The following is a 140,230-nucleotide window of genomic DNA, read 5'->3' as shown; positions in this document are numbered from 1 at the left end:
CTGGGAGGCTCAAATGCTGATCTCTTGAAGGAGGAGATGGAGATTGAGCAGTACCCGATGACCTTGCAATGCATTAGTCACAGCAGGAAGAATGTAGGCTGGTGTACAGGTAAAAGAAGATGTTACAGCCTTACTAGTGCTTGGCCTCGAACGTGTGTCTGCGAGAGATTTTTTCACTCAGGAGCCAAATCTGGAAGCCTTTGCTCTGGCTTTATCCAGGCAAAGCAGAAATTGGGAGGAAATGTGAAAAGAGCGGGAGCTGAAACTGTAAATAGGATCTTATGGAAAATGGTGAGGGGTGCCCGCGTCCCTCCGGGACAGACATCAAAAGGACAGTGAGACTTGGGTCCCTAATTCCTTCAGAAGATCCTACTGGAAAGGAAACCCGGAGTAAGGGACTGAGGCCAGTCCTTACGGCTGTTATTACCCCAGCTGGATCTCTTCATTCTTAATCTTCCCTTTTCCTCATTTGCTCACCAGGATTCTCCCAGTTTGTTCTCAGGTCAGTCTTACTGCTATCCCCTGGCCCAGAGCTGCAGCTACAAAACCATCTCCGATTTCCCTCCAACTTTTCCCTTTGAGTCCTCTGCTCTTGAGTCAAATGGAGAAAGGTCCCGCTGGGGTTAAAGAAATGGGCCACGAGGAATAAACCCTCCAGCTGCATATCTACAAAAAACAGCCATTTTGCAGCTGTCGTGAGTCCACAGGCGACGAGAAGTGTACAGGCACTGTCTTCCTGAGAGCTATCGCCTCTTCTTTTAGAGGTATCAGGCAGGAATTTGTACTCAGGTTCTCTCTGTGCCGTCTAACCGGTAATTTTGGCCAGCAATTTCAGCTGAGACTTCAGAAATGTGATTTTCAAAGGGATCCGAGTTGTGAGTGCGAGGTGTGCCTGAGTCAAGCCCAGTCTCAAGCCTGAGCTTCTCGTTCAATAGATGCATTTGAAATGTAGGCCTTATTGCGAGAAGAGACCTGGAAACTCACCACGTCTGTGGCAGATTCGTTCTCTCTGGCTTTTCCACATTGGGAGACTCCTCTGCCTCACTCATTTGCATTCTAGATTCATTTCAGTGGAAGAGGGGATTGGACAGATTTTTCTTGTTGAGAAAGTCTGAGATGAACTTAGAAGCCGCAACAGGAAAGGTCACGGATTTATTTAATTATTTCAAGTTGTTTTCCATCCCCTACTCGGAGCAGCCCTCGCGGCTCGGTAATTAGCAACGAAGCGAAGGGGGAGCGAGCTGGACTTTGGCCCCAACTGACCTGATTCATACAACACGTGTGATTAATGCACCTGGTCACATGGCAGCTGCCAGCGACTTGTTGCTGGGCATCCAGAGGTTTCCAAGGGAACCGCTCCTTCTCCTGCCGATGCTCCTCAACAAGTGCGGGAGAGCCGCAGTTCGGAGGGCCTGACGCCCAGCCGGGCGGAAGACGGGAGCAAAGGTGTATGGAGAAACACCCCAAATAGAAAGCGCCCGCGTCGAATTTAGTGATGCTCCGCAGCAGAGCGGCTCGGACAAAGCCCCCTGAGCGGAGCCCTGCGGCGTGTGCTTGAATCCCCGAGCCACGGGACTGCCTCTGCTCAGCCCTCCCCGCCGTCCTCTCCTGCACGCCCTCCCTTGTGCACACAGCCGTAGCTGCTGCACACCTATCCCAGCCCACGCACGCGTCGCTCGTGCACAATCCCACGTACACCCCATCCAACCAAAGACACATCGCAAACAAAACAACAGCTACGTGCTGGCAGAGGCAGGCTCCCAGCCCCCGTGTGTTTTCCTCTTTTCACGGAGGAGCTCCAGCACGCGTTCGAGACCCCTTTCCTGAGGTGTGTTTAAAAACTCTCTTTCGTATTACAGAGCCCTCCACGGGCAGAGATCTCATCCCCTAGAAAGGTCTCCGCCGCTGCACGCACAGATCCAGCCTACCTGTGCGGACTGGCCCAGAGCTCCCACATAGCCCAATCTCCTCTCCCTCCCCCAAATCCCTCTCCCCGCACACGCAGCCAGAGTGCTGCCTACACCCCGGCGTGGCGGCTTCCACATACACAGCCGCTCTTCACACCTCCCCTCTAGACACACGTCCTTACACACGCTCCGCACTACTTGCAGGCATCTCCCTCTGCGCTTGCGCTTCTGCAGACTTACACTCACATCCTTGTTTGTCGACGTTCGCACACAGATGGAGACACCCTTATGCACGTGCACACACACTCACACTTGTATTCCACGCTCCCCACAACCTGCAGGCTCACCCCGAGCACGCAGCCGGTGACGCACGTCTCAGGATCGCTTGCTGTGTGTGCACCCGTAACTGTACGTTCCGTGTCCACCCGCACACCCCGAGAGGGACTTCTGCTAGCGTGCACCCCCTCGTCCCTTCTCCCCTTGCTCGTGGCTGCAGGGCTCGTGTCTGCATTGTCTCACAAGCCTAGCACGTGCTACGCACACGAGCACAGGCCAGCAGGTCTTGGCGGTGCTGAGAAAGCCCCTGAATGAGCAAACGCAGCTGACTTGGCGAGTGGCACTGAGCTGTGATACCCGTCTGCCAAATACCCTCGGCGGTCTCGCCGACAGCCTGCCGTTCCTCTGTTCCCTTTCGCTGTGAGGGAGGAAGATGGGGAGGGTGCGTGTATCTGCACTGTGTGCTCTAACAGTAACTTCCCCAGCTCGTTAACGTAGCTCCGGTTTAGTTAGTCATGGGGTAAGCGTTAGCTGCGGCGAGGCTCCAGAGGTTGTTAGCGCTGTGCTGGGAGCCCTTCCATTCGAATCTCACGTGCACCTGATCCCTGGCAGCTTCATTCAACTGATTTGTGTAGAGCAACGCTGATTTATCCCCGCTGACACAATGGTTTGCATTGCTGAAAGACATGAATGCTCGGGGAAACATGTCTCAAACATGCTGGGTTTCCTCAGCTCCTTCCCTGCCAAAATCTTTCTCCTTTTCCCCAGGAAGGTAATGCGTCCTTGCTAACTCTCTGCATCGAACTGCTCTGAGGAGGTGCTTATCCACTACCTTTTATCTAATCTTCCAGACCAGAGCACGTGCCTGCAAGACTGTAAGATGCGAATGGCTTCGTGTACCAAACTGGATTTACATGATGGGAAGAAAAAGATTCGAAGGGTCTGGTTCCTCTGCCTCTTAACTCAGTTTTACGCCACATCAGACCATTTGATACAGGAGATGTATCAGACCGAGAAGAAACGTTATTCGGACTAAGCTCAAAGGCTTAAGCAAGAGGAGGCACATTCAAAACTGCATCTCAGGCAGTGGAAGTTAACAACGCAACCGGGAAGATACAGCTCCGTGGAGGGCGGAAAAGGCTACGAACGAACAACCGCTTGTTAGAGTCCAGGTCTCTGTGCGAGCGTGCATAAGGCATCAGACACGTTTGTGTCGGGGCGAGCTGTCTCTCACCGCGTTCAAATGATGTGTGTGAGCATGCACGCCTGCGGAAGTACAAGGGTATGCGTGTGTGTAATGAACACACTTTTAATGAGGCGTCTGCAAAAGGCACGATCAAGTAGTGGCAGAATATGTTCATGCCTCAGGGGAGAGTGTGGAAGTCTGTCTCTTTGCCTTTGTCTCTGTCTTGTATTAAGCCCCATGTGCATGTACTTGAACTTGTGACATTGAGACCATCACGAGTATAATGAGGGGAAGGAGGTCATTCGGAGAAACTCACCCGTCCTTGGTTGAGTTTGTGTTCTTGTCTTGAGCAACAAGACTCTCAGCGGCTGAAGCAGTTAAAAGGAGAATATTGCAAAAATAAAGCCCATGCTAACTGAGTAAACAAGAAGCTTGAGAGCCGGATCTGTCAGGGGCTACAGCAGCTTGTAAGCAGAGGTTAAAGGAAAAAATAAAATAAAAACAAGCCGAAGAGCAAACAAGAGCACTGGAAGCAATATTTTCATAAGCATTAAAAGTAGAACCTGCGTTCCACTTTCAGAAGTGTTTTTAACACTTAGAAGCCAAAATCACATGACCTTCCAATAAAATCTGGGATTCTATGTCCCTTAGATGTTTTAGATGCTGTTTCTCGCAACACGAGAAGTTGGTGCCCCAGTGAAATTACCAGGCAAGTTTAAAACAACCAAAAAGAAGTGCTTTTTCACACAGCACATAATTAAATTTTGGAGCTCATTTGCCACAGGATATTGTGTAGACTGAAAGTATAAATGGGTTCAAAAGGTTTTAGACAAGTTTATGGAGGTTTGGTCTATCAGTGGCGATTAAACTTAATAGGCTGGGTGCAACGTCCAGGCAGCCCTCGCAGATTGCTGGAAGCTACAAAACTACAGGTAGGAGAAGCCTGATTCTTTATGCACCCTTGTACACTTGTCCTAAGCGTCGTCTTCTACTTACTAGCAGGGCCAGCACACCGGGATAAGGACACGTCTGCTGCGGATCAGTCAGGCCCCGTTTATATTCCTAAACCTACTGTGAAGCACTGGTTTAGGCTTTCAGGGGGATCTTTATAATCAATCGTTTAGGACCCCTGATCCTTAGTGATTCTCATCTCATTTATTCTGCTACAACCTAGATGCTGTTGCCACTAGCCCCCAACAGAATTACACCTCTGTGGGACTCACCTCACACGGTGAATTCCAAACAGGCGGCTTAGGGTCGTTTGATGCTGGATTTGAACCCGGCGTCTCCTCCACAGAGAGACTCCAGAAGGAGGTGGTGAAAACAAGGCTTTAGTCGGCACAAGAGTACGTATCTCTGCGTAACAGGACAGTCCGATGCCGATCCCACCACACCGGCTAGAAGCAAATTCAGCAAAAAAAATGGGGCCATTGTGCTTCGAAGAGATTTCTCAGGCAATGCTGTCCCTTCTTCATTTCTCTTCCCCTTCTCCCCTCATCCATATTTCTTCTCTTTTGCTCTTCTCTTCCCCTCTGTCTCTGTCCTACCCGCCCTGCACCCCACTCCAACTCAAACACCCAAGCCTTTTTTTGGATGAAAATGCTGAAAAATAACCCCCTTGTGAGGAGCTGCAGTGTGTGCTCTGCCAGAGAGCGGTCTTATTCATTAAGGTAATGGTCTTGTATGCATTTGGGCATGTTATCAGTAACACTCCAAAGGGAAATGGACTACTTAAACCTATTATATCACTGCTTTATTCACCATGTGCTGCCATTTACCTCCTACATGACGCTGGGCTCTAATAGCACCAGTTCTGAGAAACCCTGCACATTAGCCACAAGCAGCTCATTAATCCACTGTTTTCATTCTTGCAAAAAAAAAAAAAAGGGGGCTCCAACCACATGAGAGCCCAGATGCCAAGCGCTCAGCCAAAAACAAAACAGCTTTGTTGTGCCAGCAGCTCTGAGGTGGCCCCAAACAGAACAGTGGTTCCTGCTGATGGGGCACAGAGGAGGTCCTGGGGTTTGGGGGACGGGGACGTGCATCAGGGAATGGGACAAAGCTGTCAGCCAGCGGCTGCTGCAGGGGGACTTGGAGAGTCCGATTCCTGGAGGCTCCAAGCCAGCCCCGTGCAGCCTTCCCTAGCCTCAGGTCCTGGCCGTTGATGTGGCTCCGTCCCAGGATACCACTTGTCCCAGAGAGAAGAGAGAAAATGGCAGGCGTCTCTTGAACTCCAGCACGGGGAGTCTGATCAGAACGGGGCTTGGCGGAATTAATTCCAAGCAGGCACAACGAGATCTTCCCTGAGAGCCCTTGAAGAAAATAAAAGGTCCCGAGTCTCAGCCCCGAGCCACAAATCTGTGAGCCTTTTCGCTTCTTTGCAAACATGCAGCGGCTGTGCCATAAAAAAGCAGTCACATCTGCTTCATCAGAGAAGAGCCCTGCTAAGGGCCCAGGCTTTCTCTCCCTAGTCCCCGGCTCGCACCACGCTGAGGAGGCAAGCTGCTCCATCTCCTGGCTGACTGGGCTCCCTGTCCAAGCCCCTCTTCATCTCAGGGCAGAGCTCGCTGCACAGCGGTGCAGGTGTCTCCAAAGGTGATTATTTCGGCTGAAATCTCCAAGGCTAACAAACAAACCCTTCTAACTAGAACATGCGCAGCTCGTGGACAGGAACGCACATAAAAACAACCGCTCATCCATGTGGGAATAATAGGACATCTGTGTCCGCAAACTAGGCGCAGACCAGAAACAAGAGGCAATACTTTTTCATGAGTGGGACTTCAGGAAACTGGGATCTGTTCTTCTGGGACCTCTTGGTCACTTCTTCCTGCCTTATTTATCAAAACCACTGCTGCTCCCTGGCTGCAGATCCCTGCTTTCCTGCAGAACAAAGAGAAATATAAAGGCAAGAGGTCACTGGTGGAAAGAGAAGCAGAATCCAGGAGCTATGCAGGATGCCCTGCCTTCTGTTTCAGTACTCGGAGTTCAACCACAAGCTCAGTGACAGCTCTGCTATGTCACGGCCATCGTCGCACCTTCAGCTCTCCTTTTCAGTCTTACGGAAAGCTGTCGCAGAGGCAATGAGAACGAGAGATGCAAATGTTGGTCTTCAGGACCCAGAGCATCCTGTTAGCACCTGCACTCCCCTTCCAGCCGAAGAGATCCCCTTCCCAGCTGGGCAGAAGGGTGGGGATGCTGCTCCCCACAGAGGGAGGGAAGCTGGATGCAGGATTCAGCTCTGGAGATGCTGTGGGGCAGAATTAACCTCCAGAGGCGGTCGTCAAACGATGGATCTTCTCTGATTCAAGATCCCAGCTGCTGCTTCTGGTCAGCGAGCAAACGCCCAAACACTCCCAGCCGAGCGGGTATGCGCAGCCCTGTCCCACTCCCAAAGCCCTCCCGAAGTCGCTGGGGTGCGTGCGTTGCTTTATTTGAGATGGTTTAGTGAAAAATCTAAGCGGGGCAATAGGGCTTGGGATGTGCAGTTGAATTCACCCCTGCCCTCGGGTGGGGATGTGCAGGGAATGGGAGGCGAGGGGCTGCGACTGCAGGAGGGGTTCCAGCCCAGTGGGGCTGCTCGGCCTGCTCGGCACAGCCCACGGCCAGGCAGCGCAAACCACCCAGGGAGGCTGGGGCTGGTAAAATCCCTCCTGCCGAAAGGAAACGTGATTACAGGCCTGATCCTGCTCCCTGCCTGCTTCGACGTGCCTGTGCAGAGTGGCTCACGCTGAGCAGTGCTTACAGAGGCCTTTAGCCTGACACAAAACATTCTCTCGGGGCACAAGGGCGATGGAGCAAGGCTGGGCGGACTCCTCTCCGTTGAGCTCAGCTTCACTGAGATCAATATGTTATTACGGCAGCGACTCCGGCCCTTAATATTCTACCTCTGAACTGTATCGTGTTTGTGTGGAGTGAGGAAGACTTAGGCTAGACGTCAGGGAAAATTCTTGGCAGTGACAGGGACAATTAAATCAACAGAGCACGGCGAAGGGGATAGAATTTCTAGTTGCACAAGCTTTTTTAAAAAAAAAAAAAAAAGAAATTCAGCCAAAATTCTTCCAGAGGGATGTGGGGCAGGGAGGGAGCCGTGGGCAGCAGGATGGACTTCTGCTCAACCCTATCTCTGGTCTCATGAAACGTGGTTAGAGCTGGTTTTACAGAGCTGTATGATCTCCTGCCGGCTCTTTGAACAACACGGGTGAGAGGCTCCAGGGCTGCCCCTGCCCCGCGTTCCTGCCTCTGCCCCGCGTTCCTGCCTCTTCGCCAGGCCCCAGCTGAAGCTTACCTGCTAGCCGCCGTGCAAAGCGAAGCTGCAACCCCCCTCTCCCCCACCTCTTGCATGTCTCTGCCTCTCGCTGCCCCACCTGAGGCCTCTTTTCTCTTTTGATGCTTCTAATGAAACTAAGTGGCTGCAACCAGAAAGTTTCCACTTTCCAGCTCTGAGCTGATTACTGCAGAGCTGACACAGGCAGCATCCTGCGCCGGAGCCTCTTTGGACGGGAACCCTCAGGGGAGGGGATAAAGTGATGCTCCGTGCCCTCTGCTCACCGAGCACCATTAGAGCCCTGACTGCCTAACCGGGCAGCCTAGGAGAGCAGGACCTCGCCAGCCCGACTTCTGGGGCCGAGGTCTCTGGAAAACATGCGAGACCGCACGGATGCACGATGTCCTCTGCAGCCCTTGGTACTGGGCTGCAGTGCCAGAACCTAGAGAGGAGTAAGTACAGTTCTTTTATCAGCAATCTTGCCTGGTGCTGCAAAGGGGGGGAGCTGGTCTCACTTGCTATTTTTGTGCACACTTAATAGTGTCTAGAGATGCTTCTCCACATCCCTGGTGGATGGAGACTGTTTATGCCTGCAGCGGGGACAGGAGCGGCTGTAAGGGACCGGACCACCTCTCCGACCCCTTCTGCCAAGCCAGCCTCGTCTTTGAAAGCTGCTGAGGGGAGAGTCTGGCCCGAGGGGCAGTTCAGGCCCTGGCCGGCCTGTCGACAAAGATTTCTACAACAGATTTCTGAGTAGCGAGGCTCAACTTTTCCAGAGCAGCCACTAGCTTTCTGCCTGGCCAGCAGCACTGAGGGCGAGCGAGCTGAGCCCACGGGGATTTCCAGATGACCAGGACACCCTGAAAATCGTACTTCCTTGGCTCTTAGGAGGCAGGCTGCTGCCTTGTTATTCCCCATCCCTCAATTCAGGAGCAGTGAATGCACGCTCAGAGCTTGGCTCCAGGTCAGGTCGGTGCCAGGGACCTCCACCAAACACGCCGTGTGTTTCTCAGCCGTCCGGGCACTAATCAGTTCCTCGCGAACAAGGCTCACGTGCCTATCGCCCCCGGCACCTCTCCTGTGAAACTTTACTCTGCGTTTCTCCTTCAGCCCGCACGCTTTCTTCTCGCACGTGAGCCAAGGGCTTCCCAAACAACATCCTGCCCTCTCGCAACCGCAGCCCTGTTCTCGGGCTGGACTCCGTCTTAGATCGGGGCCGGTTGATGCCACAGTGCCTGGCCCTCTCGGAAACGGCTCTTGGGTTACGCTCTTACACCTTTGAGTTGCTGACCACTCCTGGAAATCTGGGTCTGTAGCAGCAGGGCTCGGTTACCCTGTGGATCACCTCGCTGACATGAGGGGAAAGTAAACGAGATTCTGCTCAGTGCTGCAGAGACCAACCGCTCCGGTGTTGCCTGGCAGATGGGGCCCAAGAGGGAGACCATCTGTTCCTGAGCGAGGCCCTAAATTTCTCCCTGTGAGATCCTGGGCTGAAGATATCCAGCCGAGTTCAATGGGTGCAGAAGTGCAGGGGAGTGGCCATGACCTTGATTACTACTTGGTGACTGGGCATCTTGCAGAGCTGAGCCAAGGCTCAGACCTCAATTCTGCGGGTTGTTGGAATCCTGCAGCATTCCTGTTCCCTACCTTAATTTGGGGGTGGGTTTTTTTGTTTTTTGTTTTTTTTTTTTCTCTCTCCACATCTCCACCCTCTTTTCCTCTCCGCAGTCCTTCCCACATGCGTGCAACGCTTCGGTACAGCACACGTTCCCTGGTGCAGAACGTGTACGTAGCTCCCCCGCAGCTGCCGCTGACTCTGCCCTCTACCCGCCCTGCTCCCCTGGTCCAAAAAAGCACAACCACCCCGTGCAAAGGCCGTTTGCCCCATGCCTGGCTGTTGACACTTCAGCCGGCTCCTCCGGCATGTTCCGGTGACAGCAGAGGGGGTTAAAAAGAAAGAGGCACACCGGGGAGGTTGCCGAAATGCTGCTAGAGCTCAGGGAAGGGCTGGCATCTCAGAGAGGGGGAGAAGGGGATGACATCCAGGGAAGGCTGAAGGAGGAAAGAGCAATCTGCTGACAGTCAGCATGTCTGAGAAGCTGGGAACATATTGCATTAAACCGATAATAACACCTTGAACAGCAGGGTGGTGGTTTCCATCTGGCCTCGTGCTGAGCTCGCTCTCTCTCATTTCTTCCCCCCTGCAGCCCGGGAACACGAGGTGCGGGGCCGGGCACAGGGCACCCGGCAAGGCTGCGGCAGCACGGGGATGGGACAGAAGAGCCCGGGAGCCAGAGCAGGGTGCCCAGGAGAAGCAGCAGCGCAGCCTCTTGACTCTCCTTTCGCCCCAACTAGCTCCTCCTTAGGCTGGGGAGATGGGAAGGCACTAGAGCTCTTTGCTTAATTAGTAGCAACAGCTGAAGCACTTGAGAAACAAAAGCTCCTCTCTCTCTCTCTCTGCCCCACTTTTACTGGGGAGCCAGGGGTGGGGAGCAAATTGCTTGGAAGCCAGAAAGCACCCTGGATCTTGTCACCATGGCTGCACAGACACAGCCTCCTGTTATCTCCAGCGGAACAAAACCCTCCTCCCACCCTCTCCTGTCTCGGCTGGAACTGATAAAAGAAGAAGAAATAAACAAAACAAATAATAATAATAATAATTTAAAAAATATTAATAATAATCCCAACCCAAACCAGCAAATAAATATCCAGGGAATAAACCAGCCTTCTGCAAAACGTGTTGGTTTCCACGGTGGGTTTTGGGTTGCTGGAGAGCTGGAGGACTCAAACGAGCATTTCAGGCTGTAGAGTCCATCTCAGTAATACTGGGATTTACAAAATCGCAACTCAGGAACCTCTCAGATCATGCCATTTGCTTGAGAATAACGATCTCTAGCTATACATACACCTAATTGTATGGTTCTGATTCATTCATAGGTATGGATGTGTGTGCTATTAACAGGATTATATATAATTTTTATATCTCCGTGTTTGGAACACACAGGGATCACATCTGTAAGTTTTCTGCAGCAGCTGGAGCCTTGCCTGTTCTGTCGCCGTATCGCACCACGTGCAGGGAGAGGCACCAGAGGGGCAAGTCAGCAGGGTAAAGCAGCAGAACAAACCGGTAACGCAGATCTTTGTGCTACCGTGGTTAAACTGCTTCTGGTATCTGGGCGCCTCCAGTCTTCACTGCAGTGTGGACAAGGGCTGCAGAAAGTACACCGAAACGAAAAACACAGTGGGACTTTGCTGTTGCGTTGCTTTAGTTGTGTTCTCACAACTAAAAGGCTAAAAATATGCCAAATAGCATAGCAGTTAAACGGTAAAAACTAGCAACCACGTATTTGTATTTTGAGAGAAATTAGGGCTATTATGGTTGCTCCAGACAGGCTTCCTGCATGGACTGGGTAGATAATTTCTTGGTGCTCTGTGCATCAAAGCTCTGACCATCGGGCTGCACGCGACCGTACCTTGCACCATGTCTCCTTTTGGCTTGATGCCTTCAGGGCCACCGCCCTGCAGCAGGCACTAGTTCAGCGCTTCATTACACTTACTGTTGAAAAAGGACAACTTATTTTTAGGGTGTATCTATCCAGTATCAGCTTCTGGCCACTGAATATCCTACTCTCTGTGTATGTATGTAGGAAGCCGTAGGTTTCAATCAACCTGGGAACTGCGTAGGCCATTGGGGGTCAGAAGGCCCCACAGAATGACTCTAAGTTGTCTTGGATTTTAAAAAAAGTCATTCGCGTGTGAACAAATGAAGAAGAATGAGAATAACTGACAATTCAAAGTTTAACTTAGTTTTCTCCTTTTGGCACTGACTGGCACACTCTTTGGCTCACCCACTTTGGCTCACCCACTTTTTTTTTTTACTGTTGGTAGTTGAAATGATAATGCTTGTAATTCTGGTAAGAAAATTATGACTTTGTAATACAATAAACATTTTGCTTAAATGATAAGTATTGTCTTTGGTTACAACTTTTCCCTACAACTGCCAAAGAATATCAGGTCATCCTTTGGTTTGAAAAGGCCGAAGAACACCATATTAAATTGTTGATTATGTCTTTCAGCTTTTCCACACCTGCATTTTCTCCCATCAGTAGTTCTTTGGCTAACTGTAGCAAAGAGTAGAAGTCCAGTGTGGGTCACAAAAGACAATTAAATGAGAGCAGTTTCTGCCTGGGAGACTTACAAGGGTGAACTCTTGCTTTTAAACTTACCTGACCTTCCTTTGCGTATGGACTCACCTGGATAAACTCATTTAGCACCACGACAAAGGCTTGCTCAGGTCTTATTGCTAGCTCTGAGCACACAGCGCTAAAGCCAGCATGCTGCGCTCGTGTTCTCCCACTGCCAAACACGAACAACTGCATAACTGTTGTAATAACAGCAATACTCATGTTAATGATACTGGGGTGAGAACCGGGACTACTCTCCAGTGCTCGTATTCTCCTGGAAACTGTCTGCAGGACCTCTCGCCGAAGGCAGCCAGACCCTCCAATGTCTTTGAGAACCTGAGTTAAGAGGTTGTTTTGAAGGAGTTAATGATTTTTCTCCCCAAACCCACCAATCGATAAAGAAGTGAGTGTAGGATTTCATAGAACATCAGATGTTCAGGCTAGGGGTGGATTTTTGGTGAATTTATGAGAGGAGAGAAATTGCAAACCCTGCTCAAGGCTGGGGATTGCAACCCAGGTCTCTGGGCTTCGTCATACCTGTCATACCCTGACTTGCTCCGTGCTCCAGAAAAGCTACTGTCCCTTTGCAATGTATTTAACTTTTAATTTGCAAAGAGGAAGAGCAGCATCGCTGGGCCTGAGACACAAGAAGTCAGTCCTTTAGTGCAAAGGCCCCGGAGGGTCTCTGCCCCCCTTCCTGCCTGTATGACGGCAGCGCTTGCACTAGCGCTCAGGGAGGATGTTACGGGTCAACATCGTCATCGCCCCGTTGCCTCATGACCGGCTGCGATTCAAGACCGGTTCCCAGGGACGCATGGCTGTGCTCTCGCACCCCTCGGTGTGGCAGAACTCCCTGATAATTTTGTTTCTGCAGAGAGAGCATTTGCCTCCTCTGGTCCCTGCTGCCCACGTGCCCCTTTTTATGTATTAGCATCGCGCGGGTTGGAGTGCCTGCCCCTCTGCTATCACTCACGTACGTACCCCCCCCATCTCCCAGCACCCACCGACTCCTAGCATCTGTGCCACTTGCTTGGCCTCTTTTCCTTTATGCTGCTCCCCTCCACAGTCGTGTGACTGCTATTGTGTGGTCCCTGCCGCACAAAAGCTAGCCTGACCTAATTTAAATCAGCGCTATTGAAGCCGTTCTTGTTTTATCTCCCGGCACAAGGGCTGTGCTCCCCATTTCAGAGGGAGCAGAAATGAATGGCTAATTGGGGGGGTATTGTGCAAGGCGGCGTTGTCTCCCGGCCCTGATTGTCAGCTCTCCTGCTCCGCGGTGCTCCGAGCTCCCCTCGCTTGTAACAGCCGCGCAGGCCGCTGAGGGAGGGAAGGGGAGAATGGGACTCCAGAGCCATCGCAGCGTGTCGGGCAAACAAAGCAGAGCACGGCCGCCCTCAGCGCACTGGTGAAAAGGCTGGCTGGGGGAGGGTCCCCTTGTTCGGAAAGGGCAGATGCTGGTGACAACAGTGGAGACTATCTAGCCCTTACCTCCAGCTACCCCCCCCGCTTGCTTTTTCCTGGCTACGTATGTGACAGCCCTTCCCAGCGCTCTGGAGACTGTCCCTGGGGAGGGGGGCGAGGCGGGGGGCTCACACCCAGCAGGGCTGGTGAGTCTTGGAGCAGGGAAAGTGGGACAGGTCAGGGGCTGGAGGGGAGGCTGAAATGCTGCCGGTCTCTTTGTCCTGCGGGGCAAAGTTTGAGCAGCTGCTGACAGTGGATCGTTGTAAGAAACGCGAGCACATCCCCGGGAGCCATTCCAGCAAGCGGCAACCAGCAGGAAGAGGGAGCTTTGTCACAGAATTCCAGAACTCCAGACTGGTTTGGGTGGGAAGGGACCTCACAGCCCATCCAGTGCCACCCCTGCCATGGGCAGGGACACCCTCCACTAGCCCAGGTTGCCCAAAGCCCCATCCAACCTGGCCTTGAACACTGCCAGGGAGCCAGGGGCAGCCACAGCTTCTCTGGGCACCCTGTGCCAGGGCCTCAGCACCCTCACAGGGAAGGATTTCTGCCTCCCATCCCATCCCCATCTCCATCTCCCCTCCTGCAGCTTCAGGCCATTCCCCTTGGCCTGTCCCTCCCTGCCCTTGTCACCAGCCCCTCTCCAGCTTCCCTGGAGCCCCTGCAGGGACTGGAAGGGGCTCTAACATCTCCCCGGAGCCTTCTCTTCTCCAGGCTGAACAACCCCAACTGTCTCAGCCTGTCTCCATAGCAGAGGTGCTCCAGCCCTCGCATCATCTCCATGGCCTCCTCTGGACTCACTCCAATGGCTCCATGTCCTTCTTTTCTTGTCCTGGGGACCCCAGAGCTGCACGCAGCACTGCAGGGGGGGGTCTCACCAGAGTGGAGCAGAGGGGCAGAATCCCCTCCCTCGACCTGCTGGTCACGCTGGTTTTGATGCAGCCCAGGACACGGTTGGCTTTCTGGGCTGTGAGCACACATCGCTGAGTCATACTGAACTTTTCATCAATCAACACCCCCAAGTCCTTCTCCTCAGAGCTGCTTTCAATCCATTCCTCGCCCAGCCTGTAGTTGTGCTTGGGATTGTGCCGACCCACGTGCAGGACCTTGCACTTGGCCTTGTTGAACTCCCTGTGGTTCGCACAGTCCCACCTCTCCAGCCTGTCAAGGTCCCTCTGGATGGCATCCCTTCCCTCCAGCATGTCAACCACATCACACAGCTTGGTGTTGTCAGCAAACTTGCTGAGGGTGCACTCGATTCCATTGTCCATGTTGCCAACAAAGATGTTAAACAGTGCTGGTCCCAGTACCGACCCCTGAGGAACGCCACTCGCCACTGATCTCCACTTGGACATTGAGCTGTTGACCACAACTCTTTGAGTGTGACCATCAGCCTATTTCTTACCCACCGAGTGCTCCATCTGTCGAATCCAATTTAGAGACAAGGATGTTGTGTGGGACAGTGTGAAATACCTTGCACAAGTCCAGGTAGATGACGTCTGTCACTCTTCCCTTATCCACCCATGCTGTAACCCCATCATAGAAGGCCACCAAATTTGTCAGGCACGATTTGCCCTTAGTGAAGCCGTGTTGGCTGTCACCAATTACTTCCTCATTTTCCATGTGCCTGAGCATAGTTTCTAGAAGGATCTGCTCCATGATCTTGCCAGGCACAGAGGTGAGACTAAACGGTCTATGGTTCCCCAAGTCTTCCTTTTTTCCCTTTTGAAAAATGGGGGTTATGTTTCCCCTTTTCCAGTCAGTGGGAACTTCTCTGGACTGCCAGGACTTCTCAAATATGATGGAGAGTGGCTGAACAACTTCATCTGCCAGTTCCCTCAGGACCCACGGATGCATCTCATCAGGCCCCATGGACTTGTGCACCTTCAGGTTCCTTAGATATTCTCAAACCTGATCTTCTCCTACAGGGGGTGGTTCTGCATTCTCCCAGTCCCTGCCTTTGCCTTCTGTGACCTGGGCAGTGTGGCTCAAGCATTTGCTGGTGAAGACCGAGGCAAAATATTAATTGAGTACCTCAGCCCTCTCCATATCCTGGGTAACCAGGTCTCCTGTTTTATTCCAGAGGGGGCCCACATTTTCCCTCATCTTCCTATTATCATTGACATACCTAAACTTTTCTTGTCCTTGATGTCCCTGTCTAGATTTAATTCTGTCAGGGCTTTGGCTTTCCTAACCTGATCCCTGGCTGCTCGGACAGTTTCTCTGTATTCCTCCTGGGTTACCTGCCCTTGCTTCCACCCCCAGCAGGCTTCTTTTTTGTGTTTGAGTTTGTCCAGGAGCTGTGGGGCTGTGAAAGGGCCACTGAGGGAAGTTTCAGGCCAGAAGCATCTTCTGGATGGCTGGGATTTCTACTGTGCATGAAGGAAAAAACCTTCCCAGCTGTGTGCTGGGGCTGGACAGCCCAGGTGGGTGCCATGAGGATGGGGCTGGGCCCAGGTTTTCCAAAGGCTGGAGGTGGGGAAGGGCCAGGGCAGCTCTTTGTGCAGCCCCTGAGGCTGGGGCTGGCCCTGCTGTGCCAAGGGCTCGAGCTGGGGAGGGGGCTGCCTGCCCTTGGGAGCTGGCCTGGAGGGAAGGGAAGGGGCTCCAGCAAGGAGCAGCCGGTCCCTATGGCAAGGAAGGATCCCTCCCAGCAACGCCCGACTTCACGCACCACCAGCACACGGTGCCAGGAGCTCGGTGCCTCCGCGTGTGAGCTGCCGTGCGTCCGGGAAGCCTGGTGGGAGAGGAGCATGGAGGCACCCACCACCTGCTCCTGGGTGGGTGAGGGTCGTGCAGCCGGCACTGTGGAGGAGCAAGGGGCGGAGGCAGAGAGAGGCCTCGGGGTGCTGAAGGTCTCCTGTGGGTGCCAGGAGGTGTGGTGACTCGTGTGTCCGGGACCATCCCTGCCATGCTTCTCCAGATCTCTGCCTGCCTCCTTCCTCTCCCGGCCTCCATCTCCCTTTCAGCCTGGCCAGATCCCCCAAGAGTTTTGCTCTTCTGCCAATGCTGCCCTGTACCCTGCTGCCTTCCACTTTTCCTTTATATGCCTCCCCCATTCTGGTAACCCCACCTGCTATTATTTAATTCTTCCTACACTGCTTGTGAAAAATGCATTTCTAGGTCTCCCTCTATCCAGCGACCTGTCTCTGTCTGCAGTGAGTCCCTGTGCTATGAACCCAATTGCTCTTCCAAAGTCCTTCTGCCTGTGCCTGTCTGTTGGGCTCCCTCTTCTGATATTTCAGTTCTTACCTGTATGGATAGGACGGGACGGAGAGAGACGTAGGGGACCGTTACGTGGTGAGGTGAGTGCACAGCCCCAGTGGGAGTGGGGCTGTGCGAGGGCCGCTGAGGGAGGTTTGAGGGCAGGCAGCCCTTTTGGGGCTGGCACCTTTGTCCTGGGAGCAGGGGCTCGATGTGTCCAGTTTTGAAGTTGGACTCTGGTGGACAGTGAGAGACATGTACTGGAACAACGGACACAAAACTCTAATCACCATTCATCATGATACAGAAGAGATACACCACGTCTTAGAGTAACAAAGGACGGAGAGCACCACTGTTGGGAAACTTCTTGAATACTCACCAACTGCAACAGGAACATTTAATCTCATGCTTCACCCAGCTGTGATTTTGCTGACTCTTAACTTTAGTATGTCTGTTGTTTAGAGTATGTTCTATATAAAGGTTTGGTACATGATAAAACAAATTGCCCAACTTCAATTACTCAGAACATGCAAATTAATAAATAACAAATACCAGTGCTTCACTATCTACTTACTGTGGAGCATTAAGTGTACACACTATCAATATACTATTTATGGCACAGAGGCAAGAGGTGACAGTTCCACCACCCTGTGAAGGTAAGATGAATTGTCCATAGTCACGAGGTGGCACGTGGCAGTCTGCTCCCCCCCACACCCTAAGCCATGACCACCAGCGGGGTCGTGACGGCCGCATCCAGCTTACGCTGGGCTTTGGGGGACAGACAGATGGCCCCGCGGTAGCCGAGGGCTGCCAGGAACGGCGACCTCACTGGTGTGTAAATATGACGCTAAGTGGATGGTCTCACTGTCACTAGCGGCCAGCTCAGGGCCCCGGGAGCTCTCCTGCCCGGCAGCGGGCTGCACACCAGGGTCTCCCCTTGAGCAGGGACCTCTCAGGGTTACTCCTCCAGGCTGAGGGACTCCTGGCCCCGACAGATCCTTGGGAAGTGACTAACGGCACGCTACACTCCGAAATCCTAGCGCAGCGATAGAAAGGATTGATTGCGCATATATAATCCTTTAGACGTGAACTGCTGATCAAGTCTGGGACTAGGACTGGATCCAGCTGCGCCCAGACCCCTCTCTGAGAAGGGTTTAAGAGTCAGGGGGGTCCTCTCTGAACCTCCTGACTCCACGGGAGGGTCTCCCCGACAGTTTGCTCTGCCCCGTCCTCTGTGCAGTAAATAATCCAGCGTACCCTGCCATCGCATCTTGTTACACCACCGTCACATTCACTATCAAACCGTGTTACCTCGCTGTTTTACATCAAAGTCTATTGTTGCTTCTCTTACGAGTGAATTGCATGATTCCATCCACGACAAGTATAGATAAATATTCTTTTCCTACTCAAAACCCATGTTAAGAAGGTAACTGAGCAGGTCTCTAAACCACTGGTGTTTTCACCCTGGTACGCTGAAAGCCTCCCAGGGTTTGTGGACTGCCTTCCTTGAGCCCCTAGACGAAGCCAGAGAAGCCAGCTTGCTTTCAGACAGCACACAGTGCTTTAAAATGGTGTGTGCCCAACCAGACAGCTTAAGGGGTCCACAAATCGATGTTAAAAAGAAACAAAACCTTGCTTTACACTAAATGCCAGGAATCTGTGTTACCATGAAACTCTGCAATATTGGCTGTGAGAAATTAACTGCATGCAAGAGTCCACGGTTGCTACTGATCTAGGAATATTAGCTTAAAATCAACACGTTGCTAAGAACAGTTGAAGAACTACAGCAGTATTGAGTGAGGAGCAACAACTAGTCGGGGACAAACAAAAGGCTCATCCACCCAGCGTCCCAGCAGCCACTGGTCGATGCCTGAGGAATCTGCGCAGGAAGAGAGGCAAACGTGCCTGCCTTAGGACACACGTTCCACCAGGCTGGAGATGTAACCCAAACCAGCAGTCTAGGGTAAAGAACATGGACTAAGAAGGTAACACAAAACCCCCAAAACATCATTCACTCGGTTTATTTTGTACATCAGGTTTATAAATTACTCCCATTAGAACAAGATCTGCTGTGAAAGTGATCAGAGGAAGACTACTAGGAAGGTTGGCCAGTGAAGTTAAATTTGTTCACAACCAAGCGGTCAGAACTGTTTGTGGCAGACAGAGGGACACCGCAACCTGTAGTAGAATCTGTACTGGGCATTTCAAGTTCACCTCAAAGCAGGGTCTCAGCGGACGGATGGCTCCAACACACTCTATCCAGCAATAAGTTTCCTACAATAAACACAAAGCAGTCATTAAGCAGTGCTTCCTGCAAAGTGTGACAGCAGCTAACGCTACAGACAAATTTCAAAAGCCTCCAGTATTGGGCCAGAAGTTTCTGTTACAGAAGCCGATACAGGCACAGCAGAAAGCAGGCATACAGGCCAATAAACTTTTTGGAAGGAATCACAGGCCACCACAGAAACATCCTCTTTCTCTGCTCCTGTACAGCAGTATGCTCTTTCCAGATGATTTATGCACAACGATGCATCAAAGCTCTTGCTTCAAAACAGAACATAAGCTGTGGTCTCAGGAATGTCATAGTCCTGCTACTGGCTAAGACAATTTTTAAGTAAAGAGAGCCCTTACTAAGTCATTTAATTGCCTCTACGTGACCTGAGAGCTTTTCTACTGACTTGTCCATAAACATCTTTGGTCATCTGGGATGCTATGAGCGCAGCAGACTCGTGAAAAATTTCTCTCATCCTTTGGTGACACCAAGGATCTGTGATACGTATTTTGAAAATGGGGAAGACACAGTAAATTGTTTAAACTGCAACAAGCATCTCTGGAAAAAGAGACTTACAGAAGTACTAATGATTTGTTCTGTGACTTCCAGATTTGCTGATTTCCCTATAAAATACTGTGTAGCTTGAAGGCAAGGATCTTGCATTTAAATGTTGTAAATGAAAGTAACTGTTATTCTGGCTGGAAAAAACAAGTACTGAGATGTATATAGTTTCCTCTGGGCCTTTTTCCATCAGCATCCTTTAACGCAAGGTAAAAATCTTCCTAACTTCCTTCTATCTGCAGCAAAGAATAAAAAAGTTCTAAGCCTGCCTACTACACAAATAAGCGTTTAGAGGCCCAACAGAGGGTACTGTCTAATTGCTGCTCTAGCTTTATGGATGGTCAGTCTTATAGAAGATTCAGAACAGCACATTTCATATGCAATTAAAGGCGGGGGGGGAAACCTGGAGAAAGCCAATTTTCCAATGAATTTGCAGTACACAGCAACCGTCTCTGAACATTCAACTTACTTTTAATAACAGCTGCAAGGAACAGAAAGGAGTCTGAATTTGCCTAGCAACAAAACTAGTCATGAGCTTGAAGCCATTCTACCTACGACTAGAAGTTAACAGATCTGTCAAAATTGCCACAGAACACTTGATTTGACTTCTCAAGAACCATGTTACATTGCGAAAAATCCACTGCTTGCAAAATAATCACTTGAAAACATAATCTTATTAATATTTCATCCTTCTGGCACCCTGTGAAGCCCTATATAAAAAAAAAAAAAAACAAACCCAAAATCCTGAACAATCAAATTGTTTTGGACCAACAATACGATCGTGTCCTGGACAAACACATCAGTGCAACACTACTACTTAAGCTAAGAGACGCACAAACAAAACTTACCATTAGAGGGAAGCTTAATCTTCAGTTTTATACTTGCCCCCGATGTAAGGAACATACTGAAGGACCAGCTTCCAGTCTGTGAGCCATATTAAACCAGTCCCAGCTACACCACCCCACGTAACGAGGGTGGGAGTCCTAAAGGAGAGACACACATGCGCAGGTAAACAACATTGATTCTCCGCTGTGAAAGGTCTGCAAACGCTCATCAGTAAGGTACCTGGGAAAGTAATTTCAATCAAGAAAAAAGCTTGGCAGAAGTCTTGAATCCCACGTACACAGAAAAGTACTAGTCCCCAGTACAGTCAAGGTATTTTACAGGAGAGGGTTGATATGCTTTTATTTACAGAGGGCGCTCCCAAGTTAAGAAAAGACGCACTTACTTGTTTAACTCTTCTCCTGCTACAGCTCACATCCCCTCTACCCTGGCCCGCAGGCCACTTCACTCTCCCTCACGCAACCTGCAAAGCGGCACCCACCAGCACCGCGACATTCACAGCTCCGAAAGACATCGAGGACAGCCGGAGCAACCCGGAGGCCAAACCCACCCCAGCCTTGCCGCCGCCACGCAGACCCGCCCCCCCATCCGCCCTTCAGCCCCAGCCCCAGCGCTGCTCCGGGGCCGGCCCCGGCGGGGTCAGCGGGCCACAGAGCCGCGGAACAAGGCGGAGGGGAGCGGGAAGGCCTCGGGAAACCCTTCAGGCTCCTCAGGTGCGCAGAGAGGGGTCGCGGCCCGTCCCGCACACCCGAGGCCCAGTGCGAAGGAGCCCCGGGCCGGAGCAGCCAGCCCCGGGCCGGAGCAGCCAGCCCCGGGCCAGCCCTCACCAGTTCTGGAAGAGCTGGACGTAGCGCGGCCCCAGCACCTTGCTCAGCATCCCGCCGCCGGCCTCAAAGTCACCCCCACTGCGCCTGCGCGACCGCGCCGCTGCGCCACGAAGGCCCCCGCGTGCCGCGCGTGCGCACTGAAGGGAGCTGCCCGCGGCGCTGCCTGAGTCAAGCGGCGTTGTCATGGCAACCACCCCCCCCCCCCCCCTTCGGCCGTCGCCCCTCATGGCCCCTTGGCGACCAGCCCGCACACCGTCTGCAGGGGGGACACGGGCCCTGGGCCACGGACCGTCCCCACCCCGGAGCCCCTGAAAGGTCCGTGTCCCCTCTCCGGTGTGGGGACGGAGCTGGGACTGCTGCTCATCCGCCGTGCTGGAGGGAAGCGGCCCCTTTCCAGAGCAGTTTCCCAGTGCCCGTCAGTGGCTCCCAAACCCTCCTCGCCGCTGCCGCTCAGCCTCTCCCAACAGGGACTTTCAAACCAGATTTGTTTTCAGCAGAGGGTCCTAAATCCACCACCAGTTCCAACACATTCCCAAACTCTGCTCCGAGCCAGCTCGGCCTCTTGTGAACCTGCAGAAAGTCCTGGGGGACGTTGGAGCCTGAAGCGCTCGTCTAACCGAGACCTGCGGCTGGGCTGCCGAAGCTCCAGGCCTGCAAACTCCTCCCGTGCTGCCCTGCGCAAACCTGCACTAACGGTGTCCGGCAGCGACGCCGGCAGCCGTCATCTTCCCTTGCACCCTGCGCTGGCTGCCGAGAGCCGAGATTCACAGAGCAGAGCCTTCTGCAAAAATCCAGCTCCTGATTTTTTCTTGCCAGGACACGGAACAACTATTTTATCAGCCCTTTGTGTGACTGACCCAACGCCACGTCTCATACTGACAGTTTGAGTGTTTCTTTGCCCAGGTGCCAGCATGGCGACGCGGGTTACTGTACCACGCAGAGTTTTGGGTTCGTTTCCCTGCTGCCCACGCACCAGCTGGTGCCCGAGGAAGTCAGACGGGAGCTTCGCGGCGTGCATTCCTGCAGGAAACCTGTGCCTTTGCCACAGCCACTGTGTTACCAAGAGTATGGTGGGGGGAGCGAGCCTGGTAAACAGGCTCCACACAGGTTTTGCTTTTTTGATGTCTGTTTAGCTCTGTGGAGTCACGCAAACACGGGAGAGTCTCAGCTTTCACTGTGTATTGAAAGTTTCCTAGATGCCAAAAAAAAAAAAAAATTAAAAACAAAGGCATAAGTCAAAATTCAGAAAGCAATGAAAAACAGCACAATGTTTATCTTCAGAAAAGTCTTGGTGTTTTGAAGGCAGTTTGGGGAGGATGGCGTATCCTACTGTTTACCCCAGTCAAGGCAGACAGGGAAAGATCCAGTAACACTACCAATTTCCTGGTTAAAACAAAACAACAGCAATATTAGCAACTCATCCTTTCAGTATATTTTGCTGTCATCTACAGTTCAAGCACTGTGCAAAGGGATTTGTGGTCTGCTCTGGCCACCACGCTTGCTCCTTCCGTGTGGAAGCTCCTTTTAGCTGTTGGGACAACGTTCACACCGCAGCAGGGAGAGCTATGTCTCCAAAGCCCGAGTCCTGAAGGTGAGATGCCACCAAAGGTGAGGGTCACTTTCTTCTCTTGGTGACTTCTGTGGCACAGGTTTCATTTTAGATTCTGAAGCAGAAAAGAAAGGGCAGTGAGCCTGGTTGTCCAGAGCTGCCTTAGGGACACCGTGGTGATGCACAAAGCTGAGTTCAACCATTGGAACAAGTGATCTGCATCTCTCAGGCCACTAAAGCAAGTGGGGATGTCTCTGTTGATGCCTTGCATCAACAAAAATCACCCCCCACTTAAAGCGGTGAGGTGGAGTTTTCTGCTTCAAGAGAGCAGGTGACTCTGCAATAGCTTGTTCTTGCTTTATGGACAGTTCATGGCTATGTCTGGCAGCGTCAGTGTAACACTGATGTTTGCCCACAGGATCTGATAGTCTCATCCCACTTCTTGACTCATCTACAGGGAGAAAATGCTTCTGAGCGTTCACCCAGGAACCTCCAGCTCCATGTCAGCTGGGGGCTGCTGCCTGGACCTCGGCAAAACGATTTGCTCTCAGCCACTCGGCAGCAACTCCTGGGTGTTGCTCCTTGTTCCTGCCCTCACCTGATCTCCCAGCCCAAGCCTGCTCTGGCTACCGGGGCTTGCCTGCTTTACCTGCAGCCTTGTGCATCTCTGAGCATCCACCTTCCAAGCCGCAGCCTTGCTCCCGAGCACGCATTTCTCCCTTCTCTGGATCTGGTACAACCTTGGTTTCTTGGTGCTCCACCCTTCCTTGTCCCAATAGGGGTGGGTGGCTCCCCTCCTCACCCCAAGGATGCCCCTCACCCCCTGGCCTGGCAGTTCGCATCTCAAATGTCTCACTAACCGAGGTGTTTGGTGTCTTTAAACAGTTTGGCGTATCTGGGCCTGCCCTGGCTTTTAGCCAGCTCAAGGGAGAAGAGCAAGCAGGCCCAGCACAGGCTCTGGCCACGCAGCAGTGCAAGCCCCAAGGCTGAACTAGCTCTTCGACGTGAGAGCACGCAGGAAACAGCCCCTGTGAGCCGGGACTGAAGGCAAAGAGGATGAGGTGAGGCACATCAGTGCCCCGGAGAGGCAAGGAGACACAGAATTAAAAGGACTGTCACTTGGTGCAGCTCGGGAAGGACAGTGCACTACCTCAGAGCTTGCTTGCTGCTGAGAGGAGGGCAGTCAGGGCTCAATGACATTTAAGAGCCACTGCTTGGTTAATTTGGACTGTTCTTCCTGCTTGGCCCTATGCGGACAATCCCCGAGCTGGAGCAGCACAGCAGAAACACAGGCAGAAAACCTGAGAAAGGAGGGCTGCCTTCAGGCAGCATCTTGTCTTTGGACCCAGGGTCTTGGAGAGGGTCCACAAGGGCTCAGTGCTCCTGGATGCAGCTGCCACAACTCCGTTTCCCCCAAAAGGTAGTCGCTACTGTGCTGAGCGAGCTAGTGGCAGGGGGCTAACACTACCACTGAAACCACAAGGGTTGAAGCTATGACAGTTTGGGGAAATATCTGCTGGTCGGAGGGCAAACGCATTGGGGACCTGCCTGCGAAGCCTGGAGGGTGAGGGCAGGGAGAGCCCGGCTGGGCAGCGCGGTGCAGCAGACCGGGGCTGCGCCCTCGGCAGAGGGTGACAGAGATCCCACAGGATTCAGCCTGGCCAGGGCAGAGCCTCATCCCACAGAGGAGGCCGGGAGGTGAGAACCCACGGGGCTGGGCTGTCCCCCAGTACTGGATCCAGCCCATTCTTGCAGGGTTTAAACCCTCTTGAACACTCTGGCACCCTGTCTCCCCCGTTACCAGTCCGTGCTGGGCTCCTGATATGGGCTGGGTGCGTTTGACCCGATTTCCAGCTTGCACCCTGCCGGTACCACCCTCACTGGGTGCTCCCCAGGGCAGGGCAGAGGCAAGGAAGCAGCACCCCTGCTGCGACATCCCCTCCTTCCAGCCAAGCAGGGGCTGCATTCCCAACCCAAATGTTTCCAGCAATAAAAATGAAGACGAGCTCCCCTGCCACGCGTAACCCGGGCTAAACTGCACGCTGCCCCACGAGAACAGCACCCCGGAGAGACGGGCAAGGACCCCACCGACCACAGCAGAGCCACGGGAGAAGCTGTGCTGCGACGGGGAGACCCCAGCACCTACAGGTCTGCCAAGGCGTTTCCGATGGCTGCTGGGGCAGGAGCCCAGATCCCACGGTGATGGGCGGCGCTGGAAACCTTCACCGGAGGCTGCGTACGGGGAGGGGTGAGAAGCACTCGCTGTGTTTGAGTGCTGACTGGGGGGTAGGACCCGTGCCCGGAGCACGGGAACAGAGAGCGAGTGGACAGTGTCTGAAAACCTGTCTTGTCTTGTCTTTTTTTTTTTTTTTTTTTTAGTAGAAGGTAAAACCTTTATTACAACTTTTCATTCATAGGTATACAGTATCTGAAAGACAGATATGGGGAAAAAAGTAATATTGTTATAAAATGTCACATTTATTGCTACATTACTGTTATATACAGGACAGTTCTCAAAATCTACTTTAAAAAAGTTAGGATTATTTAAAAATTCCAAATAATCCAGCCAGCTGTTTTGACACTTGTATAAAATTATTTAAAAAAATGAAAACAATTCATATCTTGAGGCACTCAGAAACACAATTTTATCCCCCAATTGTGATTCATTTCAAAGAACAATGCATTTCCCCACCCCCAAATACTTTATTTTTTTAATGTTTTTTTTTTTGCTGGGTTAGGCATATATATATATATATTTACTATATATATAGTTCAAAACTATAATGTGTATCTGATTTAAGAACAAGGATTTCAGCCACTTAAGTACATCTGGATTTACAGGTAGGCAGCATAAACATCAAAAGCAAGGACCATTTTTTTTAAAGGCCAAAAAACAAAACCAACCCAAAACTTTCTACGGGGTTAAAAATAAACAACTTCCACAGGCATCTCCCATCTGCTCTCCCACCCCCACCCCCCCGTCCTACAAAAATATATAGAAAGAGCAACCCAGTAATGTTCCTTTTCCCCAACGAGCTGGAGCCCTCCATAGAAAACGGGTCGTTTCCTGCAGACCGCAAAGTCTGAGCGTGTGGTTGGGGTCACCCCCGCTCCGCTTCACCCGGTGCTTCCTCCTCCTCGCCCGGCAAATCGGCCACTGTTGGCAGGAGGGTGCGCGGCTTCCCACGGCCCCTTCCCTCCCCGAGCGGCCCCACGTTACAAGGTTTGCTCAAAAGCTGGTGGGTTTCAAGTGATTTGGGAAGACGTGGCACTGGGAAGGGGATCCACGGTGTCCCCCAGCTCGCTGGGAGCTCCATGGCTCCCCGGGGAAGCGGGGCACAGGGACGCTCTTCGGCAAAAGGCCTCGGTACCCAGGACACCCCATTTTGAAGCACGAACCCCTTTTGCTCTCCCGCACTGGTGCCCGCAGCTGCCCCGTGCCAAGATGTGCCAGGGCACGAGTTTCATTCCCTCTCCTTCCAACGCCGGGGGCGCTTGGCTGGCCCAGGGTGGTATCGCCAGACCCGAGGGGCGAGAGGCGCACAAAAGCAGAGGAACGGGAGGGCCGGCACGCAGACCCACGGCGGGGCTGCCTCCTGCGCCCGAGGGTGGAACGCAAGATGGACGCAGAAGGTTTGGCAGAGAGGACTCCTGCGGCCCGCACCACCCTGCCAGCCAGAGAGCACCTCCACGCTCGGCTCGCGTGGGAGTCCCCAGGCAAAGGCACTGCGGCTGCTGGCTCTCCAGAACTGGCCTGAAGACCAAACCTCTGCACAGAGCACCGGGTCCCCAACGGCAGCCGGGCCGCGGGACCGACCTGCAGCACCCACCTCCCAAATCCTCCCACCTCCGCCCCAGCAGGTGGGCAGCCGGTGACACGGTTCTGCCCCACCGCGAAGAAACCCACGGTGGCTGCGCGTGAAGGGAAACAGCTCGGAGGTGCTGGCTGGAGAGACTGGGGAGCGCAGGAGGAAGGAAAACACGCCTTCAGGCTTGAGGCGGTTGAAGGAAGACCAGCCAAGCCAAGCCCAAGGCTCAGGCGTTAACAGAGCGGGGCAGTAACGAGGTGGGACACAGCTTCTCCGTTCGGGGGTACTGGGGGAGATGGTGCGAGATGAAGGATGCTGGCAGTGAGCCGCCAAGCATCGAGCAGAAGGCACAGGAGGGTGAAGGGTGCGTGGAGGAGCCCTAGGACCAGGCCCTGCCCCCTCCAATTCAGTGCTCAGCTCCTGCAGCACGAGTTGAAAGGGGTGTTCCTGCAGTCTTACCTGTCTTCTACCCCCCAGCTCCACGGCACGGGTCTTGAAATGCTTTTGGAGCTGCCAGAAACGCAGCTGGACCCTGAGAGCAGCAGGAGCAGGAACTGAGCAGTCATGGACAAGAGCAGAGAGAATGGGCTGGGATCTGGAGAGCCCCAGGGGAGAGGAGAGGGGGTTGCATAGGATTTAACGGGGCAAAGACCTTGTGCAAGCTTGTGGTACGGAAAACAGGTCTTGCTACTGCTGGTGTCGAGCAGGAACAGGGGAATCCAGTGGCCACGGCTTGTTCCACGTTAGCCAGCACTGCACCTCGGGGGCTGATGGCTTGTCCTGGCCCAATGCCAGTACTAGCTTTGCTTCACCTCCCCGTTCCCAGCTCCTTTCCAAAATCCCAGGCCAGCGGCTGGCCGAAACCTCAGCTGGCCCAGAGTGACCACCACAGCGCACAGCAGGGCCTGCAAGAGGGCCGCAGGCTCCACTGGCGCTGAAGTTGGCAGCCTCCCCACGGGATCGAAGCTCAGGGACACGAGGGGATGGGGGGTTTCCAAAGCCGCCTGTTGCTCCAGGCCTCCCCTCCCTACCGAAGGGGGGGGATGTGCTGAATTGCCTAGCAAGGGCCCAGGGCCCTACACGCTTGAGGTGCAAAGAACCTTTGAGAGTGGCTTCTGCACTGAACCTGAAATTGCAGACTCCTGGGGAAATCCCAGCCCGATTCTGTCCTTCCTGTTCAATCGCTACCGGCAGCGAGTGCAAAACCTCTAGGAAACCGGCTCATCACCGACAGACGGGCTAGGAGAAAAAGCCATTCACCGAAGTCACAGCTGGGCAGGTTTCACATCACACTTCTGCATTTTTCTGCTGGAGACAGCAAAAACCCCAACTGAAAGCAGTGTTGCCCCGGAGTGATGGCGCAGCACGGAAGGGGCAGCAAGTTGGCCCCACCGCACGGGGCTGGCATGGACCTGCTCCCGACAGCCAGACGTGGGATCTTGGGGTGCCCAGCTAACTCGACCGCCCCAGTTCCTGCAAACTGTCTGCCCAGGCACTGCCGCACCCCGTGCTCCCAGGTGGAGGTCAGCGCAGACAGGAGGGGCACAGCCAGGGATCCAGATGTCCCAGGGCCCGTCCCTCCTGCCAACACACCTCTGCAGGATACCGGCGCGAGCTGTAAAAGCAGGGGAGCAGAGAGCCCGAGGAGATGTTGGCAAAGAGCTGGAGCTGAACTCAAGCCAGGCAGTTGCTTGGCTGTCAGTAGGTCTGACTGGAGGGTCACAGGCAGGGGAGCGACTGCCAAACCAGGGGTTAAGCTGGAATTTTGCTCCCCGGGGTGCGCTGGCAACGGCTGTGGGGTTGTGAGCAGAGGCAGGCAGACTGCCACCACCTCCCGTTGATGCTGAGCGCCGTCGGTACAAGACCATAAAGGTGTAGTCTCTGGGAGACTGCAGCTGTTTTGCTCTGGGGCAAAAGCAGGTGAAGAGAAAATCTGCAATTTTTACTGTTAATAAACTGGATTCCAGACACTCCCCAGCACCCAGTGGCATGCACAGCTCTCAGGCAGGATGTGCAGGGAGCTGCTTGAGGGGGAGGAAAGAGGAGGTCCCTTGGGCTAGGGACCCGAGGACCGCAGCCCAGCAGCTGGCCCTGCCTCACAAGAAGCGTCCCACGGCAGCTGCGCGCCTGGGACCCCGGTTCTGCTCTTTGACCGCGACGCTGCTCAGCTACTGCGGCCTGGGAAAAGAGAAACTAGAAAATGCACACAGGGGAAGGCGGCCTCTCCCCCCCCCCCCCCGATTCCCTTTCTGATAAAGGAAGCTTTGCAGGGGCTCTGTGCCCCCCCAACGCTGAGGAGCACGCAGCCCAGGAGAACCCATGCATGCAAGGCTGAGAGAGGAAGCAGAAAACTGAGTGCCACCGTGCAGCATGTCACCCATGCGTGACACCTCTCTGTGCAGGACCGCTGGCGCGCGGGACACGCAGACAGGCAGAGAAACAAGTTTGGGGAGAAAAGTGATCTCAGATGGCACAGTGGAATGTCAGCAGAGCCGTGGGCTGGGGAGGGCACAGACTCTGGCCCTCTCTGACCATGACACCTAAAGACAAGAGCTTCGTTGCAACAGGCCGATACTTCAGGGCTGGCCTGGTGGTATTTTGGGGACAGCACCTGATAGTCCTCATTTACAGAAAAGCCACTTTCCCTGGCAGGTTACAGGCACCTTGTTCACACTGAGCCAAACACACTGGCAAGCCAAAGTTATTTTTCCTTGCTGCACTCTGCAATTGCTCCCTACGGACCTGGAGAGCCGAGATGCCACCAAGGCTGCGCTGGGCTGGTGCAGGCAGCGAGCGTGACAGCACGCAGAGCGCCATCGAGGCTGCTCCCAGGCACAACACTACCAGCCCCAAACATCACGCTTTCCTGCTGGAGGAACCAAGATCTCCCCCAAACCCTGGCACCGGGGGTTTATGCCTAAGGACCTCCGCCCAAGCCTTGCCAAGGAAGTTAGCTGGTTTTGCTGTCAAGAAAACAGCATCTAAGCCACCTAAATGCAGGTGAAAAGCCCCATCTCTGCTGCACTGCCTGGTGGTTTGGGGATGATGGGAAAGGCTCTGTCTCATCAGGACTCCCCCCTGGCCTGCAAAGTGTCAGCCAGGACTCAGAGGGGATGAAGGAGCTCAGCAAAATTTTGAACAAATCATAAATCTTCTCAAATTTCCAATTTTGTTGAGTTTCTGGATTTTTCTTGACTATAGTATCTTTTCTTTAAATCCAGTTGTACATGACTGCCACCTCAAATTCCTGTTGCAAAATCAAAGCGTCGGGGAAGCACTTTTTAATTTTTTAGCAGTTTCAAGCTTGCCAGGGCTGGGACATTGCTCCATCCCTCCCCACAGTCCTGGGGCAGTGGCACCGAGCCAGCAGAAAACCCAGAGCAGCAAGCGCCCTGCCAGCCCCAGCACCGTCCTGCTGACGGGGTAGAAATGCTCATGGGATGAAGCCACCTTTACAGGCTGCAAAAAGCAGCTAACGAGTCCCCAATTCCTACCCCAGAGCACGAACCAGGGTTGTCTGAGCGTCCAGACCCAGCTGGTGGGCTATGGAGGGACACTGCCCCCTCCCTGTATGTTTTACCGTCCCCAAGCTGAACTTGCTCCAGCATCTGAAGCACAACCCAACCCGGCAGGACACTTCAGGAAGACGTGGCTTTTGCTGCAAGGGAGCTGCTCCACAGGGCAAGGCTGTCACACATGGAGGAAAACCTCACCCGTCTCACGCTGCCTGGCGCTTAAGCAGACAGAAGAACCCAAGGGAGGAAAGAGTGTCGTTAACCTGACAAGCTAATTAGGCCGAAATATGTCTGTTGACACAGGCGAGAACAACGGCCAGGACCACAGCCACCGGCCTCTCCCCACCTTTCCGGGGACAGAGCTGGAGGCTGCTGTGGTCTCAGGCCTCACCACACAGAAGTGATGGTGGGAGCAACAGGCTGTTGGAGGGAAAGGCAGGAGCACCCGAAAGCCTCAGAGCACCCGAAAGCCTCAGAGCTATGGCTGGACCTTGCAGAGCCCGGGGCAGTGCCAGGGGCAGCAGGGAGACACAGTCCCATACTGCTCCGGCACTCCTAAGTGGCTCCTCTTACTACAGGGTGCTACAGGGCTGAGCCCACGGTAGTAGGCGTAGATGGGAGGTGAGCAACGTCCTGAGCGCTTCCAGCAAGCTTTGCTGGAGCACAAAGCAGAGCTACGAGCACAGAGGAGCACCAGGAGGTTATGCCAAAGGCTGGGGTTGCTAGGAAGTGCCGCAGGACCTAAATCTGTTCGCCAGTCTTTCCCTTTCCCTGTGACAAAGCAATGCAGCTTCCCCAGGAGCACAGGCCAGAGAAGCAGAGGGGAGAGATGTACCCTGCTGCCAGGGGTCCTGCCATACTCACTGTCCCCACGTCCCCCACAGGCCAGCACCCGTGCCCCATGAACTATCCTGCCTGCCTGGGCTCTGCCAGGCAGATCCCAGCAGCAGCCGGCCCCAGTCCGAGAGGATTACAAACACTGCTGAGATGGGATTTAACATCCCCGGTGGGAGCTGACCCTGTCTGCCTGCAGAGCTGGGAAGAACCGGGCACAAAATGTTGCAGAAGGGGAAGGAGAGGGAAGAAACAAGAATAAACTCCCAGTGGATGCTTTTCCATTGCCAACTCCAGAACAGCTTCGGCAGCTCAGCACCATCGAGCACCTCTTCGTTTGCTCTCGCACCTCTGGGGCACCCTGCTGCGCAGTGGGGCTGCCGGGGGTCTTCCTCCCGCTGAGCACACCGGAGCAGTCTGGCGTGATGCTGGGAAGCCCTCGGAGCAAAGGGACCATTGGCCAGGCTCGGCTGCTGGGGCATCTTGTGCAGGATGGGTGCTCGTTGCTCCCCTCCTTTCCAGCAGAGAAGAGCCCACGCACAGATGACAGTGGCCACTCTGCATCCCCACGGCAAGCCGGGCGGCACGCCGAGCTGAGTTTGCCTCTGAGGGTGCTTTGGAGACACGGCAGCAGGTGAAGGCAGGCTGTGAAACCACCCCTCTCCCCAAGCCTGCAGGGTTTCGCACTTCCGATGGCAGTGGCTCCAGCGCGGGGAGAAGGTGTGAGGAGACGGGGATCCTGCTGCCGGTTGCAGCTTGCTGAGGGCTTGAGTGGGCGTACGTGCCGGGTAGCCGCTCCCCTTCCTGTCCCTTGGGCTCTGCCGCCCGCTGCCAGCGTCCGTGGGTCCATCTGCTGCCAGGTCGCCGAGCACAGTGTCCCGCTGCTGCCTTTGCTCCGTACGCCTCTACTCTTCCCAGTCCTCCCGCTTTGTTCAGTTCGTCTTTGTTCAACACTGCCCCTGGAAGCGCCTCTGACAGCGGGTGTGTGCTCAGGTGTGTGGGCAAGAGGTGCTCTCCTCCGCCCTGGGCTTTCCTCTTGCATCTGTGTTGCTTTTTTGCTTACCTTGAAAGCGCCCTAGTCCCTTGGTTCTCTTCCACCCCCCAAGGCCTGCTCTCTCCCAGCAGCTTGTCCTCCCCATCACGATGCTCCGGGACAGCCATGGGACACCTCCTCTCCCAGGTGGGACTGCGTCCTCCGGGATCCTCCAGGAATAAAGCAAATCTTGCAGAGACCCTTGATGGACCTCAGTCACCTCCCGGGAGGAGTGAGAGCACCGCTGAGGGATAGTGCTGCAACTTGCTTTGCTGTTTAACTTCCTTTTCCCAAATCAGAAGTGGCCAGAGCAAAGAGATGGTGAATTCAGCACGAGTTTGTTTGTTTTTTTATAATGGAAGGTACAAGCCAGGCAAGGAAGAACATCCCCTCGCTGTGGCTACATTCGCTTTTAGTGGCTTTCAGAGCCGAATCTGAGAATTCCTCTCTTTATATCCAGTCTCTCTTAATACAATTTTAATATTCTGGTTGATCCTAAAGATGCAACGTTAACTATAGAAACAGCAGCAGAAAAGCGTGGGGTACAAGACATTTTTTTTATACAAAAAAAAATTCTTTTCGTTGCTTACAAAACATATGCAAAAGAAGCTAAAAAAACCAAAAGGCATTGCTATTTGTTCTACATAAAAAATCTCATAACTAATGTTCTTTTTTTTTAAAAAAGAAATATCAGGCTTAGGCACAATTTTGCTGCTGGCTGCTTGTGAACAAGCCAAGAGAACACGCCACCCCCTCCTAACTGAGTGATATGTATTGACTGTTCCGCACTTTATACTTAAGGCAATTTTTTTGTTTTTGTTTTGTTTTTGACAAAGTGTTTTTTCCACCCCTTACGTCATGCCAGGATCCATCCACGTGTGTCAGTATTAGCAGTACTAAAGTTTATGGTTCGAGAAGGTTGCAGGTCACACCGAGGGTTTGCTTCCTACAGATCTCTCTATCCAGAGGAACAAAAAGATCTACAAATAAAAAAACCAAAAGCCTGAAGTGAGAGAAACCCAAATGAGAATAAAACTCTGCCCCTTGCGTAGCGGGGTTGCAAGCCCCCCTCTGCCAAAACCTCGTCTCCGCAGAAGTCAGCCCTGAGGGCTCGACATGGCCACAGTGGAGCTGAGACGTGAACTCGCTATTCTGCTGGGGCACCAGCTTTGCCTTTTTTTTTTTTCTTTTTCCCCTTTTTTTCTTTTTTCAGGGCAGCCGCAGGCACCCACCAGCACAGGGGACGTCGGGGGACCACAGCCCCTCCATGGCGCGCGGGTGCTACGGGCTGAGGTGTTGCAGCAGGGAGCCTCGCTGACGAGGTGGATCCCCCACCGACGTCCCCACTCCGCTCGGGCCATCAGGCTCAGAGCTACTCCTGGCCAAGCACGGGGTTCCCTTAAAACCGGGGACAGCCCAGCAGAGCCTGCACCTGCCACAGTCTCACTGGGGGAATTTCACGTTCTGTGTCTTTCTCGGCATTTCTGGGACCTGCCCATTCCCTCCTGTAGGGCCGCCGGGCAAAGGAGTTGTGGGTTTCCAGTAGCCAACTGGGGCACGGCTGGGAGGTGCAGAGCAGAGCTGAGCTGAGCTCCCTCAGGGTGGTGAGAGCACCAAAACCCTCTGTCCCGGCTGCGGGGCTGCACCTCTCTCCTGCAGGGCAGAGGCTTCGGGTGTCCACAGACGAGCAAACGACATGCACGTGCAGGTCACGTACTTAAGGTAAATTAAGAAGAACGTTGGCTGGTGCCAAGCGAGTGGGGCTGAGCTGCCAAAGCAGAGCAGCGCGCGGCGGGTTGGACCTGCAGTGGGGTGCTGGGATCACGAGGCGGGGGACAATACCTTTACATGTGTCCAACGGGATTGTGACCATCTCCTAGACCAGGATGTGAAGCTGAAAGTGTCATCTGGGGATCTCCTACTACTCCGGACACTTTCTCCTCTTCCCGACGCTTCAAGCAGGCTGCTTTAGGGTTCAGATTGCGCTCTATGCCAAAAACAGCAAGGGAGGGAGGGAGGGAAGCAACCTCAGTTTGGGCAACAGCATCCATCGCGCACGGCAGCAGCATCCAAAAGAGAGAGAGAGCGAGGACAGAGTCCCAGGACAGACGCACGGGACCATGCGAGGAAACGACCTCAGTGCAAGCTGCTCTCCGCCTGCAGCTCCTTGCAGCGGCTGCAGCAACTTGGCCGGACCCCTGCTAGAGCAAAACCCCGTGCCCGGCTGAAACACCATGCCAATTTAAACATGTGCTCGCTTACAGAAAACCCCAAGTGCCTCAGCCAGCTCTCAGAGTTGAGGACTGAGTTTTCCAAAGCTGCTTAATGGGATCCAGGTGCCAAATTCCCATTAAGCGTGAGGGGAGACAGACCGGGCCAGGGCTTTGGAAAGCTCAGCCTGCCGCGCGGCGCACCCGAGGGTGCCGCTGGTGATGCGAACGCACAACCTCGCACCAAAAGCAGGAGTCGCAACAGAGATGCACGCGCACGCAGAGGTGTGGGGGGAGAGAAAAGCCCCGAAATGCACCTGCCAGCTGTTACCATACCTCGTACTTGCTGCTCCAGGCCCAGAATGACCTGCACCGCTTGCTGTAGGATGATCAGTTTGGTCTGTGCTTTGTCCGTTTTTAAGTGCATCTGACACATGCGTCCCAGTTCTTTAAAGGCCTCGTTAATGTCCCGCACACGCACCCTTTCCCTGGCGTTATTGGCCATTCTCCTCTCCCGGTCCCTCAGATCTTTGTCCTCCAGTGACAAGGCCTCGTCTGTACTGCTGGGTTCATAGCACCACAGGGATTAGTCAGGGGGGTGGTACCAAGGGGGGGCTATATGTTGCCGTGCTGGTAGTGCTTCTGGTGTCCACTGGAAACGGCTCAAACAGCCTCACTGTGCAAAGCCAATTCGTCTCGGGCGCTTCCTGGAGCAGCCTGGGCTATTTTGGGCTGCGCGTCACCTCTGCAAACCACGTGAAGGTGCTGCCAGCACGGGGTCGGGCTCCCACGGGGCTGGAGGGTGCTGCCGGGGGCGAGGGCGGGCAGTGGATGCAGGATCAACACCGACACCTTCTCCCCTCCGCAAAATTTTGCCTTCCTGTTTGTTTTCGGCTGAAAACTGAAAGTTCAGGGGGAGTCTCAGCCAAAAACATCGGGGTCATCCCCCAGGGAAAGACTTTTTGGCAGAAAGCAAATCCCTCTTTGTAAGATTTCCTTCAAAAATCCCATCTGCAGCAAAATCCTCCCAGTGAAGGCATTTCGGGAAGCCGTGGCGCAGCAGCACGTGGCAGCCTGGCCCGGCACCTTCTTACGGGTGGGGGGCAGTACCAGGGCCAGGAGCCAAGTGCCCCCGGCTGCTGCTGAGGGTCAGTCTCCAAAGCAGACACTGAATCCAGGTCTTTCAACACAGTCAAAATCACTCCAGAAGGCGTGATTTTCTTTTCCAGGCACGGTCATGAGCTTTGGGAGAGCCTCCACCGCTGGCAGCACCCCAGGGTGCCCGAAACAGGCAGGGACGGGGAAGGAAGGCAGAGTCATGCTGGCAGCATCTTAAACCGTGGCCTCGCCCGCAGCCCGACCCCTCCAAACCCCAATTTACTGCACAGACGACCTTCTCCCCCAGAGCAAAAATTCTTGCAGGGAAGACACCTATCTGAGGAGGGTCCTTGGGTGAGACCTGGCACTGGGACAGACTGTGGCCTTTGGCTCCAGGGGAGCCTCGCAGCGGTAAGACTTCATTGAAGAGGGGCCGCAGAGTCAGAGTCTTCCTGGGTGCGCTGGGAGGCCTGGAGAAGCTCCAGAAAGTGCCTGACCGCGTGGAGGGGGAGCAAGGGCTCTCCAGGCAAGTGTTTGCCTGTGTGGGACAGAGGGGTGCCCACTGTCCCTGTCTGCATCCTCTCCTTGCTGCCTTGTCCCTGTCCATGTCCCCTCCTCACTGCCTCAGTGCCCCAGCCAGCACTGCCACCTTCTCTCCAGCACACCCAGGATGGCCAGGGGGAGCGGAGCCACCAGCCTGCCTGGCACCCAACCTACCCGCAGCAGGAACTCGGCTCATTCCTCCGAACACAGGCTGGCAGCCGCGGTTTCTGGCTGGTGGCTCGCACGCAGCTCCAGCAGTGCCTTGCACGCCACAGCCAGGCAGGATGGAGCCATCTCCCCACCACCGGCAAGCGCTGCTGGCAGTTTGCACGGCCATGCGGGGTCCTCTGGGTTATAAGGACGTGCGATGCCTCGGCTGCCTCATGCCCCGCTCAAAGGGAGCGCCGACCTGCTTGCCTGGCCCCCCACAACACCCCCCAACCTTCTCCTTTCCCTTCCTGCCCCATTAGCTGCCGAGGGCGGCAGGAGGATCCCGGCAGCCCCGGCTGGGCATGCCCGGTGGCCCCACTCCCACGGCAGCCCTGCAGGAGGGGACATGGGGGTCGGCTTCTCTCTTGCAAAGCAGCCTGAAGGCCAAACCCGCCAGGTAAGGGACACCCTAGCTGCCTGTGCTAACGCCTGCTGACAGCAGCACACGGGGCTCAGCTCGCTTTCCCGGCTGCGTCCGAGAAGAGTTTAAAAAGGGACAAGCGTGGGAGACCAAAATGAACACGGTGCCAACTCTGCCTAGCCCCTGCCCCCCGCCGCCCCTCAGCTCCTGCCTCGATCCGCAAGCAGCAAGTACAAGGTAGAGAGTGGGACCACCGAGAGGTCACGGCTGGGGACTGTCTGTAGGAGATCGGAAAGAACAGAACCAAAAAATAAAAACTTGAAATAAAAAATAAAAAGGAAGGGGAAATTAAAAAAGAGACAGGAAAAAATATACATGTTATGAAAGGCAAAAAATTACAAACTGAAGAGAGGCACAAAGGACTCCAACATCAATGCAACAGCAGAGGCCAGCAGAGAGGAGCACAGCCAGGCACAAACCACCGATGCGTGTTACAACAGCCTCTGCAGAGAGAAAGGGGGTTAACCTGCCACAGCACCCTGCGCAGCGGGGCCAGGGAGCGGGAGCATGCACTGCGGGGTGCAGGAACAAAGCAGCAAAGTCCTCCGGAGTGGGAAGGCAAGCCCTCCGCTTCCCCTCCCACCGGGACACAGCACCGTAGGGCAAGCACGGGTGGCCGAGCCAGGCGCACACGCGCGTGTGGGAAAGGATCGAGTGTGCCCCAGCAAGGGCGAGAGCTCGTGTGTGCCTGCCTGCAGCTCCAGGCTCTGCCAGGGATGCACAGCGCTCCCAGCTTGCACTGGAGACCAGTTTGTACAGGCAGCGAGGGCTGCCCAACCCTAGGCTCGGCGTCTCCATCCCACTGCCCCTCGCACAGCTCCAGCGATCCCCAGGGGTTTGCCAGGCACCTGCAAACTCAGGGGTGACAGGGACAGGAACGCAGAGCCCCGCGCCGGGCGGGCAGGGAGGACGGGGCATTGCTCAGTGCTGCTGCGGCCGTGGGCAGAGGCAGGCTCTGTGCTTGGAGCAGCCCTCGGAGAGATGTCAGGTCTGCGCCCCCTCTGGGAGATTTGCTTTTTTTGGGTTTTTTTTTTATTTGCTGGCCAAGCAGCTGAGCAAAACACCTGGCTGCACGAAAGCGAGGATGGCGCAGGTGCCCCCTCGGGGACCGGCATGCAGCACATGCAGTGGCAGTGGGCAACAAAAGAGAGAGCAGCAGGGATGCAAAAAAGGAAAAAAAAAAAAAAAAGAAAAAAGAAAAAAAAAAAGGACAACCACCTTGGGAACCCAAGGCCACAGGGGAGAGAGACAGTGCGAGGCACCACAGCACATGTCACAGGAGACAGACAGACAGACAGCCCCGTGCCGATCAGATACGTAAAATATCACCACTCCGGGACCCTCACTGACCTCTAACTTGTTGCTCCAGGTTCAGTATGACTGATACGGCCTGGTGTAGGATTAGCAGTTTGGTCTGCGGTTTTTCGCTGTTTAGGTGGAGTTGGCACATGCGTCCGAGCTCTTTAAAGGCCTCGTTGATGTCACGGACCCGCAGGCGCTCACGGGCATTATTGGCGACCCTCCTTTCTCTCTCTCTCTCGGCTTTTTGCTCTGGGGGAAGAAGATCGTCCTCCTCATCCTCATCTTGACTAATGGTTTAAAATAAGAACGAGACAGGGACATTCCTCGCGTGCACTCTCAGCACTGGTCAACTCACAGAAAAGAAACATACGTTGAGGCACCAAGACACCAAGCCCTGCGAGCTGGGATACTGTGCCCCGCGTGCCCCCGCCGGGATGTGCTGGCCCGGTGCCCCAAGTTCAGACACGGGGACATGCAGTGACTTTGGAGAGAAGCAATAAAGGCTCTTCTTCTGCCTCTTTTTTTTTGTTTGTTTGCTTTGTTTTTAAACAACAAAGAAAGAAACCACAACAATACAATTAAGGCCTGAGCTTGTTGCCAGGAGGTTGCAGAGTGGCCTGGAGAAGGTGTGGGGGACACCACTGGTGTCCCGAGCGTGGCACTTTGGGAAGACACAGCCCTCTGCCTCCAGGGCAGGAGGTGGCTGCAGTCTGGCAGGAGCAGGGCTGGCGCTGCCCCTCCAGGCAGAATCACCCTGACAAGGACTCCGAGCCGATGGCGAGGTTGCAGACAAGCTCGAAGGACTCCCTGATCCGCTGCCACGCATGGGGCTGGATGTGACAGAGGATACAGGAGCCCGAAGCAGACAGCGGAGACGACCTGAAGCAGGGAGGAGGTCAAAACCTTCCCTGCCCCTGGCCGAGGGAAGCTGAGTGCCCGAAACTTTCTGTTCACGGCCACAAGCAACACCCCGAGCGACCACGCAGGCGGGTGCAGCTCGTGTGGACAAGGTGCGAGCCCTCTGCTTTAGGAGCAGGAGGAAGCCCTGTGGCCACGGGGATGGGAGCCAGCAGGAGAGGGTGGCAAGGACCCTTCCCCAGCGGGGCCCAAAGCGGCCAGCCACGGGGAAGCAGCGGGAGCCCGGGCTGTGCCGCCTCTGTGCGAGGACAGACAAGGCTCCCGCAGCGGGCAGGGGCTGGCGGGTCTGTGCTGCAGGATGACCCCCGGCCTCACCGGGCTGAGCCCGGCGCCCGGTGGGTCACCACAGCCGTGCCCCAGCCCAAGTGCCCCCAGCCTGGTAACGGAGTAAGTGAAGGGAGAGACCTGTTCAAAGAGCACCTTGTTCTGTTCCGGGAGGGTTTCAGCTCCTTCTTCTCCTCTTCTGAGTTATCTGCCACTGACGTGTTCTCCTCGTCCTCCTTCTCTTCCCTCTTTATTTCGCTGGTTCCTGAGGAGACGCTGCTTCGCCCCAGCCCCCCTGACAAGCCTGCTGAGGAAGCAGAGCCAGACGTGGAGGTTGGAGGGGCCTGACCTGCATGGAGGGCTGGGACATCCCCAGGCCCTGCTGCGCTGCATCACCAGCGCGAGGCATCCCGGGCCCATCCTGTATTACCGGTCTGCAGCAAAAGGAACTGGAGGGGTGCCAGCCCTGCCCCCACTCCCCGCTCCTCTCCCCCCACCTCCCAAGGCCCCCTCTGGAGTCAGAGCCCGACCTCCCCCAGCAGAGCAGGCCCTGGGGGCTCTGTGCACCCAACAGCCGGCAGGAGGGCCAGGAACACGTAGGTCAAACCTCTGGAAAAGGCTCAAGTTAGAAACTGGCGGATGCTGCAAGTAAGCACCGGCCTTGCAAGAGCACCCATCTTCCCCCAGGCTGCTGCTGTACAGGGCTGGACCTAACGGGCGACCCGAACCACCCCTGCGGCAGGCGAGCCTCAAGCATGCACGCGTGCAGAGCTGCCTTACCGCTGTACGTGTCTTGCTGCCTGTTGAGGTCAGGGAGTGAGCTGGGCTGTGACGGAAGTGTGACATGGTTGTGGAGCATGCTGGGGTTGCTGGACAACCCGTCTTCGGGGTGACCTCCTCCCACCTACAGCAGAACAAGCAGAGCAAGCCTTCAGGGAGGGAAGTGTCACGGCCAGTGGGCATGGGCAGAGGCACCCTGAGCACAGCGCGGGGCTCCGCAGACCAGGCTGAGGTGCAGCCGTGTGCCCTGCTCGCACGCTCCCACCACCCAGAGCGCAGGCATGCACGAGGGAAGAGCCAACCTGCTCCAGCACCAGCTCTCCTCTGGGGACCGTGGCAGGGGCACTGCAGAAAGCAGCTCTGTGCCCTGCACATCAGCTGGACCACGTAGAAAGCCCCCCCTCACGCTTGTCTCCTCCCGCTGTGGAAAAGCCTCTCTGCCTAGATGCAAGGCTGGCACACTGGAGAGGACACCCTGCCTGGGTTGCACATGCCCCGTCTCAATCAAGCCCCAACGTTTCTGCCACCTCCCCAGTGCCACCAGAGCAAGGGACAATCCCAGCAGTGTGGACTTTGCTCCAAAGGACCTGGACGCAAAGGGCGAGGGTCATGCAGCCTTTCTGAGCCCGCACCCCCCGAGGCGGCACCACGCGGGCCAAGGATCGGCAGGACAGAGCCAGCCCTGCTGCAAACACTCTCCTTTCTGCACCTGGCAGCAGTTTGCAACAGAGGACACACATATGATTTCATTGCTTGGTAGCAGGGAATGGGGAGCTTGGAAGGGAAGCACATCTGGTTCTCTAGAGACACAGACTGCAGATGTGTTCCTGTTTGCTGCAGCAGGCAATCGGCTCTGCCAAAAACGTGCTCCTGTGGTCACCAGCCCCTGGATGAGGGGAGACCCTGGTGATCCAGCACGGGAGCCCAGCATCCACCTGCTCTGAACACCCAGGACCTGTCGCGCTTCTTGGAGCCTGAACGAGCCGTCACACATCGGCACTCCCCACGTGCACGGAAGGATGCAGTGCCTGCCCAAACGGTTCGGGGCAGAGAAGTCCTGGTGATACCTGGCTCCCTATACCTGTGCTCCTGCCCTGCACCACATTCCTTTCCTCCTCCTCCATGCAACCCCTGGGGACAACTTGAAGCCGTTTTGAGGGATTCCCACCCATGTTGCAGGGAAAGAAGGAGAGCTTTCACCACCTCTGCCTGCCCTGAGAAGGGGCACGAACAACCTGCATGCAGGCCACTGAGAGCCACCTCTGTGCTGAGTGTTGATTCAGCCCCCCCGTGCATGAAGACAGCAAGCCGCGGCGCTTCTGTGCGCATCACCTCTTCAAAGCTGTCAAGAGCTGACCCGAGCTGGACCACACTGAGCTACTCTCACACCAAAAGCAACATCCCTCTGGATGCCAGGGGACTCGGCGACGTGGGTCCCCGACACATCCCTGCCAGCTGCCACAATGCTTCCACACTTACCAGACTCGGGTGCCTGTTCCCCAGGGACATGACCGAGGTGGGGAAGGCCTGGCCCAGGCTGCCCACGGTGGCACTGTGGGCCGGCGCCGAGCCCAGGAGCCCGTGCATGTCCCCGTGGTTACTCGGCATGGCAGCTGTCTGGCCCACGGCGTGATTCCTCAGCACGTGGATGGCTTCGTCCAACCTGTCTTCCATTTTGTTTTGCTTGAAGGACAGGACAGAGAAATAGGTTTGCATTAACGCCTATACGCTGCAGCTCTCTACGCTAAAGAATGGCTGGCAGCAATCGTGCACTTGGCTACCACAAGGGAGGTAAAGGGAGAAATAACCCCCCAACCCCATCAGTGCCATCCCTCAAAGGCAGAAGGGGTCACACAAGCAGAACCGCTCAGGAAAGGGAGGCAGAAACCAGACAGAAATCTGGGCCAGACCCACAGGGATGTGAATGGGCCCTAAACGGGGTGGGGGGGTGCGAGGCTGCGCCTCCGCCAGCCAGGCTCTGGGCTCAGGGAAGCAGGTCCCCAACTCTGCTCAGCTGCTTCCAACCAAACGTCCGTCTGTCAGCTAACCACCTTCCTTCAGGCCCCAGCCGTTTGGGGGAGAGGACTTTACCCAAAAGCCCTTTACCGCCAGGCGCACAAGGGATGAAAGAGAAAAAGGAAAAGGCAGATCTTTCGGCAACACTTACTAAAGTGTGGAGGCTCCCTTCGTAGCTGGGAGATAAGGCACCCTGTCCGCTCGCTCGGGACCACTGGGATGTGCCTGCGAACAAACGGGGAGAGCTTGGGACCGGGCACAGCTGCCGCTAGATGGGGCTGGAAGCTGGGCCACCACGGCCCCGCACGGTGCTGCGCAGGGACGGCACACCATGCGTACGAAGCTAGCCACGCTGCACGCAGGGACAGGTTCTTCCCTTGCTCCGTCACCGCTCCGCAAAGCAGCAGGGTGCCCGCCGAGGCGTTACAGCTCAGAGCAGGTGCCCCCCCCCACCTCACAGCGATGCTGTGAGGGGTCACGGTCCGATCCCACGCGCCCCTGCTGCGGGCTCGCCTCTGCTCTGCCTCAGGAGGAAACGGAGCTCAGGCCTTCAGACCTCGAGAGGTGTTTAAATGTACATTGTGGCAGTGAGTGGGCAGCCAGCGCACACACCGTGCTCCCTCTGACCCCAGGGGAGCAGCAGGCTGTCGCGTGTACGTTGCTCTGCACCCCAGGCACCGAGGAGTCCCAGTGCCGGCGTTGCTGGGCAGAAATGAGACCTCTCCCGCTGGATGGGAGCAGAGACGGGCTTTAATCGGGCACTGAAAATGGGTTTTAACGAGTTGCCTACTTCCCAGTTCCCACTGTGCTCCTCCCACGGGAGACAAAACCAGGAACAAATTCTCCCAGCCGCACCGACCGAGACAGGACGCTCAGGGACAGGGTCTGTCTGAACGGCAGGAGCAGGTCCCGGGGGGTGGCAGCGATGCTTTAACTCAAGCATGCAGTGGTGCTACCATGTGGGCCGGGCTCGTGCCTCCGGCAGAGCCGCCTGCTAAAACCCTTCCGCAGGGGCGAAGCCAGGCACAGGCAGAGCCATTGCCCTCACACGCGCAGCGTTTGCCACACCTGGGCACTGCTGGGCTCCAAATGGGAGAAGAGCTAGGACTGATTAAATTAGACAGACATGCAACTTCACAGGAGGCATTTAAAAAGTATCTCTGAGTTCGCTTGTACTTCCTCTTCACTCTCCTGTTTTTAAAAATAAATAGCATTTGGCAAGATTGCCAAAAGTGTCTTTAATGAGAGTTTGGGGTAGATGTGGGAAGTACAGCGCCTTGGACCTCCTGAAAGCAAACCTGATAACCTCTTTACACAAAAAGCAACATTTTTCACCTACCTGCAAGCCCCTGAGGGGAGCCGACCGGTGTAGAGGGGTTTGACGAGAAGTTATTGCTAGAGTGATCAGGGGAATAAATCTGGAGGAAGAGAAGCAGGGCATGGTCAGCAGCGCCCACCCCGTGACGGCTCCCCCTTCCCAGTAGCACCAAGCTCAGGCGCCGCCAGGACCCCGATGGCACCTCCCCTCCCGTACCACCACCAGCTCCCAGCCAGTGTGATGGCCCAGCCCGCTCGTCCCCCCCCAGCTCCCCCAGTAAGGGCAGGGTGTCTCTGTCCCCACTGCCGCCACCCCTGCAGCTACGGCCTCTGTTCTTCAGGTCCCACCTTGAGGGAAGTCAGAGCCCCACGAAATTATTGCAGGGTGCGGTGCTGAGCACCCCTCTACCACCATGCAGAAGCAAAGGTCCCTCCACTGCACGGGACAGAGGCAACCCCAGGCTCTGACAGCCCAGTGGGACCAATGCCTTCCAGTTTGAACCAGGACATGCAGGGCCAGGACTACTGGGCAAGTCCTGCTCTGAGGGCTGCGTAGGGTCATCTTGCCAGACCAGAACCCGGCTGGGTGGCCCGCAGAGCCAGCTCACAGGGACGGGCCAGTGCCTCAGTTTCCCCATCTGCCAAAGGGTGCTTTTGCACAACGCCACGACTCAGGATAGCAGCATACAGAGGGGGGGAACCCTCCCCTCAGAGGCTGCCATGTTTTGGGGGGCATTCGTCCCAACTTCTCAATGTGTCCATCTCCCCCGCTGCCTAGAGGGTCCCTCTTAGAGAGGGAAGGTCCAATGCTGTGACAGGACAGGGACCGGGGTCAAGGACCCACAGAAACTCTTACTGAAGCTAGTGCCTTCCCGAGTGCGTCTCCAGAGCTCCCAGCTGTGGTTCCTCTGTTACCTGCCGAGAGAGGACACAGACATCACTGCCATGGCGCCAGAAATCCAACAGGACAAGGCACCCCTACAAGACCTCTGGGGTCACCTGCTCCGAGACTGAAATTTCTTGCTCTTACTGCTTTGCTTGAAAATTAAGCAGACGCTCAGCTCAGAGCAGCCCAGGCGAGGGCACACACACCCTGGCAGCTTTCACGGGGCTGCAGGAACATCTTTATCAACAGACGCTGGGTCGAAGGTACCATGCCATCAACAGCGATCAAACGTCTCTGTTGCAGCACGGCCCATTTTCACTTGGCATCTTAAGCCCTTACAATCCTGAACTTGCTTTCCCTCCTCTAAACAAGGGTTTTTCTAAGAATTAAGGTCAGAATCCTCATTTCCTGGGGAACATGAGTTCATTTCAGTAACAGGTTTTGTAACAGGTTCAGCAAGGTTAGAGATTAAAGCACTCGAGGATTTAACGCGGCATCCAAAGGCAGCACAAACATTCCTATTCCAGATTTAGACAAACGGCTTCACACGTACCCCACCTTCCCGTAACGCAGGTGCAAACCCTTCCCGCAAACTCATTAAAGTCACCGCACCTCCAACAGATAATGTCACAGATCCTGGTCTCCTCCCAGATCCACCCAGCGAGGCGTAAACCCCCAAGCCAGAACCCCATCCCCCCGCTACAGCCCACCCAGGTACCCTGCAGCGATAACCTCGCCGTGCCGCTTCTTCACGCGGTAACTCCACGCAAGGGTGACACACAAGCGATAAAAAAGCGCCTGGGTGCATCGGACACAGGTATCGCAGCCTCGGGCATCAGAGGTTTGCACAAGACTTTGATTTCCCAGTTAAGCTCTGCGTGGCAGTGGAGTGAGGGGGGTCACGCCGGGGATCGCCGCGTGCTCGGGGGCCGTACGTACCCATCATGCTGTCCGTCCCGCTGATCGGGGGGGTGTGACTGGAGACACCGTACGGCGTGGAGGCGGAGGAAAAGCCAGACACGGAGGGGAGTCCGCCGTTAACCTCTCCTGAATGAAGCTGGTAGTTCTGGCAGAGAGGAGGAGAGGGGTGAGAGGTGCCCTCAGAAGGCTGCCAGGCTTCGGCGTCCGGGCCAGGAGCCAGGCCCTCCCTGTCGGCAGCTGCCCCAAGCCAACAGCCACGGGACGAGGTGACGCGCCACCAGCAGCCGGCCGAGCGCAGCCCCCCAGCCCGCAGCGCGGGGACGCGTTACCATGCGTTCGTGCTGATGTAAACTGTTGAAGCCGCTGGACTGCGGGAGCGGGGAGGAGGAGCTGCCCAGCATGGCACCGTAACTCGACTGGCTCATGGCACCTGGTGAACTCCACAGGTCTGGCGAGTTATGGAGCCCGTCTGGAAGGAAAAGCAGAGCTGAGCGGGGCAGGGACGCCTGCACGCATCCCACAGCCCACACAGGAGCAGGTCAGCCTGGGCTGAGGGGCTGCGTTTGTCCCCGTCGCATCCTGCCTACACCGAGCATCACCCGCTGAGCAAACGGGAGCCATTTCGGGGCTGCTTCGCGTCTCGTGCACTCCTGCCCCGAGCTCCCTCCATCTCGTGTGCTGTGCCATTCCTCCCTTTGCCGTGGGCCAGGCAGCCCCTGCTCTAGCCGGCCTGCAGGACGCCGGGGTTGTGAGTAACTCACCTGCCATATAAAAGGCTCCGGGATACACAGTGCTGGGAGGTTTTGAGGGGGTATATCCAGCTGGATCCCTGCTGTAGTCATCACCTGAGTTGGATGGATACACCTGTGGGGCAGGAAAGGGGTTGAAGTGCTTGGCCACCCCATGGCCCCACATCCTCCCCACGGGTCACCCCAACCCGTGCAGCTTAGCTTTTATTCATCGCAGCAGACAACAGAGTCAGTCCCACAGCAAGGCTGGGGAGAGGGGGGGAACCGCAGCAGCTCAGCCCAAGTCACGGCGGGGGTACCGAATGGCACGGCTCTGCCAGAGAGCGGCACAGGAGAAAGGGCCGTCGCGCAGACACATCCCGTCTGCCTTCCCGTAACAGTGCGGATCCCCGCAACCCCCTCCTGCAGAAGATGCTGGCGCCAGCAGAAGTTTCAACTCTCTGCTCTAGTTCCTTTTTCTGCGGTTATAACTTTTTATGGGTAACCACAAAAGCCATCGTTTCTGCGTGCTAACCCCGCACCCAAGGGTGCGGGCTGGGCGGTGGCGATGGGGAGCGGGGAGGCTTCGGGATCTGCTCGCCCCTGCGCCGGTGCTGCCGTATGCCAGGCTGCAGCACGGCGCCGGGAGCAGCCGCTCCTGGACACGGCCCCTGCTCAAACCCTTCACGGAAATCGGCCTGTCCCGCTTGAGGGGAAACTGAGGCACGGGGGAAGCTGAGGGCTGAGCAGTCCCTCAAAGGGGTGTCACACGGCGGGGGAAGGCTCTCAGACAGCTCCTGGCCAGATTTCTGCAGCACCCTTCAGCTCCATTACTTAACAGTATATTAAGCAAAAGAAAAGGTTTTTTGTTTTTCTTCTAAATTAACCAAACCCATCCTAGAAAGCCCTTACCAAAAATCATCTTGTGCCAGTGCAAAAACATCTTTTTTTTTTTTTAAAGCAAAAATTCAACACGTAAAGAAACTGAAATGCCACTCAAAATTACGTGAGAACTTTTGTTACAGCTTATTTTCATCCCCATTGATTCATTCTGAAACCGCTAATAATTTTTTTTTAAATACACACGAAAGCAGAGGCTGGCCAGGCACGCTCAGCCAGCTCTGCCTGGAAGACACAGTTCTTTGGAAAGGAAATCTGCCCTGAGTTTCTCTTTCCCCACACCCAGCCAGCTCCCTCTGACCCCTCGTCCTCACCCAGCGAGATCGGGCAAAATTGGTCTCTACTTCTGTAACTGCCAAGAACACCGAGAATTTCTTCTTTTTTTTGGGGTGGGGGGGGTGTGTGTGTAATAAAAAATAGAGTTCTTTTTTGTTAAAAACAAAACAAACCCCAAAACCCCACAAAAACAAACTCTGAAAAGCATCAGCGACTGCACTTAAATATATTGTGCTATTGTCCCCTGGCAGCGCAGGTTTCTTCCCCCAAAGCTGGGTGGGTTCAGAGCCCCAGGGGCACCCCCGGCCCCTCACCGCCCATCAGCTGCTGGGCAGCGGGTGGCCAGACCCCGTGGGCACCAGGGAGCTGAAAGCAACTTGTGGGCATCGGTGCTACAGACTGAGACTGAAAAACTTGTAAAATAAAGGGGGGGAAAAAAAAAAAAAAGAAATGAAATGAAAATAAAAAGAGGGGGAAGGGAAAAACCTGACAGACGCCGGCAGCTGCCCTTCGTCCCTCGCTCAAAAAAGAAAATTCACGGCCTTTGTGTGGCATCGCAGGACAGCGTCGGGGCGAAGCAGGCGCACGGAGCCGCGCGTGGGCAGCGTGTGCAGCCGGGGAGAGCGGGGGAATGGAGGAGGCTGCAAAGAACAAGAATCCAGTAAATTGACTTTTCCTATAATTTGATTAAATAGCGGGAGCTGGGACGGGGAATCGAATGAAGCACGTCTAATAGCCCCACGCCATCTGCCAGGGGCTGGCACCTGGCCAGCGCGCGAGGCAGCTGTGCGGCAGCGAGCGGGGGGGCCGTGGCGAGCTGCAATATCCATTTAATAAATCCAGAGCGAAAATAAGAATAATAATATAGCAGGGATGAGAGGACCAGGGTTGCAAAGCAGCGGGGCGGGGGAAGTTCGTGCTGCATATCCACCCTGCTCCACCATCCCCAACCCCCCCCACCCCGCTGTCCCCAAGGGTGGCCCTGGCCCCCTCCGAATCTTTTATTTCCCTGCTCAGTGCAGGGGAGGGCTGTGAAAACCCAACTCCGCTCTTCCCTGCACCAGCCAAGCGAGGAGCATCCCAGCCCCGCTGTGCACGGGGGAGCCGGCCGAGCCGGTGGCTGCCGGCCAAGCTCCGCAGGAAACGGTAAATCAGCGCCAGGTCCCAGCTCTCCACCCCACGGCCTCAGCCCTCGCGCCGGCAGCTCCGGCGGCGGCCTGGGGACCTCCAGGTGAGGTCATTTCCTCCGGTTAAAATTGCCAGCGCGGCGAGAGAGCCGCTTGAAAATCAAGCCCCAACGCTGGGATTCACAGGGCTTTGTGGTGGTGTTGGTTTCCCCCCGCCCCCCTGTTTTTCTTGCTTAAATGCCTGAACTGGGGTGGGACTTCAGACTACAGCTAAACAGAGCGGTGACCAGACTGCGAATTCGCAGGCTGAAACAGCTCCCAGCCATCACACTCGCTGCGGCAACAAAATCCTGCAGGAACCGACTTGCACAAAGTCCCTTCCCGGCTTCCTCCGGCAAAGCCGGGCGACCCACAGCAGGGGCTGGGGGCCTCATCCAGCCACGGGTCCTGTGCCCGGCCGCACCAGCCCGCGGGGGAGCACGGCTGCGAGGACTAACCCTGCTTTCCAGCTCCACGTCGCAGGGAGGTTTAAAGGGGCTCCGTGCCCCGGGGGCAGCCCCAGCACACACCACTGCCCCAGCCCAGCACCTATTTCACCAGAACTAACCCCAAAAGGCCGCGGGTTACAAGCACAGGCACCTCTGCACCCCGCCATCGCCTTTCACATCCCGCTGTAACCATCTCACACCGCCAGCGCCTCTCGGTGCCTTCGGCAGAATCAGTCCCCTTTCAGCCACCCTCAACTATTCCAGTTGGTGATCCCTCCGAGTTTTCAAAGCAGCTAGGGAATTACAGATTAAAGGACTTTATTTTAATAAGATGCTGATTAACCTATTTATTTTGCACAGGGTCCAGCGATAACACGGGGTGGGCTCCCGCACAGGCCAGTCAGACAAGAAAGAGCCTTTGATCCGCTGCCTTTGAGGCCGGCAACTCCTTTTGCTCCACATTTCTCTCATCACCTTGGTGCCGATTTCTCTCCCCAGGTGTGGAAGTTCAAAAACAAACCAAGAAGCCAGAGGTCACGGCAAAGAGAGGGCAGTGAGAAGAGGCAGCACCAGCTCACACGCCAAAAACTGGAGCTCTGCGGTCAAGGGGCAGCCGAGGCGACAGCCGGCGCTTTCTGGGCTGGAAAAGCCAGCGTGCAGGTGTCGGCTCAGACGCAGGGAAGGGGCCGAGTTTTGGCAAACGCCAAGCGGCTCTTCCTGTGGGAATCGAGGCCCTTTAGGGCACTGCCAGCACGACGGGCAGCGAGCCCCGTCACCTTTGAAATCTGAGGCCAATAAAGGGCCATTTGCTGGGAGCGATGTTTTCCCCACATGTCGACTGGGGTTTAAAAGCTCCAAATTTCACACAGAAACTCGACGCAGAGATATAGATTCTGCTTCGAGCGGGTTTTCCCTGTTGAAACGTAAACTCTTGGAGCAACTCAGCACTGCTCAGCTGGTTTCCGCACGATGTGGGTCCACAGGAACCCCCCAGCACCCTCCGGTGTGTGAGCCCACACCGGCAAGCCCTCGGTGCCTTCCTCTCCCTCCATCCTCCCAACACTGCAACCCAGGCTCCATTTCCGAAGGCAGAGCCTGCGGCGGGGGTTACAGACCGAGCCTCGCGCTAGCAGCGAAGGAATGCCACAGCACGAGACCTTTCCCACGGGTGGACGCACACGGGGGGGTGTTCTGTGGGGAACGGGGGGAGCGGGCACCCGCTTCACGTCGCATCAGCGTCGGCAGCGAGCGGCACAACGCGCCCGGGCGAGGGCACGTCTCCAGCGCGGCCCCAGCCTGGGCTCCAGTTCGCCTGCGGGACAGAGCCTGCCCGTCCCCCTGCAAGCACGCGAACGCTCCAGCGAGGAATGCAGCCTCGGCCGCTGCGCAGCCAGACAGCTCCCATATTCCTGCAGGAACCCTCCAGCCCGCTCCAATTAGCTTTCCTGGAGATCCCATTACTTCTAGCCACAGAGACATTGTTCAGTTTATTCCCCTGTAACAGCCGCGGGAGCATGGCTAACATATTCCTACAGGCTGCTCAGCTTTCTTATAAAACAGCCCAGGCAGCGCACACACCTGGAGCAGCCCCAGCTGCCTGCCCGCATTACAACTGGTTTGGTTTCCCTTCTGGAGTGAAATCCGATCACACCGAATATTACATTTCACTCAGGCACTCGCGACATAACGTCAAAGAGAGGAGAGGAGAGGAGAGCCAGCGAGGGCAGGAGGTGGTGCGGGTCCGGGCTCCGTGCGGGGAGCATCACGGCTCCTTCTCCTGGACCAGTGCCCCGGCACCGCAGTCTCACAGGGCTTCCCCGTTTCTCCTACAGAGGAAGCTGTAGCAGGGAAAACCCTTCCCCGTCCTGCTAAAGTCCAAGCCCTCGATGTTTGGGGTGGCCGGACCCGCAGGGCCAGCAGCTCTCGTGGCAGAGGGAGCAGGGACGCCCAGGGGATGGGGGAGCAGGGAGGAGATACCGGCAGGGTTAATGCTCCTGCCACTTACCGAGGAGGGGAGTCCAGGAGGCACCTTCCGAACCTTTTTGGGCTGTCCATCTGAGTTAAAGAAAAAAAAAGAGAGGATCTAACTTTTGAAGGGGGTTAGCGGGAAGGGAAACAACACGCTACAGCTCAGAGTCTCCAAGGACGGAAGATGCCAGTACAAACAGGGCTCAGATCCCAAATGCCCCATAGCCAAAAAAGTGCCAACAGTGAAAATCCCTGAGGATCAACCTCTCCTCCTCATCTAGTCTGCAGCCTTTGAGGGCAGTCTCTCTCCCAAAACACTGTGATAAGAGGTGCTCAGCATGCAGAGAAGGGCTGCGCTTGCTCTTCTTTTCTCTTGTGGAAAAGACACAGCCCATAAATAACCCCTCATTGTGTGTTTTGGGTTTTTTTTCTTTTTTTTAAAAAAACAATTTATCTTGAAGTAGGTTTGCAGAGAGAGGATGCAGAAAGAGAACAAATGCAGAGATGGGGTTGTGTTTTCATTTGCTCCTTACACAGTAATACACTTGGGAAAGCTTCCCTGCAGCAGGAAGGCAGGGATGGTGCTCGCCCTGGGCTGGTCCCTCCCCAGCTCTCAGAGGGGAGGACACCGTGTCCCGAGGGAAGGGAGATAATTCAGGGAGACAATTCTGGGGACACATCTGGAGCAGTGGCTCACAGGGAAGCACAGGTTAAAAATTTGGGTTTTGGTTTGGCTTTTTTTGCAGTTCATAATTAAGGAAAGCCCCAGGATGCTAACACAGCAAGTCTGCCAAGCCAGGGACTCTGCCGGGTTGTAGCTCAGGAGGAGAAATTCATCACACAGAACGATCCGATGCAAAAGAATAATTTTCCAGGCTGACAGCATAAACCAGCAACGTTTTAAAGTGGCAACATCAAAGTGGATGCCTTTTTCAGAAAAGCACTGGAAAAAAATACACGTAACACTGGGCCGCTTCTGGTTTCGTTTGTTGGGGAAAGCCCAAAATAGCAGCAAGAAAGTGACTTTGGAGGGTGCAGGGGGGGAACTATGACAGGAAACACAAGTTCTGGAGAACTGGGGCTTGTCTTCACTCGAAAGTTAAATTCACACCTGACCTTAGCCTTCATTGAAAGCAAAATGGCTTATTCCCAGGTAGATCCAGGCGTGGGCAACTCCTGCTCTGCAACATCGAAGCAGGCAGGTGGGCAGGGAGAGGTCATGGAGCAAACACCGTTTGCGTCCCAGGGCACAGCTCCCACGCCCCGGCAGAGCGCCTGGACCTCACGCTGCTTCTCACCGAGTTGTTCCTGGCAGTCCTGTGTGCTTGCAGCAGGACGAGGCTCCAAGGAGGGCCATCAGCCATAAAAACAGCCTCAGAGGCGGCCCAAGGTTTTCCAGGAACGGCTACTGATGTGCAGCGCGGCTGGAGGCATTTTTAGAAGAACCTCAAGCCATTTGCTGCTTTCACCTAATTGGTATTTTCCAGAAAGAAGGAAATCCTACCCAACTCTGAGCCCAAACCCACTTTTTAAAAAATTATGTATTTTTTTTCTCCCCCTGCATCCCTCCTCCCCCCCCCAAAAAAGGCAAATGCCCAATTCACGCCTACATGCACACATGGCAACATCAGTGCTTTCATTCCTGAAGGCAGACCCAACGCGGGCGCCTGCCCCGTTCGTCAGCCCCTGCGTTTGCACGACCAAGCTGCAGGACACACCGGAACGGTGGCACCCGAGGGCGACACGAAGCGACTTACCTATGTTGCTCTCGGCACCTCTTCTGCGAGGATTGTTGGGATAAGAAAAATACTGAGACCCTCCTTTCACCCCAGTGGGGGAAAGCGTGCTCGGACTTGCGATTCCCATTTCACTGGGCAGGAAACCAGGCTGCAAACGAGACAGAAAAGCCCTTCCATGTAATTACGTTGGAAAACCACCGTGCTTGCTGGGAGAGAACAGAGCTGCCTTGAGCCGTCTTCACAAAAATTCAGCCAAGGGTGGGGGGCGGGGGGGGGAGAGAAGAAAAAGACAAGCCAAAGGGCCAGAAGGAAAAACAAATACGTAAATATGGGGGTAGCAGTGGGGGAATGTACGTGCAATTGAAAAAGAGTCTTTCAAGCTGGACCTCAGCAAAGAACCTCTCTACAAACCAAGGATGCAAACCAGCAGGGAGCATTGCGATCCCACGCTCACACGAGGGCAGGATGAGACCTTGCTGACGGTCTTATCGGCCCAGCCTGCCGAAGGCAAAGAGGAGGCGAGAGTCAGGCTGTTACGGGGGTTCGTTATGCAGTGTTCCCCGCCAGCCTCGCCAGCCTGCCCGCAAAGCCAAGGGGTCGGAAGCGCCTGCTGGAGGCAGCGAGCTCTGCCCGCAGAGGCACACTCGATGGGCACCGCGTGCCCACCCATCCTCAAAAAGCACATCTGACCAAACGGCCCCACGCTGCCCCTCGAGGACCCGGCCAGGGCAGAGGACAGACACAGCGCTCACTCACCAGCAAACCCGGGAGCCCGCAGGCTGCCACATCTCTTCACCGGGCCTAAACTGACCACAAGAGATGGGAGAGGTTACACAGCCGGCAGCCCATCTGACTGCGCCTCTCCCAGTCCCCCCTGGCCGTAAAATCCAGCCCAAGGTGCCGGCACTGACCGTTCCTCTCCCATCTCCAGCGCTGTGCAGCCGGACCCATCATGCAACGGAGCCGCAACGCCTCTGCTGGGGGTGGATTTCTCTTGCATTTTATCACAGAAAAGTCAAATCCCTCTTTCTAAAAAGAGGAAACTCCTCCCTTTTGTTTGTCCCCGCTGACCTTGGACACTCTGGGAAGCAGTGCGGAGCTGGCCCGAGCCGGAGCCCAGGGTGCTCACTGGCTCCCTGGATGGAGTACGTGTGCCCTTCCTCCAGGAGCACGCCCGCCAGCATTGCCCCTTTCGCCTCGGGAGAAAGTTAAATGTATTTACGTGGAATTTAACAGGGCTGGCAAAGGACCTTAAAGTAACAAAAGCTTAGCTTTGACCCATCTTCTGAGGGCAACGTGTTGAAATAAAGGAGGATTTCAGGCTTTTGAGAAACTGGAAAGAAAAACCCACTGCTTTAAAACTCTGTATCCTCCAGAAAGGGGTCGGGGAGGGGAAGAGGAGCTCATGTATTCACAGCTGGTGAAATTCCTGCAATCTGTTCCACCGGTCATATTACCTTTGCACTGAAACCACTACGCGCCACGGAGCAGCACGGCCAAGAAAAGCAAGTGGCACAGCACCCTGGAGGAGATCCTGGAGGGTGGGTCGCTGTTGCCCGGCTCCTCCAGCGGGTACCCCTAGAGAGGCACTGAGATTTTAAGGCAATTTCCCAGAGAAAAGGATTTTCTTTCCCTTCCCTCTCCCTGGGATGCCTCCAGAGGTCGTTAGGGGTTAAACGAGGGGGGAGCCACAGCTCTGCCCCAGAGGAGGACGTTCCTCCATCAAGGGCATCTGCCAACGGACAATTTTCCAGCGCTTTTCAGAAAGAAAAAAAAAAAACCTAAACCACAGGTCAACACCCCCCCCCAAAAAAAAACTGGAGCCAGAAGCAACAACTGTTCTGGGGGCCACTGTGAGCGTGCAGACAGCCCCGCTCGCCTCCCACCGCCCCGCACAAGAGGGGTTTTGTCTCCCCTCCACATCAAACGGGCTCCGTCTCCTGCTCTGCCACCCGATCTGGACCCGCGCGCCCGCACCAGGGCCTCTCCCGGCCCGCGGCACCATTTGCCCACCCCGTTTCTGTTACCTTATATCTCCCCCTCCTCCATGAAACCCCAGCAAAACCATAACATTAAAAAGCAAGGCTTGGCATCTGTCCCATTTTTATTTTAACAGCTTCAGTGGTAAATTAAATCCACTCTGGCACAGACAGCCAGCACAGCTGTTTCAGCAAAGGAAACATCCTCAGTTCAGAGAAGAGGAAATTATGACAAATTTGTGTAAAATTAAAACATGTAATATGTGTGTGTGTACATGTATAAAATAAAAAGCTGTCCGGCCAAAAGCTACTCCCTCGAATAAAATGGTGGGACTGTTTCCCGGGGGCCATGCTCGGGCACTGACGGGGCAGTTGCAGCAACACATCAAAGCAGAGGTGCTCGCTCCTTCCCGAAAAACTATTTCTGGATGCTGGTGGCAGCAGGCTAGATTATCTCAGCGCTGCTTGACTGTGTTCCCGGGCTCCGATTTACGCCTGTGGTATTCCCCACAGGAAGCAAGTTTTTCCCCACGGCACAGCCCTGGTCCTCCCGCCGGGGTTCACACGGGGTGACCCAACAGGGCAGGGTTGTTGCTGCAAGAGGCAGCTCTCCCACGCCGTGTCCCTCCCTGATTGCGGAGATGAGCATCTCCTGCAGGTCCTGCACCGACAGAGCCACCATAAAACCAAAACGCTGCCTGATATCCACCGAAATGATGTTACAACAGCACAGAAACCATCTCACGAGCTCTCCCTCCCCTTAACTGGGGAGTAGGGGGACATGGGGATGCTGGCTGGGGTAGAGGGGGACGCTGGTCGGGGCAGAGCATGCAGCACCAGGCGCGGTGCTTGGACGCAAAGCGAGAGCCCCAGGGCAGGGCGCTGGAGGGAGAAGGTGCCTCCCGGAGCGCTGCTCTGCCTGCGGCCACCCGGTCACAGGGAAAGGTGTTGTTAGATCGGACTCACTGAAACTCCCTCCAAGGGCAGTGTTGGGTAGGTCATATCTGATTAAATACAAATCAGCTAGAAACAGCATTAACAATAATAAAATAAGTTAGCCTGAAGAGGTTTAGAGAAGAACCGAGAAGCTGCTACAACCCCATTTTCTAAACTCCGACAACTTTTCTGCGCCAGCAACACACACTCGTATAAACCCCCGACGCTCAACAGACGTTTCTGAGCGGAGCAGAGGCTTTCCAGGACCTTGTGCAGAGAGGCGAGATGCAAACCACCAGGTGCCTTTTCATTCCCAGGCTGTCATTCCTAGCAGCTTAGCCAGTAAATGAACCAAAAAATCTCAACGCATTTTTATCGTTACCTGGTTTAGTCCCGGCATCCCTGTGTCTCTTCCAAACGTGGAGTACGAGGCTCTTTCACTGCTCTTCCCTACAGTGGAGAAAAGAAAAGACAAGGTTTTGTGTAAGAGGGAAGGGGAGGTTTTGTCTGCACCCCCATGTGCCCTCCCTCCTGGGGCATCCCACCGAGGTGCGAAGCCCGCTCTCGTAATGCAGCTTCCTCTGCCCATCTGCAGAGGTGACTGCCTCCCGTAATAGCTTGTTGCTAAAACAGGAGCTATTTTAAATTAACGGACGGCAGGGCTCGGCTGGACCATAAACAGCAAAACCCCAAAACTGCAGTGATGCAGGGAAGTGCTTGTGGCCATGGAAACTGGCAGTGTCAGACCAGAGCAAAAAAAATCCCTCCAGACATATTAAAAAAAGCCAGCCGAATTTGGCAGAGGCAGTGACAGAGTGAACAAAGCCAGGCATGAGTGACCAGATTCTGCGGGCGCTTTCCGTAGAATAGGAAATACAATTCCAGCACACGCTGAGCAGCAGTGTGCGGAGCTGAGCTCCTGCTCCTTATGGCGCAGGGATTACCTTCGTCCTCTTTCCTAGTGGAGATTCAACTTTCCAAAAATCCATCCAGATCTAAAGAGCAGGTATACAATAGAAAAGCGTTTCCTTCCTTTCTAAGCCCCCTCCGTTAGCTCCCCCTGGACCGTGGGGCTCTTCACAGCCGGAGCATCCCTGCCGACCGGGATGCGGTGTGGGAGCAGCCCCGTGTGAGCCAAGCCCACAGGCCCCGGTGCTGCCGAGGGAACTTTAGCACCCAGCGACGGCTTTTATCAAACATGCTCAACCTCACACTGCCCACACGTTGCTGAAAATAGTGTTTTCAAGGCGGGGGGGGAACCAACCCAAAAGGCATAGTGAAATGTTTCCGTTCTGAAATGTCCTTGCAGTGTCATCCCTCACAGTCACCGCCCCAGAGCACACCATGGCCCCCGGCAAGCAGCACCCATGGGTGCCAGGGCAGTGTTGAAGCCTCGGGGAAGGACCCCAGGCCAGGGAGGAACAGCAGCACAAGAGTCTGCTTTGGAGTCTCCCAATATTAGACATTTTTCTAGTGGGGAACTAGCATTTTTTCATTAAAAAAAAAAAAAAAAAATGAGAAAAACTGACTTGAAAGTATATGAGGAATTTTTCCCTGCTGCTAACTACAGCCTGTTAATGGTGCCACCAGGGAAAAGGGGGAGGGAACAGGGAAACTGGAGATGATGATCAAAAAGGCTTTGAACAACACAGGGCAGGACAGCCTTGCTCCGGTCAGGCGGCATCGGGCTCTGCCAACCCCCTTCCCCAAAAAGGGATGATCGCATCCTGCCTCCGGTCTGGCTTAGTAAGCAAAATTGGGAGGGGGAGGATTTTGCCAACCCGCTTAACCGAAAGCCATCACCGAAGCCTGCTAAGATACAACCCCCAAACCCGAGACCCCCCCTTCCCAACAGTCACCGCGCGCCACGCCAGCATCCCGGTGCCCCTCATCTCCAGTGACAGCCGGACACAGCGGGCACCGCTGCTGTTTTGTTTCAGAGGCTTAAACGTTAAGTAAACAAAGGTCAAAATGTCAGAGGACAGATCTCCTAAGTGACCTAATTTTTAAAAGAGCTTAGCAGCCCTATTTGCCGCAGCGCCGGCAACGTTACACAAATAACTCAACAGGTTGTGGCATCGGGCAGATCGTGATTACTCCTAAACCAGCGGAAAACCAGGGTAATGCCACGCTAGTTTATCTGGTCAGCAGCATCTGATAATATAACGCCGCTTGCACGCGTGGCTTGAGCGGTGAAGCGCCGAGCCACATGCCTCTGCCGTCACCAGATGACCCGGGAGGCTGAACCGCAGGGCGCTTGGCACGCGCGCGGGAAGACGGAGGAGCGTAACGCAGTGCCAGCTCCGCACCGTATTGCTTCAAACCCCGCTACCTTCATCTGACGGTCGGTCTTTCGTGCAAACGTGCCTGGTACCAGCAATCTGCTGCACACTTAGATCACGCATCTCTTGGGATGACAGAAACTGCCCCCCCAGCCCCTGCACCCTCCTTTGTCATCACATAAAAAGGGGGAAAAGCAGCGAAAACCTCTGCAGTAGAAATTTTACATTTAATTAACTAGGAAAACATGGCAGAAGGAAGAACGGCAAACTTTTCTGGATTGAAATGTATCTATCTAGCCTATTGAAATAAAAAAAGTCCACAAGTTGGGCAAGAAAAAGCTGAATTTGCCAGCAGAAGGTGCTGTTCCTGCTGCTGGGGAGATGCCAGCCGGCACTTGTGGCAAACCCACCACTGCCCAAGGGCGCCAAGCAGAAAAGGCGATGAAACCCCAGGACCACAGCAAGGACCGGATGGAGGCAGGCCTTGGCAGAAAAATGCCAGGAATCTCCCCAAACACCACCTCACTGCTGACCGAATTACTGAAATCCTGCAGACGGGTGGTAAGGGATCTTAGGGAGGAAAAAAATGAAAAAAAATAATCAGAAGATATTGAGAATAAATCCTTTGAATGGGAAAGGGGTTTCCCATGGAAATCCTGTTACCTTTACCCCTGCAAAGGTGAAGCATGGCAGAGGGCACCTCGAGCAAGGTGCATCCAGAAACTGGCTGGGAGCATTCAGTATTTCCAGCTCTTCATGGCATTGCTTTGCTGCAAGTCCTGGCATCCCCCTCCCGCCTTTTCCGCCCCCGGCAGCTCTTGCCCCTGCCCCTTGCCTGCCCACGCTGCCTTCAACCCTGCTTAATAAGTGATTTCCCAACCTCTCTCCTCTCCCCGGCATGTTCTCTCTTGCAGGATCCAGCTGTGCCGGGCTCAGACAAAGCCTCCTCGGGGCCTGCCTTCACCCAGGCTTCTTGCAGAAAAACCCCTCACACCACTTGCACTCTCTCCTCCCAGAAGCAGATTTGCTCCTGGGCTCTGAGACAAGGTGGCAGAATAAAAACCACTTTTTCCCCGAGGTTCCCGCCAGCAGCAGGGTTTGGTCTCAATGCCTGGGACCACAGCAGCATCTCACCTCCACCAGAGCAAACCGTGATTTTAAGGCAACTTGCGGTTTTGCCATTTCTCTCCCCAAAGACGAGCCCCACTCACAGATGTGTACAAGCCAAGAAAAGGCAATTCAACATTGCCTCTGGGTTTTGCCAGCGCCTGCCGGGAGGAAGGCAGGTTCTTTGCCCTGTGCCTCGTGTTTCTGCCAGCCGGTGGGGAGTTCACACCAGTGCCCTCCCATCACCCCATCCCTGCGCTCCGAAAGCCCTGAAAGCCCTGGCACCCACCACCCCAGCCATGGTACAGCCACCCACCGCGCCTCCCCCCAGCCCCGTGCCAGTAATTCCATTAGAGTTATGGCCTGGGGGAAAAGGGGAGGAAAAACACAGCCAGGGATAAAAGGGGGGAGGAAAAAAAAAAAGTTAAACAACCAGGAGCCAAAACGTCAGTGGGCAGATTAAAACCATTGTCCAGGAAGAACCCAATCCACAACAGCTCACAATACACACAAGATTAGAAACACTCCTCTGAAAAGAAGCTAATTACTAGAAATAATTACTAGAAAGAAATCTGTTATGGCTTATCAGTTTCCCCGCTGGTTAAGCAATCCCTCCCTGCCTGCCTCCGCTGAAGATGAATGGTAAAAGAGTGGCAGATTTTGAAGACTGGTGATCTAAACCAAACAGAAAAGCCCTCCTCACCCTCTGGGATGAGTCGGTTTGTCACCACGCTGCGTCCTGGCACAACCCGGGCAGCCAGGGACAGTCCCCGTCACCTCTCCCCACCGGAGGCTGGGATGCTCAGACCTGGCCAGGATGTAACCCGTCCTCTGGGGAGCAGCACCAAGGGCTCAAAGCTTGAAAACTTGGAGGAGGGAGTGATGGAGCTTGCAGGCATTGCTACTGCACCCTGCTCATCGGGTTCACAGACGCCCACCTGGCAGCCTCGGGTGATTTTTATTCAGAGCACTAACGGTACTTCCATTCAGGGACTTTTTTTTTTTTAAATTTAGGTTATCCCATCCAGTACAACACAGGCCAGAGCTCCCCGCCCAGTTAGTCTCGCAGACAGCTCTGGTTTTCCCCATCACCACATGGAACTAAAGCTGTGGCCGACAGGGAACCTGGACTTTGGAAAGCATCCAACTGGAGATTGCCCTCGCACCGTCCCCTTCAAAAAGTGTGTGAGCGGCATCACCCACAGCTCTCGGGGAGCCCTGAGGGCAGGGGAAGGCCAGGGCTGGGAGCAGCACCCGCAGGTCCTGCTTCAGCACAGCCCCTCTCCTGCTCTGCGCTCAAGGTGCCTCCCCAAGCCCATCGTGCCAGATGCTGTACGTGCATCTAAAGAACACCCATAAGCCCCAAATACCACATCTGTGCGTCCCAACTGAACAGAAACCAGGACTTTTCCTCTCAAAGCATGCTACGTGAATTCAAACTGGTTTTGGAGTGGGCATGCACCCTGTGATCTGCAGGGCCGTCATCCCGAGAGTGGGTGGGACTGGGGCTGCCCACGGATGAGCGGGCAGACAAGTGTCCCTCCCGCTGCCGGGACTGCTGCCTGCTTGCAGGAAACAACAGGCACGCTGTCCTCCTGGGATTAAATCTGGCTGGCACTTTGCACCAGAACTTTGTGCTCCCTCAGCGTGGGCTGTTGAAGCATCTTCCTCCTCCTCAGGAGCTGAGCGGTCCCCTCCACACCACACTTGGGAGGGGGGCCCTGGGTGGTGGATGAGGGTGCAGGCAGGGGTGACGGTACAAGGGACCTGCCCGGACAGGCAGGCAGGGATTCAGCCTCACGGGGGTTTCGGGGATGTGCTGGCACTGCCCTGCTCCCCCCAAACTCAGACCTGCTTTGCTTCCCCCCTGGGAAGTGTTCCAGGCCAGGTTGGATGGGGCTTTGGGCAACCGGGGCTAGCGGAGGGTGTCCCTGCCCATGGCAGGGGGTTCGAACAAGATGATCTTTAAGGTCCCTTCCAACACAAACCATTCTATGATTCTATGGGCCATGCAAATCCCTCCAGCTCTGCTCTTCTCGTGGAGTCTGATGCCCTGGCACTGCTCTCAATTTTCCCCCTCCCTAACTAAATATACCTGAAACCAATGCTCTGCGCTGCTTCCACATGCAATCGCCGCTGCTCACAACCCAGACCCACCTGCAGCTGAAGCTTCCCTGGGCAGCTCCGCAAAGTCAGCTCCAGCGCAGGGACACGTCGGGAAGAAATTTGGATGACCAAGCTTGCACATGCCACTGCTCCTTTATCCAAAACAGCCGCTACACCCCGCAGTTCCCAAATCTCTCTCCTCGTACCTCTGCTCACGTCGCTCATGGGGGAAGGGGAGCACCCAGCTGCACCCCTGCTCCTCCTCCTGCGCACCACAGCCCCAAACACCATCAGCCTTCAGGGACACGTGAAGTATCCACCCTCAAAAGTGGACACAACCCCTGCTTCAAAGCTCAGGCTGGCAGGAGCTCCCCAGCCCACCAAAGGCTGCTGAGAGTGGAGACTCCTTTCTATTTGCTGGATGCATGCAGAAAATAGAGCTAAAAAATCACAGTTTAGCTCCTTTTCTCCAACACATGGTGCCTGGCCAACAACACCCCTTCGCTGCAGGAAGGGTGCTCGTTGTCCCCTATGCATGTTGTTAGAGGATGGCTGGCTGAAGGCTGCCTCTGGGACACTGCACTGACTCAAGAAACACAAAAGGTGGAGGACACGGGTTCCCGGAGGAGGCCAGCACCACCCCAACCGAGTGGCAGCCTGCAGAGAGCAGCGCTCAGAGCCCATGCCAACGGGGGATGTCAGTGAGCACGTTTTCTTTGCATGGCCCTTTCAGCTCAGCCTCCCATCGTTTCCAACACAGATCATGTTCTTCCCGAAATGTTTCTTCCAGCATTTTCTGATCCTCCTTGAAGAAACAGGTTGAGTGGGAAAGAGATACAAATTCGGATTTTGGAGAAGTGCGTAGATGATAGTCTCATGCACCTTTTGTCCTCCTGGTACCACTGGACACGTCCATCTTAATCTGCTCCTTCCATCCCCTGACATTTTCAAATTCATCAGTTCTGCTCAACTGCCCCATTAGCAGGAGCTTGTCCAGCCCGCTGCCCCCGGAGGGGACCTTGCTGGAAACCGGGGACTGGCAGCTGAAATGACACATCTCCACAACTCACCTCTCCCTCCCACTTTCCCACTCCTTTTACACTATTGTATACAAAAGCATTATTTTTTTTTTTCTGCTCTCCTTTCTCTCCCCTTCCACTTATTTTCCCACTTGAAAAGTTTTCAGAAGCAGCTTGGTAAAGAGGAAGAGAAAAATCCCACCCGTGGTCTTCCTCTAGTTCATCCTTCTCAGCACATGAGCACAGAGACAAAGCAAAACTTACTTATGTATTTTGGAACCTGCTTCAGGAATTGCTGTTTTCTACTTTAACCGCATTCAATTTCAGGAACAAAAGCAACTTTGAAATGTGAGGAGCCCCCTGCCCCTCCTGGCTGCTCTCTCCCGGCCTCCCTGGCTCCTGTTTCAGCAGTGGAGCTCCCGGTGCTGCACCCAACCGCCCAGGCCAGTGGCCGAGACCGTGCGCCAGCGAGGGGGGAGACAGCCCCAGTGGGCACTCGAGCCTCGGGCACAGTGTGTGGCCGCCGTCCTGCCAGCCACGAGGCCGCAGCTCGCCCTCCGCTGCAGAGACAGCCAGTGGAAATCACCCGCCAGGGCAGCAGAGCCTCCGGCCCCACGTGCTGGGGACCGGTTGGGCTCGCAGCCTTGCCGGGGAGTGCCGCAGCGCTTGCCAAAGACTGGGAGCCCTGTCTTTGAGAGGAAGCCAAATGCGTCTTCCCTGCACACATCAAAGGGGAAACCTCTGTGTTCCTCCCTGGGCAGCTCCTTCTTGGCTGGAAACTCTCAAGGCTGTCTTGGCCCCAGGTGTGGGATGGGTTGGGATGGGTCCCCCCCACGCACACCCCCAAGAAACCCTGCTGAACTGTGCCAAGGCTCCCCCATCTTATTAAGAAACATCTCTTCTGCTTTGCTTACATCCTCCTGGGGCAGAAAATGAGAAGGAATAACTGCCCTTGCAGAGGAACAGGGGGGAGTTGCTCAGAAACACTCTTCCATGCCTGCGCGGGACTCCCGAGAAACAATTAAACATCATCCCCCCCCGACAGTAAGAAGAGCAAAAGGGGGGAGCAGAGCTGAGAGCAAGTCCCTCACCCCCGACGCAAGCCAGGAGGAGCAAACGCATGGCTGCTTGTTTGCTAGCACGACCCCGCTCCTCTCTTCCTCTTTCCGACCAGCTCCGCAGGAGGAACCTCCTATCGTCGTGGGGATTTTCTGTTTCAAACGCAACTCCCTCCCTTCTAACCCCACCCTTCAAACCACGAGCAACCACCACTAGCTGCGGGGCTCTGCCCTGACACCCCTCCTTCCACAATCACTGGAGGGTTTTCACCACCACTGCGTGGGCAGAGGTGGGGAGGACTAACCCCAATTCCTGATCTAATGTCATTAGAGCTCTCTAAGCCCTTCAGGATGGATATTTTCTGCTCTTAATCTCTCCTCCCACCACCAAGCTGGGAGAGGTAACTGGGTGAATTGTCGCACGCATCCGGTCACGCACAATCACCGTCCCTGGCGCAGAAGGTGGGGCCGGGGCTGCACGGCACTCGCCGGTCCCCGTGAGCTCCTCACGCTGCCTGGTTGCAGCAGGGGATGGAGGAGCCAGTCGGGGCTGGCAGAGTCCTGCAGGACACAAGAAGAGGCCCTCCAAACCCCGCTGCAGCGAGGGGGAACACCTCCAGCTCTCTGCAGAGATTGCACTGTCCTGGGGCTGCGAGGCTGGAAAGCAAATCAGCCACGAGCCTATTGCAAGACCTCAGCAATGAGCTGTGTCTTTTCTCCCCCTCTCTCCCGGTGCTTTTCCACCCTTGATCATCAGCTCCCAAGAGCAAACTCAGCCCATCCCGTGCCAGCACGACAGGCATCAATCTCTGCTATTGCCTCTGGGTGCTACTGTAAAGCAGGGAAAAATAATCAGGCGCATGAAATACAGTGGCTGTCATGCACATCAGGCACTGATGAGACCCTCTGGACAGCAGCTCCTTTAACCACAGCTTTGAGAGCACCTTCTGGAGCAGGTCTGACATGGGGAACCGCGATGCCGGCCAGTGCAAAAGCTCCCACCACCACGTGCCATTCTGTGTTAGGCTTCCCCTGCTTTGCCCACGCACATGCCAGGCAGCTGAAAGGCACTTACCCACTAGTCCAGCTCCTAGGAATGGCGATGAAGATATGCTGTTGTGAGACGGCAGGTCCCTGTGCTCGCCGTAGTGGGGGCCTTCGCCATAGTTCTGCTGAAACAACACGGGAGGGTTACCGCCGGGTGCATGGGGATGCCAAGTCAAGTGCTAAAAGGCGAGGCTGTCAGAGCTCAGTCTCTCCCATAGCAGGAAGGTTTGAAGTCAAAGGCTCCTCAGAAAAAGGACACGGAAATGATCTTATCCTCACAGCAAGGGAGAGCAGGGCAGTGCAGCCACGAGGCTGCGGCACTGGGAGCGGATATGGCACCAAGGCAGGGATGTACAGGGGGTTTGCCCCACGCTGGCAGCTCTCAGGTAGTTTCTGCCTTTGCCCAGTGGCTTGGCACCCACCAGGTGAGAGCCAGACAGCCCCCTCCTCGAGCTAGCGGGGGGGGCGAGGAGAAGGCCTATAAAAATGAGAAATGACACCACAGCGCCTGCTCCGCCACTGACCTAAGGGAAGGGAAAGGTGCCATTGCAAAAACGAATCACACGAACCCATTAAAACATAAGCGTCTGTCAAAATAACACCATTCCAATTAACGTCTTTCCTCTCTTCCTTTCCTCAGGCCCCAGTTACACGCCACTGCAGCCTTGACTCCTTCCCTCTGAAACCCTTTGCCTGCTCTCCATCCCCACCCAGGGTGCCCTGGCCGGCCAACACGGTCGGTCCTCCTCACAGCAAGTCCCAGTCAGCCCCTCGGGGTCCCAAAGCCGTGCACACTGGGCGCCCAGAAGTTTTGTTTGAAGGCACAGCCCATCAGGTGAGATCCCTCAACCCCGACCCCATTTGGGGACCTCTCCCGGCCCGCGGCCAGCAGTCCCCTCTGCCCTCACCAAAGCCGAGCAGAGGGAGTGGAGAGGCTGTAGGGAGCCCACACGAGGTGTGGGTCTGGGGGAGGTTTTTGGAGAAGCCTTCTCCAGAGGGACCTCAAGGCAGCAAAGCCTGGGGAGGTGGGGATAGAGGCCCCTCTCCCTGCTGTTGCCCCTGCAGGGTTAACAGAACCAATGTCCAAAACGGGGCAAGAAAAGCTGTTCCTGGGTTAGACCCAACCTGGGCACAAACGCCCATGCTGAGAAGCCGTGGTAAAGCCCCCGTTTGTTTTGGTTGGAGTTCAGTGTTTGTGCTTCATCCTTACCCTTCCTTGGTCAAATGTGGAGCTGTTTTGATCTCCCGTTCCCCAGGAACCTGATCCCGGTCTTTCATCCAAACCTACCGAAAAACAGGAAGAACAAAGGTTACTCTTGCTTTATCAGCAAAGCCTCAAAGGTGTTCTCGCAAAATTAACTCTTCCTTCTACAAACAAAACAATGTTTTCATTAATAAACCACTTCCACTTGGCGTGACCAATCCTCCCCTCTCCCTCCTCACCTTCCCACTCCAGCTGGGAGTTTATTCCATAAACTTCAAAGCAAATCCCACCACAGCCTGGAAACACTTCAAAACGTGGGACAGTGGGAAGAAGAGAAACAAGTATTTTAACTCGCTTTATTCCAAGAGCACCCACGAACCCCTTCTCCCCAGAGACCAACAGTGAAGACGACTATGAATTAAAAACTCATTGCACCCATCCCACTACTCCAGCGGGACCCGATTTTTGCCCATGGTGCTGCTAGGCCATGGACCGAACTCTGTTCTTCATTGCACCCGAGCAGACTAAAAGAGCACTCAGAGCTGAAAGCCTCAGATGGGAATTGCTGGGGGTACAACGTTACCTGTGGCTTTGTCATGCTCATTCATGGGCATTTGTCGCTTAATGGTCCCACAGAGGAAGGTGTGCTGGCAACACGGGGCCGATCAGAGCATGTTCCTGTCCATCTCATTTTTAGCCCTCCCAAGCGTATCCTTGGCAAAGGGGATCCAACCCAAAATGGCAAGGGACCAAACAGGAGGGTTTTGCAATATGCCTGCACACAGACTGTGGCAGGAAATCATCTCCTTTCATCATCTGCCAGGTCCACCCAGGCTGCGCCTCTTGGGCTACCAAGCACACAAGACACCCAGGGGAGATGGCAAACGTCCACTGGGACAAAAAAAAGCCCGGGGAGTCGCATCAGCAAAGCTCTCACAACTCAAGCTGGTACCATGACTGCATGGAAATAATCTTTCCTGGAAGACGAGCTTCGACTCAGCAGCAGGATTTCCAACTGTGCTGGTCCATCTCCTCTGCTCCGGTGGGTGACCAGGGGTCAGCGAGTGGCCATCGGCATCTCCCCGTTCTCAGGCTCGTGGGGGTAAAGCTGGGGAGCTGGGAGGAGGCCGGGCAGGACAGGGACATCGTTCTGCCCTGCGGCCAGGCTTTGGAGATGCTTTGGTGACAGCAGAGGTGCAGGATGGTGGCAGGGACGGGGGTGCGTGCAGGAGCAAGGACATGGAGGGGAGCAGGGTTGCAGGGCGCACTCCGATTTCGTTTTAGCAAAGCTGATTATTATGGCAAACACGCCGTGTATTTGTCTCCTCCGCTCCCCTTACTGTTCATTTAACCAGAAACTTCTTTCAAATTACATCCTTCTATTTCTGTGCCTTTGTGTTAATCATTTCCCCAGAGAATTGGTGTTTAATTGCTGTCTAATTTGCATAATTATGCATATTAATCTCTACACCTAATGAATATTCATAATTCTCATTTAGATTTTGTTTTCTAATCAAAAATTTCCAATGTGATTACTGTGCAGAGCAGGGATAAGCCTCTAATAATACCTTGGATACTAGGGAGAATTACTGCCAATTCTCCCACCTCCTACTTCCTAGAATAAACTTTTGCTTTGCTAATGTGTTTTTCTAAAGCAATTCATCTGCATACCCTGCAAACACCAACGGAGATCAGGAGGCAGAAACGCTCCTTCTATTCATTTTGCTTTCATGGGTATTTTTAAAGCTCCCCAACGGTCAGGGCGAAGACATGAGCAGGAACTGCAGCCTCAGACATCCTTGGCAAACTTGCCCCTTTGCGCTGGAAGGACGAGGACCACAGCACCGATCAGGCTTTGGCTGAGACCAGTGCCCTCACGAGGTGCCTCGAGAGCCCCGGAGCCAGAGGGGAAACTGAGGCACGGGGGTCCCAATCCCCCCACCCACCCTTGCACCACGCAGGATGCACATTTGCAGTTCCTGGATCGTCCTGCCCTCAGACAGAGCCACTCGGTTCTGCCTCTAACTGAGGAGCATCCCCAGGCCAGGATGTGCTGGGAGAGGATGCTCAGTGGGGCAGGCTGCTGGGGCACTCTGGAGGGAGTTCGGGTGCCCGGAAGCCCAGGATGAATTTTTTTGCCAAAATTCCTGAAAAAAAGAGAAAAATCACTGCCAGGCTTCCCTGAGGAAGGAGGGAAGAGGAGACGGCGGGTGGTACGGGTGACAAAAGCTGAGGCCAAGAGGCTCACGCATCCTCTAGACATGGAGAAACCCTCTGCACAAGCTACTTCCACATGACAGCAGCACGTCCCAAAGAGGGGTCAAAACTGCACCGGGGGCTCTGACGGCACGCGCCGCGGCAGGCTGCGGAGGATGAGCCGCTCTCACAGAGTGCGTGCGAGTCCCGGGCACCCCTCTTCTCCCCTCACCGCTCTCGGGGAGACGCAGAGCTGGGGGCGAGCAGCCCCCCCCCACCCTCCCCACACCAGGCAAGCGGGAGCTGCGAGGGAAGCCCTGACCTCCTCCCATCAGCTCTGCAGCACGCAACCGGGCTGCCGGCACAGCGGGGGCCAGATCCTGCAACAGCAAACCAACCCCCAGGGAAACCCAAAAAGCCTTTTTTTTTTTTTTTTTTTTTCCCTCCAGGCGCTGGTGTTCACGTGGTTGTGCAGCTGCCAAGGTGAAGCGAGGTTATCGCTCTCCCACCCGAGCAGCAAAGAAAGAGGCACACGGCTCTGGAAGCGGCCCCAAAGGCTCGGCCGCCTCTGAACGTGCCCATGCCAGTGCACCGCTGTGGGGCCAGCCCGCTGTCCGATACCTGCTGGGAAAAAAGCTCCCCTGCCTTCCCCGAGCTGCAGTCACCAGCATGAAAGGTGCTGGCAGAATCACCCGTATTCAGCCCGCAGGTGTTTTAAGGATTCTGGGATTTCTGGGATGAAGCCAGGAAAAAACAGACTGCCCGCTTTCGACTTCTGGCATCTGTCCTATGTTCAATGCCAACCTGCTCTTCCCTCCCTTTGTATTGGAGTATGGATCTAAAAACGGCAGCAGATGCCCTCCGCCAACCCTGCAAAAACCCAAAGTTTGGCCAAAGGCAGGCACTTCAGGAGAAGCCCCCACCAGCAGGGTTTTGCTCCACTCACACCATAAAATCCCCAAAGACGGTGCCACCACCAAACATGGTCACGCTTTCCCCAGCCCGTGGCACTCACCAGCGGTGCCTCGAGCTTGTCCTTCCCACAGGCATTGCCGGGCACGGAGCAGCCAGGCTCGACACGTATGGAGGAAGGGGAAGGAGCAGAGGACGGGGAAGGCTGGGGCGAGGAGGACACTGCTCACGCAGCCCCACACTGGCGTCCCGGGGGCTCGCCCCGAGTGCCCACCCAAGGGCACCCGAGTATCCTACCCAGACCCTCTTGTCCCAGCAGCTCGGGCAGCGAGGCCAGGCGCCCAGGGGACAGTCAGAAGCACCTTGGGGCACCTGGTGATTTGTTTCTTGCCTACTGGCGTTGCTCACGTGCTGCTGGGCTCCCCGGGGTGAGACAGAGATCCTGCAGGCATCTCCCTCGCCCTCCAGCTCTGCCTCACCCCTGGGCACAGATTTCCTGCACGCGCAGTAGTCCCGGGCAAAAAAAAAAAAAAAAATTAAAAAAAAAATCATAAATCTAAGTCACCAACCGAGATCATGTCAAAACTCACGTGGCACGGAGCTGAACTACGTTTGCACAAGCAAGCTGAATTCTGGCACATCTCCGCTTTTGAGTGCCTGGCTTTGCAACATGTACAACACTTTTCCAGCGCAGGGCGTGTGTGCAGTTTTAGAGACGCCCACGTGAGCACGCAGCTGTCGGGAGCCAACTTTATTTTAAAATAAACCCATTTTCCAACTAACCAAGTTAAGGCACACTTTCCAATTCAGAAAAGACAAAAATAGGAACTACCTCCTCTCTCCATTAATACAGTTATTAAAAAGCGTACAGATTAATTGTGCATTTTAATAACCCTGATCATGAATATTCATAACACATTTCTTACTCATGTTCTAATTAAAACATACTAATAGAATAAGATGTAGCTGTCAGACAGTAATTTTTTTTTTCCCCTTACAATTTTTGTGCTGCAGTTAAGAAGAGCTGATAGACAAGAACTGTCCTAAGCTCTTAGCGTGGATAAAAATAAAATTGTGCACATTTAGTCTCAGCAAAAAAAAAAAGCCCCTCACCCAATAACGAGCCATAGTAAAAGGCTACACACAAGCGACCCGGCATCATGGGGCACTGGGAGCCGTTCCCTGCCCAGGAGGAACGAAACCACTTTAAACATACAACGAAGGCGTTAAGGGGGGTGTAGGGTTTTCTCCCCCAACCCCACATCCCAGCAGCCACCTAGGGTCCCTCCTGCCCAGCCCGGTCTGTGGCTGCCAGCCCCTGCCCACAGGGTCCCTGGAGCTGAAAATGCCGCACCCAGAGATGCTGGTTTCGATAACCCAAGTCCTGAAAGCTACCCGGGCACACGTGCTGGTCCTCAAACCAGACGTGAGTCCCAAAGTTTTTTGCAGCTCTGAACCTCCCGATCCGAGCACAGCACCGGGACACGGCTTGGGAAGGAGCATGGCTTCGGTGCCAGCCCCTGCTCTGCCCACCCAGAGAAGGACTCCCCGACATACGGCTCTTGTATCCAGGTCAAGGTCTTTCAAAACAAGCTCAATTGCTAATGATTCCTTTGTGAGCAAAGCTCAGGAGGCAGGCAGCCGTCCCTCCGGACCCAGAGGACATGCAGGGACGCAGGACGGGACATTTTGCTCCTGAGACCTCTCGGACACTGTTTGTGCAGCAAGATCCAGAGTTTTTGCTCTTAAATCCTGCACCAAGGGGTACCTGGAGGAGAATGCGCACCACTGCAAGGCTGTGGGCCAGCAGATCAAATGACTCGAAGGTTTCTGGTGTCAGGAGGAGGATGCAGCGAGGGGACCGTCACAGCAGCCCCGTGGGTGACAGTAGGGGACACTGCGCTGCTCGAGCAGCGGGCTGAGCACTTCCCTCCCCCATGCCACCCCTGCCTCCGCAATCTGCCAGCATCAAAGCGCCCTCCCTAATCTGATTCCCATCAAAATGACTAGGCTAGGCTTTTTTTTTTTTTTTTTTAAAGTCTATTAAAAATATTTAGGCCAAGCCCCTCGTGTGGCTGGACAAGGTTCAGGAGCAGTCACAGCTGCCATGAAGATGGCATCTTCCATCTTCAAGGGTCTACTGACCGCAAGGAGCCCGCAGCGAGGGGCACTTTGAAAGCCAGGCGGCAATTTCAGGTCTGCAGCCACAGCAAGACAGGGACATGGTGGCAGCTGGGAATAAAAACTCCGCAGCCAGCAGCCCACCACGCTTATGTTAGGAACACACTTAACCTCTGCTAGCCCCCAAGCCGCCCTGGGAGAAGCACGGAGGACCCTGCTCCCCGCCTGCCTTCGTCGGAGGTGGGACGTCACGAGCCGCCGTGGATAGAGACACCGGTGCCACTGTAATTTGATTTGAAACAGAGGTGACAGAAGGCTGCTTGATAAACACTTCCAAATTAAGCGGCTTTGTGTCCTAATCGCTCTGGCGATCAGCCTCACAGCAAAATCTCTGCTAAAAGGGATTTGAAATCAATAAAATTAGTCGACTAGTAATTAGCTTTAGTCCCAGTCAAACTAGCAAAGTTGTTTTTCCTGGCAAGAGTTGGCTTCCTGGACTCACGCACCACCGCTCGGCAAGGAAAAACCCACCAATGCGTCTCGGCACCCAGGCATCCCGCAGGAACGGCCCCTGGGCGCAGGCAGAGCCCCCACTGCAAGGGCATAAGCGGGTGCTGGGAGCAGCGGCCAGCTCTCCCCTGTTTATTTACCAGCCCCGGCCACCCCCGAATAGGAAAAAACAGCTGTGAATGGAAGGCAGCCGGTAGCTGTTTACAGGACGTCGATTGTGGATGGGACTATACAATTTGTTCACTTCCTTTTCCCGGCGCACGACAAAACAATTTACAAAAAAATTAAAAAAAAAAAAAAAGGGCAAAAAAAATCCCCCAAAAGCAAGCGGTGCTGAACACCTGGAGGGCAGCACAGGGTCCCCAGCAACGTCACCCTGGTGGCCCCTGCTCATGGGGCAGATCGGGAGTCCTCACCCCGACAGCAGAGGAGCTGGGCTTCATCCCCTCCTCGAAACCTGAGACTGGACCAGAGCTGGCCGGCCAAGACAGCAAGGTTCAGCTTTGCTGCTGCCTGGGGAGAAAAAGTATTTCGGTGGATCTTGTGAGTGGGCGGTTTTGTGCCTCGACCGCACAGCCCGTGCTGCGCTGCTGGTAGCCACAGCCCGGCTGGTCCTGGAGGAGGGATGCAGCGTGGCCGGACGCAGGACAGGATGGCTCGAATGGAGGCCAGGACATGCTCCCCCAAGCCCTCAATTTGAGGGGCACAGGGGCGATCCCTGAGAACGAGCACCGCTGTGTAACTGCCCTGCAGACAGTGAGGTGTCAGCCCTGCCCAGAGGGACCCAAAGCCACCACGCCACGGCCCAAGAAGGGGATGGAGCCACGCTGTCCAAGAAACAGCTCCCCAGGACCTAGCTTGGTCTGTCCCCTGCCCCTCCGTGCTGTCGCTTCCCGACCCGTCCAGGAGAGGTGGCCGGGCCAGACGGCACAAACAGATGCTCTGGACTGTGACAGCCAGTGCACGGCAGCGATGCCACCCCCCCGATCAGGCACCCAAAGGGGGGACGCGTATAAATGCACCGACAAGTTAAATAAACAGGACATCTTGGAGCCCGCTAACACAGATCCGTACAAAATTTACGGGGCAGACTCTGCCCATTTATCTTTGTGATGATGAACGTACTGAGAATTCAAAGCCAAGACACGCACATCCACCCTGCAAGAGGCCCCAACACCTCTGTCCCCAGGGAAGCGCCCGCTGATGCCTCCCCCCTCCCCAAATGCACACTCAGGGATAATTTTTGACTTAAAAAAAGCTGATGCCACCACTTCGGTGATCATTAATTCCTCCGCTTAGCATCTGCTCTGGCATCTCCTGCGCCGTGTTCCGGTTCAGCAATTTCTGCATGGTCCACACTCAAAGCTGTGTTTTAGGAAATGTTTGGGGCTGGGGAAAGATGGGAGCAGTACCAGGCAGAGAGTACGGAAAAACGATCCGTTCCCCATCAGCTTTGGATGAGGCACGAGTATGGAGAGTAAGTAAATCTACAGCCAACACCAAAACAAGCTAGAAAGAGTGGAAAAAGAGCCAGAGAAGTACTTTAGTTACTCCTGCTCTTTCGGAAGATGGCCGGGGAGAGGATGCGCATGGTGTTTCAAAGCGAAGCTGCATTCACAGCCTCTGCTGTGGGTCAGGGCACTGCTCTGCTCCAACGTCACAGCCCAGGGGCGGCTCTCAAAGGACAGGATGTGCTCCAAGGCAGGCCCTGGGCTGGTTTTGGGGGTGCTGGGGTGACATCCCAGAAATACCTCAGAAGAGAAAAATAAGCGTACAAACCAGTGCCCAGCACAGGGGTGAGGAAGGTTTTAAAAAAAAAAAAAAAAAAAGAAAACCCAACAAGCAAATTCAACCACCCTTCACTTTAGAAACAAGTGTTATTTGCAGACCCTACAGAAATGTCCCTACTGCATTTTGGGGGGTGACTTTTTGGTAATTGAAATGAGAGTTTGCCCACTTAAAGCCATAATTCAGGAAATAAATCACCTGGACCAGCCCAAACCTCATCGAGGCCTTGCAAAACAACTGCACACAGTGCCAGCGGCAGGACAACACTGTACCGTGGCAGGGCCACCACCACCGGTGTCTGCAGCGCGGCCGAGGACCAGACCCAGAGCCCCACGGTTCATGCCAGCACTGAACTGCTGGGCAACCCTCTCCCTGGAGGATAGGCCAAACTGGGCGGATTTATTAAACTAAGAAAAAGCCAGTGAGACCGAGTGAAGGCGGCGAGGCCATCGGGCCTCCCGAGCGCAGGGAACAAGCGTGCTCCCTCCAGCAGAAAGGCACGGAGAGCAGAGATGGTCCTACCTCCCAGCTCCAAGGAAAGCCAGCAAGATGCCACAGGGAGAAAGAAAACAAACCTGTGACGACAACCAGAGGGAAGAAAATAAACTTTAAAGCTCAAAACACTTCCCCCAGCTGTAAAAACAAAGGCACAGCAATGACCAAACAACAGCACAAAGGAGCAGCATAAAAAGGGGACGGAGGACAACACGGGGCTCGACCAGTCGCTGCTTTCAAAAGGTCAGCAGCCTGTGGGACGAACCCACCGCGTCCCTTGTCCCCAGCCTTTCTGGGATGAACCTACCCGCGTCCCTTGTCCCCAGCCTCCATCCAAGCCCAACAGCCCAACCACGCTCTGCAAGACGTGGGATATCAAGGGTCTAAGGGAAAAAAGCACAGGGAAATGGGCCAAGAATAACATTGGTTTGAGTCAGACTGGTAACAGGTGTCAGAGAATTCACTTTTTCTTTGCTAGTGCCTTGGATCAACATGTATTTCGGAGGAGCAGCTCTGCTTCCCTCCTCGCAGATGGAAACAGAGACCCAGTGCGAGGCGACAGCGGGAAACCCACTGCCACCAGCTAGCTGGCCCTGCGGTCCCAGTGCACCATAACACGGCAAAGCAGGGCTGCAGGGACCACGGAGGGTGGGAGAAGCACGAGGGGCTGCTCCAAACCCTGCGGATGAGCCCACGCCTGGGGATGAGCCACCCGCAGCTGCTGGTAGCAGCTCATGACAAATACAACCCTGCAGAAGAGCAAGGAGGTGGCTCAGACCTGACCCTGCAGGACCCCCTTGCCAGGAGGGTGCCACCAAGCACCTTCGCTCTCCCCACGCTGCTTTTTGACAGGAGGCTGGGGAACACACCCACGCACCAGAACCAGGCTCCAACTCCAGGCTGCTAAATCTCAGCACAAACGCAGCGCTGGACACCAGCAGTGCCGGCCCGTTACCTCCCCAGCAGTCCTTCAACCCACTGCAAACACGCTGCTCCTCACTATTTCCAGGCATGCAACTTGAAAATGTTTAATTCTACTAACTAAATATTAAAAGCCATGGAGCTACAAAGGTTACATCCTGGGCCTGAACACCAGACTCGTGCCGGTGAGGAGCCCCGGCTGGAAGGCCATACGTGTGTCTATAGGACCTCTGAGGGCTCCTGGGAACAGAAGCCCTGCACGCAACTCAAACGCAAAGACAGCCCTGTAGAGAACTTCTACTCATCTTCTGCATCACATCCATTCAACAACATCAACATGTTTGCTACCACAAAACAATTTAAATTCAGTAGATACAGGCTCATTCACAAAGCAAGGAGTTATATTCCATTAAACAGAAAGCTTTGGGGAGAAGAGCGAGAGTAAATCCACTTTCTGTTTTTTCCGGGTCATTTATTTTACCACAAAGTTGCACACTCATGAAAGATGCAGACACTTAACACTAACGCATGTATTGTCGTCCAAAGAAAGAATTCATTTTGCTGAGTGCGCACAGCAGCCCGATGCCAGCGAGGAATAAAATACGACGGCTGCGGGTCCCCCGAGACGCTACGTATTGACCTTTCGTATTTCACAGGCAAGTGTGTATTTTGCACATACGTGCAGATGCACAGAATAGGCGCATACACCCCCACTACTTTACTTAGAAGCATATACCTCTATTTCCGCTCTGATTTGCATCTTTCCAAGTATTGTGTAATTTGCAATGTAAAATTAAATTACAGTATCAGAGATGCAACCAGAATACTGTCCTTTTGCTGGGGAACAGAACTCTTTTCCCACTTGGTTTCCATTATTCAGCAAGTAAGAAAATAACAAAAGCCCCTTTACTTATACTTGACCAAAAAAAACCCCAAAACCAAACCCAAACCCAAAGTTTGCTAGAGAGGCATTTCAGATCAAACAAAAACTTTTTCCCTGGCGACTTCCCCAGGCCGTGTCCAGAGAGCAGTGCCAGCCGCGCGTACGTGAGCCCTCCCAGCCCGCCACCGTGCTCCGAAGCCAGCAGGTAGGGAGGCCAGAGGCAGTTAAAAATTAGACAAATTAAAAACTGTTTCCAAATAATGTGGAAATTACGTGGGGAAAACGGCCAAACACACACACACTCACAGTGGCCTTGGTAGTTTATTTCTAAGTCTTCTCTTACCGGGGAGAGGGATGGTGGTTAATGACTTTTATGCTCTATTGCTAATGAGCCAGCACTTACCCTGCAAACGTCCCTGGAGTAGGGGGAAAAAACAGATCCCAAAGGGGAGAGGACGGCCGAAGCAAACGCAATCCAGGAGTGCTTCTTCTAACCCAACTCACAGGGGCTGCAATCCTGCGGGGTGCTGGGCAGCCCAGCACCCTTCGGCTCCACTGGTAGCACAGGATGCCCTGGACCGCACAGGATGCGGCCGCAGGGCTGGCTAGGATAGCTAACATGTTCGCCGAGACGATGATTCAGCCCACAGGAAGGATCATCTAAGAAGAATTGTTCGACACAATGAGAAAAACTTTCCCAAACAAAGTGTTCTCACCACCACCTGCGTGCCTCCCTCCGCGGGGCTGGGGCAAGCCCTCAGCTCCAGCTTTTGTTTGCAAATAACCTCAAGAATAGGGTCGCTACAGTAAAGGTTCGTCTTTTTGCCTTTCTCAAGGCAAGCATCGCCGAGCATGCAGCGGGCTCACGACTGCCATCCTGTCCCCCGAGAGCAAGCCGGTGGGCAACACAGAAGCTACCAACGCCTTTCTGTTGCCCAAACCCTGGGCCAGGCCCAGTTACAGCGCTGTAAGTGCAGGATTGTAAACTTCAGTTGCTGAATACGCCCAAAATACACAAGCCAGGCTTACTAAGGCATCCCTAAAGCAAAACCAAGCGCCAGTAGCATACAAGGTACAGGTATTGGGGGTAACTGCACGTACAGCCAGAGTTTTCCCTCCCAGGCACCAGTTCTTACAGAATTTGGTCAACATGACACAGCATAGCGAGATATTTACCTTAAGAACAGTTTAAGGACAGATGTGACCTATTTAGAGCTCTGTCAAATATTTCTGTAATTGAATATATCATTGATTATTTAAATTGTATTAAAAAGGGCTGCATTTGATCTACTTGCTCCTAAGAAGCACCATATCCAAGAACCATGACTTTTTTTTCCCTCTCTCTAAATAAACATTTCAAGATTTTTCACTTGTCCCTTCCCCTGCGAAAAATCCACACCTTTGCATAACCATACTCCATGCCCCAAATTCCCTTTGTGCCCCTAAAGCCAAAAGGACAAGTCACAGAAAAAGCTTACCTAGGAAAAAAAACAAAACAAAACAAAAAAACCATCAGCTTTGTTTTAAGGTCTACAGAGGCTTATGGATAGACGGCGTAGAGCCATCAGGCAAGGTCTCAGTCAGCCTCTTGACCTCAGCAGAAATCAATGATGCGTGGCACCCTGGGTTTAGGCTGTCAATCAGCCTCTGAAACCCTGTCTCTAACACGTCAGCAAGGGGACACCGAAAGCTGCTCCAGCCCCTTGTGCGCTGCTTCCCCTTGCCCGTAAAACCAAATCCCAAGCAGCGCATTAGCCCAAACCTGGCAAAGAGATCAAGGGCTGGAGCTGGTGGCGGTGGGTCGGTTTTTTGAAAAATCTGGATCTGTCACCTGGTCAGGTTCGGTACGTAGACAAGTACCTGGGGCCAGCTCAAGGGAGGGGACAGGAACGGAGGGTGGCACGGCTTCTGCCAACAGCGGCGTGGATGCATCCCATGTTCAATCAGTCATGGAGGTAAGGTGTGAAGCATCCGGCTCAGGCTGGGATGTGTCCAGCTCAGCAGATACCTACTTGTGGGCTCCTCCTGCACTGGGTGGGACTACAGCTGACTTGGACAACAAGGGGAAGGGAAGCCCATCCTTACCATCAACATGCTGGGCACACCGAGCCCTCCCTCTGTAAGCGCCACAGCAGATCCCATGCTGCTGACCTTCACCACGGCTCTCCCTCTCCCCGGGCAAACGTGTCAATACCATGGATGAGGTGCCAGTAGATGGCACTCAACGTGTAGCATGGCTCCTCTGTTTTCTAGGACTAACCAACACTTTTTTTTCCTGCGTGCACATTTCAAATCATTTCCTGGGTGCAACTTTAGCATCACTTAACAACAGCCAGCAGGAGCTGGTCCTCCTTGGTCTGATCTCTCATGCTGAACAACACAAAAAGCCCTGAGAAAAACTCACCGCACAGTTCCTAGGAAGACCCACGAGGATCTCATGCGAGCAGGTTTTATTCTGACTCTTACAACACTACGGAGCAACACTTCACCTGATTTACATCTTTCACATTACCCTGGGCACGCACTGACCCATCATTCAGCTTGCGGATGGGTGATGCAGCGTTGCCAGTAAAGATGGGAGTCAGTTTTCTCCCCCTGCTCTGCAGCTGGCGTAGCAAACCTGTGCAAGCATCCAGCCTGGCTTCGCACACCGCATCCGAGCCCTTTAAATGCTCTTCACATCGGTGCTGTGTGCTATTCAGAGGAACAAGTTGGAGACAAAAAGAAACCCATTAGATTATCTTGTCTGTGTCTCCTCTACATGATGTTTCGTTTTCTAGTGCTTTTGTCTAGACAAGCAGTAACACTTCTTATCAGGAATGCCAGTACAACTGCCTAGTAAAATTGACCATCAAGCAGTTTCTCTGATATTTTGCTTAAAGCTTGCTTTCTCTTAGCTACAAGAAGCTCAAAGGAATTTTTTCCTCTGTGAACAAAAAGAGCTGCACCAGCGCCCAACCTGTAAGCGCAGAAGCTCTGGTTGTCTGAAGAAGGTTAAAAACGTGGAGCTCCACAGTCACTGGGATGGGAGAGCTGAGCTCTCTTGGCTGCGAACCAAGCTCCCTCCGGTTCCTCACTGCACTGGGGTCATGAGCTGGTTCGAGGCATTACAGCACTCACTTCTCTGGAAGGAAAGGGCCCTTCTCGCCCTGCATTTATCTTGAGCAAGTTCTGGGGCTCACCGGACTTTCCAGGGGCTGCTGAACATGTAAGACAGCAGGAAACCCAACAAAAATCAGTTCCCCATTTGGAGCACAACATGCCCCAGAAGCCCCCAAGACGGGGCAGGCCAGGACGGACGGGAAGAGGAAGACCTCAGTCGGCAGAAAGCGATCGTCAGCTCAGCTGTTTGCAAAACCGCAGCTCCACACCTCTTGCCTTTGAGGCGACGCGAGAACCCCATTTGCTTCTGGCAGAGGGAGCAGGTCAGAGGCTGGAGGGGACAACTGCCTCCATGCAAGCTGCCTCAGCTGCTCCACTGGACCCCCTCAACCCCAGGCAGATCAGGAGGAAAACAAGCAGGCTGTAAACCTCTCTGGTGCCCAGGATCCATCGCACTAGAGGGTTTGGCTGTCCAGCTCCTGCCCACGCTGCTCTGATCAGGACCAGGAGAACACATCTACCTCTGGTGACCTCGGAAACGGAGGTTAACTCTCTCACGGGAAGCTAATTCTGGGCTTGCATAGCTTTGTCCATCCTGCCAATTCCTCCTTATCTCAGCAGCATCCCAAAGCCTCAGTTGCTCCCTGGCATCCCAGGGGGAACCCTGTCCACTACGAAGCACACGGCATACTGCCTCACTTAAGCACAAGCCCAAGTTTATTTAAAACTAAGAGGTGTACGTTTCCCAACCAGGGCAAGAGCCCCTGTAGCCCACCTCATTTCAAAGCAGGCACCATTTGTAGCAATTCAGATAAAACTGGTTTCTCTCAAGTTAAAACTAGATACTCATGAGCCACTCAAATTAAAGCAAGACCGTCTCCAGAGAGCTGGGCATTGGTTTGATTCATTTCTAAAACCAGTCGAAATGAAAACCATCCCACAAGCCCCTTCTAGGGGAAGGAAACCCCACAACCAGGTTGTGCGGCTACACCAGTTAACCATGCCAGCTATCGGCTCCCAGCACGGGGACCAGGGGCCACCACCTCACTCAAGAAACCCTCAGCCAGCAATTAACTTTGTTGTGTGCTGGAGCCAGCCTCCAGCTACATACCCTTCTCCTCTTCTTGCTGTACCACTCACCACGGCTTGCTTTAACAGCTTTTAAGGGACTTACATGTAAGTTATGGGGGAAGGCAGGGAAGCAGCAGAAAAAGATGAACTGTTCTTGCAGATCCACATGTCTTGCTCCCAAAACAGGATCGTGTCTCCTCAAGCAGCATTAACGCCCTCTGCTCCCGCCCAAAAGCGGAACGGTACCGAAAGGCAGGTACCCAGAGCACGGGGAAGAGAGAAGGATCCCTGTAGACTTCCAGTCTGACACTCCAGCCCACCTGCCTCCAAATCCCTCGAGAGCAGAATTCCCAACTCATCTGCTAAAAATTATTCTTTCACACTCCATCCTCCCACCCCTGCCAAAAAATGTATGCCGCCAGATGTCTGGCAGGAAGACCTACCCCAAACCAGCTTGTTCTGGGATGCCATGTCCATTGAGTAGCCGGCAGCCGAGGAGCCCAGCACCCCTGTGCCGAGCGGTCTGAGCCCCAGCGCACTCCTCCCACCCGCTCGGGAACGCCGGGGAGGAGCGCAGCTCCCGGTTTCTCCGTCCCTGCCCACTCCTGCCTGCCTTTGTTTGGGGGACTATAAAGGAGTTCACTCTAAGGACAGGCAAAGGCAGTTAAAAGAAAGTTAACGAGGTTTATGGAGTGGATTAAGTTTACCAGGGGATTTTATGATGCGCTGCCCGGAGAGCAAAGAGCAACTCGGCAGCACATCTTCCAGACCAGGTTGGCTCCCAGAGAGCCCTGGGACAGCCTCACAGCACCTCAGGCAATGGGAAGCGTGGGGAGGGGAGAAAACTCACCTACGTGCCTCAATAGTGCTCTTATCCACAGATATAAATTCCTTAAAACAAGCCCTTTTAAAGGCCAGGGTCGGGGCTCAGCGGCACCCCTCCTGCTAGCAGGGCTCCCAACCAAGTCTGCAGCAGCAGCCTCTGGAGCAGTGGTTTGCCCTCTAACAAAAGCCATCTCCACCCAATCCTGCGTGGCTCTGTTGTGGTGATACAGGGTATTTCTTTGGCACAGCTCTGGTCGCTGTTTATTGTCTTGCTTTCCTTTATCTGCAGATCTCAAAGCATTTTATAAATGTTAAACCTCAAAGCCTCTCTAGGGAACAAAACTGTTTCTAGCTATTGTACATATGGAGAGACTTGCCCAAAAATTAGGGCAGAGCTGGAAATGCAGCAGCAGAGACCAGAGTTGAGACAGCCTCTCTTGGCACAATATAAAGCAACGCAGATTATCCCTTAAATACCTGCACGGACAGACACATCTCCAGCTATTAACCCACACGTTGTCGAGCCACCTCTTGGAACAAGCACTTGCGCTCACCGGGTCAGAAAGCCTTGCACGCTGGAGCGCCCAAAAATCTTTACAACTGGCAATCCAAACCACAACGTCTCACTAATCTTTCAGTTTTCTTCTTTGGGTAAAAAACCACCAGTCCTACAGTTTCAACTTTTTAGAAAATTATTTAAAGAAAACAGAACAAAAACCCACAATGCTTTTAAAAATACAAAGCAAGCTGGGGGAGAAGTGCTGTTCTCTATTTTTGAGCTGACCCAGAAGGGCTGGAAGAGGCAGAGTGCTGTAGGAGATGCTCGTGCCTGGCTCTCCTTGCCATGTGGCACATGTCCCGCTGTCAGAGGTCCTAAGCTGCAGTGGTTTCACAGTGGGGAGCGTAAGTCACAGCTCCCCATCTTTTTACTCAACTTTATTTTCCATGCATGTCAGTTGAAAGGAACCTGAGGAGCAGCAGGAAGTGGGAATTCAGTGCCATCCAGGCTTGGCTTTTCCCACCACTCCAGGGAAATGCCGTGGCGAGACGGATGGTACGGGAATCATACCAGTGCTTTACTCAGGAGATCACTGCCTGTGATCTCTCCAGCTAGGGGAGAAAACCAAAATAACCGAGTTTCTGGGATGGGAAGGAGCCAGCACAAGGGTGCCCTAGCTAGGGGAAGAGCAGCTTGGAAACCTCACAGGAACAAGAACAAGCAGCAGCGAGAGGCAGCCTAGCAGCCGGCACAAGCATCCTCTTGGATGCACAAGCTCCTGTGTGACCTGAAACCATTCTGCTCGGGCTGTAAAGGCTTTGGGACCAGCTCTTACAGGAAGAGAGTTCAGTGTCTGGCCCAAAGGACCTCCAATTTTGACCGCAACAAGCAATCTAGAGAGGACCCACAAGTTTGCTGTGCGCTCACGGCTCCAGACATCAGTTCCCAGAGATGCCTCAATTCCCAGGCCCTCCTTGGAGCATTATCCCTCCTCCAAGCCCCAGATCTCATGCAACATTCCTCCGGTTTCTGATCCATACCACAAGAAACCTGGAAAAGCAAAACCTGCTACAAAGAGTATGTAAAAACCCCACAGGACAGAATTCTGGACTCATTTCTCACTCCAAGCTGATCACATCCAAGTGGCATTTCCAGCACAGCAGCGCTCCATTTGGATCAACTTCATGCTTCCCTGCGGAGCTGGGCAGTTCTTGGAAAGTCAGTGCAGGGAGAGCAACACCTCTGTGCTGCTGGCCCTGAGAAAGGGGAGAACCGGGGACAGGCCAGGTAACCACCAGCCCCCTCCACCATTTCCCTGCAGCCCTGCTTGGGAAGGGACCAGAGCCAGAGGGGCTACAAGGCAGCTTCTACCAACAGGGAGAAGACGAACATGGGCTTGCAGGCACCTCGGCTAGAAACAGCAGCTTAAAAATAAACGAGCCCCAAGTTTTGAGTTCTGAACTAATAGAAACTGAGAGGACTTCTGCAGGATCTCTGCTGACCACAAGGCAGCAAAGACTTCTTCCTCTTCAGCTGTTTCATCCCCGGGTCGCTTTTTCAGGTTGTGGCTGCAGCCGCTCTAACCTCAGAGGCTGCTCGTTACATCACAGTCGAGAAGCAGCTAATGAAGGAAACACAGCCAGGACGAGCACCAACAAGGCTCCACCTCCGAGCATCCCGCTCGGCCAGAAGGAGAATCCAACTAAACCAAAAAAGCAGGAATCTTACGCCCCAATTTCAAGCAAGAAGATCCAAAGCGGCCCCACACAAGGAGGAGCTGCAGATGGCAGCCGTTGGGGCCCCGGGTGTTACTCCCCAAGGAAGCTCAACCTGCAGGTCCCTCCCAAAGGTTCAGATCAGCAGAGTTCACCAAACCACCCACCCTGCCCCTTCTCTCCACTTTGCACACCTTTACTACCCACTGATTTCCAGGGAAGGGCTTAATTAAAACCACGATGACTGCCGGGTCTTGCAGCATCAACAGCGAATTAACTGCAGGCAGGCAGACGAAGAGGAGGAGGACAAGAACCAGGAGAGCTCCAGGATTTAGGATGAACACTGCCCAGATGGGATCACTGCCACCGAGCGAACGGCTGCGTGAGCAAGGACAGGAGCTCAAGACCCGCTTCTTCCATGCCCACCACTGCCATGTCTCCAGGGCTGGATGCTCCACTCCTGCCAGCACGGAAATGGCTTTCACCCCGTGCAGCCCCAGGCTCAGGCAAGACCTTTGGATTGGCCCCAATTAACACCTTCAGCGGGGCAGCACCAACAATGCAGGAAGGTGCAATCCTGTGCTGGTGGTCTGGACCGGACCAACCCCGCACAGCATCCCGAGGTGACCACGGCACAAGGCAAGCCTTGCAAGTGCACAGGCGCTCGCTCACCGTCCCTGGAACGGCACTGCCGGGGCCTCGTGCCTTGGTCCTCAGCACCTGCAAGGCTGGCTCCAGCGCCGGGGAGAGCCGCTCGTGCCATTCAAAGGTGTCCCAGCCCTCCCAGGGCACAGAGCCCGGCTTTTCCTGGGAGAGATTTTAGAGTTAAAGCAACACCGGTAGTGGGATTGTCAGCAGCACCAATGCACAATCAGGAGGGGAAGATGTGGGGGGAAAGCATCCAACTGGCGAATATAATACTTGGAAGGAAAAGCAGATTTTTAAAAAAATAAAAAATGAGGGGGTGGTAAAAAAAAAATCTCAGGAAGTCATCTAGTCATTCCTGCTCTTTGCTGAAACAATAGACTCGGGATGCTGGCTAGGTTATAAATAATCCTGCTGGCTACACAACACAAATACAAGACAGGAGCAGGGTAACTATCGGCTCAATGGAAAGTGACTCACTACCTTCTTACAGCATACCCAAAGAAGGGCAAACACCGCAGCCCCGCTCGCGCTCAGCGGGGCCGTGCCGGTACTGGGGCTCCACCGGCCAGTACCTCCATCCCGGGAGGGGAGGAGTGGCTCGGTGCTTTGGGAAGCCAAAGCCCACATGGCTCCAAGACACAGGTGCCCTGCACCATGGCGTGCTTTTGCAGCATCAAGGTTGTCTCCAAACCAAAGCAGACCGCACAGCCTGACACTGGGGGACTGATGGCAAGAAAGCATTCAAATTGGGGAAAATAATGGGAAGCCACTAACTCCGCAACATCCTTCTCTTTTTAGAAAGGAAGTTGCCATTGCGAGATGACTTGGCTGAGCTGTCTTCCAGATTACTCCTCCGAAATCTGAGAGCGAACGCAGAGATGAGCAAAGCCAACACACCTCGAGATGCTGGTGAAACTGCTCCAGGGAAGGGCATGTGTGCAAGGGTCTCTGCCCCGAACGCAGCACTGGGAGAACATACATGGCCCCTTCAGCATGGCAGTTCTCATCAGGAAGGCAAGAGCCATCTTTTTGGGTACCCAGGACAACCCCAGGGTTGCTCCGGGTCCATGGCTGACCACGGCACAGAGCATGAAGTGCAGCAGCCCTCACGCCAGGACCAGGGTGCCGCACGCATGGCCATGGTAGCAAGGAGCCCTCATGCCACGAGTAACTGAGAAAGGGAAAGATCTTCCCAACTGGAGACTTGGATAATTTGGAAGTGACATAAATTCTCTTTCTTCTTCTTTTTTTTTTTGGTTAAAAAAAAAAAAAGGGAAAAAAAGAGCTTCCTGACTTGTTATTCCATTACCCAAATCTGGAAATGTAATCATATTAGTTCAGCTGCATTAACACAACAAAAAACCCCAACAGAAACTATCTTAAAGATTGAACTGATCTCCAAGGGGCCAAGAGAAAGGAGAACAAAAGTCAGAAGCCTGTGGCAACCAGCTCCCCCTGTGAGCACCACGGCCAGCCTGGCACCCAAGCGATCCTCCAAAGACAGATTCGCAGAGGATGTGAAATAATCAGGATATGAAGTGATTTTTAAGGGGTTTTTTTGCCAGGTAGGTGAGGTAAAAGGTCACTAAGAGCTGTGTGAGCCACATGCAGCTCAGCAATGTAATGCTGAGCTTGTTGCAGAGCTTAAGTCAGTTTAAACATACCTCAGGCAAGGAGAAAAATCCAGCCTCCAGCCAAGTGGAAAGTCCAGGCAGCTCTCCGAGACCGTGGGGATGCACTGCCAGGCACCTAGCCACCATACGACTCCTAAACCAGCTCCTCTTCCAGCAGTTCAAGCAGCAGCGAGATGCCACCACTCCTGTTTTACTGCAGCCGGGGAACGCTGCCCCATGCTGCCGGAGAAGCCACAGCCACAGAGAAACCATGGCCCTGTCTGGGAACGGGCTCGGAGCTGCCACCGTTCCAATAAACTAAAAATAAAAAGCCAAAAAACTTCAGCCTCCAGCTAGGAAACTGTGGCCGGTGCACTTTTAGCAAAGCCCTGCATGCCAGGAGACGAGACGAGGCACCACGTGTGCAAGCCCCATCCGACGTCAGGCTGGGAAAACGAAGCAAGTAACCCTCACCACACTCCTGTCCAGAGGCAAAGGCGACTCAGAGCCTGCACGGCTGGGCCGTTGACTCCCCTTTTGAAAGAAACGGCACCTGTGGATATCAAAGTCTTTTTTTTAAGTCAGCAAAGGAGATTACAAACCGACGAGGACAGAGCAGCCGCAGCTGAAACCCAGCAGCACAGGGAGGCTCGTCTCCTCGGCCACGAGCGGAGCTGCCACTGAAAACATCGTGTTTAAGAGTAAATCTAATCCCTCTCCTTCGGGGGCTGGAGCCTCTGTACTTCAGAGGACGCAGGAATGACCACCCAGCCAGACAAGTTCACTTAAGGTTTTAGAGGAAAGGTGTGAACAGCTTGAACCACCGTACAAGAAATAAAGGCACCTTGCTTTAAAAAGGAAAAAAACACCCAAAGAAACAAACAACCAAAAACCCCACATGCAATAGGGAGGCACATTCACCTTCCCACAGCCTCTCAGGCCATTCATCATTTGGATAAAATCCAGTTTCACATTGAAATTCAGCTGGACTTTCAGATGCAAATATGAGGAGAAGAGCAACATATGGTAGAGGTTAGTATGTATTTTTCCTAATTAAATGGCATACTGCTGTTTTGTATAACAATGTTAACGGGGCATTAAGAAGCCTTTGGAAGAGAGAACACCTCACTCAAAAAAAAAAAAAAAAAAAAAAAAGTCCCAGAGAGCAGAAGGGCCCAGGACCTCCCCGCTCTCCAAGGAAACGTCACACACCAGCACAAGGACGGGTTTTGTCACCTCTCACAACGAATCCACCCATCTCCCCCGGGTCGTGCAGGACGAGGCAGAGAAGACTGACAACACCGGTGTCCTCCAAGGCTTGCCCTGCAGGACTTTGGGTCTCCTTCCAGGTCAGGGCCATCATGGGTTGCCCCCTGGGGCACTCCTGGATGCCACCACATTTGCAACCAAAGAGCACCGTGATGGAGGCCCGGGAGGGTTTTTGGAGGGTGAAAAACCTCACCGATTCCTTGTCCCCAGAGGCCAGTGATGAAGGACGGACAGACAATGCTTCAAAACTCTTTGAGGAGAGGAACAGCTCTGCCTCGAGTGGCCAGCGAGCTCCAGCCAGCCGCCACCAAACCTGCTGCCCAGCAGTTCCCAGGAGAGGCGAGTGCTGCCGCCGAAGGAGACCCCACGGCTCGCTGGTATCCCCAGCGCCCTGCAGACACACCACGGGAAGTATCACCCGCTTTCCTGGAAGGTTCTTCCCATTTAGGATGGGCCAAGGTTTTGTAGACGACTGTCCTTTGCCCCTCTTGGTACGAAAAACCCACCTCCACACGCATAGCGGGGTGCTGGAGGCTGCCCTTCCTCCCAGCCCCGTCCCCAGGCGCTGTGAAACCAGGCCTGTTTGTTTATTTTCAGTCCCTGCCTAATCATGAAGACTCCCCTGCTAGAAGAAGCTTATGCTACATTAACTTCACCTCCCTCTTGCTCCTGACGCAATCTCCAGCTAAATTTAGAGGAAGACATTGCCTTAGGTCACTTTGGAGGTGGGGATGTGCTTCTCAGGGTTAACAGGCAGATGGACAGTATTTTTTTAGATTTTTCTCCCTGCTGGCTTTGGAGCTGGGCTACCTGGAGAGTTAATTGAAAAATTCAAATTAAAAAAAATGGGGCAGATGTCCTGGACTGCCTCTTTCCTTCCTTTAGTGGGGGAGCACGGTGCTGTGAAGACATCCTCCTTCCAGAAACATTAATCACAGCAGTGAGAAGAGCATCAAAACTGCCACTACGAAAATTCTCAAAAACTGAATCAAGAAATCTTCACTCACGGTTCAGCTTTTTCCTCTTCTGATGTATCTTTATATGTATTTCCGCCCTGCAAGGCCACTCAGGACAGACAAACCCAGAAACTCTATAATCAGATGGCAGAACTACCATCCTACATCCTACCTCAAAACCCAGGTCGAATGGGTTTTAAGGCGGCAAAGACACAAAGGCCACAGTGGCTGCTCCTGCTGCATCCTGGAGAGGACAAACCCCGGGGAGCCACAAGCACGAGTCTTGTCCAGGGGGTTGGAATCTCCAGAAAAAAAAAAAACAAAACAAACCACCCAAAACAAACCAACCCCAAAACAGTGACAAACCCTTGGGCACGACAGCGTCTTCAGATGCTGCTTCCACTTTGGGTGGGGAGGTTGGCTCGGTCCTAACTCCCAGGGAGCGTTGCTGGGGCACGTGTCCCCCCGAATCAGCTCGCTGCTGCTGGCTGAAAGCCTGGCTGCGGCACCGCTGCCAGATGCACACGTTTCGGTGCCACGAGAGCTCCGTGCCCCAGCTTGCCTCAGGTGATCTCCTATCCTCAGCGCTCGCTGTGCTCCCAGTCCCCCGTACAATTATGCATTCAGCACCACAATATATTTCACACTGTATTTCATGCCTCATTTGGCAACAAAATTAATTAAACTTTAAGTCAACACTGAAGGAGCGCAGTACCTTTCTTCCCTCTGTGGCATATATAACTCAATTTGTTTAAGCTAATGTGCTAATCAAGACTTGCAAAGTATTTGGGAACCTTTTGGCAGAAGGGCCTCCGAAGCGTGCAGCAAGATGCTCTCCACACCGGCTGGTCTCTGCCCAGAGGTCCGGCGGGGGCACAGGCATCAACTGACTGACAACAGGCTGTCTGCAACCACCGTCTGGAAAAACCCCACTCTCTTTACATGCCATCCCTTCCTCAACAGCGCAGGTCACCGACAGGTACCTGCATTCAGGCCAGCGCATCGTCTTAGGGCTTTTTTGCAGCCTCCGGGCTCCTCGCTAGCTGGGCGGCATGATGCCAAGCAGGTCACTGCCCATCCTCGCCTCCCAGGTTGATCAGGTTCAGGCAAATGCACGTATCCAGCTGGGCCGGTGGCCTGGGGACGTGCCAGGGAAGCCCCAGCACCCAGTCCCAACGCTGCCCAGGTCCCTTGTCCTTGTCACACAGGGACAGGTGGGTGAGCCGGTGCTCCTCCTTGGAGCCTGCGGGCTGCCACCCCCTTGCCATGCTCCTGGGATTTCTCAGCTATTTGAAGGCGCTGGGAGAGGGCAGGATAATCCCAACCCACGCGGCTGAGAATCCGAGAGGCAGATGTGGGCAAACTTTTTGGAATAACTGAGACAGCTGCATCGGCCGCACATCCACCACTGGCCCGCCACTGGGCAGCCCTCCACACGATGGAGAGAGTGCTGGGCAGCCGCCAGCACACGCGTGGGCAAACCCCTCCGTCCCTGCACCCAGAGCAGGTAAAACAGGCTGAGCAGAAGCGGCGAGTGCCAAGACAAAAGAGAAACAACAGCCAGCAATCAGCGACCCAGGGTTTACTTGCACCTCGATCCCTGCACTGCGGGGAGAGGTACCAAACCGGCTCCCAGGAGCGCAGCGTGTTTTTCAGGCACAGCCTGGCTCATGCTGCTCCCGGGATAAGTTTCCGGCTGATGCAGCCAGATCACCTCCGCTCCCAGAGTGAGCTAACCGTGCCACATCGCTGCCAACGGGCAGATCAGCCCCATTTAGACAATCACCTCGCATCAGCCTCATCTATGAGGGGATGTGGTGCTTCCCGAGGCGGCTTCACCTGCCCATCAAGTTTAGTCGATGGTCTCTTCTCATGCTCTCAGGTCTGCGGCTCAAAGCACTCAGGAAACAGAGATGCTCACGACTTCACTCCAATGACCACAGGGAAGCTTGTGTCAACGTTTCTTTCTTCCAGCTAAAGTGGTAGATCACCATCATCTTCTCACTTGTGAAAATGTCGCTTGCAAATAACATCATTATCCGGTTGGGTTCAGAGTCTGCTCTTGTGTTAGAAGAGCATCAAAAATATCACCTTTACCAGCGATTTTGGGTGCTGGTGAGCAGAGAAGATGCATTTATAGCGTCCTTCAGCTGTGTTAACACTGGAGAATGTGGTGCCGGGTTAAAGATGAGGCCATCCAGAGTAACAAAACAGCACTATGCATTAAATCCACCCCCTTAAGACACCCATTTGCTGTCTCAAACTAAAATAAATAAGTAAATAAATAAATAAATAAATTCCAATTTAAGTTTCACTGCATATAAGCATTAACAATGGAGATGCAATAGGCAGATAGACTGGTCACACACGGGACGCGCTGGAGAAGGGCACCCTACAGAGCATGCAGAATTCGAAATTAGCAGCAGCGAGGTCCAGCAGAAACGCTTGCCAGACCTGCTGGGCCCCTTCCAAAGCCATCTCTCCCCTTTGGAAAGGGCACAACAAGCGTGCGAGGCCTCGAGCTGGGATGCTGAGCCAAAGGCAAACAATCCAAACCTCAGCCCCGCACCAACACGGGCTGCACGGGCAGTCCTGTGCGAACAGGATTTGAGGTGGGCTGAGGCAGAGCTGCTGCATCCCAACACCAAAGCCCAAGCGTGCTGCCCTCCAGAACACCATTTGTAACGAGACCTTGGCCCTTGCGATTGAGCAGACAGCAGCGCGAACAAGGCAATGACATTAGGCGCGCAATCAATACGCAACCAGCTCCTCTTATTAGAGGGAAAGCAGGTGTTTGAGCTCGTACACGTTCTCGTGAAACACAGAAGGTTCACTCCTAGCCCAGCTTTACGTCAGCTTTAATCCAGGCAAGGCACATGATTTTTACATAAGATACACTCATCTCGTCATAACCCCTCAAGCAGGCACAGTTACGCTAGTACTGAATTGTCTCGTCTAGGGAAGGAAAAAGCTCTGCCGGCAGGAGATGGCTGTACTGCTTTAGCTCTTCTGGCAAAGTTTAAACTGTGTGCTTAAATAAGGTCTGTGTCAAATTTGCAGTTTCTAAATAAAAGCTGTCACTTATCTCAGTACAGCTTCGGCTCTCTGGCACCCCCAACATTCCTCGTGCTCTTTACTAGTTCAAAATCCCAAATCTAGCCAGGAGGACTCTTCCCCTGGGTGGTAGAAGAACAAAAAAAACCCCAAACCCAACCAACAAAAAAAAAACCCCTCTCCTCTGAAGATGTGCACCCTTTCACCCCCTGAAGTTAAACACAAGACAGGGACCGGGTTCTATTTGCCTCTCCCCAACTGCTGAAGAAGCACTGAGCTGCTGCCAGAGCATCCCCACTGCCCCAACAGCATGGTCACCCTTCTCCTGTTCTTCCCCGGCTCACTCCTCACGTGCCTGTTAGAAACCGGCTGCGCCTCTGGCATGACACCCTCGCTCTCAGCCTTGCCTGAAAATTCCAGGGGAAAAAAATACATTTGAAGAGAGGTAACAGAGAGAGAGATTAATGCCTTCGTGTTTCGACTTCTTCACGTTTCAACCTCACTGCAAAAGCACAGAAAAAACAGATGCCCAGGTGGGGAAGCCCTTGGGAGCAGGAACACACACCCCAGGGCAGGAGGATCAGAGATGCAACTGGGGTGTGACCCTGGATTAAGGGAGACAGGCGTGAAGATCTTCCCCTGCCATTTGCTCCCCCACGCTTGCTATTTCCTGGCGACCCATGCTCCCTGCCCCCAGCTTTCAGGCCCTCCAAGTCTTTTCTTCGAAACCCTGCTTTCTGCATCCTGGTTAATGGGACCCACCCCACGGGAAAAACATGGAGCAGAAAGGGGAGAGGAAGGAGAACAGGAGCTTCCCAAAGGCAGAGACAAAAACAAAGCAGAAAGCCGTTCAACACACCTGACTAGCACGTGGGAGACGAACTTCACTGAAAGTCCTCCAGGCTTTGTTACTGGAAAGGCTGGGACTGCGGCACCGTGGGTGCTTCCCTGCAATACCCTCAGCATGCCAGCAGCATCCTCCTACACCCCGGGAGCGGGCTCTGCCAGCAGCAGGAATGGAAATGCTCCAGGGGTGCAGAGAGCAGCGGAGGGCTGCAGGGATTGCCTCTTTCCAGGCTAACAAGACCTCACTGCTTTCAAGCTCGACTTGTTCATGGCAAAGCTTCTTCCCCCCCCCCCGCTTTGGCAACGGCTAAAAAGTCATTTTTACCTGGTAAGAAATGGTCACATCAATAGGCAGGCAAGTAAATTTTTCTGCTTTGACTTTTTTGTTGTGGTGGCTTTGTGTTTAGTGACAGTTTTGCAAGCCTGCTGTACGGGCACGCACGCAACCGCAACATAAACAAGCAGCCTGAAGTACGTACTTTAATGGAAAGTGCCAGTTTTAAATATCAAGTCGCATATTGCACACCTCATGTCTGCCTTTCATCATCTATCAAAATAGCAAGCAAAGCCCATCACTCCCACTTCAGCATAAGCAAAACATGTGGGAACTAGAGGCAGTTAGTAGGAAAACGTGATACATCCTTACTAATAAAAGCTCCTGCTTTCCTCACTATGGTAAATAGTTGCGAACGCTATTCTGCAGCCTGAAACTCGATTGCTGACAGCATGGCAACAGAAACGCCGCTCTTCGCTCTTCGCAGCTCTCGAACTTCCGACGCTTTTACTGCAAGCTCCCCAGCCAGCCGCTCCGCGAGGGAAGCGGAGCCCAGCACCACTCCTGCGTTTGCAGAGCTGCTGGGGCAGGACCACGCTCCCCGCCGGTGCACCAGCCCCTCTCCTCCCCACCTTGGAGCTTCCTAAGACGGGGCTGCGTGCATGAACAAAATAATTAAATCTTCAAACAGGTGAGCCATAGCACCAATTAAAGAGACAACCTCATCTTTCAGAGAATTTACTACTTTCAGTGCTGTTGCCACAGGTATCCAAGTTTGAATGCTGTTTAAAGCAGGCTTTCAAAGGAGATACAGACTCACCTACCTCCAGGGAGAATGCGTTTACTTTGTTCAGTAGACTATAACTTAAAATTTGTTACATGCACCAGCTTGTAACTCTTTGAAAAGCTCCCTGGTTAGCCAGCTTCAAATGTTTTATGAACTTGCCCCGATCAAAGCAAATCCCTCAACAATGAGCCTCATCTCACCATCTCACTAGCAAAAAAGCGTTGAACAAATTTTGGGGGTGGATATCACAGCACAGCGCAGGAGGGGACTCTCCCTTCCAAACCCACCTCTGAGATCCCAAGCAAGGGAGCTCCCTTCAGCACAAAGCAAGAAGGAAAAGACATTTAATGGTGAATTCACTTACTCAAAAGGGAAGGGGGGGGGAAAGCTTTTTCTTTTTAGCAGAGCCTTTGTTTGTTGTGAGCAGAATCATCTGTCAGCAGGAGACCGCCTGAGCTCCTGTTTCAATAGGACATAAACCTGGCATCGCGCACCATTTCCAATGCGAAGGGGAGACGGTTGCACACTCTCCATATTAACCGCGGATGCAAAGCGCTGCTCATGAGCTGCTCCGAGAGATGCGTTACCTCACACAACCATTTGCCTCGGTTTTACTTCCCTGCTCTGCAGAGCCCCAACTCATTTTCTGAAGCAAAGGTGCAGCCGGCACACGCCGATCCTGCCGAAAACTCAGCAGCCACGGGGCCACAGCCCCGGCACGGCCCCATGCCCCAATGCTACAGCCCGGGCTGGGAAGAGACAATGAAACTTCTTTGCCTCCTGCCACTCTTCCTGTCTTAATGTCAATTAAAAAAGGTTATTTCCATGTGAAACTTAGCACGCATGGTTTTCTGCTAGAGGCTCCGTTTAATTAAGTGCGCTGGGAGGGAGCTCGTTTCTGATCAGATTAGTCATTTATGAATTATGACATGGGGGGGGGAGGGAGGACACGGTTTTAAATGTTTTGCTACTACAAATAATAAACAAACAGTTTGGCAAGGGGACGATGAAACCGCAGCCTTCTAGGACCAGGACAATAGGCACACACTGAGTGTCCTGGCTAAAATAAAATACCAGCGGCAAATGACACTGCTTACACTGGAAAACACTAGTTGCGGCTCAAAGCCCCAGGAAGACCAACTTCCCCGCGGTGACCTATATGTGCTATAAATGCTGCAGACACGGTCTGCATGACGTAAGCTCCATCCTAGTGGCAATTGTTGGGTTTCGCCTTGCCAAGAAAACGCAAAGCGGAGGTGCTGAATTGTCCATGCGGCGGGGTAGCTAAACCAGTTCCTCCCTGGTGCATTTAAGGACAGAAATGAGGGAAACAGTGGCAGAGCTTAAAATAAAACCAGGAGACAAATATAAAAGCAAAGGGATCTCAAAGCTGGAGGGCTTGCGTTAACACTTTGAATTTTCCTGGCCAGGGAGAGAGAAACGCGTTCCCCTTCATGAAGGGGCCGCCCACACCAGCACCAGCAGCTTGGCCAGGGTAATTATTAATTGGGACTTGAAAAGGATTTGAATTTGGGACAATTTTATCACTGCGATTCTCTAGTAGCATCGTTTCAAATGACTGCGCTACCTTATTTACCAGCTGGAAGCAAGAACCTCATCTTGGCACGTGGGGCATTTTGGCTGCGAGTCAGCAGGGTCACTGCCTGGCTCCCTTCACTCCCAATTCCCGTGGGGAGGAAAGAGCCTCGAGTTCAGAGCTCCTCCGGAGGGGGGGAAGAAATAAAAGTTACATGCTGCCCCAGGATTTCCCCAAGGAGGAGAGAGATGAAAAGCAGGAGGCCACAAATTCACATGTCCAAGGGTGGGCAGAAGCACAAAACACCAATTTGTCTGGCACATAAGATGGCATCAGTTTATTATCTCGGGCTTACTACAATAACCCCAAATAACGAGACACTGGTGCACATCACCGAGCTAGGACTTGAGTGAATCGGTGTTTGCCTTCTCCCTTCCAGACAGAGGGGCGGCAGCGGAGGGGAAATGCTGCGCTATCTTTATCGGGGGTATGGGACACTGATTGAACAGGAGTGTTTGAAAAACACGAGGCACATTAAAGATGAAGCCTAGGCCTTCCTGCAAGGCAAGAAGATTTAGGGAGCTAATCTCCAGGTCCAGATTACAGCGTGGCTGCAAGGCACTCTGCTCCCTCAGCAAGTCCAGGTCCCCAAATCCAAGGACCATCTGCTCTTCACCCTCTGACCGCATCAGGGTTGGTGACAATTTGACTTCAAATCAAATTTTGAGCCGGATGGCCTGCTATGCCTTTGGGGATGAACTAATATCTGATTGTACCTTGCTGGCAATTAGTGAATTAAGCTAAACCACCATTAACAAACTATGAAAACAACCACTCGCCGCTATCTACGACCTAGTTTAAGACACCCTGGATCCTTCTGAGAGCTGCGGCGCACCCCTGCACATGGCACACCTCATTAATGTCTTACCGCAGTTATTCACCCCACCACCAAAAATCAATCCTCAAACATCCAGGACCAGAGAAGACACAAAGTCAACAGGCAAACGAAACGTGCTCCCTTGCTCTCCAAAGGCGAAGCCGAGGATGACTGGCCGAGGGATAACTCCACTTCTGGAGCAAAAGGCTTCCCCTAAACCAAGCCCCGAGCTGCATTTCAAACCCAGGACGCCCACAGCGGGACAAAAGAGCCCTGAGACCAGGACGGCAGCGATTGTGCAACTGCCTTCGGTGCTGTTGTATAACATCAGTCCTCTGTTCTTATGAACTGCTCACAGCCAGACTCAAAAAGCAGCAGCCCAGAGGAAGGGTGGTGTCAACATTACCTTTCACTCACCCGAAAGAAAAGAAGGGGGTTAGAGTAAAAGATTTTGTGTCGTTTCGGCTGCTGCACAGCCAAGTGGAGGGGGGTCCGATCGCTGCGCCGGCTGTACCGCAGAGCCCTGCTTGCAGCCTCTCTTTGCTGGCCAGCACTATAAACCCGGCAGCCAAGCCAGCCTCCGAGCAGGAAACGAATTAATACGAGCTGCTCCATTACTATTCTCTCACTAGCGCGTAGCGCATCTTTTGTGGATTATTTTAACAGCAGAAGTCGCACACAGGAACACTCGCTGGAGAGATCAGCTTCCATCTGGGTTAACCCGAGAGTTTTCTCCTCTCAAATTTCCTCCAGCACCCACTCAACAGCTTCCCTCCCTGTAAAAATGTTTGCTCAAAATCATCTTGACATGCAGCTAAACAGCTCAATCTGAAAGCATCAAATTTTCCTGGCCAAAAAGGGCAGGAGCAGGGCAGAGCACACCCCTCCCACCCTGCTTCTGCACGTTTCCCCAAGAGCTGCCCCACAGCACACTGTGGCATCAAAGCTGCTACCCAGAAATCCCACCCCGGTCTCTGGGATGTCTCCCAGTGGCAGGGCATGGCCATTCCACGTGGCCAGGAGTCTCCCTGGACAGCTCGAATCAGCCCAGGGTAGAGAAGGTCAAGTTTTAACCATCCACAAAGCGTCAGCGTGTTTCAGCAAGAAGGACAAATTAACTGAACTTCCTGCATGCCAGGGGCTGCAGCGAGCCCTGCACAGAGGAGCTTCCCCAGGCATCAAAAGCCTGGCACGGCACCACACCGCCCGCCTGGCTGGGGAATTCTCTGCTTCAGCCTCAAATTAACCAGCATTGCGTTTCCCAGTCAGACATCTAAAGCTACGCGCCCTTCAGAGTCCCCTACCGCAGCCAGATCCCCAGCCCGCTCCTCCCCGCAGACACCCTGCTCCCAAAGCCCTTTGATGGTTGCACCCCTGGTCCCTCCTCAGCATCCTGGCTGGCAAAGATGCGGCCACTCAACGCTTCTGGGGAGCGGGGCCAGCAGCTGGCTTCGGAGATACTGCGGCAAGGCAGGACAGGCGAGGCTCTGCTCGACAGCATCCCAAAACCTCAGTGGGGTCCAGCTCAGAGGCTGGTGAACCGGCTCCAGTCACCCTTGCTGCCTGGAGGCATCTGCCCAGGAGGGCTTTGCAAAGATCCCTTTGGGAATGCCGAGATCCCACCCAACCGCACGGAGGGGCTGAACGGAGCAGACACCCAGACTGCACCGGAGTCACCCTTTGGGCAGCTGAGCCCCAGGAATCAACCACCACCACGTCTTCTTGGTGACGTACAGCAAGTGTCTTCCAGGGCATAGGTCTGCAGACACGTATTCGTCCAGACAGCTTAAGAGAACAGCATTCACTGTCTGCTCTCAGGCTGCTTCAATCGGACCAGCAAGACAACAATATTTCAGGTAGCGACTTCTTAATCGGAGACAAATCAGCAAGAGCAGCTTTGCCTACCCAGAGACACACGGAGCAACAAGAAAAGCATCCAGAGAAATAGCAACAGAGCACCACCAGAAAAATACATCACACAAAACTACAGAAACCCCTCCGTTGGGGTCTCTGGAAACAAATACAAATTTATTGCAAGAAACATTATGGTGTTAAGAAAAAAAAATTTAGATGACAGTACCTGATCCTCCAAACTGAGTGCTCGCTAGGGTCGTGGGTCTGTTTTTTCCATTAGCCACTGGCAGGGGAAACATCTAGAAAAACAAGATGAGAGAGAAAAGAGATTTCAGTATGTTAGCTTTGCTGTGCTGCTGCAAAGGGGGTCAGATTGGGCAGGCGAGGCGGTAGGAAAGGGGGAAGAGGAGCACTTTATTGATGAAAAAAACCCTTTCCTCTCGGTGTCCCTGCTACATAGATCAGCTGCAGGAGGGACAGGAGAGCAGCGCAGCTGTGCACTAATATACACACACATTCCTACGTGTGTAAACTTCTCCTGTGTACACAGTGTGTCTGGTTCCTCAGATGCAACTGAAAGCCATCCAAGAAGCATCACTGCTGCGGTCAAAAGCAACAGTTTTCTTCCCTAACTTATTCACTAAGGCCCAGACTAGAGGGTGCCCATGGGGCCATGGAGAAAGGCCGACTCCATTCATAAAAAGCGAGCAGGAAAACGACAGCGCCCCGCCAAGACCGCAGCACCCAGCAAAGCTTGTTTTATCCCTCAGCACCCGCAGTGGTCCGTGTCTCATCCCACGCCTCCCGCGCTCCCAGGCCTGTCTCTGGCAACGTGCAGTGATCACGAAGCCACACGCTCCGGCGACGCTCAACATCGGCGCAGGAAGACTCACACCAGCTCTCAGAGGGAAGAACCCTCCAGCCTCGTCGAGCTGCTCCCACCCCTGATGCTTCGGGGGCTCCGGCAGCGCTGTGACCTAACACAGCCCTGGGGTCTGGTGGGAGAAGCTGCACCAAGGGCAAACGTATTTAACTCACGATTAGAAAGATTAACGTATTTTACAGCATCGGTCATTCTGGCTACTTGTTTGCTATACTGCTGCAGCTTCAGTATCACAACTAATCTTCTCCTGCCAGGGAGCTTCCTCAAAAATACTGCATACCTCGTCAGCTAACCTGTATAAATATTTTTAATATAAGCTGGGAGGGTTTCAGAAGCTGTTATTTAAAAATTGATATGCACCTGCGTGCAGTAGAAAAGAAAACTAATTCTTCTCCACACAAATGGAGCTCCAGCCAATAAAACAACTGGTGGGAAAATGCTTAGTGAATTAACATTTTAATATCCTTTTACTACTCAAGATACTTTCACCACCAAGTGATTTGAATTTTTATTATTTTTAGCTTTGCAATGTCTGAGTAACTCAAAAGTTTAATGCTTTGAAGATTAAACAATGTAATGGCACAAGAGCCTACAGAAACGCAGCATTTCATGCCCTGACATAGCTGATGTCTGGCTGTGGTCAGAAACATTCCTTTGTACAAAACCGTCTGCCCAGCTTTGTTTTTACAAATGCTGGGGAGAAAAAAAACAAAACAGTTAAATGTGGTAGAGATGCAAAGAGAGCAGTTAAGAAACCAACTGCCATTCAAAAAAAAGAACACCAATTTGGGATCGTATATATGTACGCACACACGCACACCATGTATGCGTGTATTTAAATAAAGGTGTAAACAGCGTACGCAGGCTGGGTGTGGACAACCCCTCCTGCCAGCAGCCAGCCTGCAGACACCTGCCTTCCTACTGCCTTGCTCCTGGCCGTAGCCCCACTCTCCCTACACCCTCCTATGCGCAGCCTTGCAGGAAGAAGCCGCCGGACCTGCACCCCTGGGGGCACCCCAGGGTGGGCTCCAGAGTCACTTGGGGGGGGCCGGCAGCCCCACCATCGAATACGCAGTGTTTCCTCAGGAAGTCAGGCCAGAAAACAAAAACAAACCCTGACGACACCAAAGACTTGCAGCCTACCTTCCTCTGCAATGCTACAGGTTTTTCCTGTGTGTGTCCCCTCCACCCCCTTGCAGGGCAGTGCTGCTTTCTGCAAAGATCTCCAAAATTACTAAAAATGGAATTTACACGGCTGATCTCACCCAGCCTGTGCTCACTCCCTCCTCTTAAGGTAGGGAAGAAGATTAAGTGAAGTGGTTAGAAACCCCCTTTCCGAGTGGCAAGAGACAGTTCTGCATGCGCGAGCTGCGGGGGGGATGGGATGCACGAACGTGATGGTACCGAGCAGCAAAAAGCAACCAAAAAAAAAAAAAAGAGCCAGCAGTGCTTTTTTTTTTTTCACGAGCATTTCTGCTTAATACTTGCTGATGCTGAAAAACCCAAGGTTTGAGCAGCAAACATGAGTGGAGAAAATGAACAGCCTTGTTCCATTGTGCAACGAGCGCTTTCTATTTCTGAAAAAGAGGTGGTGTGTGTGTGTGTGTCCCCCCGCTGCGCTCGGCAATCCCCAGCACGCCCCCGCACCCGGCCCCGCCGGGGATGCCCTCCCCACCTCTCCCCTTCGCTCGCCTCCGCCTGCCTCGAGAGATACTTCGAGACTGATGCAACACCTTCCTGCTCTCCCTCCCCAAGGGATTAGGGAGTCACAGACCCCTTCCCACCGCAAGGCAAGTGGGGATGCTAAAGCAGGGTGATGCCGGAGATGGGGGAACCCCGGGTTACCCCTCGCCTCAATACAGGCTCCAAACACACTTATCGCTTGCCAACTCCAGGAAGTGTTTTGGGCTTTTTGGGTTTTTTTTCTCTTTTTTCTTGCTGCCAGCTTGTTTTTCCATTGTGGTGTGGGCTGAAGCCGACCGGGTAGGCTGCCTCGAGGAGCTCAGCGCAAGTCATACGTGAAGTGCCGGCTGCCTTCGCTGGCGTGTGTCACTCACAGGCAAAGTTCACCCACCCACTGCGAATTTCCTTTCTGCTTCAAAATGCTGCTTTAAAAATAAATGGGGGAGGGGGGGAGGAGACGAACCAGAGCTGGCATGTACCGGAGGGACCCAGGCATCGAGAAGGGACCCAGGCATGAGCGTCTGAAGAACTGTAATTGGGTCATTACTTGGCCTTTGTTGGATTTGAATAATGTAGATTTAAACGGTTATGTAAAATCCCCCATCTTAAGTCGCTGTATTTGGTTTCTCAAGTCCTATCTCCAGCCTCCCTGACAGCTGACAACAACTTCTGCATACCCTCACAGCTCAATTTCCACCCCTCCCTAAGAATTTATTCTCTCTCCATTTCTCCCAGGTTAAAAGATGCAAATCCAGCCCACGGCCAGAACCAAGTGCCGGCGCTTGCCCCCAGGGAGGTTATAGCTAAGAGACCCCACACTTTCAACAGCGAACTCACAAGCAAGAAAGGGAATTTGCCAGACAGAAGTAACAGTATCAAGCAACATTGCATTTATTGTGTACTTCTACCAGCGCATCAGTGTTTTCAAATTAAATAGCTGTTTTCACTTCCTCTGCTCTCCCACCTCATGAACTCCAGGCTGAACCAACCTCAGACCCGAACTCAAAACCTGAAATCTATTTTGCAGTGTGGAAAGTATCCAGCTGTCAATTCAGGGAGAAGAGGGAATTCAACTCAATAAATATTGCCGGCAGGATATTTTATACATGTTCATTTAAGACAGACCTTCCTGACTACAGCCCCAAACATCCACTGTGGCGTAAAGTCAAACTTTACAACTGCTTTACTCTAAACAAAAGCGAGAGTTTTATCATGCAAACACAGGCATCGTGCCTTGGCCGGAGCAGGGCGCAGGGCACGGCTTCAGCATCCTCCAGCAGGTCAGAAGCAGCAGCGGCGACGGCAGAAGGAGTTTGCTCGAGCCCTGCTTGCTGGTAACAGTTTGGCTTTCACCGCCGTTTCGATGGCTGGAGCCACGAGGGTTGGCACGACACGAGAGCAGTCGCTTGCGTAGAAATCAGACGGCGGGTCCTATGTGACTGCTCAAGCCCCTGCCCACCCTGCAACGTCTCACCGAGCTAGAAACCCACACTGACAACTAGCATCCCCGCAGCATATGGTTAATACTCTGCTAATAATCATGGCTGTTAACAGCATTTCACTGCTGCCAGAGACCTAGGCTGGCACGCAGCCGCCTGCCGCTATCTAGCTTGGCAGGCGCGCTCTGCAACATGGACAGGCCCCCGACCCGCCCGGGCTGCTCCATCCCAGCTCTCCTCGTGCCGTGGGGTGCCCCCGCCCTCCAAGCACCCCGGGATACCTGCCCGGACCTTCTCACAACGCACCAACACCGGCAGCGTGGCACGGCCGAGATGCCGCCCGGGATAACCGCAGCGAGTCCCGGCAGCCGAGCATCCCCCGACAGCGCAGACGAGGGCAGCTCCTGCCGTACGCAGCCTGGGCCGAGCTGCAAAGCCTGGCAACCACGGGCCCAAGGATAACGCATCAAAACCCAAAAATAGGTTAAGCCGGCAACTCGAATCTATAGGCAGGATGCTTTCTCGAAAGCTCTCCTCCAGATTTGCAAGCCCGTCCTGAACTACTGCCAGGGAGCGGTGGTGAAAGAAAGCTTACAAATTACCTGTACTTTGGGGCAATTATAAAAGGCAATTTGTTCAGAGGTAGAGGTAAGCACGCTGCCGTGCACACCCCAAAGCAGCGATCAGGCTACATAGCTCGGTGTTTGGCTCTGGCTCACTTAGATGCACGTTACAGGTTCCTTTGATTTTCACCCTTATTGGCAAATTACGCTGGCACAAAGCTTTGGGCGAGCGCTCTGCAGCTCAATAACTACCCAGTGTATTTATTTATTAAAGAAGGCACGAGTCTCTTTTCAGGACTCTAAGCCCAGTTTATAGCATCTTGCACAACCCTGCTATTTACTGACCCCACAAACTCACATCTGACTATGCAGCCCCATTAGGGAAAGACCTTAAAATTCATTCACTGCACGGCAAAATGCAGCGCAGAGCTGGACCACAGATTACTGGGGTTGAACATATTTTCCCTAGAAAAATGGGACTCGAAATACTGATCTGAAGCAAATGCTTCCAGCTGCTCTGAATCTCTCTCTCTCTCTAGTCTTCCCTCCCATCTACTCTCCTGGAGAGGATTAGTGGACCAATGCTCCGCTCCTGCTTATGCAAAGAAAAATATAAATACACCTGAAAGAACGAGCTTTGGGGGTCAAAAAACTGCATCCCAATGACACAGGGAGAGCAACCCACGGAGCAGTCTCCTCGACAGACCCACACTGTGCCCAACAAGCTCGTGACGCCAGGGTGAAAACCGTCTACTAGCTAGGAAGCTTTCCATTTTAGCTACTCATCCTTCAGGAGAGATGTTAATATTCCCTTTATGCAAACTCAGGAGAAGGGCGTGCGGAGATGAGGGTTTGTGAAACAGATCTGGCTCAAATCCAGACTGCGTCGGAGCCCATCGGCCAACTTATCCTGGAGGGAACATCTTCGAATCGTTTGCTGGCAAATGACATTTGCAGGCCCTGATCCTGCAAGCAGCCGCCCCCGGTGCCGCTGCTGAACGCATGAGCCTTACACCAACTCAGAACAAGTTCTGGTCGTTCCCAGGTTTACACCAACATTAAAAGCGTTGGAACTGAACCCAAATTCAACTGCTATGTGTAGATTAATCTCCAAGGACAGAAACATTCGCGTACAGAGGGAACAGGTCAGGACCCCTCCAGGGAATACAGCTCTGAGCATGCAAATAAGGATGGTTTGTTAAATTTGAAAATATGGTCTTGGGGTTTATTTAAAGTTCGAAACGGTGAGTAGGATTGGTATTTCTTTCCTAAGGGGGAGAAAAAGCAAAGTGGGAGCCACTGCAGCCCCGGCCAGGAAGCAGATTATGGGTTACTGACCCAAAGTGCAGTTCAAAATCTGGCACTCTCCGGGGCAGGAGATGGCAAGCTCCAGGGCTCCTGCCAACCCACAGGACCTCTGAGATCAGAGAGGGACAAATAACCACGCACCGCTCCCCAGCGAGCCCCGAACATATTCCTGGTTTTAAACGCATACGGTCGCTGCAGTCCCCTTACCAACTGTGAAACACGCTACTGGGAAAATACATCACCGGTAATTTAATGGAACCACCCTCCCAACAGAAGCATGGAACTGGGAGAACTGGGCCTCTCCTCTCGCAGGAGGATTGCTCTTCGGGGGACAGGGAGACCCCACCACCAACCCTCCCGCCCCCAGCATGGAGCCCTGACAGGTACAAGCCCCAACGCTCGGGTGCAGAAAAGCAGCAGAGCCTCAGCACTTCCACAGTAACAGGTACCAGGACAGCGGGTGCCACAGCTTTTCCCCCCTTTACTCCCTTCTCCTCCAAGGGGCAAGAAAATCAGGCCAGGGGGCCGTGGGCTGGGTGACCCAGGACAGCCCAGAGCCACAGCAGCGACACTCATGGTTATTTCTCCTCGAGGAGTTGTTTTTCTATCTTCGCAGCATGTCTGCTTATCTAAAAAGCAAGACGCACTCTCCAAGTGCCGTGAGGGTGCAGCACACAACAGAGGAACACAACAGAACGTTATTTTCTTTTGAACACAAGCTCTCCTCTCCACAAGTCACCTGCCAACAACAGCCAGCACCGGTGCAGCAAGCACACGGCGCACGCTGCGCGGCACATCGCCGACCCCAGACGGCAGCACAGACAGACGTGCCGGGGACTAACCCTCACTCTGCTACGACGAGAAGGGACTTCTCCCTCTGAGCTGTGCACACTTTTCCGGGGGAACTCTTAGGTTCTGTTTCTTTGAAAATAAACAGCGCCTAAATGCAGCTAAAGGTTTCCAGGATACAGAAGAGCAGAGCGTGGGGAACACAAGTGTCCAACTCCTGCAAAAATAATGCGCCAGAGAGCTTGGACACATTTCAAACTGTGACAAAATAACCTGTGGGAGCAAAAGTTTAATTGTCTGGATCTGGGGAGAGGAAAAAAGCCTGATTAATCAGCTACTGAAGTTACGTCTTTGCATGGCTTCAGAAACAGCCACCCAGCCCATTTTGCAGTGAGCATTTAAACAGAGAACACACAACTCCACTACGTTTCCCCAGAATTTCCCATCCAAAAAAAAAAACCAACCACCAAAACCAACCCACCTCTCTGCGCTCCCTGCAAGGAAACAATATACGTTTGAGGGGAAGGAGGGGGGAGAAGAGGGGCAGAGGCTTTGCTTTAACTTGAAAATAAACAAGTTGCAGCACATGTGCATGCACACAAACACGGCACATCTGAAACCCATCATGTCCAATTTACAGGCTCACATTTCCTCCCTTCTGCAGCTCCAAAACACTGCACACAAGCAAAACCCCAGGGTCTTTAAAGCCCCCCGGCCGCGTTCGCTTACCATACTGAAGTCCAGCAGGTCACTGAGCTCTTTGTCTGTCCCAACTGCAGCCATTCTCTGCTGCTGCTGATTCATACTCCCACAGACTCAACAGTGGCAGTCCTAGAGAAAGCGAGGGGGAGGGGAAAGAGATATTTTAATGACTAGAGCAAACTACCCACCCCATTGATGAATATTTTAAAAAGACAGAGCAAGAGAGAAAGGGGCAAGAAAAGAAAAATCTCCAGCATCCAACTCCGCTGTGAGCACAGTCGGAGTCCTCACATAGCACCCCGAGGCAGGAACAAGCACTCTATTGACCAGACACACTTGTATGTTAGTTTTTTGCTGCCAATTCCACTAGTTTGGGCCAATTCTGTTCCTGGCGTGTGGAGAATGAAGGGGAAAAAAAAAAAAAAAAAAAAGAGTCAACTCATTTATCAAAGGGTTCAGGCAAGTTATCACTCAGGCGCTTGTCTGGCTCGGCTCGCCCCCTCTCCTTCCCCCACACTCGCTCCCCGCAGGAGGCTCTCTTGTCCTTGCCTAGTTTTGTTTAAAAAAAAAAAAAAAAAAAAGAAAAAAAAAGGTCTGATCTTACGCCTCTTTCCTTCGGGTTGCTGAGCACCTGCAGCTGCTTTTTCAGGGGCTGAATTTGGGGATGCCCAGACAGGCCGTAGTCAGTGAGAACTGAACCTCTCCGCTCCCAAAAGGGACTGGAAAAAAAAAAAAATTGTTTTCGGAGGGTTTTGCAAAAATAAAGCCCTCCAGGCAACCTTGCAAGATAGGTAAATATTATTCTTCCTAATTTTGCAGATTATTTTTTTAAAGGGAGATTGATCTTTTTGGCCAGCTCACTATGATAGAAAAATATTTCTTTGGGAGGGAGGAAGAGAGGTCTGGGATGAGATAAAAGATTCCTTTTTTTTGGCCTTTTCTTTTTTTTTTTAGGAACTCATTCATGGTTACAAAGGGCAGCTGGCCAATAAATTTAACTCATTAATCATAAGGTTAAAAAAAAAAGAAGAAGAAGAAAACTCCATGCGATCCAAAGCATTTGTAGGCTGTGCCGGCTCAGCCACCACATTTCAATGAAGTTTTTTTTAAAAAAACAAAAAACAAAAAAAACCCCCAACAATGCTGAAATCAGCCCAGCATGTAAAAACCCTTCACCACTATAAAAAACAGCCAGGGGATTTTTTTTTTTCTTTTTCTTTTCTTTAAAAAGCCTTTTCTTTAAATGTCATCAATGCATCTAGTCAGTATTTTTAAACCAACTTTCCCAACCGATCGCCCCGGTGGGATCGGGGGACACGAGCTCGTCGTCCCCGTCGGACCCCCCCGCACCCCTGGTCCCTGATGGGGGGGGGGGAAGCAGATGCATCACTCCAGCAGCCCCCCCAAACCCCACAACACCCCCCGGCCACCGCCAGCCCTCGCCAAGACCACGGACAACTCGAACTAATCCGCACTCGCCACCCCAAATTCAGTTCCAGCTTTTATTTTTATCCCCCCCCCCCCCCCCCCCATTTTTAACTCCAAAGCAGCCCCCGGGAAACCAGCGCCCTGCCCTGGCCCGGGAAGGGCTTTACCCGCCCCGGCAGCACAAAGGCCGAGCAAAACTTGACCCCGCAGGAACAAGGGGCGGGGGGGGGGCCCCGCCGGTGCCGGGCTAACACGCAGCAGATGTCCGCCTCTCCCCCCCGTCCCGCTCGGGTTTCCTCCGGCGGGGCCCGGCGGCACCTTCTCGCCCCGGACAAAGGCCGGGCAGCCCCGAGCTGCTCCTCGCTCAACCGCCGGCGCGGCCTGGTGCGGCCCGGCTGCTCCGGGACAGGCGCGGGCCCAGCCAGGCCGGACCAGGCCCAAGTGGGCCCAGCCGGGCCGGACAGGGCCTCGCCCGCCCCTTGCCAGGCCCGGGGTCCCGCCGGGAGGGGGCGGGGGGGCAGCCCGCTTCCCCCCCCACACACCCCGCACTGCAGGGGGGAGGGCGAAGTGGGTCACTGCCCCCCACCCGGGTCGCCCGCGCCGTGGGTTGGGGGGTCACAGCGGACCGGCCCCCCGCCACGGAGCGGAGGGAGCAGGACGAAGCGGAGCCCGCGGTCCCTCCCTGCCACGGCGAGGGGGTGAAGCGGGCTGCCCCCCACGCCACCGGGCCAGGCCGAAGCAGCCCCCGCCCCGCGTCGGGTCCCCCAACTTCTGCCGCGCCCCGAGCCAGAGCCCCGACCCGGGAAGGAGGACAGGGAGCCCCCGGTGGCGGCTGCGCCCCGGCCCGGCGCTGGCGAAGGAGGAGGGCCGCCCGGCTGAACTTCGCGGCAGGACCGGGGACCGGCCCTCCCCCGGCGGGGAAGGGGGAACCCGCCCCTCAAGTCGCCCCCGCACGCGTGGGGACCCCCCCAGCGGGCCCCGGCCGCTGCCCGCCCCCTCCTCCCCCGGCCCCGGCCAACTTCGCCGAGAACCGGCGGCGCCGGGGACAATAGAGCCGAGCCCCGTCCCGTCCCGCCGCTGCCGGCCCGGGGCAGCCCCGGGCGGAGGGACGGGAACCGGCGCCCAAAGTCCCGCAGCGACTCCGGCCGCGGGGCGCTACGCCGGTACCACCGGGGGCAGCGCGTCCGTGTTTTATCATTTTATTTGCTTTAATTATATTTATTTTATTTTATTTTTTTTTACCTGTTCCGGGGCAGGCGCGCACCCCCCGTGCGTGCGCGGGGGAGGGGAAGCGCATGAAGGTCCCGCGGGCGCGGAGGGCCGCGGAGGCGGCGGGCAGCGGGCGGGCAGCGGGCGGGCAGCGGGCGGGCCGCGGCGCCCAGGGCCGGCGGGCGGCGGCGGCGCCTATTGTTCTCGCGCCGCCGGCGGATACAATGTAACGAAGCGGCGCGATCGCCCCGCACCGGGCGGCGCGTGCGCCCCGGCCCGCCCCGCGCCCCCGCCCCCCTTCCCCCCCCCCGCCACTGCCCCGGGTCCTAACGCTGCTGCTGCTGCTGCTGCTGCCGCCGCGGCCGCTCCGCCTCCCGCCGCTGCTGCTGCTGCGCCCGCCGGCCCCGCTGCCTCCGCATGGTCCCCCCGGCGGCGGCGGCGGCGCGAGACGCGGCGAGGTTCCCCCCCCTCCCCCCCCCCGCGCGCACACCCCCCGCCGCCCCTCCTCGCGCCCCGCCCCCTCGCGGCGGGGCACCTCCCCCCCCCGCCCGTATCCCTCCGCCGGCCGCACGGGCGGCAGGTGATGGTGGGGGAGCGCTGCCCCAGGCACGCACTCTGCTGCCGTGGGACGAAGCGGGGCGGCTCCCGTTGCGGCGGGACGGGCCCTGACGGTAGCGCGGGGGAAGGGGCGGGGCGGAGGCACCCCTCGAATGGGGAACTATGTTTCCTGGCGGAGGAGAACGGGTGCAGGGAGCGCAGAGTGGTGGGGGGCGGGACGGGAGGGCCGTGACGACACGGGAGCTCCGGGAGATGGACTGATAAGGCCGCGGGGCGCCGTCCAACGGGAGGGTCCCGCCGCTCCGAGTGGCAGACGGCGCGGCCAATCAGAAGGCGCTCTGTCCCGGTCCCCGTCCGCCGCGCGCGGGAGGCGGGGCACGGGGGCGGCCGCTGGTTCACGTCGCCGCCCGCAGCTCCCTCCCCCTCCCCCCCCCCGCTTCGCCGACGGGGCCCCCGAGGGGGTCGGGCGGGCAGGGCCGTGGGCCCGCCCGGGGAGGGGGGGGGCTCAGCCCCGGGGCCGGCGGCGCTCCGGGAGCCCTCGCCCGACAGCAGCCGCCTCGCAGCCGGACACCCCCTCGGTGCCGCGCCGTGGGGTAGCTTCGCCCGGGGCAGCCCCCGCGCTGGAGGGGCCCTGGAGCCGCACGGGGGCCGCGGCCTGGTCCCGCCGCCCCCTCGGGGCGTCCCCGGCACCCTCCGCGGGACTGGGCACATCGGGTGTCCCGCCGCAGGGCAGCCTCGCCGCCCCGGGGCCGTGCGGGTCACCCGGGCAGCACTGCGGGGCCCGCGGCCGGCGATGCCTGCACTGCCTGCACTGCCTGCACTCCTGCCTGTACTGCACTGCCTGCACTCCTGCCTGTACTGCACTGCCCGCACTCCTGCCTGTACTGCACTGCCCGCACTCCTGCCTGCACTGCACTGCCTGCACTCCTGCCTGTACTGCACTGCCCGCACTCCTGCCTGTACTGCACTGCCTGCACTGCACTGCCTGCACTGCCTGCACTCCTGCCTGTACTGCACTGCCTGCACTGCACTACCCGCACTCCTGCCTGCACTGCACTACCCGCACTCCTGCCTGTACTGCACTGCCCGCACTCCTGCCTGTATTGCACTGCCTGCACTGCCCACACTCCTGCTTGCACTGCACTGCCCGCACTCCTGCCTGCACTGCCCGCACTCCTGCCTGTACTGCACTGCCCGCACTCCTGCCTGCACTGCCTGCACTCCTGCCTGCACTGCACTGCCCGCACTCCTGCGTGCACTGCCTGCACTGCCCGCACTCCTGCCTGTACTGCACTGCCTGCACTGCACTGCCTGCACTCCTGCCTGTACTGCGCTGCCTGCACTCCTGCCTGCACTGCACTGCCCGCACTGCACTGCCCGCACGCCTGCCTGCACTGCACTGCCCGCACTCCTGCCTGCGCTGCACTGCCGGCACTGCACTGCCCGCACTCCTGCCCGCACTGCCCGCACTCCTGCCTGCACTGCCTGCACTCCTGCCTGTACTGCACTGCCCGCACTCCTGCCTGCACTGCCCTGCCTGTACTGCACTGCCTGCACTCCTGCCTGCACTGCCTGCACTGCCCGCACGCCTGCCTGCACTGCACTGCCCGCACGCCTGCACTGCACTGCCCGCACGCCTGCCTGCACTGCACTGCCCGCACTCCTGCCTGCACTGCACTGCCCGCACTCCTGCCTGTACCGCACTGCCTGCACTCCTGCCCACACTCCTGCCTGTACTGCACTGCCTGCACTCCTGCCTGTACCGCACTGCCTGCACTCCTGCCCACACTCCTGCCTGTACTGCACTGCCCGCACTCCTGCCCACACTCCTGCCTGTACTGCGCTGCCCGCACTCCTGCCCGCACTCCTGCCTGTACTGCACTGCCTGCACTGCACTGACTGTACTGCACTGCCCGCACTCCTGCCCGCAGGCAGCCTCGGCCGTCCCCGGCAGCGGGCGTTGCGATGTAGGGTCCGTATTTCACACCCAGATCTTCACGTCTTTCCGCCCCGGGTCACCTTGCAGCCGGGTGCCGGCGCTGAGAAGCCGGCGGGCGCGTTGCCCCAAAGGTGCCGACCAGCGACCCCGCGCCCGGCCCTGTGCCCGCCCCGCCGCTCGGCGGGATCTTTCCCTGGCTGCCCCCGCGAGGGCCGCTCGCTTCTCGGTGGCTGTTTCAAACTCCGCCTGGGGAGAAGGGACCTGGGTCCGGGGCGATGGGGACATCACGGCGCAGGGACGGCGCTTTGCAGAGGCCGCGGCGGGTGCGGGTGGGAGACGGGGCGAGAAGGAGCCAGGCTGCCATCTGCCCCGCAGCGGGTGCTCGCCCCAGCGAGGGCCGTGCCAGCGGTCAGCGCGGTCTCGCTTTGCCGTCTGTCACCTGGACCCACGCGTAAACGGGGTTGGTGACCAACGTCACCTCCTGTCCTCGGGGCTGGATGGTCCCAGGGGTGAGAACGGCCCCCGCCGTGACTCGGCAGGGATGGGCTGGCAGCGAGCTGCCGGTTGTGGTGGCAGCCCGTGGCAAAGGGGGGGAACCGCCGGCTGCCGCGCTCGCACGCGGCCATCTGCGCCCCTCCGAGAGGAGCGTGCTCCCGCGGGATGGGGGTTCGGCCGCCCCGCGCACGCCCCACACCGATCCCGCGTGCTGAGCGTCGCCCTCGGCCCTGAGCAGAGAGCCCGGCCGGGGGAAACGCTGCCCGGGCTCGGGGTGGGGGGGCGCGCAGGGCGCCGACGGGGCTGGCCGGAGCGTGCAGCTGCTTTTGGGGATCGGCGCGGGGCTGAGCCCTGGGCTAACAGGGCGGCAGGGACGCACCCCCCTGCCCACCCCCCCCTGCTCCCGAGGAAAGGGGAGCGCTGCCTTGTGCGCTGCCGCCCTAAAGGCAGGCCGTCCGCCTTTTTCTCCTGCGTTTTCTCGGTGCCCGATGGCCCCTCGCGCTGCTGTCGCCCCGCAGCACCCCGCGCCCGGCTGCTCTCCCCCGCCGCAAGGCGCAGGGCTGGCACGTCCTGCCCGCGTCGCCCCTCTTCCTCCGCTGCCCCTCCGCCTTCCGCTCTCGGGGATGACAAGGAGAAGATGGAACATTTCCTTAACGCAATTATATTCTAATGGTCCGCGGCCATAATTTCCCCGTCAACAATTGTAACGAAAGCCCAGAGCGTAGCTGTCCTGCCGCCGGTGGCTGTGCAAAGCCGCGTGATGGAGAGCCGTGGCGGGCAGGAGTCGGCGTGAGCCTCGCCGGGGCAGCGGAGGGCGAAAGCTGGGGGGAGATTTTCCTGCTCCGAGCTGTTTCGGTCGCTGTGTGTCTTTGCAAATGGATGGGGCTTTGGGCAACCTGGGCTAGTGTGGAGGGTGTCCCTGCCCGCGGGCGGGGGTGGAGCTGGATGGGCTGTGAGGTCCCTTCCAACCCAAACCAGTCTGGGATTCTGTGACGTTGAAAATAGAATTTGCCTTTGAAAGCTTCTCCTTTGGTGGCAGCGTCGTGGCAAGAAGCGTGTCCCCAAGCCGGCCAGCGGGGAACTGGGGAGGCTTAAAACTCCTCCAGCATCACGTTTTTGTCTTGAGGCTGAGAACTTCCCCCTTCCAGTTCACGGCGCGGTCCCCTCAGTTTCCTATTTCGGGCTATTTCGGCGGAGGGCAGGAGGAAGCAGAAAGGGATGGGGGGGATGCGCAAAGGGGCACCATGGGGGTGCTGTGCAGACACCAGGATGCTGGGGGGGCTCCGGTGACGTTCCCCACCTGGAGATGTGCTGGAGCAACCTCGACGTCCCCTGAGCACCTCATGACGTGAGACACAGGCCAACCCCAGCCCCTTGCCCCCGCGTAACGGCGTAAAACGCAGCGGCATTGCACGGGCGGCACCTCGAGTTCTCGTTTCCATCCTCTGAACTTTTGGGATGGGAATAGCAGTTTTCATCATCTTCACAACTCTCAGTGCTAATAAATAAGTAAATGGAGCTGAGAGAGTATCAGAGTCCTACGACACCAAGAGCTGTGGCTTAAATAAAACGCAGTTTCACAATGACTCTTGCAATACTCAGAGCTGGTGATACCAGGGGGAAAAAACCCGTTGTGTCGCGGAGGCTCCAGGACTGGCGCCGGCCGGAGGGCACGGAGACCTTCCCCCAGGGGCAGGTTATTCCCCGGGGCCCAGCTCCCGGCCGAGCCTTGCTGGAAGGGGAAGAGCCCACCCACACAACGCTCCCTCTTTGGAGGAACAGCGGCCGTTGTTGCAAAAGCATTCGCTCCCTTGAGAGGGGCTCTGCAGCCCTGGCAGCCGGTGGTGAACCCGGCAGCGCTGCCGAGGCCGGAGCAGCCCGGCCACTCTGCAGGCATCCGGCGCGGACCCCCAGCGACGAGCCTCCAGCTCTTCCCACGCTGGGTTTATCACCGTCCTGCCGACCCCCGTGGGAATGAGTCCCGTGGGTGCTGCATGTAACGCGGCCAACGTCCCTCGGCTTTGCTTCCGGGGCTGCTCGCTGTCCCCGTCCCGGTGTCCCTTCTCGTTCCCTGGCCCTGAGCTCCAGCAGCTCCAGCCCCGCGTCCCCGCAGCCCGGTTACGGTGGCTGTAACACCGGGCAGGGCACCCCCGGCCCTGGCGAGTGCAGGTGAGTGAACAGTTCTGCAGGAATCAAACGAATCCCGCTGGAGCCAAACCCGCGTTCATCAGCTGCCTCCCACCAACGCAGTGCCGTGTTCGGAGCGCCGCGTCGGGAGAAGCAAAAAGCAATAAAATGTCGATGAGCAGCAGTGCTTCCGGCAGCCGAGGGGGCGGCGGAGTGGTGGTGCCCTCGCCAGCCTGCGCAGCGCCGGCTTTTCTGCCTCCCACCCCGGGGATTTCCCTGCGTTAAAAGTTTTTCAGAGAAACAACATCCCTTTATAGCCCTTGACTCACGGCCAGGGGCGCTGGCCCAGCTCCGAGCTCCGGCCGGGACGAACTCCCTGCCCTGGGTCTTGCTCCCCATGTGCAAAGCGGAGCCGTCGCGGCGGCCAGCCGTGGGCGTGCAGCTCCTGGCGTGGCCGCCGCCTCCTCGCCGCTGAGGCCTGGGCAGGTCGTTACATGCAATAAGGCAGAAATCAGCAGAGAGGGGCCGCGCGCTCCGACAGCCGGCAGAGCCACGCACCATCTCTGCAGGGAGACGAGCAGTTACTCTGGTCGGGTCTTTCTGCTCATCCGTGGTCCCGGTTTCTGTGCCTCAGTTTCCCCTCTGGGCGATGGCGGCAGGGCCGAACCCTGCTCGTGCGAAACCCTTGGAGACCTTTGTGGGTGCTGCTGGGGACACGGCAGTGGCGTGAAACCTGGAGCGGGGTGGATGGAGACTTGTGGCTTCGGGGCAGGTCGTTCTGCCTCTGAGCCCCCATCCCGGCCCGTCGCCGTCCCCGCGTTGCGTCCGGCCAGCGCGGCAGAGCCCCGGGAAGGCTCGCTGCCGTCCCTGGCCAGGAGAGCTTGGGAGCGCGGGGCTGCTCCAGCCCCAGGGTTGCGGCAACGTCTGGGGGAGGCTCCAGCCCCGGCGGGGGCTGCAGGACGCCGGCTGCTGCCGCGGCCCTCGGAACCTCCCGCCCCCCCCCCAAAACTGACAATGAATGAAAGTTCAGGTCAGCGCTGGGCAGCAAAGCAGACTTAAAAAAAAAAAAAAAAAGATAGTGGAGAAAAATCCCCATTTCGCTGGAATTTCCTTCCAGTGGGGCTGTTCCTTCCAGGGCGCGATGTGGCTCCCGGGGGCTGGCGCTGCTGGCTGGGACCTGCCCCCCCCCCCCCAATTTGGGACCCGGCCTCTCGCCCCGTCTGTTGCCGAGCAGGGACGCGGTGTGACAGCCACCCACGCTGCCCGCGACCCGGCGTGCGGTGCCGAGGAGACGGATGGGCTGGGACCACCCAGCAAGGCCGGCGGCTGCGCAAAGCCCCCCTTGCCCCTAAAAATCAGGGCAGCCCGAGGAGGTCCCCTCGGCGTGGGGGGCAGCGAGGGGCAGGACCGGGTGAGCATCTCCCGCCCAGAGCCGAGGTCTGGGGGTGCTGTCCTGCCCCCCCTTTCCTTCCCGTTTCAGGGAGGTAAAACAAACCGGGAGGTGCGGAGCATCGCGTGTCGCCGTCACCGGGGAGGATGCTCCCGTGGATGCCCGTCCCCGGAGCCACGGAGCCGTCGGCCAGCATGCGGCCGGGCTCGGGCCACCTCCCTGGGGGTCCTGGGGCGACGGGGCAGTGGGAGCTCGCTCGGGGCTTTGTGCTGGATCCCGGAGCAAGTTTGAGTTCATATTTGCATTTAGTCACAGTGTGAGTCAGACATTCCAGCCCCGGCTGCCGAAATGCCTCAGCTCTGACTTCTGATTTCCCACTGCAACCTCGGAGGGGTTTTTTTTTTCTTTTTTTTTTTTTTTTCCCCTGCTCTTTCCCTTTCTCCTCTTTTTCTTCCCTTTCTTGCCTGTCCTTTCTGGCCAGCCCCGCTTCGAAGGCAGGTCGGGCTCCGGTGGGAGCGGGGTCGGCGCTGGGCATGGGGCGGCCGTGATGGATGGGGGCAGAGGGATGGTCGTGGCCATCCCGGAGAGTTTCTTTTTCCCTGCAGCAGCGAGGAGGTGAGGGGGCTTAAACCCTGCCAGACACTCCAGCCGTGGAGGGGTTTGAGCCAGGGACCCCCCCACATCCCTCCAGCAACAGGGGGGGTGCCATGGGGGTGGCAGGAGCCCTGCTGAAGCCACCGGCAGCTTTCGGCTACCCCGGCCGTCGCGGCGAGGCCCCAGGGCAAAACTGGGGGGGGAGGAGGGGGAGGAAACGGGGGAACCCCCCCCCAGGAAAAGCCCACCAGACCCTCCGCTCTGCAGCGGGGTACGTGCCGGGCTTGCGCAGGTTGGTTTGTGCTCAGCAAAGCACCGCTTCTTGATTTGTAACGTTTTTAATTGAAAAAGACCTGGAGCTCAGCCGGCGCGGACCGACCGGGGAGCTGCCTCCCCGCCGTGCCCCCCACCTCCCGCAGGCGCCGGGCACCCGGGAGCATCGGGGACACCCGGCCCTGGGGGCTGCCAGACCCCCCGAGCCGGGGCTGGGGGAAGGAGATATGCCGAATATTTGGACAGAAAGGCAGTTTTGTTTTTGGTTTCCTGAATGATGCATTCCACATGGCGTTGCATCACGCACAGCTGTTACATCACTTTAGCCAGGAAATTTAAAACAAGTGGCCTCGGCTGGAAATGGTGGTTTAATTATTATTTATGGACGACAACAACAACAAGGAGAGAGAAAAAAGGCCTTAAAACTCTTTTTTTTTTTTTTTTCTTGTTTTAAAACCCGCCCATCTCTCACATTACAGAGACTTTGTCCCCAGCTCCCCCCCAGACTGCGAGGGGGCAGCAGCCGGGCCGCCACAGGGATGGGCTCTCTGCAAGGACAAGGCTTCAGGCTTAGCCCGCGCTCTCCGGGCAGCTCGGCCAGCGGTCACGGACCCTTCGGCCACTCTGTCCCCCTCTCCTCTGAGGGTGCCCCCTCCTTCCGTCCTTCGGCAGCTCCCCGAAAGCATCGTTAGCTTCGCTCGCCGTCCTCTCTCGGTGTCAGCGACCGCCCCCGGCAGCCCCCGCAACCTGTGCCGCTGTTAGAGTTGGCTCAGCTGAGTCACGATAGACGATATCTCCCGTGGGATGGTCTGGAGTCGCCCGATCGATCCGCGTTCAGCCCTGCCCGCCAGCGTGGCCGGCCCACGCGCCCCACGGGGACCGGTGCTCTGCACAGCTGCGGGAGGACGTTGGTGGTGGCGATGGCTCCGCTTCTCCGACCCCTTTTGCTCCTTTTCTTCCGGCCGCGGGAACAGGAGCGATGCCGAGAGCGTGATGGCCCTTCCTGCCTTCGCGTGGGGGCATCGGGGGTCCTCTTCCTCCTCTCCTCCTTCACCCCCCTTTCAGGCACGGCGCAGGGCAGGGACGGTGGTGGCCTGGACCCCCCCGCCGCCAGCACCCCAGGGGTCCCCGTCACCGGTGCTGTGGGGAGGACGTCCCCCCCCCCGCATCCCGGCTGAGCACGGGTGATGGCTGGCCGTGGCTGGCCAGGGAGGGGGCCCACGCTGGTGCCACGCGCGTCCCCAGGGACCCGGGGGTGGGCAGAGGGCAGCTCCGGCTGCTCCTCCAGATCGTGCAGCCCCCAGCCCCGTCTGCAGGTGGGGAAACTGAGGCAAAGGGAAGGGCAGCGGCTTTTCTGCCAGAGCTCAGACCTCAACAGCGTGGAGCGGCCGTCGAGCATCTCCACGGACACCTGCCGGGCAGGGCCGCATCCCCTCCGGAGCAGCAGCGGGACGGGGGGAGGCACCGGGGGGAGCAGGGCATGGCCCGGCCCTCGCTCAGGACCCGGTGGAGAGCTGGGCACCGGCGGGGCCGGCCGGATCCGGCCCTGCAGAGGAACACCTACCTCCGCTTGCCTCCCAGCCCGGGCAGAGGCGGGATGGAAACTTCTCAACCGCATGTTGAAAAGATTCGGGGCAGCTCACTGGAAAATTCAGTGGGGAAATCTTCCATGCACAAAACCCCTCGCTTTGTGCAAATGTTGCAAAACACAAAAACGCTCCATCAGAGCACTGCCCCCGTGCATCGGCTGCCTCCCGCCGCCGCCGTGCTGCTTCTCGCCCCGGTTACACCTGGAACAGAGTTTTCCAGTCCATCGGCTGCAAACCACGGGGTGCTGATAGGACCCCCGGAAAAGCGAGGTCCTGCCACAGCGCAGCCCGGCCCCGCGGGCTCTCCTGGGGCTCGGGGGAAAGCGGTCCCCCGATTGTCGTGTTTAGGTGACTCGGTTATGAAGAAATCCCACCGTGGGTGCCCCGGGTGGAGGGCACCCTTTATCCCCCACGGCACGGCAGAGCCGGGGGATGCTCGTGTCTGCCCGGGGAGGGAGGGTGAGCCTGCCTGGGGGGCTTGGAAAAACTGCCTTAAAATCAACCAAAAACGAACCGGGGTCACGAGAGAGCTCTCAGCTCCGTGTGCCAGCCGAGGCAACACGCCGTCCCTGGCCCCAGGTGGAGCGTGTGTCCCCCCCCCTCCCCGTGCCACTGCAGCCCGCGGCCCAGGATAGCATCCGCCTACAAACAGGAAACCCTCTGTACGTGTTCGCCGGGGCGGGGGGCCCGGGGAATCTCCTCTGAATGGAAAGAAAAGGCACCCCCGCACCCAGAGACCGTCTCAGCGCCTCCTCCGAGGCGGGGGGGGGGATCTCCGGGGGTGCCCTTGTCGGGGTGCCCCGGGGGGGGCCGGCGGGGACCGTCTTCCCCCGCCAGGATGCGGCAAGCAAAGGTTGCTGAGCCAGCCGGGGGGTGGGAGAAGGGTGATGGGGGGGGAGATCCTGCTGGGAAGAGGTGAAGGGAGCCGGGTCCCTGGGCAGAGGCACAAGCAGGAGGGTCTGGGGACAGGGGAAGGGGACAGAGGGAGGGAGAGGAGGGAAGGGGTGAGGCAGAGAGGAAGAGAGAGATGGAGGGAAGGAAATAGGTGTCACGAGAGCTGGGTGCGGAGCAGGGGACAGGGACAGGAGCCTTGCCTGTGGGTGATGACAAATGCCCCGTCCAGCATCTCTTCACGCTGAAAACAGCGGGATCTGAGGGCAGCTGTCAAACCTGAGGGTAAATATTCCCCATGGACAAGGGAGGTGGCAGCACCCCTCTAAAGGACTGCCGATATACCGCCTGGCAGCTGGAGAAGTCCCCTGCACCCACCCCAAAAGTCCCAGCGAGGAAGGGGCAGGAGGAGATGGCAGGCTTTTGCCTGGGTCTGGGGGTCTGAATGCCGTGGGATGTAAACGTGTCGTTCACGCGGTGCCTTTCCAGCTGCTTCCAGCTAAACAGCTAAATAAATACATCATCGCGGTGGGTGAGGCTCAGAAAGTTTCAGTTTCCAGATGTGCCCCGCAGCGGAGCTGCTCCAAGCACCGGGACGCCGGGGACCGCGGTGGCCTCTGTGCCTTTGCTGTGGGGGAAGGAGAGGACAGGGCCAGCGCCTCTTTGGGACCAGGCAGGGGATTTCCCTTCCCTACCCAGATTTCTTCCCTTAGTGGGTTTCGTGATATAACGTCAAGTTTCAGCATCATTTGAGGAGTAATAGAAACTGCCCCGGTGAGGTGAGTCCCTGCTCCAGGCTCCTTCCCCCGCCGTGGGGCACGGCCATGGGAGAGGACGGCGGATCCCGGGGACGCCTCTCACCGAGGCAGGAGCGGGCTTGAGCCTCTCCTGCAAAGCGAGGGTTTGCAGCGGGTCCTGTCTCAGCCCCATTTTCCATCCTTCCTCCTCGCAGTCTCAGCCCCGGGGGAGGTTTGGGCACTGCCTGGCCCCCCCCCGGCTGCCTCCCCGCTGCCAGCCCCAGCCCCACCACCAGTTTGGCTCCGTCCTCTTCTACACTGCCGCAGTCTTGACCTCTGTGTGTGCACCATGACCCTGCCTGGCTGCGCGTGGCTCTGGCACGGGTGGAAGATGCCGAAAACTCCCCCAAAACGTGGGCTCGGGCACAGGAGCAAAGACCAACCTGACCGTGAGCAGGCACCGAAAAACCGACCTGGTGCCCTGGAGAAACTGGCCCTGAGCGACCCGAATTTATAGATCAGCAAGGGGCTGAGATCCGGATGCGCTTCTCCTGGAGGGACACGCCAGCCCAGATCGCCCTGTCCCAGGGGGTGCCGGGGGCTGGAGACAAACGATACCGCCCCAAATCCAGCCCTCTCTCCCGGGAAGGGCCGGGCACGGGGATGCCGTAGCAGCGCCGGGTCTTGCCCATCCTTTGCCGCGGCTGCAGGTGCATCTCCACCGTGTCCTCCCACCCGGCCCTGCCCACGGCACCGCTTCTCTTTCACTTCCCCGGGTCGACACGGCGCGTGGGTGGGGGAGCCAACCGCACCGGCACGGTGGTATAATTAGATGCCGGCAACCCCGGGAGCTCACGTCACTTTGGCTGAGAGGAAGAAGCAGAAACTCCTGGGAGGGCTGAGCCACCGGCGGGGGGGTCGGGGGGAGCACGGCAAAGGGCAGCCGAGGGGAGCGGAGCATCCTTCCCCACGCCGTGCCCCGTCCTCAAATCTATGGTAGGGGCAGAGGCTGCTGCCGGGGGGGCATCGCCGGGCGACGTCCCCGCGCGGGGAGCAGCCACAAACCCTGCAGCCCGGCCGTGGGTGCCTGTGCTGCAGCCGAAGCTGTCGGGTCCCTCCCCGGCGTTCCGCAGGGTGCTGCCCCTCCCCTGCACCCGCGCCTTTGCGGGGTCTTGGGGGAACAGGGGGGTGCGGAGCGGAGATGCGACAAAAATCCGAAGGTGGGGAAAGGGAGACCGGAGGAGGAGGAGGAGGAGGCTGAAGAGATGCTCAGCCCTGGGCATGTGAAAGGACACGGCAGCCAAATCCACCTCCCCGCCGCCGTGGCCAGCAGGCTGCAGAGGGGTTTGCAGAGGGGTTTGAGAAGGAGGTGGGCACCCCGACTGGGTTCAGGCCATGCCCGAGTGGCAGGGGACGTTTAAGACAGAGCAGGGTGCTGTGGCTCTGGCCGCGGGCCGGTGGGCTCTCAGGAGCCCCGCCGAGGGCTGGGGACACCCGATGACCCCCGTTACGCCGCGGCCCCCGCCCCACGTCCCCGCAGGGCCCCGCCACCCCCTGCCCTGGCCATGGGGAGCCCGGGCGCAGCCCCGAGCCACGGGGGAGGTGGGCTGGGGGGGAGGGCGCAGGAAGCCAGATTAACGGCAGCCGGTGGTGAAATCTAGGGCAGACCCATCTGTCAGGCGTCTCCCATTCGAATCCGGCTGCGACGCCTCCCCCCGCGTCGCCCCCCACCTCCCGCACCCCCTCCGCACCCCGCTCCCTGCAAACCGCACCCGGGGGGGCTGCGGGGAGCATCCTCGGAGAGGGCAGAGGAGGCCTCGGGGTGGCCAAGGGGCTCCTTGCCCTTCTTAACCCCTGGACGTGCCTTTTGCTCCCCGGGGCACCCTCCGGGCTGGGCTCCCGGCTCTCCTCTGACCTGGTTTTCAGACACCCGGGGGGGTCTCTCTTCTTTTGAGGTCTCCGGAAAGTTCCAGGTCAGGGAGTCAGGGGGGCTCGTGACAGTTTTGTTTAAAATCAGAACCTTAAGAGGGAAAAAAAGCACATTTGGAGAGGGGAGAGAAAAGGGCGGAAAGGTGGCTCCGGCCGTGCCAAAGGCTCTGAACCACCCCCGGACGCGCCCTGCGGTTCCTGGACAGCCCGGCTTTTGAAGCCGCTTTCAGCGACGGGCGGTGTTGGAGCCCCCCCGGGAGCCGCTGGGGAGGGGGCGCGGGGTGCCGGCTCTGCCAGCCCCAGAGGTGCCAGGGGTGCCGCTGGCGGGACCACGGGGCTGGAGCACGGCGGCACCGGAGCGGCGAGGGGAGGCCGGAGCTGGCAGCGTTGTGCCCTGACGGCAGAGCCCCACACCAGCCCCGCGTTCACGCCGGGAGGGGAAGTCCCTGACACCTTCCTTGAGCTGTGAAATAGAAAAAACCTGGCTGCCCAAGAAGGTGCCTCTCTCCCGCAGAGCATCCTGCTCAGGTTTTCGGCGAAAGGTGGCTTGGAAGCGCCCGGCCCTGCCAGCAGCTCTGGTGCTGAGTGAAATGGTGCCTTTTTGTCAAACTGGGCGGGAGAGCCGGGTGGAAGGACACAAATCTGCCCGAAATGAAAATACACATCTGGATGCGTGTGTATGTAACCTGGGGTTGGGGTTTGCAGTGACCTCAGGTTAACTTGGCAGCCGTCAGACGCCTTATCTTATCTTTGCATCGCACTGTATGCTCACAGCTAAACAAGCGCCAAGCGCCTTGGCTTCCCCTGCTCCCGTCTGCGGGGGCACCCGCACCACGCAGGCACAGCACCCCTGCGCCCGTCCTCAGGGGGGGGATGCACACACCAGCTGCTCCGTGCATGGCACTCGGAGCTGGCACCACAGCTTTCCCCAGGGTTAATTCAGGGAAACGGGGAGTGCTCCTCTCCCCGCATCCCTCCTCCATCCCCCAGCGTCTTGGGAAGGAGAGCCTGGGATGCCAGGTATCATCCTTGTCTCTGTTTTCGTGAGCGGTGAAGCTAAAACCAGCTGCGTTCTAGGTCCGGAGGTGCCCAGGGCACGCGGTTGCCGTGGTGTGGGCAGCCAGGATGCTCGGGGCTGGGCGATGGGCTGCGGGGCAGAGCCCAGGGTTTCTCTCTAATCCTGCCTCTGCACGCCAGCTCCCAAAGTGGGGCACCCATGCAAAAGGCTTCACCGGCTCCAACGGCAGCTCAGCAGGGAGAACGTCACCCTGATTCATAGTTTTCCTGTCCTGGTAGCTTATAAACCCAAATATTGGCAGGTTTTTTCCCCAGAACAGGGAACGGAGACGAGGATGGGGAGCTCAGGAAAGGAACCTGTGAGCTCCTTGCCCCGCAATGTGCCCCCCACAAGCCGTGCGAGGAAGATGGGGGGTCAGTGGACTTGACTCATCTTCGGTGTCGATAGTTGCCGTTTGTCAGGTGCAGCCGGAGCTGGACAGGGGGGACGTGCCCCCCCAGCCCTGCCTCCGCTGCCTCTGCGGTTTCCCTACCTGCTCCTGGGGCCCCCCCCAGGCCGGGGTGTCAGCGAGACGCAGAAAGCAGGATGTCACCTCAAACCTCAAGAGGAGCTGCCACCGAGGGCGAGGGCGGCCGGGATGCCAAGGCGGGAGGGGGGGCTGCGGGGAGGGGGGGGATTTGCGAGTCACTGTATGTAAACACGGGTGCTCCTCGCTCAACCGTCCTCTTCCGCAGCTCCCAGCCTTGCTGGGGGCCGTGCGACGCTCGCGTCCCCCCCAGGACGAGGAGTGGCTGGCTCCCCAGGGCAGTGGGGGCACGACCCTTTGCCGGGGCCGTACTGGGCCCCCGCCGTGAGAGTGGCTGAAGAAAACGCCCCGATGCCCTCAGGGGTCCTTCTCAGGGCGGTGGCACGAGGGTGTCCCCTTCTCCTGGGGTCAGCACAGCACCCCGAGCCCTCGCCCCTGCCATGGGTTTGGTACCTTTGGGGCAATGGTTGGGGAGCCTGTGAGCCCTAAGCTCGTGGGGGCGAGGGGGGTCTGTCCTCGGGGCCAGGGGGTAAATTTGGGACTCTGCTTGCTCTGTTCCTGGGCTCCTGAAGAGCCGATTTGATTTCCCCTTGTCCGCCCTCACCATCACAAACCCCTTCTGCTCATCCATCACCCACGGAACCCTCCAAACCCCCCTCACAGCCTGCCCAGCTCCAAGCCCCCTGAAAATTGGGAAACCTGGGATCCCCAACCACATCAGGCGTGGTGACCTTGGATGTGGGGCTGGGACACAGCAAGGAGGGGACCGCGCATCGTTCCCAAAGCACTCCGTGCTCCCCAGAGCCCCGCCAGCACCCACCAGCCCTAATGGGGCTCAGGAGGGTGTCAAGGAGGGGGACACCCCGGTACGACAGCGCCCGCCGCAGCTCCGCAACTCTGATGCTGCTTGGCAGAGGTGTCACACGGGGAGAGCACCTGCGTGTGCACATACCCGTGGAGCACCCACAGCACCCGCGTGTGCACGCACCCACAGAGCACCCACAGTACCCGCGTGTGCACGCACCCACAGAGCACCCAATGCACCCACATGTGCACGCACCCACAGAGCACCCACAGCACCCACGCGTGCACGCACCCACAGAGCACCCACAGCACCCACGTGTGCACGCACCCACAGAGCACCCACAGCACCCATGTGTACACACACTCACAGAGCACCCACAGCACCCGCGTGTGCACGCACCCACGAGGTGCCCCACCTCCCCAGGGCTGGGGCATCGGGGGCATCGGGGCTCTGAGCCTCCTCGGGGATAAGGCAGCAATTTCCTCGATGCCCGATGGCAAGAGGGTGAGCACGGGGGGGGGGGAGAAATGGAGGCAACCCTCTGCCTGCCCCCCCTCCCTGGCCCCCCTGCGCCCCGGCTCTGGGCTCCACCGGGGAGATGAAGGTTTCCGGCTTCGCAGGTGTGCGGTGAGGCTGAGCACGGTGGCGGGGGGGCCGGGGGGCCACGGCGGGTGGGGGCCGGGGGGGACCGCTGAGTTGTGTCTGCCGGCTCAGCCTGGCTGCGAGGCGCCCGCATACCGCCCCGAGCAAGGGCAGGGGCGCCTGGCCTTCAGCCATGCCGAGGATGAGGATGGTCCCGCTGCGGACAGTGGGTCCCCTTCCGCCCAGCCGGTGTCCCCTGCCTGCCCTGAACCCCGCGGTGCCCTGGGCAAGGAGCACCCTTCCCTCCGGGCGAGCCGGGGGGATGCCCTGGGATGGGGACAAGCTCAGCTCCGGGTCCCCGGGGCCACGGAGGGCAAGTGCGGCTTCAACCTCTGGCCACCAGCTGTCTGACACCCCTGCGTGGGGCAGGAGGGGCCGTGGGAGGGGGCTCCCGAGCCTGTGAGCAAGAACTTTTGTGGCTTTGAAAGAAAGAAAAAAGCCCTGCAGCTCCGGGGAGCAGCTGCTCCTGTTTGCCCGTCTCCTTTCCTGCTTTTCTTTCTTTCTTTCTTTCTTTCTTTCTTTCTTTCTTTCTTTCTTTCTTTCTTTTTTTAAATCATCTTCTTCTCTCGCCTCAACCACAGCGACGCTAAGATGGAGCCGGTTCCCTCCCATCTAACCCGTAACCAGCTCCCTCCGCCTCCCCCAACCTACCACCTCCACCTCAAGGATGACAATGACAGCTGCAGGGGTTGCGGGCGTCCCTTCCCCCTCTTCCGCACCCCTGCCCGTCCCCCTCCTTGTCTCCAGCCCCCCCGCCCCGGCGATGAGCCCCCCAAGCCGGGCTGCCTGGCGGCCCCGCAGCCTTTCGCCTTGACATTTGAAAAATGCCAGGCTGAGCCGGGAGACGGCAGCTGCAGGGTGGCACCCGGCCAACTATTTCATTTTGGGTGGGTTTCAGTTTGTTTTCCGCGGCAGACGCCGCTGGCGGGAATGAAAGGGGAAGGCTGCGCCCCGGCTCTCGCCCTCCGGGTTTGGGGGCTGCGTCGGGGGCTGCCGGGGATCACGTGGCGCCTACGGGCAGGTCGGTGGCGGGGTTTGACCTGGCAGACGGGGACTGACCCCGTGCCCGAGGAGTGGTGGCCCTTTGGCTGGTGCATCGCTTGCCTGGCTCAGCGGTCTGGCCGCCCCGAACCCTGGGCGTACCCACATGTCATCCCCCTGGTTTTGGGGTCCCCACCATCCTGGTCCAAGGGTCCCCGCGTGCCCCCAGCACCAGCCTCGGCTGGGTCCCGGCCCCCGGCAGACTCACGGAGTGGGAGGAGAAGGACGGACAAAGTGTTATTCGGCATCCAGCTCTGCCGGGAGCTTGGCCGGGGGCGGGATGGGGGGATCCTGACGGGTGCAGCCCCTGCAAAGACACGGCCCCGGCTGGGCCAGGGTGCTGCTGGAGGAGCCCCGCCACACGGAACCACGCGGGGAAGAGTCACCCCCAGCTCGGGTGTCCCCAGCCCCGCTTTTGCCCCTGGGAAGATGGAGAGTCGGCACAGCATCGGCACAGAGCTCAGTGCCGGTGGGCACCGCGGGGGACGGCACCGCTGCGCTGGCGGTTGGTTGGGGTTTTGCTGGGGGATGTGGCGCAGAGGGAGGGGGAAGGGAGAGGCTATTTCCCCCCCCCCCCATTACAGGTACCCAAGTCCCCTGGCTGCCGCCTTGCCTTGGCCATGGGCAACACCAGCCGGGCCGGCACGAGGGATGGGGACTCTGTGCCCCGTGCCCTCCTCTGTCCGGGGCAGGGGACTGCAGCGAGCAGCAAGGACAACCTTTTGATACTCATATTTTATATTCATGTAAGCAACATAAATCCGCCTGGCTGCTCTTTCCCTGACAATAGAATTCATTATGATGGAAATATCCTCCGGAGGACTGCAGCTTAATTACCTCCTGATTTGCATTTTTGCATATTAATGACTGCAGAGCTGCTAATTTTGCTGCATTATTTTAAAGGCAAAGCAACCCCGCTCCTGTTGTCTTGCCTGCCATTTTCTTTCCCGCTCGCTTTCTCCCCATTAGGGCCGGAGGCGGCACAGCCCCGTGCTCAACGGGTGCCTCTTTGGTCGTCACCCCAGCACGATGGCCCAGCTCTGTCCCAGTGCCACCCTCAGAAGCGTCAGGCCTTCCTCATTAGCGCAGTGCCCTCGTCAGCTGCTCAGGCCACCCAGCGCCGTGGGGTGCCCCAGGCCGGGTGCCCTCGCGGGGTGTCCCGGGGATGTGGCTGGCTCCTTGGCGAGCGTTGGGGGCAGCGTGGCCGCCTGCGTCCTCTGCACTCCCAACCATTGTTCTGGCAGCAGCTTTTTGGGCAGCGGTGTCACCACGTGTTACTTCCACTCCACAGCTCCAACCGCAACAGGCTGGGGAGGAGTAGGGGGGCTCGGCTCCCCCCGCCGCTCCCGGCCGGCCTCGGTCGCTCACCAGCCCCGTGCATCCCTGCTCCCGCTGGTACCCCGGGGCAGTGCAGGGCACCGGGCTGGGCATGGAGGTGCCACCTCCCAAAATAACTGCGGGGAAGAGGAGGGATGCAGGGGCTGGGCGGGATGGCTGAGCCCCCCCACCCTTTGCCTCTCTGCGGTCCCTGCGGGCAGCGGGGCTCAGTGCAGCCCTGGGGTAACAGGCAGGGCTGGCCGCTGCCTGACTGCTGCCCAGGTTGGTGCTTTGCCCCTGGTTCAGCTTCCCTGGGGGCAGTGAAGCCCACCCCATGTGTCACTGTCCTGGGGTGCTGGTTACCGCTTCCCATCCCAGCTGCCAGGATCCAGCTGAACCCCAGGCAGGACCCAGTGCCTGGTCCCCAAATGTGCCCTGACCTCGGCCCTTGGGGCCGGAGTTGGTCTCCGCTCCCTTCCCACATTTCACTCCACGCCAGAAGGGCAGAAGCAGACCCGAGGGCTTCCCGTCCCCGGCCAAAATCTGTGGTGCGGCTTCGTGTCCCTGACGACAGGCTGGCCCAGGCGCCACCAGCCTGGGGCTGTGCAGGGTGACTCAGCCTGCCAAGTGCCACCAAGGGCTGGGCGCAGGGACAGCCTGGCGGTGTCTCATGCCTGAGGGATGCTGAGCACCAGCCCAGCGTCAGGCAGTGGGGTGGGCAGGGCAGGCAGAGCAGCGGGATGGGGACGGGATGGACACGGACACGGACATGGGATGGACACGGGATGGACACGGACACAGACACAGACTGGACATGGACCGGACACGGACATGGACATGGGACAGACACGGACATGGACTGGACATGGACATGGGACAGACATGGACACGGACACGGGACAGACAGACACAGACATGGACACAGACACAGACACGGAACAGACGGACACAGACATGGACCCGGACACGGGACAGACAGACACGGACACAGACACGGACACGGACACGGGACAGACAGACACGGACACGGACACGGACAGACATGGACACGGACACAGACACGGACACGGACATGGAACAGATGGACACAGACACGGACACGGACACAGACACAGACACGGGCACAGACAGACACGGACACGGACACAGACACGGGACAGACAGACACGGACACGGACACGGGACAGACAGACACGGGCACAGACAGACACGGACACGGACACGGACACGGGACAGACAGACACGGACACGGACACGGGACAGACGGACACAGACCCGGACCCGGACCCGGACCCGGACCCGGACCCGGACCCCGCTCCGCACCGGTTCGAGCCGCGGCCCGGCCCGGGAGGGCTCATGGCGCCACCTGGCGGCTGACGGACGCGCTGCGGGGGGACCGGGGGGGCGGTGGGAGCCCCTGGGTGCCGGGAAGGGGACCGGGGTGGGGGGCAGTGGGAGCCCCTGGGTGCCGGGAAGGGGACCGGGGGGGGCGGTGGGAGCCCCTGGGTGCCGGGAAGGGGACCGGGGTGGGGGGCAGTGGGAGCCCCTGGGTGCCGGGAAGGGGACCGGGGGGGGCGGTGGGAGCCCCTGGGTGCCGGGAAGGGGACCGGGGTGGGGGGCAGTGGGAGCCCCTGGGTGCCGGGAAGGGGACCGGGGGGTGCAGTGGGAGCCCCTGGGTGCCGGGAAGGGGACCGGGGGGGCGGTGGGACTGCCGGCAGTGGCCCGTGGGTGCGTGGGGCAGGACCCCGGTGGGTGCTCTCCGCGCACCCTGGCAAGGCTCCGGCGGTAGCGGGACCGGCCGTGGGCTCCCCCGAGGGCGCGTTGGGTGGGTTCAAGCCCAGGCCCTGCCCACGGCCCCGCCCCTCTCCCCTTCACTAGGGGGACATGCCCCCCCACCCCACCCCGGGGCGGGGGGGCTGACATGGGCCCCACGCGGGACCCAGCCCGTCCCGCTGGGTGCCGGCATCTCTGGGCCGGGACCCCCGTCCCGCCCCCGTCTCGGGCGGCTGCGCCTGGACACGCGGGACCCCGTGTCCCGCCACCAGCCCACGGGCCCCCCCGGGCTGTGCCCTCCCAGGGGACGGGCCGGGGGCGGCAGCCGGGACCCCCGGGCGGCGGGAGCGGGACGGTGTGCGGGGACAGCGCGGAGCCCTCGGCGGGGCCGGGGCCGGGGGGGGGCGGGGAGGGGCCGGACCTGCCCGCTAGAGGGCAGCGGGAGCCCAGGAATTGCACCCCTCCATCCTCCATCCTGCACCCCTCCATCCTGCACCCCTCCATCCTCCATCCTGCCCTGCACCCCTCCATCCTCCATCCTGCCCTGTACCCCTCCATCCTCCATCCATCACCCTGCCCTGCACCCCTCCATCCTGCCCTGTACCCCTCCATCCATCGCCCTGCCCTGCACCCCTCCATCCTCCATCCTGCACCCCTCCATCCTCCATCCATCGCCCTGCCCTGCACCCCTCCATACTCCATCCCTCCATCCTTTAGCCTGCCCTGCACCCCTCCATCCACCACCCTGCACCCCCCCACCCCACCCCTCTCCACCCAAACCTCCAACCTACACCCCTTCCCCCTCTCTCCGCACCTCCGCCTGCCTCTCCCCCGACCCCCCCGGCCTTTCTTCCCACTCCCCGCCGGGTCCCACCCGGGGCCAGCACTCCTGGGTTCCTGCTGCACCCCTCAGGCATCCCTCTGTGCCTCAGTTTCCTCAGACAACACACCACATCGGCCCTCGCAGGTGATGTCTGGCACCCCCCGGCACCCCCTGCGCTGGTCCCCTTGGAAGGGACCGGCCCGTTGCGGTGCCAGCCCGGGCCAGGAGTTCAACCCTCGCCCTCCCCAAACCAGCAGCATCCCACCTTGACACGCTGACCTGCCCCGGCACCCCCCTGCGTCCCGGAGCCCCCCATCCATCCCTAGGGACCGCTGGTGTCACCGTGGCAACCAGCGATGGTCAGCAGCCGGTGACCTGGGTGCCCTGGAGGGAGCCCTGGCCCTGGCTGGGGTCACTGGGGTCAATCAATCTCATTGCTATGCACAGAGCCCTTCGTTACCGCCAGTGCTGGTAACGAGTGCCAGGGCTGGCAAAGCACAGGAAAGGGAGAGAAAAAGGAACAAAAAGGGACAAAAATTATATAAAAGCAACTCAGAGAATTTTGTTTCAAAAGCCTGCCCCAGTGTGCCCCCCCCACCTCCCAGCCCCTGTCCCGTTAGGGGACCCCCGAGATGGGTCCCTCCAGAGCTCTGCGGGGACCTCGGGGCAGAGGGGCTGCGGGGGTCTCGGGGCCAGGCAGGGGGCAGGGCCGTGTCTGGGTGGGTGTCCCTGGGCAGGGTGGGGGTCTGGGTGCCCAGGGTCCAGCTGAGGCCGTGCTGTGCGGGACACCAGCGTCTGGGACCTGCCAGTTCCCGAACCCCCCTGCCCACGCGGGTGAGCCCGTTCCCACCGGCGTTACCGCATCCTGCCGGAGAGCGTCAGCAGGCAGCTGCGGGAAGGGGCGGGGGGGGGGGGCTCTGCTGCACCCCACCAGCCTCCTCCTGCCCTGTCCTGGAGGAGAGAGGGCAGGGAGCCAGGTGCCCCCCAGCAATGCGGAAATCACCCCGGGGAAGGCTCAGGGGTCCCGGCTGATGGCAGCCTCCCTCCACCCCTGTCACTCTGAGCCTTCGTCACCCTCCTGCCACCCCCGTGCAGCCCTGGGCTGGGAGCCGCAGCTGCGGGTCTCCCAGCTTGGCTGAGGCCCAGCAGACTCATCTCCCCAGTGGGATCCCTGCCCGCACCTCCTGCCTGCCCTGCCCGAGCACTCGCCTGGGTTCGACTGGCCGCTGCCGGCTGGTCCCAGCTCCGGGCTGTGCTGGGATGAGTGTGGGCAGCAGAGCCCCCTCCCAGGCAGGGGGACGGGATGGGGCACCAAAATCTTCCCCAAAACGAGGTCCTGCTCCTCGGGAGCACCCCAGCCTGGCAGGGCAGAGGGGGACATCCCTGGAGGCTGTCCGGGAGGCCAGCCGGGTGGGAACCCCGACTTCTTGTGCAACCTCCCACCTCGAGATGCTCTGTGGCACGGGGGTGCAGCCGCCCGCGGGACGAGGTCGCAGCCGAAAAAGCCGCCAGGTCCCAGCAGAGACTGGTCAGGGCGGCCAGGCCCTGCTCTGCCGCCTCCTGACCCCCAAACCGAACCCCCACGGGACAGCCCCCAGGCTTTGGGGAAGGGGCAGCAGCCATGCCCGGAGCTCTGCCGCTGCCCGCCGTGCCCCCAACGCGGCTCCCTGCTGCTCCGGGCTGGGGCTGGAGCCTGCGGAGGACAGACACAGCGTCTCCAGCGCACAACCACACTCACCTCGGAGAGGGGGGCTGCTGGGAAAAGGCTCCCCCCGCCTCTGCCGGGTCGCCCGCAGGCAGGGGCATTGCCAGGATTTACCGGTACTGGGCTGACAGCACCGTCTCGGGGCCTTCCCGGTTCCTCAGGAGCCTCCCCAGGGAGGCAGCGGGTCCGAGCCTGCTGGGGGTCCTGTGTCCTGGGTGCGGTGACACCCCAGACGTGAGATGCTCCCGGGGCCCCCTCCATCCACCCGCCAAGGCGTGAGGGACCAGCAGGGTGGGAGCTGTGTGTCGGTGGTTGCTTCCCCCCCCCCCAAACGTTGCCTCCAGTTCCCATTTTGGCTCCAGCCCCGACAGGGACCCCGGGGACCCCCCTGGGGCCAGCAGTGTCGGGATGTTCCCGCGCCTGCTCCCCCCCCAGCATCCCGCCTGGAGCCGCACGTGAACAGCAATGAAGGCAGATTGTAGCTGACGGCTGGAAGATGGATTTATTGCAATGATGCAAAAATTAGTTTATAGAATATATATAAATAAAGATTTCCTTCCTTGATGGGCAAACTCAGCACAGCAGCAACTCTTCTGGCAGGATTTATTAATCACCCCGGTGTGCTGCTCATGGCAACTATTTCCCTGGGCGAACAGGGCCGGGGGTGCCCCAAGGGGGGGGCGAAAAACCCCTCTGTTTTAGGTCTCCTGTCGGCCCAGCGCCGCTTATTGCTGCTGCGAGCAGGCCTGGGCCTGGCCGCAAACCAGGGCAGCCCGGCAGGACAGGGCCCCCCTCAGCCCGAACCCGGCTGGAAGGGAGGCATCCTGCTGGTTAAATGGGGAAACTGAGGCACGGGCGCAGCGTGACCTCTCTGAAGCTGAAGAGAACCAAAGGGAGGAACGGGAGCCTGCGCTGGCTGCGGGGTAGAAGGGGGATGTGCTTTCTCTCAGGTTAGGGAGGAGGAGGCAGGTGTCTCGGTGGGGACCCTCCCCTGCCAGCCCCCCTGCTCCCACCCGAGGAGACGCGCTGCCTCCCAGTGCCCCCGCTTCGTCAGAAAAGGGGGAACCCCCCTCCCAGGACAGCTGTACCCCATCCCCACCCAGCTCCCAAGCACCACTGTCCCACCCCACGGGGGACGGGGCCGCGGGGGGGGTGGCGGCGGGGGCCGCTGGGTCCCTCAGTCGCCCTACGGGGCGCCGGGCGCAGGCGGGGTGCAGGCTGCTGCTCTCTGTGTCTCCTTGTTGTGCGGTCGATCCCCAGACAGACTCCTCGCCTTGCTGCGTGTGCTCTTTCGAGCCCATTGATTTCCCTGAGTAAGTGAGTTTGTATGGATCATGCAGCATGCAGCCCGGGCTGCCCAGCGGTGCAGCAGCCGGCGGGGGGGAAGGCGTGCGAGGGAGGGGGAGCCGGGGAGAGAGCAGAGCCGATCAATATGGACAGTGTGAAGTGAATTAATGGAAGACGTAGAGGCTGGCTGACAGCGCTGCCGAGGCCGGGCTGCCCTTCGGGGGCTGCTCGAAGGCAGCTGGCGATGCCGCAAGGGTTCCTTGGGGACCCTGGTTCCGATCCTGCCCGGGGGCCAGGGGACGCCGACGACGGGGCATGGGACGGCCGTGGGGAACCTTGCGGCTTCGGAGCTTCTCCCCGACAAGAGCTGTGGGATCCTCCGGTTCCCGAGACAGCCCTGCGCACCCGAGCCCCGTCCCTGCCAGCGCAGCGCCGTGCCCAGGGCACCGAAGGGCGCCCGGCTCCGCGAGAGCATCTCTAACCACAGCCAGACATCTCGGGTTTAAAAAATGGTATTTTCTTGTAGCAAACAAAAAGCTCTCGGGGAGGCTGTTTGCTCAGGATTTTCATGAAAACGTTTGCTGGGGTGTGTTGAAAATAAAAGGAGAGAAAATTCCCCTGCTTCTGATTAAAATCTGTTATCTTTTCTTTCAAGAGGGCTCCCCGCAGAGCCAGGTGTAACCAGGACCCTGCCTACAACCAGCTCGGAGGTTTCTGACGTCTCATTTGCCTTCACAGACTGTTTGGTGGTGAGCTCGAAAAAAAGCCAAGCCCCCAAAATGCCCCCCCCCCCCCCAAAGCACTTCCTTTAGCACCGGGGGGGCAGGAGCAGCAGCGTTGCTCTTCCACAGCTGGTGGGCGCGGGTGGGCGATGCCCCTGGCTGGTGATGGAAGTTCAACAGAATCACCTGCCGAGCGCATGGATAGTGCCGAAATCTCCCAAGCTCCACCCAAGATGAGACAATTTGCAGTTCCTGCCACTTGCTGAGGCTCGTTAGGATCTTAGAGAGTAATTACTCTTCCTCTTTCTGGCATGTCTTTGCTGGGACTGAGATACAGAGGAGGCAGCCTTGGCTGGCATCGTTAGGTTTCAGTGTTAACACATTTGGGGAATGGGAGAGGTCCTACTAGTCAGGATTCCTGCGGGGGTTGTCTGGCTCAGTTTGCTCCGGTTGTGCAGCGAGGGGCTTGGGGAGGTGCCACGGCCACCTGAGGAAGCGTCTCCAGGTCCCGCTGCTGCTTTTTCCCTCGTATAACCGGAGCGAAGCGGCCGAGTCGGGCGCGGGGGAGCATCAGCAGAGCCTGTTTGTAAACCTGCCCCAGCCGGGGCCGCGGGTGCTCGAGGAAGGGGATGGCGCCTTGAGGACAGGGTGTTGGGTCCGGCGATTTGGGATGCGGGATGGGATTTGTTACGGCCATGCCTGTGCCTGCAGTCCTGTGCGAGGCTCCTCTCAGGAGGGTTTTTTTTCCCCAGGGGGGGATTAAAGCCGGTGAGGGCTGTGGGGAGGCGATTGCCATTTCTGGGGCTTTTGGAGCTTTTTTTTCCTCCCTTGGTGTTGAAGCAGGAGGAAAAGCTGTTGCTAGCGCGGCTTTGGGGGCTGGACTGGAAACGTGCCCTGGGGCTTTCTGCGGCACCTGGGGGTCCTGGCACAGGAGGGGCAGCTCCCCCGGGTTTGCCTAAGGGCAGGGGCTGGCAGGGTGCCGAGGTCCCTCGTGCCTGTCCCCGAGCCCACGGTGATGGTGCGGGGAGCTGCAAGGCGGGGGCTGGAGTGGCTTCGGGCGCTGCCTGGTCCCGTGCTCCAGCTGACACCATCAGCTCCCAGGAACCGGAGGGATGGAAAATCCCGTCGAGCAGGTGGGTTGACGGAGCATGACGTGCTTTTCACGTGCTTTGCCCGCTGCCGGCGCGAGCGTGTGTGTGTGTGTGTGTGTGTGCGCACACGCACGTTGGGAGGCCGCCCTCGGGGATGCTGTGGTCGTGTTGAGGAGGGGAAAGCCGTGTCGACGATGGAGCTGCAGAGCAGGGAAGATGCTGCCGAGTGGCACGGGCAGAGCCGTGTCCTGGAGATGGCAGCCCACGTGTCCATCGCAGGCAACGGGGACGTGGCGCAAGGGGCATGCGATGGGTGAAGAAGGGTGTCACCATGAGCCTGGCGGCGTGTCCTGCCCGGCAATGCCCGGCACGTGAGACCCGAGGGCAAGCGGCTACTCTGAGCCCGGCGCTGGGTACCACGAGGCAGATGGACCCAGGGAGGGGGAAGGAGAGGTGTGCTGGCCCTTTAAGAGAATAATTTCGGAGCTGGCCTACTGAGTTATTGATTGGCGCTATGGTAACGTATATTAGATTATGTATGGCTGGAAATGTGTTGTGGACTGGGAGGCTTGTTTGGGAAGCCAGCACTCTTCTTCTTGTAAACCAGCTTCCCGCAGAGGGTTTGGGTTGTGAAGGGTCTGCAGCGCGTCAGCTCAACCGGAGCTGAGGATGGGCAGCGCTCAATGCACGTGTGAGACCGTGGGATCCCGTGCTCTGGGGCACGGCTGAGGGCACCTTTGGGTCAAAGGGGTGGACGCTGAAGGGTTTGTGTTCAAAAGAGCGCTATCAGGTGCATGGGAATACCTGCGGAATTGGTCAAAGGCGGGAAAACCCCAGAGCTGGCCCCTTTCCTTCCAAACCAGCCACGGGTGACTCCCACCTCCCTCTTCCTTGGAAAAGATGAAACACCCGAGGAAGAACGTGACCCCCTTGAAACAGTCCAGGGGAAACGCCTGGGTTCACCCCAGCCCCTCTAGCCTGCCTGCCGCGGCTTGGGCTGACTTGCGTGAGCTGGCAAAAGACAATTTTTTTCCTATTTCTATGGCACAGGAGGGGGCAATCATGCTCGAAGGAAGGTGGATTTACCAAAAAACCTCCTTTGCCAGCCAGCTGCTTGCGATGCGGGTCACTCGGCGAGTCCGAGCCCTGCAGCTCCGTGTCTCGGATGCGCTCTTGGCTTGCAGGGTAGGCTCCTTCCAGGCCCACCCCATGAGTTTGGGCAGGCCCATGGGAACAAGGTGAGGAGCTGAGGTTCAACCCGTGCCCATCCCCGGGGTGTCGGGAGGGAGCAGCGCCGGTTTGGGCGGACAAAGCTCCCGAATCCCAGCAAAAGCCCTCCGTGCCCCTTCCCTTGCCGGCAAGTCGGTAGGACAGGACATTGCTCATCCTGCTTCTGCTGGACGGTCCTCTCCAGGAGGAGACCCCAGAGGTTTGCGGACCCCGATGCGGAGCCGGGAGATGAAGGCGCCGTATCGATCCTGGTCCCTTGCTGTCACCTTTTGGCGCTGACCGGGGCCAGCCGCGGGGCAGCTTGGGGAGGCAACGGAGCGTGCTGCCGTGCTTAGAGCACGGTTGGGGGTATTGTGCTGGAGTAATTGGGCTTAGAAAATGAGAGGCTTTGCAATCGTTTAAAAGCAGGGAGGGAGGGGAAGGCGATGGGGAGAGGCAGCTGCTGGAGGAGCCAAGGGGAGGAGGGATGAGCCCAGGGGAGGGTCACGGAGCTGCCAGGGGAGGGGATGTACTTCAGGGTGCCCCCACAGCAGCCCTGACGCTCGGCTGGGAGCTCTGCCCGCTCCTCTCTTCGCCCGCTCCCAGCTGCCCTGGAGACACCCCTTTGCCCCGGGGCCACCCCGGCTCCCGCTGCTGCCAGATCCAGGGGAGCAGCGGCCCCAGGAAGGGCCCTGCCAGCGCGGGGGTCCCCAGCCATCCCCAGCACCGTTCTGCGACAGACGGCCGCTCTGCCCCGGGTCAGGACAGGGACGCGCCGGGGACAGCGAGGGGACAGGACCCTTGGGGCAGGAGGTGATGTCCGTGCGCAGTGCCGGGGCTGTGCGAGACTGGCTAGAGACGGCACAAGCAAATTTGAGGGGGGAAAACCCAGGCTATTTCTTGCATCTTGCAGGGCTGCCGTTTGTATCTGGCACCAGTGCTCCCAGCTGGTGATTCGGCAGCAAGACGGGGATCTCTGGGTCCAGCAGCCACCACGTATCGAGACATTTCACTCCAGGCAATTATCACCAACTGCTCCAGTGCTGAATGCACCGTCTTCTCCTCCCTTGCCTTCCTTTTTTTTTTTTTTCTTTTCCCCTTCTTCCTCCCAATGTAACATAAAAACCTATCGATCGCTCAGCCAGGTGCTCGGAGCATGCGTGCGACGGGAGGGGGATGGATCCAGCTATCAGGGCTGCCCGAAACGCCAGCGGCTGAAGCGCCCGCGCCACCTCCATCCCGGCTGCCCAACGGCATCTCCCAGCTCTCTGCGGGACGGGCAGGGACGGGATTGCCGACTCGGGCTTGAATCGCACCGGAGCGGTGGCCCTGCGACCGTGGGGCTGGCCGGGAGCCGCTCCGTCTTCCAGCTCCAGGCTGGTGCCAAGGTCGTGGGGGGTCCCGCGCGGCTTTGGGAGCTGAAGTCGCTTGGAAAGGGGTTGCCTATGGCCCGGCTGGGGTTTAGTTTTTAAAGCATCAGGTCCGGCATTTCGGGGGGTTTTGAAGTGTATTTCTGGCTTTCCCACGCACGGGGAGTTGCCCGAGTAGTTGTTTGAAGGGCTGGAAACCCTGGGCCAGCCCCTCCACGGGTCTTGTGAGCTCAGGGAGCTGGGGTGGCTCATGGGTGCCACAGAGGCGCGGGGGGGTGAAACCCCCAGTTCCCAGCTCCTGCTCCTCACCGGGCTGGTGGCTCCGGAGGCTCTGGGCGAGTCTCTGAGCTCCAAACACTCTTTTCCTTTTTCTTTCTTTCTTTTTCTTTCATTTCTTTGTTTCTTGTCTTAACTCTTGCTCCTATATCCATCCTGCTCCAAGGGCTGGAAGAGAATTAAAATAAAATAGAAAGTGAAACACAATGAGGAAAAAACCATCCCTGTTCCCCTTGGATAAGCATATGCCAACATCTGTGGGTGCACACAGACGCTCCACCCCAAATCCTCGTGGTTCCTGGGCAACGGCGGCTGGTTTGGGTTGGGATTTTTTTGGTTTTGTTGCGGTTTTTGGTGGGTTTTTTTTTTTCCCAGCTGGCTTGAGCTGCTGCAAGGAAGGGTGCCCGGTGCCAGAGCCCGGAGCGAGCCTGGCGCCGTCAGCTCCCCTCTGCGGGCAGCAGGTACTGCTCGGGCTGCGGGAGAGGAGGGCACTGCGCCGGGGTGATGGATGGAGGGAGGCGATAGCGCCTGGCTCCCCAGCACATCTCCGATACGCGGCTTGGAGCACTTGCCAATCAATGAACCCAACGCGCCCGGACTCCTTCAGATCTCTCTCACGAGTCTGGCCGCCTGGCCCTGAAAGGGAGAGGCTGTCAATGACCCCCCTCCCCTCCTGCCCCTCGCTCCCCCTCTCCTGGGCAGAGGGGACGGATCCCGGTCAGGGTGGGCTCCCCTTCCCTCTCCGCGGGGACGTGCCAGCCTTTCCCTGATGGCCCCCAGGGTGCGGCCCTGCTCAGCCCCTCCTGGGCCAGCCCTTTAGCTCCAGTCCCTGAACTGGGACAGGGAAACATCCCTGCTGGGGTGCCCCGTGGGCGTGGAGGAGCTGCCGAGGGTCCCTCCAGCCCCGGTGCCACACGCTCGCCTTGGTCGCAGCTCTGGGGGTGGGGGAGGACCCGCTGCAGCTGATGGGACCCACCAGCAGGTCCTTCTGGTGACCCTCGCCATGGAAGAGGTGGCTGAGACCTGAGAACCCACGGGGGTTAATCCTGCCTGAGGGTCTTCTGGAAGGGAGAGGAGCCTGGGGGCAGCCAGCTCCGGGTGCTGGGGGCACGGAGACACAGCCCCAGCTGGCCATTGGTGCAACGAATGCGGCGGTCTCAGGGATGGCAGCGGCGTGGGGCGGCTCTGGGTGGGCAGCGGGTGCAGGCAGATGAGGAGGCTCTGAAACCCCCTGGCTTCAGGGGTTTCTGATTTTTTTTTCCTTCCCCCCGTCTTGTTGAGAGGAGCTGGCAGCTCCAGACCCAGCGGGCCATTAGGGAAAACAAATGGGCCAGAGCGAAGAGGGAGAAGCCCTGCTGGGGCTCCGTTTGTCGAGGCGCGTGTGGGCACACGGCCCGGCCCTCAGCAGCCCCTTAGACCTGGGAGCAGAGAGGGGTCGACGCCAGCGGGGAGGGGGTGAGGAAGAGGAGGGGGGAAGGAGAGGTAAGGGGTGCTCGGGGGCATCCCCTGTGGCGTCGGTGCGGGGCTGAGCTGCCCACAGGAGGGCAGGATCCGTGCCCTGTGCAGGTAGAGGCACGTGTCAGGGGGTTGCGAGGACACCCCGTCGCTCACCAAACGCAGCGGTGCCACCACGCTGGAGCAGCCTCCGGCCATCCCACGTCTCAAAGGGCCACTGAGACGTGAGGACCAACGTGAGCCCTGGCCGGGGACCTTCTGGGCTGGTGAGGGTCAAAGCGAGACCATTTCCGCAGCGATGGCGCGCAGGATGCGGCCCCAGCCTGGGAAGGCAGCGCTTCCCCCCCACCTCCGCACCCCAGCACCCAGAGGTGGTGGCACCGGGGAACCCGCAGCGGGTGCCAGCACAGGAGGGAGGTGACTGTCCTCCCAGGTCCCCGTGGCAGTGCACGGAGCGGTGCCATCGAGCTGACCTTGGTGGCGTGAACAGGGAGGGTGCAGGGTGGGAAGCGGGGTGCAGGGCTGCCCCCTTAGTGTTCGTACAGATTTTTCAGCCCGGGAGCGGTTGGCGAGGAGGAGGCTGGGAGAGGAGACGGGGTGATGCCTACAGACTGCGCTGAGCATCCAAACCTCCCGGGGAGCAGGGTGCTCTGTCCTGGGGGGGCCTTTCTCGCTTGCCCACCCTGGGGAGAGGGGTACAAACCTTCACCCCCCAGGGGGGCCATTCTCCTGCTCAATGGTTTGGGGACAAAGGCAGCAGGGGGGGGGACAAGAGCAAAGAGGGGGGGTTAAATCCTTCTCTGGCTTTAAAGCTTCCATTTTGGCTGCGGGGCAGAGGGGTCCTCAGGGGTCACCCAGGGCCGCATGTGTTCGATACCCTGGGGGGGGCAGAGACCTACCCCCACCAGCCCTCAGGGAGCCCCGTCCTCCCGTCGCGCTCCTCGGCGCCGCGCTCAGCTCTCCTCTCCCGATCCCCTCGTTAGCTGCGAAAGTGTTTTGCAACCCTTGCAGAGGGGTCTCTCCCACCCCCCCCTATTTCCCCCCCCCCCCCCCCGGCCACTTTTCCCGTCACGCTCATTAGAGCCCCGAGTATCACTCAGGCGGAGATGAAAGCCGGTCGGGGATACATTACCACACCTTGGACCGGGATGAAAGGGCCTCTTGAGTCCTAACAAACCTCTCCAAGCCGAAACGCGTACGGACGGCAGCCCCGCACGCGCTGCCTTTCATCTCCCTTTTCGCCTTTTGGGCTGTTTGGCTCTTTGCCCCCCGCAGCGGGGCACGGCCATCCCGGTGATGCCACGTGTGTGACCAGCACCATGGCCTCGGGTCCCCAGGGAGGGGTGGTGCAGGGTGCTGGACACCCCGGAAAGATATTGGGAGGTTTTATGGGTTTTGCTTTGCCGATCTGTCCCTTCTGATACCTGAGGAGCTAGAGGATGACCCGAAACGTCACCGGCCAGAAGGAGCCTCCATGGACACCCCTGGGTGCAGCATTGGTCCCGTCCCGGCTCCAGGGATGGGTCCCGCTGAGGGAGGGAGGCAGGATCAGGCCCTCGCTGTGTTGTGCTGTGCAATGGATTTTAAATTTAGAAATTGTTCAGATTTGTACTTTGAAAAAAAAAAAATCCATGGGGCATTAAATATTTACAGAAAATCAGCAGCTGTGTAAATAATAGAAAAATCCAATATTCTGCGAGTGGACTGGTTTTCAATAAATTTGAAAATTTTATGATATTGTTATTATTATTTATTGCCTATTTTATTTGTCAGTGTCTCTTTTCACAGGCTGCGTGGATCTGGGTGTACGACCACCTCGTGCCAACCGAGCATCCAAACTTCCCCCGCCCGCAGCCCTCGGCTCTGCCCTGGCGATGCCGCTGCCCGCTGAGACCCAGCCCGCTTGCCGCACTGATGGGCCGTGCCGGCTCTCGGGGCGAGGTTTCCTCTGCCGTAGCCGGCCAGCGATGCCCAGCACCGCGCGGCCCCGCGGCAGCAGGACACGGTGGCACCGGGAGGTCCCGAGGACGCAACAGGAGCCCCGCGGGGGCGGAGGGCTGCGGAGGGTGATGGCGACGTAGCACCTACTCTAATGGGATCCTCTCCACAAGTAATTAAGCCTCAGCTAATGCTAACCGTAATGTGATGTATGTATGCCTTTAACTAATCATTTATTAGCCTCGTTGATGGTTTGTCAATATTAATTCATTTATTTAAACAACTCCGAGCTGTAATGAAGATGTTTGCTTTAAGGGGGGAAAAAAAGAGATGGAGCTGCCAGGAGATTTTTTTGTTGACTCGATGGATGTCGCCCTGCCCCGGGTGATGGGGCTGTGCTGGGACGAGGAGCCGCTGCCACCGCTCCTCCCCGCGCCGGTGACCTCTCCCGCAGCCCCGGGGTGCGTGGGGAGCTGCCGCGGTGAATGCGGGTGTAACCGGGGACCACGGGTACCAGAGGGAGCTCGGGGCTTCCCGCACCGCCCAGGGGAGCAGGATCAGGCCCCGCTCCCTGCCCCTGCGCTGACGGGAGCCCCCCTGGGATGGACGCTGGGCTCCGGCACGGCGCGCTGTGCTGGCTCGCGTTGGAGCAGATCCAGCGCCAAGCGGCTCCAGCTCTGCCACCCGAGCAACTTTGTTTGGAAGAATTTCCTTTGGTTTGACCTCAAGATGTTTGAGTCGTGCCTCAAAGTCTGAAATCAAACCCAAACGTGCCGCCCGACCCAGAACAATTGGTTTTTGCTTGACTTTCGATTCGCTAATGATTTTGAACCAGTTTTCATTTAAAATCAAATTACTTCTATTTAATTTTTTTTTGAGGCGGAGAGTGGAAAATTGCCAATAAATTGAAAAAAAACATATGTATTTTCGGTCCCGTTTGATAGGCCCAGGTTGGATCAGATTTGGTCCTTCTTCTGTGCCCTTTGGGTGCTAAAGCAGGTGGGGTGCACCGAAGGGGAGCGGCCTCTCCTGGGGAGCGTCCCCGGGGCGGCCGTGTCCTGTCCCGGGGCCGTACTGAGCAGATCCCGACACGGGGCCTTTGGCCGGACGTTAGATTAGCTGCTTCCAGCTCTCCTTGGCAGCTTCTTAATATCAGCTAGATCACAGTATTAAAGTTAACTTTCTCTTAAACAGGCTTAATTAGCATCCTTCAGACAAATATAAATTAATCCTGGGCTGCTCTGGAGGATGCGGAGTTTCCTCTTGATCGATTGCCAGCCCTGGCTCCAGAGAAGCTCCTCGGAAAACCAGGTCTCTCTTTTGGTCATCCATAACGCTGCACCCGGGAGCTGGTGAGCTGGCGGCATCCTCGTGTCCTTGGTGGTCAGCTCCAGGCTGTGGACACAGAGATGTGGCTCTGGATGTCACCACGGCCATGTCCATGACCACCGCCACGCAGGACTATGTATGACCATGCTCAACCACTCAACACCATCCATGACCACACGCAACCACACACGATCATGCGTGACCATGTACAACCAGATATTACCGTGCACAGCCGTGGATGACCACACATGACCACCCACCACCATGCGTGACCATGCACGTCTTTCCCTCGTCTCCTTCTCCAGGGGGAAAAAGGATGAAGATTTGGTAGGAGGTCAAAGGAACCTGAGGGGTGAAAGTCGCTGTCTTTTGGGAAGCTGCTGAAGGGCTTCCAGCAGAGCAGGAACCCGCATGGATCCCCCAGGACACAGAATAGAAAAAACCAGGTTAATTCATCTTGAACTGGCGGTGGCATTTGCCCATTCTGATAAAAGCAGCACCCAGAGCTGCCTCAGCCTTAGGGCTCCTTTGCCTCCGGTGCAGAAACCTGCAGGAACCGGGGGGGGGAAGATGCTCACTTTGAGCCAGGGAAGCTTTGATGGCCTTTCTGGGGTGCAGCACCCATCCCTGCCTCCAAGTCCTTTAGGAAGGGGCTGAGCGCCTTGAAAGTCACCCAGACTGGAGCAGGATTTCCCTTCGGGATTCACCCAGCGCTGCGGACAGAGCAGCTCCGAGGCCGTATCCCGCTCAGCACCACCCAAGGAAGCAGCGGGTGGCTGGGGGGGGGGGCGATGGGGGGCTACAGGGCCCGTGGCCACGGGAGGATGCGGTGCCCCGGTCCCCACAGGGTCCCCAGACAGGGGGATGGACCAGAGAGCAGGCAAGAGGAAGCGCGGGGCGGCCGGAGACGGGGGGGTGCGGGGGGGCTGCCCAGCCTGACACCGGGTCACGGAGCCGGGAGCGTTGCAAGGTGCCGAAGGGATCAATAGCAATTCTAATATCATACGAGTCAATTTTGACCTGTCATGGGCAGCTCGGCAGGCTGACTCCAGAGCTGCAGGATCTGATAAATGGGCTCTCAAAACCGTATTTATAGCAAGAAAAAGCTCATAAAATTGAAACAAGGGCAGAGCACGGGGAGGAGGCTGCAGCCCGGCCGTGATGCTGACCGCGGGAAGGGGAAAGGCGGGATGCAGACCGCAAAGGGAGGCGGGAGGCTGCCCGCCCTGGGGGGCTGATCAGGGGTTGGGATTCGATGCCGGAGGGGTTTTGGGGTGGACACCCAGCCCACAGGACAGAGGCACCCCAAGGGGTGTCCCAGCTAGGGGCCAGGAGTGGGCACTGGGGGCACGTGGCTGTGCATGTGGGGGTTTTGGGGCGCTAACCCCAGCAAACCTCTGCCCCCAGCCCCCATCGGCCAGCGCACCCCAGGGGCACGGCTGCTGTGGCGGGCAGAAAGCTCTGGGTCCAGCCCAAGCCCCCCCAACGGGTTCCTGACCTATTTCTGGGGGACACACATGGGGAAGGCACCTTTCCCCCCCTTATTGCCCCCAGGGCAGGCGAGACCTGCAGCTGCTCATCCCTGCTTGCCCCCGGGGCGGCGGGCGGGAAGGTGGCTCCCCCGTCCCCCGTCCCTCGTCCCTCCCTGGCCCCCAAGAGCAAACCCTGCCCGGCATTTCCAGGAGCTGCAGTTTTCCTCCAGGCCCTGATGTGGAAAGACGTTTATGAGAAGAATTTGGGGTGGGGGGGGGGAAGAGAGGGGAGATGGGCTTGTGACAAGGTGACTCCCTGGGCAAAGTGACCGTGGCTCCTCCATGGCCCAAAAACGTGTGTCCCCCCTCCCCTGTCCCAGCCAGGAGGACAGCCCGGGGCGGCCCCTCTTGCAGGGACACGGCCAAGAGAGGCGTGAAGGGCCACGGTCCCCATGCGGTCCCTCTGCACTGATTTACTTCTTCATCGCTCTCCCCCTCCCTCATCCTCCTCCCCGCTGTTCCAACCCCCCCCCCCCCAGTGCCGGGCCACGTTTCCCTCCTCCACCACTTTTGGCACTTT

At 56.8% G+C, this 140,230-nt stretch overlaps 2 protein-coding genes across 19 annotated transcripts; both read right to left on the bottom strand.

The window, feature by feature from the left end:
- Window positions 1-18,484: 18,484 nt before the first annotated feature.
- Window positions 18,485-21,107, bottom strand: UQCR11 (ubiquinol-cytochrome c reductase, complex III subunit XI). The gene is made up of 3 exons (XM_075776638.1): window positions 20,983-21,107; window positions 20,161-20,295; window positions 18,485-18,753 (listed from the first exon to the last, which is right to left on the bottom strand). Exons 1-2 carry the CDS (start codon window positions 21,030-21,032, stop codon window positions 20,175-20,177), a joined length of 171 nt encoding a protein of 56 aa, XP_075632753.1. The 5' UTR covers window positions 21,033-21,107; the 3' UTR covers window positions 18,485-18,753; window positions 20,161-20,174.
- Window positions 21,108-32,182: 11,075 nt separating this feature from the next.
- On the bottom strand, window positions 32,183-105,552 carry TCF3 (transcription factor 3). Of its 18 annotated transcripts, none has more exons than XM_075736164.1 (20): window positions 105,363-105,546; window positions 102,720-102,821; window positions 95,552-95,624; window positions 64,579-64,652; window positions 63,397-63,493; window positions 55,132-55,199; window positions 51,853-51,982; window positions 50,133-50,182; window positions 45,370-45,472; window positions 44,938-45,077; window positions 44,627-44,753; window positions 43,658-43,716; window positions 42,824-42,902; window positions 41,636-41,709; window positions 40,948-41,151; window positions 39,469-39,592; window positions 38,845-38,992; window positions 37,555-37,793; window positions 33,565-33,709; window positions 32,183-32,702 (listed from the first exon to the last, which is right to left on the bottom strand). In XM_075736164.1, exons 2-19 carry the CDS (start codon window positions 102,792-102,794, stop codon window positions 33,567-33,569), a joined length of 2,007 nt encoding a protein of 668 aa, XP_075592279.1. In that variant the 5' UTR covers window positions 102,795-102,821; window positions 105,363-105,546; the 3' UTR covers window positions 32,183-32,702; window positions 33,565-33,566. The 18 variants fall into 18 exon arrangements, with proteins under 18 accessions (XP_075592279.1, XP_075592276.1, XP_075592281.1 ...); XM_075736161.1 differs by having other exon boundaries at window positions 38,845-38,995; window positions 105,363-105,514; XM_075736166.1 differs by having other exon boundaries at window positions 38,845-38,995; window positions 63,397-63,490; window positions 105,363-105,514.
- Window positions 105,553-140,230: the final 34,678 nt, after the last annotated feature.

The sequence above is a fragment of the Balearica regulorum genome, chromosome 26 (genome assembly GCF_011004875.1).
Source record: "Balearica regulorum gibbericeps isolate bBalReg1 chromosome 26, bBalReg1.pri, whole genome shotgun sequence".
Taxonomy (NCBI): domain Eukaryota; kingdom Metazoa; phylum Chordata; class Aves; order Gruiformes; family Gruidae; genus Balearica; species Balearica regulorum.
The sequence above is the reverse complement of the archived record's forward strand: the minus strand, read 5'-3'. Positions and strand labels throughout refer to the sequence as shown.

Coding starts and splice junctions, on each gene's coding strand:
- TCF3 (XM_075736156.1), bottom strand. CDS start 102,794: ATGAATCAGCAGCAGCAGAGAATGGCTGCAGTTGGGACAGACAAAGAG. Junction 44,754..44,937: donor TACATCAGCACGAACGCATG/GTAACGCGTCCC, acceptor CCTCTCTGCCAG/AACTACCAGCTTCATTCAGG. Junction 37,794..38,829: donor ACAAGGTGCTCTTTGAACAG/GTCTCTCCCTTC, acceptor TTAAACCATTAG/TCAAGATGAGGATGAGGAGG.
- UQCR11 (XM_075776638.1), bottom strand. CDS start 21,032: ATGCTGAGCAAGGTGCTGGGGCCGCGCTACGTCCAGCTCTTCCAGAAC. Junction 20,296..20,982: donor GTCCAGCTCTTCCAGAACTG/GTGAGGGCTGGC, acceptor TCTCTCCTTTAG/GACTCCCACCCTCGTTACGT.